Source organism: Hemiscyllium ocellatum, chromosome 21, assembly GCF_020745735.1.
Source record: "Hemiscyllium ocellatum isolate sHemOce1 chromosome 21, sHemOce1.pat.X.cur, whole genome shotgun sequence".
Lineage (NCBI taxonomy): Eukaryota > Metazoa > Chordata > Chondrichthyes > Orectolobiformes > Hemiscylliidae > Hemiscyllium > Hemiscyllium ocellatum.
In genome coordinates, this window is record NC_083421.1 from 48,297,574 (window position 1) to 48,441,752 (window position 144,179).

The 144,179-nt window shown below is 40.6% G+C and overlaps 4 protein-coding genes across 9 annotated transcripts in view; 3 read left to right on the plus strand and 1 right to left on the minus strand.

Moving 5' to 3' along the window:
* The first annotated feature begins 15,717 nt into the window (after positions 1-15,717).
* On the plus strand, positions 15,718-25,502 carry zbtb43 (zinc finger and BTB domain containing 43). 2 transcript variants are annotated; one of them, XM_060841084.1, is made up of 2 exons: positions 15,718-15,754; positions 23,088-25,502. In XM_060841084.1, the coding sequence occupies exon 2, from the start codon at positions 23,091-23,093 to the stop codon at positions 24,522-24,524; it is 1,434 nt and encodes a 477-aa protein (XP_060697067.1). In that variant the 5' UTR covers positions 15,718-15,754; positions 23,088-23,090; the 3' UTR covers positions 24,525-25,502. The 2 variants fall into 2 exon arrangements, with proteins under 2 accessions (XP_060697067.1, XP_060697068.1); XM_060841085.1 differs by lacking the exon at positions 15,718-15,754 and adding an exon at positions 17,744-17,765.
* A 14,980-nt stretch (positions 25,503-40,482) lies between these two features.
* cfap144 (cilia and flagella associated protein 144) lies at positions 40,483-52,352 on the minus strand. Its single transcript, XM_060841218.1, has 4 exons — positions 52,216-52,352; positions 47,656-47,715; positions 47,441-47,544; positions 40,483-40,575 (listed from the first exon to the last, which is right to left on the minus strand). The coding sequence occupies exons 1-4, from the start codon at positions 52,346-52,348 to the stop codon at positions 40,483-40,485; spliced, it is 390 nt and encodes a 129-aa protein (XP_060697201.1). The 5' UTR covers positions 52,349-52,352.
* A 3,254-nt stretch (positions 52,353-55,606) lies between these two features.
* zbtb34 (zinc finger and BTB domain containing 34) lies at positions 55,607-102,289 on the plus strand. Of its 3 annotated transcripts, XM_060841434.1 has the most exons (3): positions 55,607-56,131; positions 56,409-56,726; positions 95,957-102,289. In XM_060841434.1, exon 3 carries the CDS (start codon positions 95,982-95,984, stop codon positions 97,509-97,511), a length of 1,530 nt encoding a protein of 509 aa, XP_060697417.1. In that variant the 5' UTR covers positions 55,607-56,131; positions 56,409-56,726; positions 95,957-95,981; the 3' UTR covers positions 97,512-102,289. The 3 variants fall into 3 exon arrangements, with proteins under 3 accessions (XP_060697417.1, XP_060697416.1, XP_060697415.1); XM_060841433.1 differs by lacking the exons at positions 55,607-56,131; positions 56,409-56,726 and adding an exon at positions 71,131-71,211; XM_060841432.1 differs by lacking the exons at positions 55,607-56,131; positions 56,409-56,726 and adding an exon at positions 71,137-71,321.
* Positions 102,290-137,701: 35,412 nt separating this feature from the next.
* LOC132825862 (ras-specific guanine nucleotide-releasing factor RalGPS1-like) overlaps positions 137,702-144,179 on the plus strand; it is a 781,992-nt gene continuing 775,514 nt past the window's right edge. For all 3 annotated transcript variants that reach the window (XM_060841441.1, XM_060841437.1, XM_060841440.1), the window contains exon 1: positions 137,702-137,980. The gene's annotated coding sequence lies outside the window, so the exon portion shown is untranslated. The remainder of the gene's footprint in view (positions 137,981-144,179) is intronic.

Genomic DNA, 144,179 nt, shown 5'->3' on the forward strand with positions numbered 1-144,179 from the left:
TTTAGTCAATCTTCACAAGAGAGAATACAAGTAGCATCCTGGAAATAGCTGTAAATGAGGAATTGAAAGGGAGGGTGGAATTCAAGAAAATTACATTCATCAGGAAAGTAGGACTAAGTAAATTGTTGGAACTGGAAATTGACAAGAACCCAGATCCTGATGGATTTCATCCTAGGGCCTTAAACAAAGTTGCCAACAAAATGCTTGATGTGTTGGTTTTAATTTTCCAAGACACATTGGATTCAGGGAAGATTCCTCCAGATTGGAAATAGCTAATGTACCTCTTTTTGTTCAAGAAGGGAGGGAGGCAGAAAACATGAAACTACAGACCAGCCAGCTTAAAATCTTTCACAGGGAACATGATAGAAGCTGTTATTGAAATCATTCTAATAGGGGACTTGGTAAGTTCAAGGTAATCAGGTAGAACCAACATTGTTTTGTCATAGGAAATCATGTTTAACTAATTTATTGAAGGAGTAAGTTTGCAGATGGCACCAAAATTGGAAGAAGGTTACCTCAGTTTACAATGGGATCTTGATCAGATGGGCCAATGGGCTGAGGAGTGGCAGATGGAGTTTAGTTTAGATAAATGCAAAGTGCTGCATTTTGGAAAAACAAATCTTAGCAGGACTTATACACTTAATAGAGTCATAGCGATGTACAGCATAGAAACAGACCCTTCGGTCCAACCCGTCCATGCCGACCAGATATCCCAACCAAATCTAGTCCCACCAGCCAGCACCCGGCCCATATCTCCCCAAACCCTTCCTATCCAATACCTCTTAAATGTTGCAATTTTGCCTCTTAAATGTTGTAATTATAAGGTCCTAGGGAGTGTTGCTGAACAAAGAGACCTTGGAGTGCAGGTTCATAGCTCCTTGAAAGTGGAGTCGCAGGTAGATAGGATAGTGAAGAAGGCAGTTGGTATGCTTTCCTTTATTGGTCAGAATATTGAGTACAGGAGTTGGGAGGTCATGTTGCGGCTGTACAGGACATTGGTTAGGCCCCTTTTGGAATATTGCGTGCAATTCTGGAAAGACATTGTGAAACTTGAAAGGGTTCAGAAAAGATTGACAAGGATGTTGCCAGGGTTGGAGGATTTGAGCGAAAGGGAGAGGCTGAATAGGTTGGAGCTGTTTTCCCTGGAGTGTCGAAGGCTGAGGGGTGACCTTACAGAGGTTTACAAAATTATGAGGGGCATAGATAGGCCCTTTTCCCTGGGGTCAGGGACAAAGCCTTTTCCTTGAGGGTGGGGGATCGAGAATGAGAGGTTTAGGGTGAGAGGGGAAAGATATAAAAGAGACACTCGGGGCAACTTTTTCACACAGAGGATGGTGCGTGTTTGGAATGGGCTGCCAGTGGAAGTGGTGGAGGCTAGCACAATTGCAACATTTAAAAGGCATCTGGATGGGTACATGAATAGGAAGGGTTTGGACGGATATGGGCTGGGTGCTCGCAGGTGAGACTAGATTGGGTTGGGATATCTGGCCAGCATGGATGAGTTGGACCGAAGGGTCTGTTTCCACGCTGTACATTTCTATGACTCTATGACTCGAAGTAACTTATGCTATTGATAAAGGAGAACCAGTATTTTTTTCCCAGAATGCATTTGATAAAGTGCTACATCAAAAGTTTTTGCAGAAAATAAAAGCTCATGTTATAGTTGTAACATATTGGCATTGATAAAAAATCTAAAAGGAAGCAGAGTGTAGGAATAATTGGGTCTTCTTCAGGCTGGCAGGATGTCACAAGTGATATCTTATAGGAGTCAGTGCTGGGATCTCAGATCTTTACAATTTATATAAATGCTTTAGATGAAAGGATCAAAACTATGGTCACTAAATTAGCTGATGGCACTAAGATAGGAAGGAAAGTGAGTGGTAAACAGGACATAAGGAGTCTACAAAGGGATAAAGATAGACTCAGTGAGTGGGCAAAGATCTGGCAAATGGAGTACAATGTGGGAAACTGTGAAACTGTCCATTTTGGCAGAAAGAATAAAAAAGAATCATATTATCTAAATGGTCGGAGTCTGCAAAGCTCTGAGATGCAGACAGATCTGGGTGTCCGGGTGCATAAATCACAAAAGGTTAGTATGCAGGTACAGCAACTAATTAGAAAAGCTAATAGAATGTTATGGTTTCTTATAAGGGGAATTGAACACAAGAGTAGGAGGATTATGCTTCAAATTATACAGGGCATTGATGAAACTGGGCACTGTACTTGTCGAAGGATGTTTTTAGATTAGATTCCCCACAGAATGGAAACAGTCCACACTGACCCTCCGAAGAGTAACCCTCCCAGACTCATTCCCCATAGTTACCCCTGACTAATGCACCTAACACGATAGGCAATTTAGCATGGCCAATTCAGGTAACCTGCACATCTTTTAGATTGCGGGAGGAAACTGGAGCACCCGGAGGAAACCCACACAGATATGGGTAGAATGTGCAAACTCCACATAGACAGTCACCCAAGGCAGGAATCAAACCCAGGTCCCTGGTGCTGTGAGCAGCAGTGCTAATCACTGAGCTACCATGCCTCCTGCATGTTAATGCGCTTGAAGCAGTTCAGAGAAGGTTTATTAGCTTACTAATACCTATTGAATGGATTGCCTTTTGGGGAAAGACTAGACAGGTTAGTCCTATATCCACTGGAATTTAGAAGATCAGAGGTGACTTAATTAAAACATATAAGATCCTGAAAGGACTTGACCAGGTGAATGTACAAAGAATGTTCCCTCTTGTGATAGATTCTCAAAATGGGGTTGTAGATTAAAAATAAATGGATGCCCATTTAAAACAGAGATGAAGAGTCATTGTTTTTTCTCTCAGAAGGTTGAGAGTCTTTGGAATTCCTTTCCTCAAGAGGCAGCGGATGCATAATCTTTAATTATTTTGAAGGCAGAGTTAGATAGATTTCTGATTACCAGTGGGCTGAATGATTATAGGGGATATACAGGCAATGTAGAGTTGAGTTAAGATCAGATTGGCTCTGATTTTATTGAATGACAGAGCAGACTCAAAGGGCCCTATTCTTGTTCCTTGTTTGTATGTCTTCTTATTAGTTTCTGTGAAATACTGAGAGCTGAGAGGGGATGTGGAAGTACCTATGTTTAAACGCCGACCTTTAACAACAATGCAAGGATGATGATTCATTTAGGATACGTTCCACTGGGTCATGAAGATTTTTTGATTGTTTGTACTTTTTTCTGAAATTGAGGATAGCTTTAAATATTCAAGCATCATGTTACATTAGATTCCCTACACTGTGGAAACAGGCCCTTTGGCCCAACAAGTCCACACCAACACTCCGAAGAGCAACCCACCCATTCCCCTACATTTACCCATGACTAATGCACCCAACACTACGGGTAATTTAGCATGGCCAATTCACCTCACTTGCACATCTTTGGACTGTGGGAGGAAACCGGTGCACCTGAAGGAAACCCACGCAGACACGGGGAGAACATGCAAACTCCACACAGACAGTTACCCGAGGCAGGAATCAAACCCAGGTCCCTGGCACTGTGAGGCTGCAATGCTAACCACTCAGCCACTGTGCCAACCCGTGCCACTGTGCTAAGCTATATCTTTGAGTATTGCTTTAAACACATAAATCTGTCCCATAAACTACAGATAGTAAGTGTGCCAACCATTAATGCATTAATGCCTATCAAATTAATGAATGCATGGATAATTCAGGTTCGCTGAGCTGCAATAGGAGAGTTCATTCTCGTGCAATATGAAGGGATAATGAAACCCCAAAGGTGCTTCTTGAAAGTACCTGGAGCATCATTGGTACCTGGATTTTCAATGCAGTGCAGTCTCTCTGATAAGCAGCTATGTGCTGATTGCTTTTTAAAGGAGCTTCTGGACTGCTTTAAGTCACCATTCAGTTGTTGTTGCAATGTTCAGGCACTTTCTTCTTAAAGACCACCACTGGACCCCAAGTGAATGAAAAATTGAAATGTGACCACTGATGTGAGTGAGTGGACAAGCCTGCATTGACTACTGAAAGGAAAGAAGCCAAAAACAAACTCAAGCACAATATTATAAAACCATTGAGTGCAAAAATGATTGTTGACATATATCTCTGAGATCATGAATGTGAAAATTGGGTGGAATTATATTGGGGCCTGAGCATTGTGGGCTATGAAGACATTTGTGGCAGAATCAGACGAGAAGACCAGTGAGACCTATCTCGTGTGAGGACCAACCCAAGCCAAAAACAAAATCAATGCAACTCATACATCGAATTATAAAGTCATAGAGATGTACAGCACGGAAACAGTCCCTTCAGTCCAACTTGTCCATGCCAACCAGATATCCTAAATTAATCTAGTCCTAGTTGCCGGCATTTGGCCCAAAAACCCACCTAAGCCCTGTGTATTCATGTACCCATCCAGATGTCTTTTAAATGTCATAATTGTACCAGTCTCCACCACTTCTGCTGGTAGCTCATTCCATACATCCACTATCATTTGCGTGAAAAAGTTGCCCTTTAGGTCCCTTTTATATCTTTCCCCTCTCACCTTAAATGTCTAGTTCTGGACTCCCCCAGGGAAAAGACCTTGTCTATTCACCTTATCCATGGCCCTCGTGAATTTATAAACGTCTACAAGGTCACCCCTCAGCCTCTGAAGCTCCAATGAAAACAGCCTCAGCCTACTCAGCCTCTCCCTATAGTTCAAATCCTCCAGCCCTGGTTATATCCTTGCAAATCTTTTCTGAACACTTTCAAAAAAAGTCAGCTTTAGCACAATTTCTTTTATTTACAGAAAACTTGATCGGAAGTCAATGCACAAACTACAGCCTTTCAAAAGGAGTAATTAATCTCACTTTCAAAACTGATGAAATCATCAACAAATGTAATTTCTGCTTCTTTCTCCAGTGAAGTTTCCAGACCTGCACTCTGTTTACAATATTACATAGAACATAGAAAAATACAGCACAGTACAGGCCCTTTGGTCCTCAATGTTGCTCCGACCCAAGTCCACCTAACCTACACTAACCCACTATTCTCCATATGCCTATCCAATGCCCGTTTAAATGCCCATAAAGAGGGAGAGAGAGTCTACCACTGCTACTGGCAGGGCATTCCATGAACTCACGACTCGCTGAGTAAAGAATTTACCCCTAACATCTGTCCTGAACCTACCACCCCTTAATTTAAAGCTATGCCCCCTCGTAATAGCTGACTCCATACGTGGAAAAAGGTTCTCATTGTCAACCCTGTTTAAACCCCTAATCATCTTGTACACCTCTTATCAAGTCACCCCAAACCTTCTTTTCTCCAATGAAAACAGCCCCAAGTGCCTCAGCCTTTCCTCATACGATCTTCCTACCATACCAGGCAACATCCTGGTAAACCTCCTCTGCACCCGTTCCAGTGCCTCCACATCCTTCCGAGAGTATGGCGACCAAAACTGCACACAATACTCCAGATGCGGCCGCACCAGAGTCTTATAAAACTGCAACATGACCTCAGGACTCCGGAACTCAATTCCTCTACCAATAAAGCCCAGTACACCATATGCCTTCTTCACAGCACTATTTACCTGGGTGGCAACTTTCAGTCATCTGTGTACACGGACACCAAGATCCCTCTGCTCATCCACACTACCAAGTATCCGACCATTAGCCCAGTACTCCATCTTCTTGTTACTCTTACCAAAGTGAATCACTTCACACTTACTTACATTGAACTCCATTTGCCACCTTTCTGCCCAGCTCTGCAGCTTATCTATATCCCGCTGTAACCTGCCACATCCTTCCTCACTGTCAACAACTCACCGACTTTCGTATCATCCGCAAACTTGCTCACCCAACCTTCTAGCTCCTCCTCCAGGTCATTTATAAAAATGACAAACAGCAATGGTTCCAAAACAGATCCTTGAGGAACACCACTAGTAACTGCACTCCAAGATGAACCTTTACCATCAACTACTACCCTCTGTCTTCATCCAGCCAGACAATTCCTAATCCAAATCTCTAACGCATATTCTCTGTTTGTATTTTGAAAATTCATATTATTCCCATGTGCTTGAAAGAAAAGTACCATTGAATCAGATTTTGATTATGCTTTAGCCTCTTCGTTTAGATTAGATTCCCCACAGTGTGGAAACAGGCCCTTTGGCCCAACCAATCCACACTGACCCTCTGAAGAGTAACGCACCCAGACCCATTTCACTCGGACTAATGCACCTAACACTATGGGCAATTTAGCATGGCCAATTCACCTGACCTGCATATCTTTGGACTTTGAGAGGAAACCGGAGCACCTGGAGGAAACCCACGCAGACACAAGGAGAATGTGCAAACTCCACACAGACAGTCACCTGAGGCTGGGATCGAACCTGGGACCCTGGTGCTGTGAGGCAGCAGTGCTAACCACTGAGCCACCGTGTTTAGGTAAGAAGAGATGGAGGGGGCACAATATATTTGCAATTTTTTTAAACCTTAGGGTGTTAACATCAATAAATATGAATACGGAAAGATAAGAAGCTGTGAGAACCACTACAAGAACAGACTTGGTTTAACATGTGTGATTATACAGGCTAATCATTTTACCCTCTCTCTGCCACTAAATGGGTACAAATGCAAGTCTACCTTGAGCATTTTGTGCAAATGTGTCGGCTGAGTGACCTGTGTTTGCACAGTCACTCATTTACAAGTTTGCTTCCCTGAAATCCTCTCATTGCCTCAACCAGAAGATTAGGTGTAAACAGATAATCATTTGCTTCGAAGAAGAAGTCTATAATGATCATGCATTTAAAACAAACTTGCAAAGTATCATTCCTCTCACAATAAATACCTACTGTGAGGGAAAAAACATTTTCTTTTAGGAAGAGGGAGACCCAACACTTCTGTAAGACCATCGATCCATCAGCATTGTATTCCTCCTGGCCATAAGCTTCTGAATGAAATTATTGTTCAACATCTTGAAGATAATAGTCTGTGAATAAAGAATCACTTTGGATTTCATAATAATTGCTTTTCCTAATTGCTCAATCTTTCAACGACCAAAGTGATAATCAGATGGATTACGTTTGGCTTCAGACAGTTTGTCATCCGTTTTTGAGATTATCTCACATATAGTTAAATCCTTTCCTTTGATTTTTTTTTGAAAATGTACTTTTCAGTTGTTTCCAGTCAAATTGTTTTTAATTGCTTTACAGAGTCCATTTGTTATATCGCTCAAATGTTCCATGGGAGAAAATATTAGCTGTCCCTCCTAAGGATCCAGAAGATAAGAGCATGATTAGTCTTTGCTTACTTGCTGCTCCATTTACCTTTTTATCTGGAAAACCATTTTTCCTAATGGTAAACTGAGATCTATCGAATGACTTGTAAAGACACAAGAATTGACCTATGGTTTAGGGATAAAAGTTAGTAAATGTTCAGTAGATACCCCTAAAGTACCTTCACAAAAGTATAGCAATCCTTATTCCTGATGAAGGGCTTATGCTCGAAACGTCGAATTTCCTATTCCTGAGATGCTGCCTGGCCTGCTGTGCTTTGACCAGCAACACATTTGCAGCTATAGCAATCCTTTGACAGCTTGTGGCTGGTTTCATGAAAAGTGAATGTTTGCATGAACTGACTTTAACTGAATCATAGTTTCCCATTAAAAACAATGTAAAAACTTTGGTTATATCCGTAGGACCTTTCTGATTCGAAAAACAACATTAAAACATTACACACTTCTAAAATGGTAAAGAAATAACTTATAAAATAAATTTCAAATTATCAAAGAAAAACAGCATGGTGTGGCTCACTGTCGATCCTGCTTCCTGTACCTTCTACTTGCTACATATCTCACTCTCAGACTCCACTGCGTTGTGATGAAAAATGTAATTACAAGGAAATGGCACTTTGAAAATGCAGTGGAGAGACAATGAGATCTTGAGGAATAGGTAAAAACTGAATTAGTGGTGCTGGAAAAGCACAGCAGTTCAGGCAACACCTGAGGAGCAGGAAAATCCCAGGCATAACAGACTTCATGGAAATTGCCTGAAAAATTGAAGATTACAATTGAGCAACTGGAACCCTCCAAAAGACTCCATTTAAATTGGGTACAACATTTTCAAGCAGAGGGTGGTGCATTAATGGAATGAGCTGTCAGCAGAAGTGGTGGAATCTGGTACAATTACAACATTTAAAAGACATCTGGATGGATATCTGAAAAGGAAATGTTTGGAGGGTTATGGGTCAAGTGCTGACTAATGGGACTAGATTAATTTAGGATATCTGGTCGGCATGGATGAGTTAGACTGAAGGGTCTGTTTCTGTGCTGTATGTCTCTATGTCTCTACGATTCTGAATAAGGCCCTAGTCTAATTCCTGAGTAACTGCTAAACTTAAGTTAAGACAACCCCCATCCATCTATCATGTATCTCGGCCCCACCATATACACTCCATCACTTCCTTGGCTCCTTCCCACTATCTGCCTTTTCACCTTACACACCTGGCATCCTACTTTTCTGGCAGCCTACATCCTATCCACTTGGTATTCCATCTTAGTGGCACCCCAATCTCATATTTACCCTCCTGTACATATCCTTTCACAGGAGCTGTCAAACTGTGAGAAAAGGGGGTGTGGCTCTCTTTCCCTGAATTACCTTGCACTATGAGGGACCTATATGTTCCTGCATTTCTGAAACAACCCTGATCAGAATCATTCATCAGAAATGTGGTGTTCTTTCAAAATATAAAAAAGGAGGGAACTGGAATCTGATTGTGTCATTGCTCATATGTGATTTCACATATTTTCATACGTGGGAAAATCCAGTTAAACATGTAGCACGTGGAATTGAACATAGTGGAGCACTGATCTGAGGTGGACAAGATATGTCAGACCAATATGTGTCATTCACAAGATTCACTGGTTTGTATATCAAACAGAATTCTGATTCCTCCTCAGAAGTTTGCTAAGTATCTTACCAGATAGCAACATCACTTTTTGAAACGTTGAATTTAACACGTTAAATTTAAAAATAAAACAGAATAGAAGTGGTTTCATTTGTTTCCTGAGGAGCGTACTTCCAACAGTAAGAAAGACTAACTGACCTTCAGGTTTCCTCTTTAGTGTAACTGTAAGCTGACACTGTGCAGAATGTGCATGGCATACATTCCACACAGTCGAGTCATAAAATGCATTTCATGTGTTTAAGAATAAGTTAGTTAAGTGTATGAGGGAGAGAAGAAAAGGAGATAAATTTGAGTTAGATGAATTAAGGTGGGAAATGGCTCAGGCAAAGAATAAATATAGAGTCATTGAGATGTACAGCATGGAAACAGACCCTTCGGACCAACCTGTCCATGCCGACAAGATATCTTAACCCAATCTAGTCCCACCTGTCAGTACCCGGCCCATATCCCTCCAAACCTTTCCTATTTATATACCCATCTAAATGCCTCTTAAATGGTGCAATTGTATCAGCCTCCACCACTTCCTCTGGCAGCTCATTCCATAGTAGTACCACCCTCTGTGTGAAAAAGTTGCCCCTTAGGTCTCTTTTATATCTTTCCCCTCTCACCCTAAACCTACACCCTCTCGTTCTGGACTCCCTGACTGCAGGGAAAAGACTTTGTCTATTTACCCTATTCATGCCCCTCATAATTTTGTAAACCTTTATAAGGTCACCGCTCAGCTTCCGACGCTCCAAGGAAAACAGCCCCAGCCTGTACAGCCTCTCCCTATAGCTCAAATCCTCCAATTCTGGCAACATCCTTGTAAATGTTTTCTGAACCCTTTCAAGTTTCACAACATCTTTCCGATAGGAAGGAAACCAGAATCTCACGCAATATTCCAACAGTGGCCGAACCAATGTCCTGTACAGCCGCAACATGACCTCCCAACTCCTGTACTCAAAATTTATAGCAAAAGATCACAGTGTCATGCAATTAAAACGATATGTTGAACAGACCCAGATTGTTGTTAAGTCTTTCATATTTTAGAATGGGTTGCAAGTTCCAATTCATTAATATGTAATCCCAGAACTTATTTTAAGTCACATTCTCGAGATAACTTAAGGTTTTATTTTAAAAAATGACATCTCAGCTGAGACAATGTATTAAAGGTCTGAGGTTACAGACTGTCTGTATCCCAGTCTTGAGTCAGACTGATTCTATTTCCAAAGTAGGAATTAATAAAATATTATTTGGATTAACTGCCTGCATTGACTGCCTACAGGTTGTGTGCTTTTTCAGCAAAAATAGAATGTATCTGCAAATACAATTGTACAAGTGCAAATTCACCCCATAGACTTGTGTGCATGTGTAACCGATAGGGTACCCTTCATTGTCCAGTACTTCCCAGGAGCTGAGAAACTGCACCATGTTCTTCACATTATCAATGAGGATGAGCACCTTGGCAAGACCTTCCCTACACCTCCATTTTTCGCCTTTAAACAACCGCCAAGTCTTAAACAGACCATTGCTCGCAGCAAACTGCCCAGCCTTGAGGACAACATCATACAACTTTGTCTTGACAACCACTGCAAGATGTGTCAGAGCGTCGACATGGATACCACCATTACACGTGGGGACACCATCTACTATGTATACGACAGATACTTATGTGACTCAGTCAATGTTGTCTACCTCGTACACTGCAGGCAATGACGCCGTGAGGCTTGGTACATTGGCAAGACCAAGTAGACACTATGACAACGGATGAATGGACACCACGCAACAATCGCCAGACAGGGATTTTCCCTCCCAGTCGGGGAACACTTTAGCGGTTAGGGACATTCGGCCTCAGATCTTTGGGTAACCATCGTCCAAGGCAAACTTTGCAGATAAGGAGGAGCAGAGGCTGATAGCCAAGTGCAGCACCCATGAGGATGGCCTCAAGTGGGACCTTGGGCTCATGTCACACTACAGGTGACCCCACTAACCAATACTCTCTCACAGACACAAGCACACGTACACACTCTCACAGATCCTCTCTCATACACATGCTCTCTCTCAAACACACACACATACACCCCCCACACTGATACCCACACACATACCCTCTCACAGGCTTATACTCACGCACACGCTCTACCAAGCACGCACACATGGAAACACACTCTCACGTGCACTCACACTCGCACTCTCTCTCCCTCACATTCACACACACACACACATATATAAATCTATGGGGTGAATTTGCATTTGCAGAATTGTATTTGCAGGTACGTTCTATCTTTGCTCAAAAAGCACACAACCTGCAGGCAATGTGTTGCTGGTCAAAGCACAGCAGGTTAGGCAGCATCTCAGGAATAGAGAATTCGACGTTTCGAGCATAAGCCCTTCATCAGGAATAAGAGAGAGAGAGCCAAGCCGGCTGAGATAAAAGGTAGGGAGGAGGGACTAGGGGGAGGGGCGATGGAGGTAAGAGCTTCTGTGCAGAGGAGATGACCTGGGGGGTGCAGTGAGAGAGGGACTCACTGAAATCCTTGTAGAGGGAGGAAGAGAGCTTCTTCAAGGAAGGCATCCTTGTAAGAGGATTCGCAGTAGGTTAAAATCTTCGAGTAAAAAATGAGGTCTGCAGATGCTGGAGATCACAGCTGCAAATGTGTTGCTGGTCAAAGCACAGCAGGTTAGGCAGCATCTCAGGAATAGAGAATTCGACGTTTCGAGCATAAGCCCTTCATCAGGAATAAGAGAGAGAGAGCCAAGCCGGCTGAGATAAAAGGTAGGGAGGAGGGACTAGGGGGAGGGGCGATGGAGGTAAGAGCTTCTGTGCAGAGGAGATGACCTGGGGGGTGCAGTGAGAGAGGGACTCACTGAAATCCTTGTAGAGGGAGGAAGAGAGCTTCTTCAAGGAAGGCATCCTTGTAAGAGGATTCGCAGTAGGTTAAAATCTTCGAGTAAAAAATGAGGTCTGCAGATGCTGGAGATCACAGCTGCAAATGTGTTGCTGGTCAAAGCACAGCAGGTTAGGCAGCATCTCAGGAATAGAGAATTCGACGTTTCGAGCATAAGCCCTTCATCAGGAATAAGAGAGAGAGAGCCAAGCCGGCTGAGATAAAAGGTAGGGAGGAGGGACTAGGGGGAGGGGCGATGGAGGTAAGAGCTTCTGTGCAGAGGAGATGACCTGGGGGGTGCAGTGAGAGAGGGACTCACTGAAATCCTTGTAGAGGGAGGAAGAGAGCTTCTTCAAGGAAGGCATCCTTGTAAGAGGATTCGCAGTAGGTTAAAATCTTCGAGTAAAAAATGAGGTCTGCAGATGCTGGAGATCACAGCTGCAAATGTGTTGCTGGTCAAAGCACAGCAGGTTAGGCAGCATCTCAGGAATAGAGAATTCGACGTTTCGAGCATAAGCCCTTCATCAGGAATAAGAGAGAGAGAGCCAAGCCGGCTGAGATAAAAGGTAGGGAGGAGGGACTAGGGGGAGGGGCGATGGAGGTAAGAGCTTCTGTGCAGAGGAGATGACCTGGGGGGTGCAGTGAGAGAGGGACTCACTGAAATCCTTGTAGAGGGAGGAAGAGAGCTTCTTCAAGGAAGGCATCCTTGTAAGAGGATTCGCAGTAGGTTAAAATCTTCGAGTAAAAAATGAGGTCTGCAGATGCTGGAGATCACAGCTGCAAATGTGTTGCTGGTCAAAGCACAGCAGGTTAGGCAGCATCTCAGGAATAGAGAATTCGACGTTTCGAGCATAAGCCCTTCATCAGGAATAAGAGAGAGAGAGCCAAGCCGGCTGAGATAAAAGGTAGGGAGGAGGGACTAGGGGGAGGGGCGATGGAGGTAAGAGCTTCTGTGCAGAGGAGATGACCTGGGGGGTGCAGTGAGAGAGGGACTCACTGAAATCCTTGTAGAGGGAGGAAGAGAGCTTCTTCAAGGAAGGCATCCTTGTAAGAGGATTCGCAGTAGGTTAAAATCTTCGAGTAAAAAATGAGGTCTGCAGATGCTGGAGATCACAGCTGCAAATGTGTTGCTGGTCAAAGCACAGCAGGTTAGGCAGCATCTCAGGAATAGAGAATTCGACGTTTCGAGCATAAGCCCTTCATCAGGAATAAGAGAGAGAGAGCCAAGCCGTTCGAGCATAAGCCACTGTGATCTCCAGCATCTGCAGACCTCATTTTTTACTCGAAGATTTTAACCTACTGCGAATCCTCTTACAAGGATGCCTTCCTTGAAGAAGCTCTCTTCCTCCCTCTACAAGGATTTCAGTGAGTCCCTCTCTCACTGCACCCCCCAGGTCATCTCCTCTGCACAGAAGCTCTTACCTCCATCGCCCCTCCCCCTAGTCCCTCCTCCCTACCTTTTATCTCAGCCGGCTTGGCTCTCTCTCTCTTATTCCTGATGAAGGGCTTATGCTCGAAACGTCGAATTCTCTATTCCTGAGATGCTGCCTAACCTGCTGTGCTTTGACCAGCAACACATTTGCAGCTGTGATCTCCAGCATCTGCAGACCTCATTTTTTACTCGAAGATTTTAACCTACTGCGAATCCTCTTACAAGGATGCCTTCCTTGAAGAAGCTCTCTTCCTCCCTCTACAAGGATTTCAGTGAGTCCCTCTCTCACTGCACCCCCCAGGTCATCTCCTCTGCACAGAAGCTCTTACCTCCATCGCCCCTCCCCCTAGTCCCTCCTCCCTACCTTTTATCTCAGCCGGCTTGGCTCTCTCTCTCTTATTCCTGATGAAGGGCTTATGCTCGAAACGTCGAATTCTCTATTCCTGAGATGCTGCCTAACCTGCTGTGCTTTGACCAGCAACACATTTGCAGCTGTGATCTCCAGCATCTGCAGACCTCATTTTTTACTCGAAGATTTTAACCTACTGCGAATCCTCTTACAAGGATGCCTTCCTTGAAGAAGCTCTCTTCCTCCCTCTACAAGGATTTCAGTGAGTCCCTCTCTCACTGCACCCCCCAGGTCATCTCCTCTGCACAGAAGCTCTTACCTCCATCGCCCCTCCCCCTAGTCCCTCCTCCCTACCTTTTATCTCAGCCGGCTTGGCTCTCTCTCTCTTATTCCTGATGAAGGGCTTATGCTCGAAACGTCGAATTCTCTATTCCTGAGATGCTGCCTAACCTGCTGTGCTTTGACCAGCAACACATTTGCAGCTGTGATCTCCAGCATCTGCAGACCTCATTTTTTACTCGAAGATTTTAACCTACTGCGAATCCTCTTACAAGGATGCCTTCCTTGAAGAAGCTCTCTTCCTCCCTCTACAAGGATTTCAGTGAGTCCCTCTCTCACTGCACCCCCCAGGTCATCTCCTCTGCACAGAAGCTCTTACCTCCATCGCCCCTCCCCCTAGTCCCTCCTCCCTACCTTTTATCTCAGCCGGCTTGGCTCTCTCTCTCTTATTCCTGATGAAGGGCTTATGCTCGAAACGTCGAATTCTCTATTCCTGAGATGCTGCCTAACCTGCTGTGCTTTGACCAGCAACACATTTGCAGCTGTGATCTCCAGCATCTGCAGACCTCATTTTTTACTCGAAGATTTTAACCTACTGCGAATCCTCTTACAAGGATGCCTTCCTTGAAGAAGCTCTCTTCCTCCCTCTACAAGGATTTCAGTGAGTCCCTCTCTCACTGCACCCCCCAGGTCATCTCCTCTGCACAGAAGCTCTTACCTCCATCGCCCCTCCCCCTAGTCCCTCCTCCCTACCTTTTATCTCAGCCGGCTTGGCTCTCTCTCTCTTATTCCTGATGAAGGGCTTATGCTCGAAACGTCGAATTCTCTATTCCTGAGATGCTGCCTAACCTGCTGTGCTTTGACCAGCAACACATTTGCAGCTGTGATCTCCAGCATCTGCAGACCTCATTTTTTACAACCTGCAGGCAGTCAATCTATATAACAATTTATAAATTCCAACTTTGGAAACAAAACAAGTCTGATTCAAGATTGGGATACTGACAGAGTCTCACCTTTAATACATTGTCTGGACTGAGATGTCACTTTTTAAAAATAAAATCTTAAGTTATCTCAAGAATATGACTTAAAATAAATTTTGGGGTTTACATATTAATGAACCGAAACCTGCAACCCATTCTAAAAGATGAAAGACTTAACAGCAATCTCAGTTTGTTCAATATGTCATTTTAATTGCATGACACTGTGATCATTTGCTATATATTCTGTGTACTATGATCCTGCCCCACTCATTACCTCATGGAGAAGCACTCTGAAAGCTAGTACTTCCAAATAAACCTGTTGGACTATAACCTGGTGTTGTGTGATTTTTAACTTTGTCCACCCCAGTCCAACACCAACACTGCCACATCATATGCAGAGTGAGTAGGATAGACTCTGGCGGAAATTAAAATTTTAAAAATATACACAGACGATTTTTTTCTGAGTTGAGGAGTCTAGGAGCTACAATCTTAAGATGTAACAAGCCATTTAAGGCTGAGATGAGCAAAAAGTCCTTCACTCAAATAACTTTCTCCAGCTCTTAATTTCTCTATTTATCAACCATCCTGCTACCTTCAGCGATTGAGAAAGATTTAGGTAGGGATTCTATGATTGTAGCTACTTGTTTAGATTGTAATGACATCAAAGGTACGAAGAGAAGGCGGAAATATGGCATTGAGATAGAGATCATACTGAATGGAAGAGGAGACTTGAAGGGCTGAATGGCCTACTGTAATATGTTCTATGAAAGACTGAGGGGGCTGGTGCGCATGCGCGCCAGCGCGGCCCGTTTGTTTACACGGAGTGCGTGCGGCAGCAGTCACGTGAGCAGATGACGTGGGCGCGGGGTGTCGAGGCCCTGCTGGCGAGGGATCAGGTGAAGGGAAGCTCACAGGTGAGCGAGAGGGAGTGCGGGTTCAACTCTCCCGGTCCGGGGCACGCTCCACAAAACCATACCGACAGCGGCGTCGCGGGGTGAGTGAAGGGAACCGCTGTCTGTCTGACTGGCATGCCAGGCCAGGCCCGTCCTCTCGCTTTGTCCCTGTCCTCCCTCGGCCCCGGCTGACGTGAGGTTGTCAAGGCCCCATAGCACAAGAAAGAGAGAGGGTTGTTGACGTCTCGAGCTGGAGCGCGCGAGCGTGTGTGGTTGTTGGGGATGTGGGGGCGGAGATGGCGGATCACCGCTTTGATTGGCTGGCTGCGCTTTGAGGGACAGACCCTTCGTCGGGTAGGGTCACGCGGGGTCCTAGAAAGTGGGCGGGATGACCTGATGGGTGGCTGGCTGGCGAATCGGATGTCGAGTAGGGCGGGCCGTTGCGGCCCTGGGGACGGGGCGGGGCTTGGCTTTCCAGTTAGTGTCAACCTGGTCAGCTGTGAAGCAGGGAAGAAACTTCTGGGTGGCACGCTTCCCACCGCTCCCAAATCACCATTCCTTTACTTCGTTCAGTTATTATTTCCCGAGGAATATGCAGTTACGTACCCATATGGCAAGGATTTGTTGACTTCTAGTCTAATTTGGACATCTGCAAATCATAAGTTCAAGCCCACTAAACATTTTTCGTTCTGCAAATATACCAACTTTAATAGACTGGTCAAAAGGATAGGAGAGTTTCTTTGTTAATTTTGATCTTTAACAAGTAGGTTGTTTTGAAAACTTGCGCTATTCATTATGAAAAAAAATGAGATTCTTCCGTTGTTTTACATTTAGCAAATTTTTTTGAGTATGGAAATTTTGTAATGAAATTGTCAAAAAGTACCTCTTACTTTCTTGGTAAATCGCTTCCCAAATAGCTATCACTGTTCTTCATTGCATATTTCATGTGAATGTGATGTTCTCTAATTATACAATTTCTTTTGGTGAGATTTGTAAGAAGTTTTGTAATTTCTTATATTCCATAAAGAATACATTTCAACGAATTTGCCAAATGTTGATCTGGTAATGTTTTATTGAACAGCTGAATATTGGATAATGTTACTTCTTACCATCTTCGTCACTTTACATTTTGAGTATTGCTGGAAAAAAGATGCTTTTTGACTTGCACTCATCAGGACAATTTGCATGAATAACAGTATAAAAGGGAATAACATTTTATACTGTAGTAGGATTGTGCTGATTGGTTGGCAAGTAGACTTTGGTCAAGGCTTTGCCATGGAGAATACTCCGATGACATTTAATAGAAATCTTCAGTCTCACCCAGTTATAAGTATGATTTAAAATAAGTTAGTGAAAGATTTCCTTGCAAAGAAAAGATTTTGGTATGCTTAACACATAAGAAACTTTGTCTATTTTCACTATATCAATTAAGAATGAAGCAAAATGTGGTCGTTAGATTCTGATCATTGATACTGAATCGTTTGGAATCAAATGCAAGACTAAATCAGACTGTGCTTTGAAATCCTGACACACTGTTAATCACAGAACTTCATGTGCATTCTCTCAATTACCATAAACTAATAACTTAACCTTCAACTTTAACCAGAGTTTGAAACTTAGACTCCATTCACCTCTCTAGTTAGAGCTTTAGAAAATTCTGTTTTCATTTTACTGAACATTGAAATTTAATTACTGAATGATTTGAGATCAAGGACAACCTAACATGAAGCATTTTATTTTCTAACTGTATTAATGTTATGTTTAATGGTGAATCCCTGTTCCAAATGTAGGCCTGTTAATTTATAAGAACACGATCCACCATCACTACCTTCCAAGGATGGTTAAGAATAGGAACATACAAATTATGAAATGACAAAAGACCAAGATCCATCTGGATTCTTCGACCACCCTCATAGATGCAAGATATAATAACAATAAATTTGGAGATTGAACACTGTGATCATAAACCCAGATTTGACACAAGAAAAATGCAAATGCCATCGATGGAGATCGAAGATTGCAATCTTACCAAGTGAATAACCAATTGATGTCTTAAATTACTTTTATAATGCATTCCAAAATGTCATTTTCTGAAAATCACTTTAATTTATGTTTGAATAATTATTACCATTTCCACCATCTCTAAAAAGAATCTGTAACATCTTTTGGTCATATACTCATTGAAATAGTATTCCCTCAAATTAGTTTTGAATTTAAATCCTCTCCAGCATAGACCATTTCCTTTGGTTTTATGTCTGCCTAAGGTGAAATTGCTCTTGTGGCCTACATTATCTAGGTTTTTGTTTAAAGAATTCCAAGCAGAGCAGTTGTGTCACTCTCTGATCCTTTTATCTGTAAGAATGTTCTTGATCTATTTAAATTCTCACTGTCAGTCAAATCCTCCAATCCTGCAAGCAATCTTTTGCTCTCTTCTATACAGGACTGTGGGAGACATAATTCTACTCCGTATTCTCAGAGTGATTGCACCAATAAGTTTAGTTCCATATTGTTAATATAAGGGAATCCAATTATAATCTGCAGAAAATCCAGTCATCTGCGTGGAACATTTGAATAATACGCCAATGCTAACTTGGTAGATTCTTGCCTATTATTTTCGGGTACATTGCTTGGGTGCCAGTTCCATGAAAAAATAAGTTTGTAATCTATGTTTGGATGAAATTGTCCAGTTTTAATGTTGAAAATCTGATATCTGGGTAGTTTTGGCATTCCTTTCTTAGCTGATGTAAAGAGACAGTTTTGGTGCTTTTATGTGGAATTTTTCTGCAGCTTGGACTCCTTGTCCTGGAATTATTGGAGATGGTGCAGTACCTAACAAGGAATCTTCTGCAGTACAATGGGGTAGGAATATACTCTACTGATTATTCATGAAAATGCAGATCTCTTGAAATGTACTGTGAACATAGAGACCTGCTAATGGCAGTATACAATATTTGGTTAGCCACATGCAAGTTATTTTACAGTGCTGTTAGTCAGGTCAACAAAACAATTTGCCACAATGTTTTGTGCCATTTCAAGGATAAACATAATTGTTTTGATTTTCGATTTTTAGGTATGCCTCTAATTTCAACAGTAGAACATGGTTTTCACATTATTACAATTTCTGACATAGATCCAGTTATAGTGTTCTACTCTTTGGCTATAGGGAAGAGGAATTTGCAAGAATTGGTGGTCATAGGGAAATTGGTTCAAACAAAATAACAAATGATACTGTATGATCAAAAGATTGTTTGTGTTAGAGCCCATAATGAGATGTGTTATTACTTCAGGAGCCAACATGGGCACTAATAAATTAGTTATTGCATGACAACAAGCTTGAAGATTATGTATTGTGTAGAATGACTGAGAGTTGCGCCTTAGGAAAGAATGAGTTTAATTTAGATGCTATGTAATATTTATTGAATTAAGTGCAGTACACATGTGAGATGGGTGTTCAGCAATTCAAGCCAGGTATGGTCACTTATTTAGAACTTAAACTGAAGCAGGTTCAGATCAACAGTAGCTCTTGCAGTGTCATTGAAGCAAAGAGATCCTGACCACTAGTCAAGACTAACCATAAGAGATTGATACTTAAGGCACCCTTGATATGGGGAATTTTAAATTGAATTACAAAAATACATTCTGTTGAAATATGAGGAGTTTAACTGCTGTGATTTTCGAATCACACACAAATGAGCAAGTTTGGAACCCATTTCCAAATGAAATTGCTGCTAAAAATCTATCACAGATATTGGAGATTGAATGGGAACCAATGTACAACTGTGCTGTTCAAAAGGCATGTCATGAGAAGCTATTCAAAGACCATCCATAGATTTTAAAATTTGCTTGCTAGTGATGAATTAATATAAATTCATAATTCTACTTTACGTCAGTTAATAAAGTTAATGGTAGCTAGATGAAGGCAAATTTTAATTTTATGAAAATGCTGGAAATACTGAGCAAATTAGGAAGCATCTGTGGAAAGAAATGGGGTTAATATGTTGGTTCAAGTTATGAAATGATAGGGACAATGGTATGAGACTAAAAAGCTTAATAGAACTAAAGATAAATCTGGAGAAAGTATAAATGTTTATAGCTGAATATTGGAAGGTTAGGGACACATCTTTGCAAATTTTAGGTGCTATGGGCTGAGACAAGATAGAAATGCAGGTAGATACCCAGTGTATGAACTGTCCATCAGTCATATACTGAAAGTGATCCTGATCCCACACTCCAACTCAGATGTTTTCCGTCCCAAGTGATTCTGGCACATAACCTGGTGTCCAAATTATCCACATTTTTAAGCCTATTAGATAAATGAACTGCATTTCCTCCAACTCCATCTCCATTAGAACAGTGTAGGAGCCCAAGCAGTGAGACATCAAAGTGAACTGGGACAGTAAGTTATAGTGACAAGTAGCTAGATGCTCCATGTCAGGTAAGTGGACAGAATGGAGCTGTTCAGCAAAGTGATCATCTAATCTGCATTTTGTCTCCTCATCGTAGAGGAGAGTACATTTATGCATAATGTGTTGTACAAGTAAATCTGGAAAGTGGGTTTGGGCAAAAAGAGTGGAAATGGAGGAATTAAAAGGATGGATGTTGCAGTTCATGCTTATGAATGGGAAGATGCTAGGGAAGAAAAACCAGGACTTGTGGTGAGGAAGAATGGACTGGGATAAAATTGATGGAGCAGTCATTTTGGAACATCGGAAGGGGAGGAAATGTATTTGGTTTTAACTTTTATTGCTTTCAGCTTGTCAGAATGTGACAGAGTAAACCACTTCTCCTTCCTGTTATTTTTTGGGCCATCAAACTAATATCATGAAATGAATAAGACCAAGAACTAAGAAACATAATCATAAATTTATATTAGATGTATTCAACATGACTCAGTTCTGCAAATAAATATTTTCATCCATATCATTTTAAATCTGGAAAAAAAAAGTGTTGTAAATTTTGAAACATGTTGTGTACTACATGACAGTTATATTAAGATTGTCAACCAGCTCATCAAAACTGCAGTCCTGCCCTAAAGTTGTACAAAACTGTCACTTGGCATTATTTTACACGTTAATCTGTATGAGTATTTCCATAGTGAAAACTCTAGATTCGAAACTGTCTAACCACAGCCCTATTTCAGATCAAAATTCAAACCAATGTTTCATTTCCAAATTAAACTACAGTGGTAAATTTAGATGTTTCCCCTCACTGGAACCAATTCCTTACTGTCTTACAGTCCATAAAAGTGGACGTTCAAGAATCTTTGCATTAAGAATTGAATATAATTTGTACAAATAATTTCAAGTGTAAGTAACTGTATGCAATTAGCATTTTATTTTGCCTCAGGGAGATTTGGATCTGCCAGCATTTTGACTGACCTATGAATTCTCATGCTATCTATAAAATTACGTAAGAAATGTGAAAGTAAAATCAGAATTTAAAAATAAATAATTGGAAAATGCATTTTGAAATGGAAAATATTGTTCATGACATTGCATTTCTACATGCATGAGACAGATTTGGGTGGGATGGAATACATGTCTTTAATTAAAAATTAATTATTTTACCAGAACATTTAGTTAATATGGGTCAATTTGATATCATTGGATTTAAAATAATTGCTATAAACAAATAATTGTTGTAAACAAATATATAACTGCTTTAAGGTTCATTGTTCAAATGAGAACCTAATACTTCTAATTCTTAAATACCAACAACTCTAATTTAACATTAAAATGTACTTTGTTCTGGAAATAAAAACAAATCCATATGATTACTTCAGCACGCACCCAATAAAATGGTGCACTGCCACTTTTAATCTGGAAATTGGTTTAAATATCATAGCAGTATCAATATGAGGTGAAGCCTTTATGTGTGTATGTAGACAGATCATAAATCTTTCCATTTGTTGAGTTTCCTGATTGTTGAATGTATATATCCTTAATTTAAAAAAAACAAATTATAATTATGCATGTTTTAATTATTTCAGTGCATTATATAATTTGTCACTGTTTATTCTCACTTATGGAGTTCTAACCCCAACCCTACCACTTTTAGCTCTGTCACTATAAAATGTCTTCAATGGGAAGAAGTCAGCCTAAACATGATCTTCAAAGCTAAGAGAAAAGATCTTGGATTTGATTTGTGTCATAGAATCATGAGTTTTATGCAGCACAGAAACAGACCCTTCAGTCCAACTCGTCCGTGCCGACCAGATATCTGAAACTGACCTTGTCCCATTTGCTAGCATTTGGTCCATATCCCTTTCAACCCTTCTTATTTATGTAGCCATCCAGATGCCTTTTAAATTCTATAATTGTACCCACATCCACTACCTCCTTTGGCAACTCATTCCATACGTGCACCACCCTCTGCGTGAAAAGGTTGCCCCTCGGATCCCTTTCAAATCTTTCCCCTTTCACTTTAAATCTATGGCCTCTAGTTTTAGCCCTCTTACCTGGGAAGACGACCTTGGCTAGCTACCCTATCCATGCCCCTCGTGATTTTATTAACCTCTGTGAGGTCACCCCTCAGCTTCCAATACTCCAGGAAAAAAATGCACCGGCTTCTTCCTATCGTTCAAACCCTCCAATCCCAGCAACATCTTTGTGAATCTTTTCTGAGCTCTTTCAAGTTTAACAACAACTTTCCAATAGCAGCAAAACCAGAATTGAACGCTGCATTCTAAGAATGGCCTCATCAGTGTTCTGAACAGCCATAACATGACATCCCAATTCCTGTACTCCATACACTGCCTAATGAAGGCAAGCATGATAAATGTGTTCTCCATCATCCTGTGTACCTGCGACTTCACTTTCAAGAAACGGTGCACCTACACTTCTATTATCTCTTTATTTGGCAACATTTCCTGGGCCTAACCATTAAATGTATAAGTCTTGCCCTGGTTTGTCATCCCCAAATGCAACATCTCATATTTATGTAAATTAAACCTCCTTGGCGCATCTGATCAAGATCCTGTTATACTCTGAGATAACATTCTTCACTGTTCACTACACCACTAATTTTGGTGTCATCTGCAAACTTACTAACCATGCCCTCTATATTTGTATCCAAAGGATTTGTGTAAATGAAGAAAAAGCACTGGAACCAGCACTGATCCTCGTGGCACACCTCTTGTCATAGGCCTCCAGTTCAAAAAATAACCATGTACAACCACCCTACTTGTAATACTTTGAGGCTTTATTTTTGACCTTCAATATGGCTGTTTTGCTTGAGAGCAAATGTTTAACAAAAGGTTTCTGAGGCTAAGACTGATCTTTTTTGAGTATCAGCATTACATTAACAGTTTCCAAAAATCATGTTTAACATATTTATTGTCTTATGTTTTGAACAGTACATGCTTTCATCCACGATGGAGCTAGCAACTAATTTTTTTCATGTGGAATTCCCAAATTTTACAAATACTCTACTACAGAAGTTAAACCAACAGCGTCAAGAGGGACAGTTATGTGACATTGCTATTCAAGTTCAGGGCCATTTATTCAGAGCCCATAGGGCTGTCCTGGCTGCCACTTCACCTTATTTTTGTGATCAGGTACTACTGAAGAACAGTAATCGAATCCTTCTACCAGATGTAATGAATCCAAAGGCATTTGAAAATGTTTTGTTGTTTTGCTACACAGGAAAACTTGTACTGCCAGCCACTGACATTGTTAGTTACTTAACAGTGGCAAGCTTTCTTCAAATGTGGCATGTTGTAGATAAGTGTACAGAACTTTTAAAAGTGTGCCCAGCAGTTCATTGCCAGAAGTCTAATCATTTGAATGATCATCAGTCACCTAGCAGCAGCAATTTCATTGGTTCAGTAGAACCTTCAGAACTTGGGGCTGTGGGGCACCCTGAGTTTCATAGAAGTGTGAATGGGGATTCAAAGGCTGAAAATGGCGAAGACAGCCCTAAAGAGGATGACATGTCACCACCCCAATTAATGGATCATGACAACCTGCCTAGCAATTCCTCTGGGGAACATGATCATTTAAGTGCAGAAATGAGCAGTCAGGATGGTGAGGAAGGAGCAAGCGATACTATAGAATATCCATATACCAGGCCAATCTATAGTCGACCTAGTATAATGCCTCACAAGCAGTGGGTGTATGTGAAGCAAGAGAAATTTGAAGAGGATTATGGTGATGGAACATCATGCCCTACTGCTGAAGAGCAACATATCTCTGAATCAGAAAATCTTACTCGAGCTGAACCAGTGATCCAATCTTCCAGCATTGATGACAGCTTTCATGTTGTTGCTGCCAAAACCCAGGAGATTTTTAAAGATGATCATGAACGTAGTTCTTATGATGAGCAGGTTGATTACTATGGTTCATCACTGGATGAATTTTCATCTGACCGGGGAGAGATAAGTGTCAGTGCGCACCATCAGGACCCTTTAATGGCAGCTGAAATGCAGGTGAATCGATTGCCAGGCTATGGTGTTGAAGCTGAACTAGGAACGGGTGTCAGCGAAAAGACCTCGCACTCTGGTTTTACAGCTGTTGTTTACAAACTTTACCCTTGTCAATGTGGCAAAAATTTTACTCACAAGAGTCAGCGAGATCGGCACATGAGCATGCATCTAGGTCTTCGGCCTTACGGCTGTGGTGTTTGTGGTAAGAAATTTAAAATGAAGCACCATCTTGTTGGCCACATGAAGATCCACACTGGCATTAAACCGTACGAGTGCCACATCTGCAGTAAGAAATTCATGTGGCGAGACAGTTTTCATCGTCATGTGACATCATGCACTAAGCTGTATCAGGTACCTGATGTTCGCTGACAAAGCAAATGGGCCAACTGGCTCAGTGAATGATATAAGGTACTTTATGTAGTGAAGACATTTGAAGTGCTTTTGACTCATTTAGTGGTGTCCTCATATCCAGTAGAAAATCAACAGTCTCAGTAGTGACAGCCTGGGCATCAGTTGAACTATGTTGGTGCCATAACAACACTTATTTGACCAAAACATTTTTCCAGTCATGTTACACTTAAGTATTGCACAATTGTGATCTTTGGCGAATCGAAATGAAGAGTTGAGCCTTACATATAAAACTGAATGGAAAAAAGGAAAAGCAAAACCAAGAATAGACTTTGAATGGTATTTTGCTAATATGTTGTATGCTGCATTTGCACACCAATACTGTAAAATTTAAACTGGAAGTATTATGTGTAGAAATGCTGTTCAACTAACAAAGGTAATTCTTTGTAACAGAGGATTGAGGTAGCAGCTTAAAGTGACTTTGGTTTTCATGCAAGTGATTAAACCTAAAAGTGAAAATTGTCTACAATCATTTGCTTTTGCAAAGGGTCTGTGTGGACATGACAGGCCAAATGGTCTCCTTTTCTGTAACCAATTTAGAATGTTGTACTTGAAGGTTGAAAAGGGTACTGTCTTACAATTACACTTAAATTGCTCTGTTGTTGAACCTAATTCTGAACAACAAAATTATACCTGGGTCTTATGATTTAGTGGTAAGTGGTAAACTCCGACCTCTGGTGTTAATTAGTTCTAAATGTGATCTGTATGAGTAGGCCACAGGTTAGTTTGCAGTCAACATAGAAATGCAAATTACATGAAAGCTGCTGAACTTTCAACAAGACTTGTTTGAGATGTTGTATGATGAGAACAACAGTTCATGAAAAGCTTTGAGTAATATTGGAATATTTGACACAGTAGCAGTGCGTACTTGTCTCAGTTGATATCGGCTTTATATAACTAAACGTACAGCAGATTGACAGTAATGAAGATAGTCGATTGATAGGTATTTTTTATTTATATACTGTATATATTTGCAGTTGTTATATCTTTGGCACAGTAAATATTGAACACAAGTATTGGATAATGATTATCTTATTGGTGGTTTAAATAATCAATTAATAGTCTGGTAAGTAGAAGATTCCTTTCAATTAAACATTGCTCATACAGACATAGGCCCTTGAAACTGTGACCCAATAATAAGACAAACAGTTTTTGGAAGAAAGAGGATAGGAATAAACAAATGAGACAAAAGATTGCTTTCCAGCAACCAAAGCTGAGAATGCAGGATTCAATAGAACAGCTTTTTGGTCCAATCAGTAGTTAATCAATATCTTGTAAACGTGCATAGGAAAGTATCTAAAGTTAGTTGTTTTCTTGAAAATGGCCAGCAATGTTCTGTCTGAATGAAACACTTGACAATTGCACATCCATTCAATGATTTACATTACCATAATTAGGCTGGAGGACTAAAGGCAATCTTGGTATGAAATAACTGTACTTTGGGATTTTAGATTACAAAAGACTGCAAGCAGTTGATTTGTGATCAATGAAGCAATAGTTAGCTATAAACCACCTTGACCCTGAAGTGATGTGATCAATATATATTATTGCAAATATAGTGCTTCCAGTCTGCTACAGTTTTTATACCTTTTCCAGAAAGTCTCAATACAGGCATTCCTCTGTATCCATGAGGGTTTTGTACCTGAGAACCCCTGCAGATGATGGAATTCACTGGAGAACATTAAAAATATGTTGAGATATAGCAGAAAACGTGATTTTTGTCCACTGTGTTGATTTTTGTTAACTTATTTTTTGGTGGTGAATTTGCGATTCGTGATTTTGTGGATACTGAGGATTTCTGTATTTGCAAGTGGTACCCATAGAGGACTGCTACTTGTGTATTCATATCCATTCATCCTCTGTAAGTTGAGTCACTAGGTAGTTTGGCTCTGAAACATTTTGCTGTGAATTTGAGGCAGATATTAATCTGATGTCTGAGCTTGGAATTTTAGAATGTTGTTAATGGGTCAGCTAGGTTGATTCATTGGTGGGATGTGGAAACATAGGTTTTCAGTGGGAGTTGGTTGACATTGACCAAATGGATAAGCAGCAGCAAGCTTACCAATATTCTCTGCTGACAAGTTGCAGAATTGTAAACTGTCCAAACTTTAGAAATGTCTGAATACAGATTTGAAGATTGCTAATTTTGCTCAGATTTTCTGGGTTTTGTTAAGTAGTGTGTGCCATAAGAAGGGAAGGACTTGATAACGGGAAAAAATTATAGTTAACAAGAATCTAAACTGATTTGCTTTTTAAAACTGCAACCTTTGTGAATCACAGCTGTATCTTAAGTTGAATGGTAAACCTGAAGGTGAAATAGAAAGATAATCTAAATTATAAACTTGTCATAGATTTTCATCTGGGCATAAAATTGACATTGCAGATTAGCTGATTTTTCGAACAGGGTTGGGTAGCCAATGTTCTCTGTCGTTGGTTTGAATGGATATGAAAATCAGGCAGTTTCCTAACAGATAGCCAACCTGGAATATCAGGTTCTTGGTGAAGTAGAAAGGTGAAAGTCTATTCCATTGTATTTCAATTAAGGGTTGTTGCTCAGCCTCAAGTATTGAAACTTCTAATGGCTGATTTCGTAAGTACATACATAGGATCACATAAAGAATTAGTGATATGAATGACCGGAGTCTGCCTTTCCAGTACCAGCAAGATTTATCAAACATCGTGGACAATTTGAATGATATGGGGAGAGAGAGAGAGAAGGGATCTATTTGTGCCTTGACGATTAGAGGGAGATTGAAATGATGTTTAATCTTTGAATTCCATTGCGTGTCCTTTTCTAGTAACAAGTTAATTCTGAAATAAAATAAAAGGTACGCTGTAATGGGCTATTTGAGCTTATTCAACACTTTCTCCACAATAGTCCATGTCAGAATCATACACACTTGCATGATTTAACTTTTTTTTGAAAAAGAAGGACTGAGAACAAAATGTCAACACAGTTTATATCCCACCATTTAGTAGCTTTTGATTCATTTGTATATTTTAATAATTTATTTGTGAACATTAAATTAGTCTAGTAATGATTTGTAAAGTGCCAATTTGACATTTGGTAAATCTTTGCATATTGTCTCTATCGCTATCTCTATCGCTATCTCTCTCTCTCTCTCTCTCTCTCTCTCGCGCTCTCGCTCTCTCTCTTCTCTCTCCCCTGTCCAACCCCGTTTCTTACTCCAAGCTCACTTCCCAACCTTCAATATACTGTCTTCACAGACTAAATAGCAGTCAGTACAGCAACACCAGGGAAATGGAATGAAAGTATTTATTTTGGCTTAGGGAAATAGCACTTATATATGACACTGAATACTCTGCTTCACATTTGAACTTTAATGATTCTGTATGGATGTATTACAGGTAACTAAACTGTTTTGCAACAAACAGTTTCTTCGTTATGACAACCTCCACTTAATTGCACAAAGCTAATTTTGTGGCATTGTCTTATTTAAGATATAGTCCTTATTTGATTGATACCCTGTATGTTTCTGATATCCTTTGATGAATTTTTACGACAAATGGAATAAAATTTGATTCCATCACCCCAAAATACCTGCATGTTCTCTGTTCCTGAAAAAGGTTTTATTGCTGTCACTGATCGTAGTATGTTATCAATTTATACTGGCTTTGCAAATGCCATTGCTGCCATCACAATGGATATATTATGGGGGCAATACCTTTGTGTAATATGACAGTAACATTGGGAAAAACTGGTTTGGAAATACTATAGGCAACATGGAAAAATAAGTGACTACATTTCAACTAAAACTCGTTAACAACTTCAAAATACTATTTTGAATCCATGACTGTTCCATCATTTCTCCCATTAGCCATTTTCATCTTTATTTGAAATAATCTAAAATTAAGTGTAATAAAGATGGTAAGTAAATGTGCACTGATTTATTTTATTAGATTACAGAATTTTAGTTTCAGATTTTGAAATTGATAGTTTATTATATCATAGAATAATATAATTGATTTTAGACTTTTTATATATAATAAAAATGATGAGTTAAAGCAGTTATTGTTTTCCAAGGCATAATTGACTGGTTACTAACAAAAGACTTATTGCAGAAATATACTTTGAGACATTTGATCAGTGAATTACAGTAGTTGGGATAATTGACTTGCTCATCTTTTGAAAGACATTCTCATATTATAACTTCAAAAATGTGACCTTTTCTGTGATAAATATTCAGTATAACTCCATACAGTGAGTTTCAGGCAGTTATCCTGTCTATGTAAAGGCTATGTAAAACTGTATGTTGTAATGCTACCAAATATCAGATGTAAACGTTTCAAGTGCTAGCTGCAACAAACTTAGGTTGTGTGAAATGTATTTACTATAGATTTTTTGATGCCAAGTGGAATTTCAGTGAATTTAAGAATTCCTCTCTATTGCACATCATTAGTTTGTCAGGTTTCCCATTGTGTCAAAGTATTGTTATCTATGTGTTAACACGGCTAAGCTTTGAAAGTCATAAGTTCAGATATCCACAAAAAGTACCATGCACATCAAGCACATTTCTGGTACTGAGCTTAAGTTATTATGAATGACTAAGGGAATAACCATGATGCCGAATTAAGGTACTGTATAGCAAAATGCTCAGAATGTACTATTGTGTGATTGTTGCTTGTGTACTACGCTATTTGTGACAATATAATCATTGAATATAAGGTGATTAATTAGGCTTTTGTTTCATAATTGCATCTTTAGTTCTAGATCCTGGTTCTTTATTTTTATTAGCTATTACAAAATGTATATAGCACAAAGCCTCAATTTGAGTAGATAAACAGCATTTTTGAATGATTTGAAAGGTCAAGCAACAAGAATGCAATTTTTCCTTATTTGTATGATGAATCAGGAGATCGGTGTAGTTTTGTTCTCTCTGGTATAATGTTATGAATAGTAATGTTTATATAATTGGCCTTAAACTACTTTGTTTCCTTCGCAATTTTCTTCAACCTATAAATCATAATGCTATTAATTCGGTGCCTGTTTTGGAAGGAGAAGATGAAGCCTTTGAAAAGCCTATTTGGTTCCTTCCTTAAATTCCTTCCTTTAGAAAATAAAATTTCAAAATATGTTTAGCAATGAGACTACCATTTAAAAAAAAAGAAAAGAAGCTGTGCATTTAGAAAATTTTGACACATAATGCATCTTGTCATTTGACCTTTCTAGCAAAATGCAAGGCAAACACTGCAATATTTTTTTGAAATATTGCAGTGCTCCAATACCAGTGTGTATCAGAAAAATATTTAAAAAAGAAGCATCAAATTGATATTGTCTTCAAATCTAGTTTTAAAATCAAGTGGGTCACTACATGATATTCTGTGTTTGTTTAACCTATGTCGTTAGGTTTTCAAATATAAATGGTCATTCTTTCTGAACAATTGATATCAAAGTTGTTTATTAACTGTTATATCACAAGTGTTCATGTTTTGTCTAATGTTATTTAAAAAGTGCTGTCAATGTGAATTTACACTGAAACTAACCACAATAATGTCAGCTATTATGTGAATCTTTTTTTTCTTTTTGTGGTTTAATCTTCTCTTTATATTCTGATACGTAAACAGTATATGGCTTGTTTATTTCAAGTGCCAATGCTGTGAGTATTAACTTCTTCTCATAGAAGAAACTGTGACTGTTTGTATCACTACATAGAATATAATAAATGTAAACGGACTTGGATGATTTGCTTGTTGGCTTGTTCCACTTTTTTTCCCCAAAATAACAGGACTTTGAATTTCAATTTGAATTGAAAATAAATCTGGTCTTTGGTTTAGATTGAGTAGTGTTTAAAGTAATAGTATTAAGATAAGTTTTCTAATATGTATTTGACATTTGTTAAACTGGAGGAAGTGAACTTAAAGGGGGATAATGTTAAAGCAGGGTAGTTTAGCTAGGTGGAATACTCTCCTGTATGATGTGGGAAGTCAGGATGACTGTGCAGCAGTTACTCAAAACCCATGTTTTGAAGCTGGACCAGTGATTGTATTTGCTGGAGCATCCACAAGACTGAGATCTTTGTGGATAGCTGTAGAGTGTGGCTATCACAATACAGGTACAGAGTACATGGGCAGAAAGTTAATGGGTGAGCACCAAACAGAGTAAGAAACACTAGGTAGGTAGTACCCTGGATCCCCCTTGAACAGATATTTTCATTGGGGATACTACTGGGGGAGAAGGTTCTCTCTGCATTTCCCTGAGAGACCAAGACTGTAACACCACAAATGGCTGCATGGGTGAGAGGTGGAAGGGGTACAAACAAAAAAGTTGAAAGTAATAATGATAAGGGGGTCTATTGTAAAGGGAACAGATAGATGTTTATTTGGCTGCAGACATGGCATCAGAATGGTCTGTTGTCTGTCTGATGCCAGATCAAGGATTTGAATGAGTGACTGCAGAACATTCTGAAGTAGGAGGGTGAACAGCCAAAGGTCAAGATGCACATCAGTACCCATGGCATCGCTAAAAAGAGAGTGGAATCCTGCAAATCGAATGTGGCAAGCTAGGAAATCAATGGCTGGACCTCAGATAATAACCCAGGATTATTCTCAATGTCACGTGCTAAAGAAACCAAGGACAGAAAAATAGACAGATGAATATGAGGCTGAAGAAATGGTACAGGAAGAGGATTTATATTCTAGCAACATTGTGACTTATTCTAGGGAAGATGAAACCTCTTCAAACTGGATGTATTACACCCCAGCAGGAGCAGGAATGTTATCCTTATAGGGGCGTTCACTAGAACTGAGGTAAGAGTTACTAGAGTAGCAAGAGAATGTGAACCTGAGCTGGGAGACACAAGAAATGGAAACCGGGACAGAAGTAAAAGGTGGAAGATTAGAAAGCAAATATGGAAGGCAGAGGAAAGGAGGTTAGCAGCAAATAAAGCCATAGAACAAAAAAGATGTGTAATAATGTTAGCTACGCACCTAATGGTACTGTATCTGAGTACATGGAGAAATTGCAATAAGATATATGAATTAACAACATAAATAGTTAGACATTCGGCTGCAGGATGACTAGAATATCCACAGATATTCAGTATTAGGAAGGGTAGGTAAAAAAGGAAAGGAAGGCTAACGTTGTCAGTAATAATTGAAATCAGCAATGGTGAGAAATAATATCATAGATGCAGAATCGGTCTTGGTGGAACCAAGAATCAACAAGGGGCAGAAAACACTAATGGATGTTGTCTATAGGCCTCCAAACTATAAGGAGCAACTTTAAACAGTAAATTAACAGTGCACGTTACAAAGGGGCTACTGTAATCATTGATGATTTTAATCTATTTGTAGACTGGATTAATCACATTAGCAACAAAACATGATAGATTCTTAGCTCTTAAAATTCTGCATGCGGGATTTTTTTTACTATATCATTAGTTCAAGAGTTTTTTAAGTCAGTATGCTGAAGAACCAATGAGGGATACAGCTATTTTAGATTTGGTATTGTTCAATGAGAAGGAATTAACTAATAATCTTGTACAAAGCCTTTCAGTGAAAAATGACATAATGTAATAGAATTCCTCATTGGGATAGAAAGTTAAAGAAGTCCAATCTAAACCTTGGGTCCTAAATCTAAACAAAGAAAACTATGAAGATGAGGCAAGAGTTGGTTGCAGTAGATTGGTTATTAGATCTAACGAGAGTCAGTTAAGGTTGCTGGAAAAAGTAGCAAGCCTGAGAACTGAGCAGTTTAGGATTCAGCAAATGAGGAACAAGAGATTGATTAAGAGGAGAAAAGTAGTGTGTGACAGTAAATTTGCGGAGCACATAGAAATTGACTGTAAAAGCTTCTAAAAATATGTAAAAAGAAAAAGATTAATGAAGATAAAGGTCGGTCCCACACAGTCTGAAATGGCAGAATTGCTAATGGGAGATCAAGGAAATAGTAGAACAATTAAGCATTTACTTTTACAGAAGACACAAATAACTTAACAGAAATGTTAGGGAAAGAAGGATCTATTGAGTATAAGGAATTTATGGAAATTATTTTTTTTTTTAAAAAACCTATTGGATAAATCCCCAGGGCTTGATAATTTACATTCCTAAATACTAAAGAAGGTGGGCATAGAGATAGTGAATGTGTTGTTTGCCATGTTCCAAAATTCTCTAGATTCTGGGAATAGTTCCTACAGATTGGAAGGGGACAGAAGTAACTCCACTATTTTTAATTTAAAAAAAGGGAGAAAATTGGAGTTATAGACCATAACTCAGTATTATGTAAAATGATAGAAGTATTATAAAGGATGTGATAACAAGACATTTTAAAGTATCAACAGAATTAGCCAAAGTCAGCATGGACTTAGGAAAGGGAAATCATGTTTGACAAGACTGTTGGAGTTTTTTGAGGATATAACTTGTAGAATAGATAGGGTGATGTGGTGTATTGGATTTTCAGAAAACTGTAAAAGTTCCACGTCAGAGGCTAGTGGGCAAAAATAAAGCACATGGGAATAATTAACAGAGATGGAATGAGAATTGATTAGCGAATAGAAACAGGAATGAATGGGTATTTTTCATGGAGAATGGTTCTAATGGAGTACTACAGGTATCTGCTTGGGAACCAACTATTCTGTGTGTGTGTGTGTATGTACACACACACAATTTACATTTTGAGGGAAACGAATGTAATATTTCCAAATTTGCTTATGACACTAAGAGAAATGGTGATTGGTGAGGTGGAAGTAAAGAGGCTTTGAAACAATTTAGAGAAATTGACAGTGGCCAAATACATGACAGATATTGTATAATGCGGATAAGTGTGAAGTAATCCATTTATATAGGAAAAACAGAATATCTGTATTATTTAATATATTGGGAAATGTTGATATACAAAAGGACTAATGATCATTGAAAGCAAATATTCAGGTGTAGCAAGCAGTAAAGAGGGCAAAAGGTATTTTGCGCTTCATTGCAAGATGATTTGAGTACAGAAGGGTGTGTTATTGAGCTGCACAGGGCCTTAGTGAAGCTACACCTGAGTAATGTGTGCAGTTTTGGTCTTACAAAAGAAAAATATGTACTTGCCATTCAGAGAGTGGCAAATGTTCACCAGACTGATTACTGGAATGGAGAAAGTGAGGACTGCATCGAGGAGTGTGATACTGGAAAAGCATAACCGGTCAGGCAGCATCCGAGGATCAGGAGAATTGACATTTCGAGCGTAAGCCCTTCATCAGGAATAAGGCTTGTAGCCCAAGGGGGATGAGAGATAAATGGGGGGGGGGGGGGGGGGGGGGGATCCGGAGGGGGATGGTAGCTGGGAATGTGATAGATAGATGAAGGTGGGGGTGAAGGTCAGAAAGGAGGGTAGAGCAGATAAGTGGGAAGGAAGGTGGACAGGTAGGACAGTTTAAGAGGGCAGTGTCCAGTTGGAAGGATGTATTTGGGATAAGGTAGGGGGAGGAGAAATGAGGAAACTGGTGAGGTCCACATTGATCCCATGTGGTTGGAGGGTCCAAACGCGGAAGATAAGGGTCGGATGTGGAATGATCCTTTAGAGCCTTAGACAGAGATCGGTGTGGGTGCAGGTTTTGCCCTTCTTGCGGTGGCAGGGGAAGATGCCGAGAAGTGCAAAAACCTGCGCCAATTCCCCCCCCCCCCCCACCCACCTACTAACTTCTGTCCTACCTGTCCATGTTTTTTCCCACCTATCCATCCCATCCTCCTCTCCGACTTATCATCTTCACCCCCACCTTCATCTACCTATCGCATATCCAACTACCTTACCCCCTCCCCCTCCAGTCCCACCCCCTTCCATTTATCTCTCTGCCCCCTCATGCCACAAGCCTTATTCCTGATGAAGGGCTTATGCTCGAAATGTCGATTCTCCTGATGCTTGGATGCTGCCTGACCGGCTGTGCTTTTCCAGCACCACACTCTTCAACAATGATTCCTGGGATGTCAAGATTGACATATTAGAAGCGAATCGGTCAACTAGGTCTACATTCACTGGAGTTTCAAAGATGTAAGGGAGATCTCATTTGAAATCTAAAAAAGTTATAACAGAACTAGACAAACTGGGCTTTGATTGAGTGTCTAGAACAAGAGTTCATGGTCTCAAGATACAGGTCAGACCATTTAGGATTGAGATCAGGAGAAATTTGTTTTCTCACCGCAAGAAGGGCAAAACCTGCACCCACACCGATCTCTGTCTAAGGCTCTAAAGGATCATTCCACATCCGACCCTTATCTTCCGCGTTTGGACCCTCCAACCACATGGGATCAATGTGGACCTCACCAGTTTCCTCATTTCTCCTCCCCCTACCTTATCCCAAATACATCCTTCCAACTGGACACTGCCCTCTTAAACTGTCCTACCTGTCCACCTTCCTTCCCACTTATCTGCTCTACCCTCCTTTCTGACCTTCACCCCCACCTTCATCTATCTATCACATTCCCAGCTACCATCCCCCTCCGGATGGACCCTTAGAATTCTGTGCTACGTAACGTGGTGATCAAATCACTGAGGATCATGAGTATGGGGAGAAAAGGAGACTATGACATTGAGACAAAGGTTCAGTCATGTTCATTTTAAATGGTAGAGCAAGTTGAATGGGCCTCACGATCTCCTTTTGCTCTTAGTTTCTGGGTTTCCAAATGGAAAAGACTTCAAACAGCTCTAGCAACTCAAAACTGAGCATCCATGAATCACGGTCAACACAACAGCAGAATTGTATTCAACCATAATTAGTAAACTCATGGCCTAGCATATCCCCATCTCTACCATTACCATTGTGTCAGTAAATCAACATTGGTTTGCTGAAGAATGCAGGAGGGCTTGCCAGGAGCAGCACCATGCATACTTAAATATGAGGTGTCAATCTAGTGAAGCTACAACACAGTTGTACTCATACCACACAGTGGAAGCAGCATGCAATAGACAGGACGAAGTGATCCTGCAACCAACAGATCAGATTGAAGATCAGTGATTCTGCACATCCAGTTGTGAATGATGAATGACAATTAAAACAGCTCACAGGAAGTGTAGAATTCACAAATATCCACTGGGAGGAACCCAGTATACCAGTACAAAATACAAGGTTGAAGTATTTACATTTATCTTCAGTCTGATGTGCCAAGTGGATGATCTATTCTTGGTCTCTTCCTGGTCCCAGGATAACAGATGCCATTTTTAACCAATTCAGTTCACCCCACAGGGTATCAATAAACAGCTAAAGACACTGAATCTCGTAAAAGTTATGGGCCCTTACAAATTTAGACTTATAGTCCAGTATTAGCCATGTCTAAAAGCCAGCTGTTCCTGAAAATAATGTCATCTACCTGACATTGTGGAAAATTGCACAGGTATGTCTGTGCAGGAAGAGCAGGACAAATCCAACCTATCTAAATACTGCCCCTTCAGTCGACATTCAATCATCGACAAGTGATAGAAGCGGTTACTGACAGTGCTATTAAATAGCACTTATTCGCTGATGTTTAGTTTGGATTCTGCCAATGCATTTTGGCTTTGACGTAATTAGAACTTTGTTCCAAACGTGGATGAAAAAGCTGTACTCCAGAGGTGAGGTGGAAGTGACTGTTTTGTCATTGAGGCAGCATTTTAACCACATGGCATGAAGGAGTGCTAGCAAAACTGGAATCAGTGAGAACATTGAGAGTGCAAGGGAGAAAGTAACTGGGTTTTGAAAAGCATTATTAAAATATTCTTTACAGGCATCGTATTCATATTGTAAGTTTATTTTAATACTGTGGGTGGAAGAAAGATATATATTTATAATCCATTTGAAATGGTTTTCTTCAACCAAAAATGTTAGAAAACTACTGCTGATAGATGTATTTATTGTACAAAAGTAATTCCACACTAATGTATAGGAATAAGTGGAGACAAGGTTTAACATTTATCATTTCCAAGGTGAATAATTCTGACTCTTTATACATAAAATACCACATTTCTTGCTCTATTGAGTATGAAGCACTTGAATGAAATAAAATATGCCTGCATGAAATACTTATACCTTCAATAATTTTTATATCAAAGAGTAACAGCGTTAAATGTGGCAAGTGATTTTTTAAATATAATGTTGATTTGGAAGGGGGTTTTATCTATTCAGTGTTGGGTCGGAAAGTTGGAAATATTAATTTTTTGCAAAGTTCTGTCTGTCACAAAGTTGTTTATTTATGAAAACTAAATTCAAGTAAAACACTAATAAAACAAACTTGAGATGAAATATTGGAAAGAATTAGATGCCTGTCAATACAAGATATAGTAGTGTAAAACCATGGAAATATCAACTGAGATTAATCTATCATGTTATTTAATACTTTGTCAAAACTATCATAACGTAAAGTTATGAATCCCAGGAGTAACACCTGATATTAGGATGAATATGGTTACACACCACATAGAGAAACAGTCCACACAAGTGTAACTGGGCTTATGGCCAGAACAAAAAATGTAAATGTAGCTTTTGAGAATCATGGAAATTTACACTGCTCCAGTTTCATTTGCAGCTTTTAATCTGAAGACCATACCGTACTTTTTTACTTGATATTGAAAGTAAAAAGCCTGCCATTATATATGCCATCTCTCAAATGAAGCTTTTTACACTCTTATTCAAAAAGGGTAACAGGGATAACCTCTGCAAACCAGTCACTTTACCTTCGGTGATGGGGCAACTTGTAGAAGCATTTGTTAGGGATAGGACTAATACTCAAAAGGCAAAATATCAGTTAATTCAGAAATGCCAGCATGGGTTCTTTTCATGGTGTTTCAATATTTGCTTGGTACAATATAGTGCCACACTTGTGAAAAAAGTTACGGCTGATGCAATGAAAGGGATACTAACAATGTGGATACAAAATTGGATGACGGATAAGAAAGATAGGACTTCCCCAGGGATCAGTAGTGGGACCCTTTATTTTTCTGATTTGATATAGTATTGATATAGGTGTGCAGGAATCAATTGCAAAATTTGCAAATCACACCAAACTTGGAAGCATTGTAAACTGAAAGGACATTAAGTTGGCAGAGTGGGTAGTTAGGTGACAGGTTAAGTTCAATGTGGGAAAGTTGAGATGATAAATTTTAGTACAGAAAATATTTAAAATACAAAGTAGCATGTTATTCTATGTGGTATGCAGAAGTAGAGAGGCCTGGGTGTGTAGTTTATTAAAAGTAGCAAGATAAGTGGAGAGAGCAGTTAATCAAGCATACAGGTAAAAACAATGACTGCAGATGCTGGAATCCAGATTCTGGATTAGTGGTGCTGGAAGAGCACAGCAGTTCAGGCAGCATCCGAGGATCAGTAGTGTACAGGATTCTAGGCTTCATTCATAGGGGCATCATACAAAAGTAGGGATTTTATGTTAAAATTCTGTGGGACATTAGTTAGACTTCAGCTGGAGAGTTCTGTATAGTTTTGGGTGCTACATTTGAGTAAGGATGTGAACACATTGGAGAGAGTGCAGATGAGGTTTACAAGCATGGTTATAGAGATGAAGCATTTCAGTTATGAGGATAGATTGGAAAGGTTAAAACTCTTCCTTAGAAAAGAGAAGGCTAAGAGGTCTGCTAGCAGTAATCAAAATCACAAGGGGTCGAGAGAGAGCAAGTAGGGAAAATCTGTTTCCATTGCTAAGTGGATCAAGAACCAGACTACGTAGGTTTAAAGTGCTTTGCAAAAGGAGCAAATGTGAAGTGAGGAAAAAATATTCAGACAGCAAATGGTTGGTGTCAGAAATGCCTGGAAGTTGTTCAAGGAGGGCATTAGGTAATCATTTAAATATAGATAGTTCTCCTATAACATGCACTTATTAAACGCAATTTGGTTGTAATGTGATTGGTGAATTGCAGACATTTCTTTATAAAATGAACTCCAGTTCATTGTTACGTGATTCCATTCCTGGCACTAGCTGAACAGCAAAACCCAGCCACAGGATCTTTTGTCTGCAAAATTCAAATTCAGTGTGTACTGCTAAAAGAGGAATGCAACCAGCTTTGTAACTCTTGAAACTTGGTTTGAAACTGGGAATTGTAGTCTACGTTTGGAAAGAACTTTATTTCAAACTGGGGGAGAATATCGAGGACGACTTGACATCTGTGTCAGCATCACATAGTGCGCGAGCTGACTGACTTTCTGGGAAGAGCTTCATGAAAGGTACAGTGCTGTATTCAGTGATTTGAGTGTTAAATGTACTGTATTATTTCATTAAAACATATGATTTCAAGATATGTTTAGACTGTGCAATTGTTTGTATTAGATTAACTACTATTGTTGTTCCAATTTTTACTGATATTTTTGGTGGTTCGCCGCAACCCTGTTTATCCCAAGGGACCCATTATTTATATTGTGCGATTTTCTATAACATGGTGTTGCACTGGAACACAACTACCTCATTATAGGGGAACTACCTGTAGTAACAACACGAAGTATTACGTAAAAGGGTAGAAGATTAGCATAAAGTCAAAATGGGCAATTCTGTTGACTACATAAGTGGGCCAGATCAGAAACATCAATTAAGTATATGGTTGGTATTATTTTTCAAGACTGAAATACAGTTTTTTTTAGTTTAATATTTAAACCAGAATAGGTTTGTTTTCTCTCTTGTTGAATGTGCATAGTTGACTCTTGATGTCTGTATCATCTATAAGCTCTCCAATCCATGTCCCTTTTAAAAGCAGTGTTGATTCTTTAGGCCACTGACATCTATAGAAGCAAAGCTCCCCAAAGAAAATATCAATTGGGTGCAAATGGCAACAAACGTTGGAAAGAAAGGAGCTGGCATGTCAACTGAATACAGTATTTTTACTCACACTGAAAGGGATTGAAGTTGGTTTTTGGCTGAGGGTAAAAAGTGATGTGGTGCCATGCAACTTTGATTACTTTGGCAGCAAATCAGACCAGGAGCTCGGACACCATTGGGTGTGAGGGTTTAGGATAGGTGATGATGGTGGGATTGTTGCAGGTGAAAGAATTTGAAGTAGTTCAAAATAAAATCAGACTAAAGATTGTTTTTCACACTTGAATGTCCAGAAGAGCTATTTCTGCTTCTGTGTGGAGCCTTTCCTGATCTGGGTCCTGTGACATTTCATAGTCTTATTTGGTCATGGGGAAATTCTTCTTAATCAAATTGACACCTAGGCTGAATTGTGTGATGAGGTTACAGATCAATTGTTACAGACCAATTGTAATCTTGAGGTGAAGCAGAACTTACAGGAATTGTAATAGGAGTACATCGCATGTACTGAATTTGAAACTGAAAATTAATTAGATTGCCTGGACAGAATTCAGTCACCAGTTTAAATTCTGAAATGTTAAAAATCCCTTTTATATTTCTGTTCTAAATTCCTATGTACACACTTTCTAGTGAAAATTGCTGTTGTGAACTGGCCACATTCTAATTAGGCATGGAAAGCCAGGCAGGTAGGTGTAATAGAGAGGTGGAGCTGAACTTAATGAAATGGCAAGAATGACCCTCCCCTCCCAACTCACCCCATACTTCAATGATTTATCAATTGTAGCCTCTATTAAAACACTCTGTATTGCAGCCTTTAAAATTACTGAAATTATAAATTTAAGTGGAACGCCCAGTTTGAAAAGCTTTTATAAACATTTCAAAATTTACTCTACACGTTGGGAAATATTGTCTTCTGGGTTTGTATTCTGACCTTAAACTAACTTCTGTATTTGTTTCAAACAAATCACATTCCACTAATGATTTCCCTGACTCTTTGGAGCCAAGAAATTTGCATAGTGCCAATAAAACCATTTTTACCACTGATAAGGCATATTGTATACTTTATTCTTCACCACTGTACAAGGATGTTTTTATCTTGTCCCTTATTTAAAATTACATGTTGCCTCATCTCCCTTTGCCAAGATGAGGTAAAATAACAACTAGCAGCATTAACATAAACCTAATGTCATTTTTCTCTCTACGTTGTTTTTGATGAAAGTGCCATGAATTTTGTAATTTCATTACTGCGACGATGAAAGTTCAGTCTCCGATCCTTTGGATCTGTATCAATCTATTAGAGAAGTTGACAATTTTAAGGATTATACAAAGTATTAAAAGACTTGTAAATTTTGTACATTTAAAGAGAAAATTATGTGAAACTAAACTGAATATATATTTGTAGCCTTATTTTATTATTAAAGCACATATTGCATCTTTATCTTGACCAAAAGCCATAATATCTTAAAGACTTCTCAAAAGAAATACGAATGAGGAATAAGATCCAGAAATAAACCTTTTGGCCCTCTGTTTCATATCAGAGTATCCAAACATTAAATTATCCCAACAAGATTGCTTTTAGAACCATATCTGTATCTGTGCTTTTTACCACTTTGAGCCTGACTACTAGTTTAATATTTAAGATTTTTGTTTTTAGTACAATTTTGTACAATTCTTAAAGTTTCTCAGCTGCTTTCCATCCAGGGTGGAAAAAAACACACTTTGATTTTCACCCTGCTAAATTAAACCGGGTGCTTCGGCTCCTTTATGAGACTCTTAGTACATTCAAAGCTAGCATTTATTATCCACTCCAATTGCTCTTTGGAAAGTGGTGATAAGCCACTTTCTTACATTGATGTAGTCTTTCTGGGGGGTTACACTTAAATTACACAGGGCATTCAGACTACATCTGGAATATTGTACACAGTATTGGTCATGCTATTTAAGGAAGGATGTAAATGCATTGGAGGCAGTTCAGAGAAGGTTAATTTGACTAATAGAAGTGGAATGAATTGTAGGGAAATGTTAGGCTAGGCTTGTTTTCACTGGAGTTTAGAAGAGGAAGAGATGATTGAAACATATAGGTCCTGAGGAGCCTTGACAGTGTAGGTGTGAAGAGGATGTTCCCTCTTGTGTGAAAATCTAGAACAGCAGATGAGATGTTTTCTGTTAGAAGATCATGGTCTTTGGAACTGGAAAGATGGTGAAAGCAGAGACTTTGAATATTTTTAAGGCAGAAGTAGATAGATTCTTAAATAAGGAGACAAAAGGTTATTTGGAATCGGCAGAAATACAAATTTGAGGATACAATTAAATCAGCCATGATCTTATTGAAGAGTGGTGCAGGCTTGAGAGATGATTTGTCTACTCCTCATTTGTATGTTTGTATGTCTGATAAAGGTGTTCCCAGAGTACAGGCGGTTGGGAGTTTGGGGATTTTGCTCCAGTTTTAATGAAAGAATGGGGATAAATGTCCAAGTCAGGATAGTATGACACTTGGAGGTGATGGTTTTTCCATTTGCATGTTGGCCTGGTTCTTCCAATTGATAGAGGTCACAAGTTTGCAAACTCCTGTAGAAGAAACCTCAGCATGTTGCTGCAGTGTATTTTGTGGATGGTACACACTGTAGCTACGTTGCATGAATGGTAGAGGTAATGAATGCTTCAGGAGGTAGGTAGTGTATCAATCAAATAGGCCACTATGTCTCACATGATATCAAGAATCTTAAGTGCTGTTAGGGCCACAGTCATCCAAGCAAATGGAGAATACTCCATCTTACTCTTGACTTGTGCCTTGTAAGTGATGGAAAGGCTTTGGAAAGTCAGGAGGTAACTCCTCACTGCAGAAGACTTGGCCACCCCCCTTGCTCCTATAGCTGTAGGAGTTTGAATATTTCACCTAGTTAAGTTTCTGATCACTGGCGATATTGAGTTTTTTTTAGGGATTTGATGATCATACTACATTGAATGTCAAGTGGTAGTGGTTATATTCTCTCCTTTTAAAGGTGATTATTACCTGGCATTTTTGTGGCATGATTTTTATTTGCTAAATATCAGCCCAAGTTTGAATTTTGTCCAGATCTTGATGCATTTAGATGCAGACTCCTTCAATACCTAAGGAATTGCACACTGAGCTTAACAGATTGAGCCTAGAATATTACTACAAGACATACTTGCAACAATGTCTTGGGACTAAGATAATTGAACTCCAACAAACTCCATCTTTCCATCCTGTGAAGTACAACCTACCAGTGAAGAGTTTTCCCCAGAATGCATTGACCATAGTTTTACTGCGGGTCCTTGCTGCCATGCTCAACCAAATGCTGTTGCTATCAAAGACTCATATGTTTCATTGAGTTTTTTTAAATCCGTATTTGGACTATATTTATGATATAATTTAGGGCTAAGTTTTCCAGGCATGGCCCAAACTTGCATTGGTGATGGGGTTATTGATGGTGCTTAATAATACTGTTGTTAAGACCTTCCATCGTTTTGCCAATGATATGTGAGTAATCGACAAGTAATTAATTGCTTTTGTGGATGGGATAAGCCTGGGCAATATTCCACTTTGTTGGGTTCTAATGAAATATGTCAGCTCGCAAAGCTGCTGTTTCAGAGCAATGATAATCAGTAATAAATATCAAATAATGTTGGGCCTATTACCTTCGTAATGGCTTCACATGTTTCTAGATATCCCAAGGAGTGAATCCCAAATTAGCTGAAGATCTGTGATAGTGCAAGTGTTTTTTTTTTGGAAACACCTACTGGGGACATTTGGCTGAAGATAGTGGTGAATGGTTCCACTTTGCCTTTTGCTTAGATATACTGGGCTCTGATATTGTTGAGGAAAAGGAATGCTCATGGAAACTCCAATTCCTAATAACAGTTTAATTGCTCACCACTGTTTTCAATTGGATGTCAAAGAATAGTGAAGTTTTGATATGTGTTTGTTGTGGCATTGCTTAGATCTGTCAGGGGAGCAGGAGAATAAGCCTTTCATCAGGAAGGAGTCTTGTGGGCTGGTGGGCTGAGAGATAATTGGGAGAGGGATGTGGTTTGGGGGGGGGGGGAGGTAGCTAAGAATGTAACAGGTAGATGAAGGTGAGGGAGAAGGTGATAGATTGGAGAGGAGGGTGGAGCGGATAGATGGGAAAGACGATGGACAGGTCAAGAAGGCAGCGATGATTTGGAGGCTTGGGAATGGAGAAAATTGGGGGGAGGGGAAATGAGGAAACTGGTGAAATCCATATTAATCCAGTGTGCTTGTAGGGTCCCAAGGTGGAGGATGAGGCATTCTTCCTCCAGGCGAGGAAGACGAACTTTAGTACAGCAGTCTTCCAACTCAGCTACAACTGGTGTTAAGATGTACAGCTTCCCACATGAGAGAAAGTGAAGCAGTGTCCATAGCAGACACAACAGATTATATAATAAGCAAGTGTTCAGGAGCAATGTATCTATAATTAGAATGGAAAGTGGAGAGACGAGAGGCATTTTGGAGGTGGTATTGCAATAAATGGTAACAATAATTATGTTTTCAATACTTAAAATTGTTTTCAACTGTGCCAAGTGTTTTATGTGAAATTAGTCAACAAATTAATGTTAACATAAAACTGATGTTTGAATAAATTATTTTGTGAAGTAATAGCTTTAACATTTTGCTTGGAACAGAGTAACTAATGTATGACCAACATACTGTATTGTTTTTCACCTGACATGGCTTTCAGAAATGCAAGAAATCATGGTTAAGAACGTTCTCTGGAACACAAGAACTATATCTTGGGTTAGTATAATTGATAACAACTTTTGATAAATGTAATATGATTAGTAACTTGTGAATGTTTTGATTTATTTTAATTTCAGTAATGTACGAAGTGGTTTTAACTGAATATATTACAGTAAATGTTAATTTTTATCAGTAATTTACTCTTAGTCGGGAAAGGGCTTTTACCTAAAATGTCGATTCTCCTGCTCCTCTGATGCTGCCTGACCTGCTGTGCTTTTTCAGCAACACACTCTCAACTATTATCATTATTGCCAAGGCAAGCATTTATTGCCCATTTCTAATTACTCATGAGAAGCTGCTGAAGAGCTACATAGAACATAGAAAAATACAGTGCAGTACAGGCCCTTCGGCCCTCAATGTTGCGCCGACCGAATCCTACCTAACCTACACTAGCCCAATAACTTCCAAATGCCTATCCAATGCCCGCTTAAATGACCATAAAGAGGGAGAGTTCACCACTGCTACTGGCAGGGCATTCCATGAACTCACAACCCGCTGTGTAAAGAATCTACCCCTAACATCTGTCCTATACCTTCCACCCCTTAATTTAAAGCTGTGTCCCCTTGTAACAGCTGACTCCATTAGCGGTAAAAGGTTCTCAGTGTCTACCCTATCTAAACCCCTAATCATCTTGTACACCTCTATCAAATCTCCCCTAAACCTTCTTTTCTCCAATGAGAACAGCGACAAGTGCCTCAGTCTTTCCTCATACGATTTTCCTACCATACCAGGCAACATCCTGGTAAACCTCCTCTGCACTCGTTCCAATGCCTCCACATCCTTCCTATAGTATGGCGACCAAAACTGCACACAATACTCCAGATGAGGCCGCACCAGAGTCTTATACAGCTAACTTCTTAAATCATGGCACTTTACATAATAAAGTCAGGCAGTCAGTGATGTAAGGAAGGGGATTTCAGATTTCTAACCCAGCAGCATTTTAAAGAGAGACAGTATAGATTCCAGAAAGAATGCTGTTCGACTTGGAAATAACTTTTAGCTAATTCCATTCCCAAATGCTTGATACCTTTGTTATTCTTGGTGATGGTTCTTCTGAAATCTGAAGCACAAAAGGACTTGAGTCCTAGTTCAGGATTCTTTTCAAGTTAACATGCAGGCTTAATTAGCAGTTGCAATGTTAGCGATGTTATGCAAAGGCGATGTTAGCCTTTCAAGAGGGCTACAAATACAAGAGCAGAGATCCACTGCTGAGGCTGCATAATGCTCCGGTCAGACCACAATTTGAATATTGTCAGCAGTTTGGGGCCCCATAATCTAAGGAAGGATGTGCTACTGTTGGAAAGGGTCCAGAGGACCCTTACAAGAATGATCCTGGGAGTGAAGGGCTTGTCACATGAGGTGTGATTGAGGATTCTGGGTCCGTTTTTGGATCTATAAGGATGAAAGGGATCTGATTGAAACTTACAGAATGGATAGAGTAGATGTGGAGAAGATGTTTCCACTAGTAGGAGAGTGAAGAGATGACCATTTAGAACTGAGATGAGGAGGAATTTCTTCAGTGAAATGGTGGTGAATCCTCGGAGTCCAGAACTATATGGCATAGGTTTAGGGTGAGAGGGGAAAGATATAAAAGGGACCTAAGGGGCAACTTTTTCACATGAGGGTGGTACGGGTATGGAATGACCTGACAGAGGAAGTGGTGAAGGCTGGTACAATTGCAACATTTAAGAGTCATTTGGATGGGTATATTAATAGGAAGGGTTTGGAGGGATATGGGCCGGGTGCTGGCAGGTGGGACTGGATTGGGTTGGGATATCTGGTCGGCATGGACGGGTTGGACCAAAGGGTCTGTTTCCATGCTGTACATCTCTATGACCTCTATGAACTAATTGCCGCCGTAGACTATGGAAGCCAAGTTATTGAGTGTATTTAAGAGAGAGGTTCTTGATTAGTAAGAGGATTAAGAGTTATGGGGTGAAGGCAGGAGAACTGGATTGAGAAACATATCAGCGATTGAATGGTGAAACCTGGGCCGAATGGTCTAATTCTGCTTCTATTTCTTATGGTCTTATGGTATTTTACAGATTTGGCAGCTGTCGAAGAAACCTTATCAAGTCTTTTCGGTGCATAATGTTGATAGTACTGTCTGCAATCGTGTGCCAGTATGAGAAATGAATGTTTAAGGTGATAAAATGGGGTGCCTGTAAGTTTCTGTCCACCCTAACTGGTGATTTGATTTTCAGTGGCTAATTGCATCAAAACCATTTTTCCAGAAACAGTCGAATAACCTACAACATAGTTGTAATACAAAATAACAGATCATTTCAAGGACTGTTTTACAACTCATTAATCTGTTACAGAAACTTGATTACATTCAATCTGGAGTTTTTATACACATTTCTTTGGCCTTGTCTGAAATGCCATCTTATAAGTTTTAAATTTCTTCATTAGTGGACTACTCATTTCAACCAACGTTTTTCTGATAGATTTTTAACAGTTACGTTTCCCCTTTGAATTTGTTTTTCCCCAAAGAAGAAGGTTACCTCAGAGTACAATAAGATCTTGATCAGTTGGACCAATGGCCAAGGAGTGGCAGATGGTGTTTAATTTAAATAAATGTGAGGTGCAGCATTTTGGAAAGGCAAATCAGGGCAGGACATAAGCTTACTGGTAAGGTTTTGGAGAGTGTTGCTGAACAAAGAGATCTTGGAGTGCAGGTCCACAGTTCCTTGAAAGTGGAGTCGCAGGTAGATAGATAGTGAAGAAGACATTTGGTATGCTTTCCTTTTTGATCAGAGCATTGAATAAAGGAAATGGGAGGTCATTTTGCGGCTGTACAAGACATTGGTTAGGCCACTTTTGGAATATTGTGTGCAATTCTGGTCTCCTTCCTATCGGAAAGGTGTTGTGAAACTTGGAAGGGTTCAGAAAAGATTTACAAGGACGTTTTTAGGGTTGGGGATTTGAGCTCCAGGGAGAGGCTGAATAGGTGGGGGCAGTTTTCACTGGAGCATCAGAGGCTGAGGGATGACCTTAAAGAGGTTAAGAAAATCATGACTGGGATGAATAGAACAAGGTCTTTTTGCAGGGGTGGGGGAGTCCAGAACTAGAGGGCATAAATTTAGGGTGAGAGGAGAAAAATTTAAAAGGGACCTAAGGGGCAACTTTTTCAAGCAGAGGGTGTTGCATGTATGAAATGAGCTGCCAGAGGAAGTGGTGGAGGGTGGTACAATTACAACATTTAAAAGGCATCTGGATGGGCATATGAATAGGAAGGGTTTAGAGGGATATGGGCCAAGTTCTGGCAAATGGGACTGGATTTGTTTAGAATATGTGGTAGCCATAGAGAAGTTGGTTTGAAGGATCTGTTTCCGTGCTGTACATTTCTGTGATTCTATGATGTTCATGTCTTTACCAGGGGAGTAGTTATCCAGCCAATCTCCTGTGCTTCTGTTTGTGGCGCTGTATACTTCATCCTTGGTTCCAAAAAATTACGCCAGAGTATTTTTGCTAAATTCTCTAGAAACAAAATAGAAACAATCTTCAGATTCAATAGCGCAAAATAACGTTCACTTAACATGTAAAAATTCTCTACTAATTGAAATGCAAAATAAATAATACAGTACATACGGTCCTCTTCGCTGTCCATTTCTAAATCTTGGACATTAGGTTTCCCCGTTATACAATGAACTGTTGATAAAAAAAATATATTATGCACATTGGGCTAGTATATAATGTACTGATCACATATTATTGATATTATTTAAAGTTGAAAATAAGTTAATGTTCTCTGTCCAACAGAACAACTTTTATATTCCAAGCATCATTTGTGAAACAGCCTGACAAGCTTAAAGTCAGATTTCATGTCCTTTTCAAGAGACTTCTTCCTTGTAGAAGTGATGAAAAGTAAGATATTTCCCCCCACGTCACTATTATGTTGTTGAAAACAATATTTCTTTCTTCACAAGTTTGCTGCATTATATTTTTAGCACTTTAATCTGAATTGTTAATATAAATTTCTTGGTGTATAGATAAGATGCCAGCTGCCATCTTGAAACAATGTGCCACTGGCCAATATGCACCATTCCTACTGTCAATTTGCCTGTCCCATTATTTTTTTTTTGACCATTTGGAAATGATGCCAATAATTTCTGGAAAAGCTAAATGTTTACCGCAAGAAAGATTATTCAAGAGTAGGCAGCATTCATCGAATCAAATACAGACATAGTGGGACTGGCTGTAGCACAGGCTTTCATAGTTATTTGTTCTCATGGACAAAAGTTTGGAAAGCTGTGCACTCCAAACATGTACTTTCTTCAGTAAAAAGGGAGCAATAAGTTGACTTCTATACAGCCAATAATATCTTATAACAATAATTATAGCCCCTAGCCAATAATTGTTCCTCAAGGTAAACCAGTTAGTCAAGAATTTTCTCTCGCCTGTCCCAGCCATAAGAATTTCGATCACTTAGCTGAGAGACTGTATTTTTTTAAACCCTGAAATAGATCCAATTTTTGACAGTTTTCTGAGGAAGACAGATTTTTGTAAGGTGCACATGATAGTGGAGCATAGTTCTAAAGTTCCTGTATTTTGACCTATTATATCTTGAGATTCCTGATGAAGGGCTTTTGCCCGAAACATCAATTTTCGGGCTCCTCGGATGCTGCCTGACCCGATGTGCTTTTCCAGCACCACTAATCTAGACTCTGATTTCTAGCATCAGCAGTCTTCACTTTTACCTATTATACCTTGAGGATCAGTCATGTAATTAATAATTCCAAGTATCCTTTTTGTCACACGTTGGAATTAATATCTAAAATTCATGTTGCTGGAAGAGGTCCTTCTTCCACAGACGGCCTATTTAAGGTTTTGAACATTTAACAACCTTGAATTCAATGTTGATCAGGTAAAAAAGATGGAAAAGAGAGAAGTAAGGCTTTTCCAACTCCAAGCAGAAAGTTTTAATAATACCTTTATAATTTAAGCTTTACCAGCATCAGATTCCTCTTTAATGATAATTGCTATTAATTTACTTAGTTTTGTGAGTGTGTAGTTGCTCTGGAAATGCTACCTATATTTCCCCAAACTTTATACGTATATCTTTCCCAAAATACTGCATTGATTTGATACTTAAGATATATCAATTAAATTTTAACTGTTGATCAATTAGTATCTTGCAAGGAATTTGTAAATAAAGAATAATTGTTTTACCTAGCTACTGGTAGCATTAGCTGAATCATTCTCAGAATAAGGGGTCAACTATTTAGGGCTGAGATGAGGAGAAATCTTCACTGAAACGATTGTGAATCTTTGGAATTCTCTATTCTAAGCAGCTGTGGATGATCAGTCATTGAAATTGGTCTTGAACAAATTCAATGGATTTTTGGGAACTAAGGGAATTAAGGAAAATGGGGATAATGCAAGATGGTGGAGTTCTGATAAAAGATCAGTTATTGAATGACGTAACAATGTTGAAGGTTTGGAGGCCGACATCTCATTCTTATGTTTGTCTAGTATAATTCTTAAAGTAATGGTTGGTTGGAATGTGTTTTTATCCACAAACACTCAACCTCGCATGACTGACCCAGTCTGTATTTTCCAAGTTGTCCCATTATGCATTGTTTGGATGAATAAAAAATCTCTTTGGCATGGCTGTTTGAATGCTTTTTTTAAAAGTTGTGGTTTATTTCTTTGATTTCTTTTTTGCTTTTCATTTGACTGAATAGAAAATCATTCACATCATTTATTCTCCATTTCTACTTTAAAGCCAGTTACGAGTTATTCCATTTAGTTTTGCTTCCTCCATCACAACTTCTTCACAATTTTTGAATGTTGCAAAGGCCTGAACTAAAACCTTTTGACATGTTTGTTCTCTCTACAGTGACAGCTGTGGCTCAGTGGGTAGGATGCTTGCAGCTGGGTCACAGGTTCAAATCCCATTCTGGGACTTGAGCTCTAAACGAAAGCTAACACTCAGTGTTCGGTATTGAAGGAGAGCCTGCACTATCAGAGTTGCTGTCTTTTGTGTACAACATTAAATTGAGGGCTCTCAGTTTGCTCAACTGGATATAAAAGATCCCATGGCACAATTTCAAAAAGCAAGACAATTCTCCCAGATATCCTGACCAATATCTCAATCAACATCATAAAAGGTATATTAGCTGCTCATTACTGGGAGGTACGGTGGCTCAGTGGTAAGCAATGCTGCCTCACAACGCCAGGGACCCAGGTTCAATTCCTGCCTCGGGCAACTGTCTGTGGGAGTTTGCACATTCTCCCCTGTCTGCGTGGGTTTCTTCTGGGTGCTCTGGTTTCCTTTCACAGTCCAAAGATGTGCAGGTTAGGTGAATTAGCCAAGCTAAATTGTCCGTAGTGTTAGGTGCATTAGTCAGGGGTAAATATTAGGGGAATGGGTTGCTCTTCGGAGGTTCGGTGTGGACTTGTTAGGCCCAAGGGCCTGTTTCCACACTGTAGGGAATCTAATCTAATCTACTCCTTTACTACTTGTGACAGTTTACTGTGTGCAAATTAACTGTTGTGCTTTCTAAATTACATTAGTGACAGCAGTTTAAACAGTATTTGATTGGCTGTAAAGTATTTTGAAACATCCATTGGTCATGAAAACCCTAAGCAACTAGACTGATGCAAACCAACCCTGTTGTTTTATTCTATTCATTCAGAGGATGGGGATGATGATGACAAGACCAGCATTTATTGTCCACCACATTGAGAAGATGCTTGGTGAGTAATGTGCTTGAAATAAACAGAATGGTTTGCCAATTCAGGGTTTACTACTTCTATATCAGTGGGCAGATCAGAGTCCCCCACATTGTTAAGTCTGGATTAGTACATGTGCCTGACTCTCTAATGCCAGCAAACTTCTGTTATGAAAGGACCTCAGTAAATCAGGTGGGTTTTAGGACAATGGATGGATACAAGATTACCATTACTAATACTAGCTTTTCTTTTAAGAGTTGTATAATTAATTACATTTAAATTTTCTAGTTATTGTGTTGAGCAAATTCATGTCTCAGATTATTGATTGGGTAACAATCATTATGGTTGAGAGTGTGGTGCTGAAAAAGCACAGCAGGCCAGGCAGCATCCGAGGAGCAGGAGAATCAACATTTTGGACAAAAGCCCTTAGTCAGAATGAGACTTGTAAGCCAAGGGGTGGAGAGATAAATGGGAGGGGGTGGGGCTTGGGTAAGATAGCTGAGAGTGCGATAGGTAGATGAAGTTGGGGGTAATGGTGATAGCTTGGAGAGGAGGGTGGAGCAGGGAAGGAAGATGGACAGGTAGGACAGGTCATGAGAGTGGCGCCAAGTTGGAAGGTTGGATCTGGGATAAGGTGGGGAGAGGGGAAATGAGGAAATCCACATTGATCACATGTGGTTGGAGGGTCCCAAGGCAGAAGATGAGGCATTCTTCCTCCAGGCATCGGGTGGCTAGGGTTTGGCAATGGAGTAGGCCCAGCACTTGCATGTCCTTGGCGGAGTGGTGTTGAAGTATTCAGCCATGGGGTGGTGGGGTTGGTTGGTGTGGGAGTCCTGGAGATATTCTCTGGAGCATTCTGCAAGTAGGCGTCCTGTCTCCCCAATGTAGAGGATACCGCTTTGGGAGCAATGGATACAGTAAATGTGGAAGTGCAGGTAAAACTCTGGATGTGAAAGGCTCCTTTGGGGCCTTGGATGGAGGTGAGGGCATAGGTTTTGCAATTCCTGTGGTGGCAGGCAGGGGAGGGTAGGTTGGTGAGGGGCGTGGACCTGACGAGAGACACGCGGAGGAATAGTCTTTATGGAATGCAGATGGGGAGGGGAGGGAAATATATAACTCTGGTGGAGTCCATTAATAGGTGGTGAAAATGATGGAGGATGATTTGATGTATACAGAAATTGATGGGGTGGGGGTTCTGTCCTTGTTGCGGTTGGAGTTCGAGGGCAGAGGTGGGGGAAATGGATGAGATGCACTTTCTCCTAACAATCATTATGTTCCTTTTTGGTTAACATATTTTCAGTATTTTCTAGTTTAAAATTCCCACTTTTGTGTTCACTACTTTTCACTTGAGTTCCAATTAATGAGATGCTATTGGAATCTGTTTATGGTTCACACAGAGTGTTTCCTATCTGGAGGCTACTAAAACTGGACGCACAGTTTATTCCCGAGTCACAAGTAACTGCGATCACTTACATTTGGAGCGGGGGTTGATATTAAAGGTGGTTTTCAGTTTCAGAGAGCGCAGTTCTTTCCTGATCGACTCACGATCAAATGCCAGTTGATGTACCATATCTTTTGGCGGCTTCTCGGCTGGAGGTTTCGCCATTCTGGTGCTCTGCTCCCCAATGAGGAGACTCTCCCCAAGGCCTGCTCCTGAAGATTGATACACTGTTGCCGGGCAACCAATACAAAGAAACAAACACACGTCGGCGAGTTGTCTGCGAGATTGGATTGTAACCGACAGAAGACACAAACTTTAACTAACAAAAAACGCGTTTTTTAAAAAAAAATGTACGCTACCAGAAATCCTGAGAAATGGAATGAATGCGTGTCTTATCAGTGATGTGGAAGTCGCCTAGTGGAAAAAGAATTGGGAATATTTTTATGACAAACTGCCTCCGGCAGCCAAAATGCTTTTCGAGAAAAGCAAACCGGAATAAATTCGGAAATTCGATTTCCTTTTACTTTTCATGGTATTTGTATTTTACATAATTTTGCATTTTAAGTTTTTGTTTTGCTTTTGTTTCACATTGGACGCTGGGGCGAGTTCAAGCATCCCGTCCTTGTCCGATTCCCTTCTGTGTAATGCTACCTCACTCCCATTCTTGTTCAGAGCTGGCTGGAGTGCGCGCGCTCTCCGTCCAGCTCCTGAAACTACAAGTTAAAAGCTGTCCAAATGTCTCCTTCAGTTAAAACGATTATTTGGCTGAGAATTCTAAATATTGCTGAAACATCTTCGTTTTAATATAAGATTTCCCTGAGCTCAAGAGTTGGTGTCTAATTGACCTGACTAATTATAGTGCTTACCCAGAAAGAAGAGAGCAAGTAGTAGATCATATTTCAGTTCTGGCCATGTTAGATTTTATGACCATAACTGGTTAAGCCAAATAAACAGGATATTCTAGTATAGAACATCTTGTTGTTGCGAAATACTTATTTTTTGATTTGCCATTAACAATGGCATGGGATTTATTAGTTTGTTAAGATAAAAATATCATCAATAGTGGAAGGTTCTTGTGGCACAGTGCCTCTGGGCCAGAAGTCATGTTCAAGTACCATTTTGCCCCACACATGTGTTTTCCAAACAGGCTAATTTGAAAACATCAGTTTTTTAAAAAAAAAGGTTTACCGCGGCCCGAACATATTACAGGGAACCTTCCAGAACCATTGTCTTCCAAACTATAGAACTGCTGATCCATGAAAGACAGCCAATTTGTGGTGTTTTAACCTGAGAGTCACTATTCCTCAGGCAAGGGAGAGGTTGAGAAAGAGGGTCCTTCATGTAACCTCAGCTGATTTGGAAATTGAACCCACCCTGTTGACAACACTCTACAGTGCAAACCAGCTGTACAGCCAACTGAGCTATAATCAATGGTGGGAAAGAATTTTCAGTAATGAGTAGTAGTCACATGTCAATGAGTTGATCTCCAAAAGCAAAGAGGCATGAATGATTCTTCAAATGTTTGGCTGGAGATATGAAGTCAAATTAACCTAGTGATTCTTGCTTAATATTTTACTCCCTAGGAAGTTTCTGGATCATAGCTTAATTTCAGACTCAAATTGAGTTTGAAAATTAAATATGTTTGAATTAATTTTCAGGAAATTTTAACACTTACAAAATAATTTCAAGACATTGTAATGTAACTGCAATGTTTCTTCACGATAAGTGCAACTTTTAAAAATAAATCAATCTCTTATGTGTTCTTTCAGGCATGTGATTTGTCCCCTAATGACCTCTTCAAGTGGAATTGACTACTGAATCCACCAATTCAACCAGCCCACCCTTGCAAGAGAGGACTGCTCCCAGACAGCTCCATATTATTTATATAGGAACATAGAATCACAATACTGAGATTTTCAATCAGCCTGATTGAGGTTATGCACCTGACCAGTCGTAGCCCCCTCCCCACTCCCTGGTGTTGAAACATTGTCTGGTGCAGTTCCAGAGCTCAGTGCTGTGTGGAAAATAGGAGTTATAAGCTTAACAATGAGCGCAGGGAATTGGGATGCAACTTGGGCAGTAAAAGAGCATCAAAGAAGGGAGAGGGTTGCATTTGAGGACCATGAGAGATATATGTTTTATATCTGCTTTTAGATATTTTCATGTGCTGTGATGCTGCTGACTCCTGTAAGCAATCTGAGCATCTTCTGTTTGCAATGTGCTCATATCACCCAAAGTCAAACTAAAGTCAAGCAAAAGGCCATCTTAAGATGTAGATTATATATTACATCTTTCACACATGCTATCATACACATTTTTTGAATTATTCCAAAGTGGGCTGACTAAGATGCTATAAGTTAAGTCTGATATGATCATGAAGTAGTGTTATTTCATGGACAGCAAATTAATATGCGAGCGAACAGTAAGTGCAGATTCTAAAATGCATGGCTGACAATTGTTTCTGGCATGATCATTCTTTCAGATTACTCTTTACTGTGGAGACTGACCTGAAACATAAGGCTTCTGGCCTTAGCATTGTAGTCCCTTACTTCAGATCTAATTGTCCACACGCAGGCTTTTACAATGTTTCTTAATTCTAATCTCAGGATATGGATTATAGAAGCATTCAAATTAATGCACTGGTTTTTCCATGTAAATATTACATTATCAATTATTTGCTTAGGTGGGATTGAATATAGCAACATGAATGGTTGGATTCTGTAAATGCATTTTATTTTAGGACAATTTAAGAGCATCCCACATCATCGCTTAACAATTTCTTTACATTAAAGCTACGAGTTGAGATCAATCTGGTGTTGTCCAGAACTCATTGGTAATTTTGTTTTTATTAATTCATGGGATGAGGGCATTGCTGGCTAAGCCAGCATGTATTGCCCATCCTTAATTGCCCAAAAGGGGCAGTTAAGGGTCAACCACATTGCTGTGCATCTGGAGTCACATGTAGGCCAGACCAATTGAGGGTGGCAGTGTCCTTCACTAAAGGGCATCAGTGAACCAGATGGGTTTTTCCCAACAATCGGTAATGGATTCATGGTCATCATTAAACTCTTAATTCCAAATATTTATTGAATTCAAATTCCATGATTTGCCATGGCGGGATTCAAACCCAGCGGTCCCCAGAACATTTCCTCAGTCTCTGGGTTAATAGTATCACTAGGCTGTTGCTTCCCCTAAATTGCTTCTTTCACAAAAGTAGCATGCATTTTTTTCACTGACTTGCCCTCGGTTCCAATGAAAGCTAAATAAAGCAGACATTTTTTTGGATGCAAGGTTTACTTTAACCATTTCGGATTGTCATAACTATCTATAGCAAAAACTCAAATCTAAACTAATGGATTTTAACTTTTTCTTTAATAGTCTGCAATGACAACAGGCCGAACCTTAAATTTCTTTTTCCGGCTACATGTCAACTTAATTGAATTTCACAGAAGGTTCATGTCAGTGAGGCTTAGTAAGTTCTGTTTTTGTCCCAAAACTACCTCATTATCTATCTGCCCAATCCAATAGCAACACAATGTTGCCTTATTCTACCACTTGCCATAACTGGAAAAACTTGCCGCTGACCAGATATTTTGAAATAGACCAGCATTCCTGTTGACAGTGCCATCTTTTAAAGATTATTTTGCACTTGGACATATGCTGACAGACCCAAACTGCCCTGCACAGTTTGTGATATTTGCCCATGGCAAATGTCATGGCAGAGAGGGGAATTTCATACTAACTTTGAGGACAGGCGCCTAGAGGTTCTTTTCCATGGGGTGGTGCACAGGAGTACCATCCTCAATCTGTAGGGCTGCCAAAGGAGGCCATGACAACAGGCCTTGCCAACCTGGTCCTAGGTTGCCACACAAATCAATGCAATCCAGCCATCCAGAGAATGCCCAGCACTGCATGAAGAAGGTCATTGACCTTCTCGGATCCACCAGGGTAAGTGCTGCTATTGTCTCTCTGCTACCTCTTTATCACTCTGTCTCTTCTTCACCAATTTCCCTTCAAGGCTCAACCCCTTTTTACTATTGCATGCAACATCTCCTCTCACTCATTGTCAACCACCTCAAATCCCACACCGCTAACCCTGCATACATCTACTTTTACTCATTCACTTGGGATACATCACCATTTTCCCCTACCTGCAACAGCACAACACTAGCAGTTGTGCCAACCACTTTCATCTTGCTCAATTTCTCCTCTTCTCTCATTGCAGGAGAAAACAACCTACATGAAGGTAGAACAAACATGTTCTGATATTCAGTTCCTCATCCCTCATGAGGAGAGGAGCCTGACCACCCTAAGAGGCTGACTGACTGCATCCAAGACAGTTATTGGAGGTTGCCCTTACTGTGCCGGGGTCATTGATGGAAGACTATTTCCCTTAACTGAGAACAGCTGTCAACCATGTTAAACTTCTTGATTTTGTGTCTGCACTGAAAGGCAAGGCAAGACTGAAGTACCATGAACCTGACAGCTCTGATTCAGACTGGAAAGTATGAAAAGGCAACGCAGGGATACTGTAAGCATCCAGGTAGGCTCAAAGTGAATAAATACTATAACAGCAAGTGAACATACCTGAGATGCAGCCTGGTACAATCCCTAAGATGGATGCCTGATCCTGTTAGTTGTCAGTGAACCCTGAGGTGTACCTTTTAAAGTGCAGAAAGATATTGTAAATGGATCAGAGATGTGCCATGGCAATGTGGAGGGGCCGGCAAATATCCAGTGCTAAAGTCAGTGGATATGGTGTGTGTAATCACTGTTCATAGATGTGTACCCTGAGATACTGATATTGGGCCTCCTAGATGGAGGGCCTTGGTAGGAAACAGTGAGCAGAAGCCACTAGGTAACCGCTCAGACTTCATGTCAAGATGAAGTCTTGTGGGCGGCACGGTGGCACAGTGGTTAGCACTGCTGCCTCACAGCGCCTGAGACCCGGGTTCAATTCCCGACTCAGGCGACTGACTGTGTGGAGTTTGCACGTTCTCCCCGTGTCTGCGTGGGTTTCCTCCGGGTGCTCCGGTTTCCTCCCACAGTCCAAAGATGTGCGGGTCAGGTGAATTGGCCATGCTAAATTGCCCGTAGTGTTAGGTAAAGGGGTAAATGTAGGGGTATGGGTGGGTTGCGCTTCGGCGGGTCGGTGTGGACTTGTTGGGCCAAAGGGCCTGTTTCCACACTGTAAATAATCTAATCTAATCTAATGTCTTAGCGTCTAATTTGTTCAGCGATTAGAATAAGAAGTTGCATATTACTGAGGTAAAATCTGCAGTGAAATGGGCAGTAACAAGCAGTAATCCCCTTTAATCAGCATCTTGCCAGTATCTAGTGAGAATCTCATCTCATTATCTGGAAAATGCAGCTAGTTACTTTCATTGTCAGGAAGGCCTCGCTCAATTTCTCTCACAATTCTCCCAGGTTCTCATCATAGCCTAGGCCCCTATAAGATTCTACCCAATATCTTTTCAGAATAAATCTGGGAAGGCAGCCAATAAAAAAAATTGCTCATTCACTCATGTTATCAGAATTCTTTCATTCACAAAAAACAATATCTGCAAATGACTTATGAAATCTTGCATATTCATTGAACTCCCTGTAACCTTTGATCAATAAATATAATACTCTTTTATAAAAATTGTAATATGATATATCTTTGCTACAAATTGTAGGCCACTCAATCTCGAAATTCTCAATCTCCAAGAACGAGGATTTGTTGTTTTGAGAAGGGCACGTGAGAAAATCAATTGGAAGCCATTTACTGCTCTGCAAGTTCAGAGCATAAGACGGTACTCCACATACCATTTTATGGAGACGACAGATCCAAAATGACAATTTTATATTGAGGTCCTTTTTCGATTTTGTTTTCAGTATGTGGGTAGTGTTGGTAATTCTACATATATTGCCTGTCCCTAGTTGTCCTAATTTCATTAAAAGCTCAACTAGACATTCTTTTCTCCAACCCCCCTTCATAACTGCCTCTAGTTTACTAGTATGGTAAATGTGACACTACTGCACAGTGCACAGAAAAGCACATAAATTTTAAGAGTGCAAATGGCTCTCCACAAAAATTAAAATGATGAAATCTTCATTTTTTTAAATTACTTACAGTGTGGAAACAGGCCCTTTGGCCCAACAAGTCCACACTGACCTGCTGAAGTGCAACCCACCCAGACCCATTCCCCTACATTTACCCCTTCACCTAACACTACGGGCAATTTAGCATGGCCAATTCACCTAACCTGAGCACCTGGAGGAAACCCACGCAGATACGGGGAAAATGTGCAAACTCCACACAGTCAGTCGCCTGAGGTGGAAATTGAACCCAGGTCTCTGGTGGTATGAGACAGCAGTGCTAATCACTGTACCACCGTGCTGCCCAATTTACAATTCAACTACAGAGAACAGTTGAAATGAATAACATTGATGAATTTAAGGAGAAGCCAGACAAGAATATAAAGGAGAAAGTAATGGAGCATTATTACCCTGATAAATGAAGAAGGATGTGATGCTTGAATGGAGCATAAAGGCTGGTGTGAGTTAGCACGGCTGAATGGCCTGTTTCTGCATAGTAAATTCAGAGTTAAAATGTCACCACGACAGATCTTTATTCAGTATCTTTACTTAAAAATTGAAGAAAGGAAGATAGCATCAGTAAATTGACCTTGAGACTGTCTGCTGTTATATAAACATAATTAATGCAGCTTAGGCCAGGAAACTCACTTTTCTCACTCACTATGGCCTTTTATGTGGTTGGCTACTTAAGCAATCTAGAAATTCCTGGACAGTTATATAGAGCTGAGGGCAACTGCAGAAGAGCAGTACACATCAGCTTTTCCTGTGGCGCCGACATCTTTTCAATGAATAAATAACATTTAAATTACAGGTTTATGTGCATTCATAACAACATGAAACCTATTCTTCGGGAGGTCCTCCTGTAAACTTACCTAAAGTTGACTTGCAAAAGTCAGATTCTGAGCAACATGGGGTCTGATTGGAGTTTTTGTTTGACACTAGAAAGATTTGTCATGAAAATCTCAAATTCTTCAAATTTAATAATTTTTTTTATTGGGCAACAGAACAAATAAATCTTATTTTTTTAAAAAGAGACTTGCTGTCTTTTTCTAAAGCTGCAGAATTAAGATAGGCAATTGTAACCCAGTTATATCTGTCAAAACATTGTTTGGCAGTGAAATGGCTCCAGTTCCACTTTGAAAGTAACTCAGCAGAGCGAGCTGACTTGAATTTAAAATAAGATAACAAATCTGGTACATCTGTCTAAATGTCACTGTTTTAAATGATAAAAAGGAAAATGAGATAAATCAGGAGGAAACGTCTTATTTATTTGTGTGTTCTAGATTATTTAAAACACAAGAACTTGTATTTTGTATATTTTTAATACACTAAAACATGTCAAAATCTCTTTGGGCATTATAATACCAAAGATGATGTCAGGCCACATGGGATATTTGGACGGATAAACAAAAGCTTGCTCAAAGAGGTGGGTATCGAGTATTTTTAAAAGTAGAAAGGCAGAGAGGTGTACATTGGTAAAGCATTTAAAGTCAGAAATGCTCAGAATCAGAGAAATGCGAATATGTGAGGATTCTAAAGAGACAGGATATTTCAGAACTGTGGAAAAATTAGGCATTACTTAACTCGAAGACAGTGTAGTTCAGAGACCATGGTGATGGGTGAATCAGACTGAGAAGGTGAGGACATGAGCAGCAATACTATTTATTCTAAACCTAACACACACAGAATATGATGCTTTTAATTTTAAAAAAAATTAAATAGTCTATTTTTATATATCATCAGTTTTTGATAGAAAATAGTTATATTTTGAAAGTATTCCACTTCTACCTTCTGAAATGAAGTGCAGAGGGAAACTTTGTTCTTGTTTCATTTATTTTTGAAGAGGTAACAAAAAGGTTGATGAGGTCAGAGCAGTGGACGTGATCTATATAGACTTCAGTAAGGTGTTCGACAGTTCCTCATGGTAGACTGGTTAGCAAGGTTAAATCACACGGAATAGAGGGAGAACTATCTATTTGGATACAGAACTGTCTCGAAGGTAGAAGACAGAGGGTGATTGTGGAGCTGCAAATGTGTTGCTGGTCAAAGCACAGCAGGCCAGGCAGCATCTCAGGAATAGAGAATTCAACGTTTCGAGCATAAGCCCTTCATCAGGAATAAGAGAGAGAGAGCCAAGCAGGCTAAGATAAAAGGTAGGGGGGAGGGGCGATGGAGGTGGGATAGGTGGAAGGAGGTCAAGGTGAGGATGATAGGCCGGAGTGGGGTGGGGGCGGAGAGGTCAGGAAGAGGATTGCAGGTTAGGAGGGCGGTGCTGAGTTGAGGGAACCGACTGAGACAAGGTGGGGGGAGGGGAAATGAGGAAACTGGAGAAATCTGAATTCATACCTTGTGGTTGGAGGGTTCCCAGGCGGAAGATGAGGCGCTCCTCCTCCAGCCGTCGTGTAGTTGTGTTCTGCCGGTGGAGGAGTCCAAGGACCTGCATGTCCTCGGTGGAGTGGGAGGGAGAGTTAAAGTGTTGAGCCACGGGGTGATTGGGTTGGTTGGTTCGGGCGGCCCGGAGGTGTTCTCTGAAGCGTTCCGCAAGTAAGCGGCCTGTCTCACCAATATAGAGGAGGCCACATCGGGTGCAGCGGATGCAATAGATGATGTGTGTGGAGGTACAGGTGAACTTGTGGCGGATATGGAAGGATCCCTTGGGGCCTTGGAGGGAAGTGAGTGTGGAGGTGTGGGCGCAAGTTTTACATTTCCTGCGGTTCCAGGGGAAGGTGCCGGGGGTGGAGGTTGGGTTGGTGGGGGGTGTGGATCTGACGAGGGAGTCATGAAGGGAGTGGTCCTTGCGGAACGCTGATAGGGGAGGGGAGGGAAATATATCCTTGGTGGTGGGGTCCGTTTGGAGGTGGCGGCGGATGATACGTTGTATGCGGAGGTTGGTGGGGTGGTAGGTGAGAACCAGTGGGGTTCTGTCTTGGTGGCGGTTGGAGGAGCGGGGCTCAAGGGCGGAGGAGCGGGAAGTGGAGGAGATGCGGTGGAGGGCATCGTTGATCACGTCTGGGGGGAATCTGCGGTCCTTGAAAAAGGAGGCCATCTGGGCTGTGCGGTGTTGGAATTGGTCCTCCTGGGAGCAGATGCGGCGGAGACAAAGGAATTGGGAATACGGGATGGCGTTTTTACAGGGGGCAGGGTGGGAGGAGGTGTAGTCCAGGTAGCTGTGGGAGTCAGTCGGTTTATAATAGATGTCTGTGTTGAGTCGGTCGCCCGAGATAGAAATGGAAAGGTCTAGGAAGGGGAGGGAGGAGTCTGAGACAGTCCAGGTGAATTTCAGGTCGGGATGGAAGGTGTTAGTAAAGTTGATGAACTGTTCAACCTCCTCGTGGGAGCACGAGGCAGCGCCGATACAGTCATCGATGTAGCAGAGGAAAAGGTGGGGGGTGGTGCCAGTGTAGTTGCGGAAGATGGACTGTTCCACATATCCTACGAAGAGGCAGGCATAGCTGGGGCCCATGCGGGTGCCCATGGCAACTCCTTTAGTTTGGAGGAAGTGGGAGGATTGAAAAGAGAAGTTATTCAGGGTGAGGACCAGTTCAGTCAGTCGAAGGAGGGTGTCAGTGGAAGGGTACTGGTTGGTGCGGCGGGAAAGGAAGAAGCGGAGGGCTTTGAGTCCTTCGTGATGGGGGATGGAGGTGTACAGGGACTGGATGTCCATAGTGAAAATAAGGCGTTGGGGACCGGGGAAGCGAAAATCCTGGAGGAGGTGTCGTGATGGGGGATGGAGGTGTACAGGGACTGGATGTCCATAGTGAAAATAAGGCGTTGGGGTTCGTGATGGGGGATGGAGGTGTACAGTTCGTGATGGGGGATGGAGGTGTACAGTTCGTGATGGGGGATGGAGGTGTACAGTTCGTGATTGTGGAGGGGTTGATTTTCAGACTGGAGGCCTGTACCAGCGGTGTGCCACACGGAACAGTGCTGGGTCCACTGTTTTTCATCATTTTCATCATTTATATAAATGATTTTGATGTGAACGTAAGTTTGCAGATGACACCAAAATTGGATCTATGGTGGACAATGAAGAAGGTTACCTCAGAGTACAATGGAATCTATTTCTAGTGCTGCTGGATTAAGATAGGCAATTGTAACCCAGTTGTATTTGGGATTGGCAGATGGAGTTTAATTTAGATAAATGTGAGGTGCTTCACTTTAAAAAGGCAAATCAGGACATGACTTATACACTTAATGGTAAGGTGCTGGGGAGTGCTGTTGAACAAAGAGACCTTGAAGTGCAAGTTCATAGTTCCTTGAAAGTGGAGTCACAGGTAGATAGGATAGTGAAGAAGGTGTTTAGCAAGTTTGCCTTTATTGTTGTGGTGAGGACACTATTGGAATATTGCATGCAGTTTTGATCTCCCTGCTATAGAAAGGATGTTGTGAAACTTGAAAGGAATAAGAAGATGGTAATTTAGATAAATGTGAGGTGCTGCATTTTGGGAAAACAAATCTTAACAGCACTTATACACTTAATGGTAAGGCCCTAGGGAGTGTTGCTGAATAGAGAGACCTTGGAGTGCAGGTTCATTGCTCCTTGAAAGTGGAGTCACAGGTTGATAGGATAATGAAGGCGGCGTTTGGTATGCTTTCCTTTATCGGTAAGCTTATTGAGTACAGGAGTTGGGAGGTCATGTTGCGGCTGTACAGGACATTGGTTGGGCCACTTTTGGAATATTGCGTGCAATTCTGGTCTCCTTTCTATCGGAAAGATGTTGTGAAACTTGAAAGGGTTCAGAAAAGATTTGCAAGCATGTTGCCAGGGTTGGAGGATTTGAGCTATAGGGAGAGGTTGAATGGGCTAGGGCTGTTTTCCCTGGAGAGTTGGAGGCTGAGGGGTGACCTTATAGAGGTTTATAAAATCATGAGGGGCAAGAATAGGATAAATAGACAAAGTCTTTATCCTGGCATGGGGGAGTCTAGAACTAGAGGGCATAGGTTTAGGGTGAGAGGGGAGTGATATAAAAGAGACGTAAGGGACACCATTTTCGTGTAGAGGGTGATACGTCTATGGAATGAGCTGCCAGAGGAAGTGATGGAGGCCAATACTATTGCAACATTTAAAAGGCATCTAGATGGGTATATGAATAAGAAGGTTTGTAGGGATATGGACCGAGTGCTGGCAGGTGGGACTAGATTGGGTAGGGATATCTGGTCGGCATGGACAAGTTGGACCAAAGGGCCTGTTTCCATGCTGTACATCTCTATGACTCTTTGAATAGACCATTCAGCCCATTATATCTGTTCTACCATTTGATGAGATCATGGCTGAACTGGTGATCCTGAATTTTATTTTCCTGCCTATTTTCTATAACGCTCAATTTCCTTATGGATTAAGAATCTGTCTATCTCAGCTTTAAATATACTTAACAACCCAGCCTCAACAGCCCTCTGTGGTAAAGAAATCTACACAGTCACTACCCCCGAGAGAAGAAATTCCTCCTCATCTGTCTTAAAAGTATGACTTCTTATTCTGAGTTGATGTCCTCTGGTCCTAGATTGCCCCATATGCATGATGAGGTGCACAAGACATCCTGTTTTAAATTGGGTGAGATCATTCTGAGGGTAAGCCAACACACTGATCTCACACATAAAACACATTAAATATAGACAATAATAAGACATAGAGTTTTCCTCTTTGGAGATGGATATTACGGGAAATAATTGGGTAGATTTCCTCCGGTCAGAAATCACCCCTTTTTCACAATCATAGCAATTAGATGCTGTGCAAGAAGGCCCATGGCTGAATTCTTGACGTAACAGCAATTAAGACACCTAAACAGTCAGTTAATGGCATCTGAAGGGCCTCAATTTGCCTTCTCTGATCATCTGTCATCCCTGCAAATATTTGTGTGTGCGTGTGTGTGTTGGCGTGGGGGCGACTGCCCCAATTTTGGGGGTGATTGGAAGTACAGATAGTGGATAAGGAGGTGGCCTCTGAATTTGCATCCAATTCTCACATATACAAAAATATCAGGAGCTGGCACCCATATATTCTGTTGAGGGCATGAAAAATCTTTGGCAGGTAGGATCAAGGATAACCCCAAGGCTTTTTATGCGTATGTGAGAAACATGGGAATGACGAGAACGAGGGTAGGTCCGATCAAGGACAATAGCGGGAGTCGGAGAAGATAGGAGAGGTCTTGAATGCGTACTTTTCTTCAGTATTTGCAAATGAGAGGGACTGTATTGTTGAAGAGGAGAGTATGAAACGGACTGGTAAGCTAGAGGAGATACTTGTTAGGATGGAAGATGTGTTGGGCATTTTGAAAAACTTGAGGATAGACAAGTCCCCCGGGCCTGAGGGATATATCCTAGGATTATGTGGGAAGAAGAGAGGAGATTGCAGAGCCATTGGCAATGATCTTTTCATCTTCACTGTCAACAGGGGTGGTACCAGGGGACTAGAGAGTGGCGAATGTTGTGCCCCTGTTCAAAAAAGGGAATAGGGATAACCCCGAGAATTACAGGCCAGTTAGTCTTTCTTCAGTGGTAGGCAAAGTAATGGAAAGGGTACTGAGGGATAGGATTTATGAGTATTTGGAAAGACACTGCCTGATTAGGGACATCCAGCACAGGCTTGTGAAGGGTAGGTCTTGCCTTACAAGTCTTATTGAATTCTTTGAGGAGGTGACCAAGCATGTGGATGAGGGTAGAGCAGTGGATGTAGTGTACATGGATTTTAGTAAGGCATTTGAAAGGGTTCCCCATGGTAGGCTTATGGGGAAAGTCAGGAGACATGGGATAGTGGGAAATTTGGCCATTTGGATAGAGAACTGGCTAACCGGTCGAAGTCGGAGAGTGATGGTAGATGGTAAATAATCAGCCTGGAGCCCAGTTACAGGTGGAGTTCCGCAGGGATCAGTTCTGAGTCCTCTGCTGTTTGTAGTTTTTATTAATGACTTGGAAGAGGGAGTCGAAGGGTGGGTCAGTAAATTGCAGACAATACGAAGATTGGTGGAGTTGTGGATAGTGAGGAGGGCTGTTGTCGGCTGCGAAGGGACTTAGATATGATGCAGAGCAGGGCTGAGGAGTGGCAGATGGAGTTCAACCCTGTCAAGTGTGAGGTTGTCCATTTTGTAAGGCAAATAAGAATGCGGAATACAGGGTTAACGATATGGTTCTTAGTAAGATGGAGGAGCAGAGGGATCTTGGGGTCTATGTTCACAGCTCTTGTAAAGTTGCCACTCAGGTGGATAGAGCTTGTAAGAAGGCCTATGATGTATTAGCGTTCATTAGCAGAGGGGTTGAATTCAAGAGTCGTGAGGTGATGTTGCAGCTGTACAGGACCTTGGTAAGGCCACATTTGGAGTACTGTGTGCAGTTCTGGTCGCCTCATTTTAGGAAAGATGTAGAAGCTTTGGACAGGGTGCAGAGGAGATTTACCAGGATGTTGCCTGGAATGGAGAAAAGGTCGTACGAGGATAGGTTGAGTGTGCTAGGCCTTTTCTCATTGGAACGGCGAAGGATGAGGGGTGACTTGATAGAGATTTATAAGTTGATCAGGGGAATAAATAGAGTTGACAGTCAGAGACTTTGTACCCGGGTACAACAGAGTGTTACAAGGGGACATAAATTTAAGATGAAGGGTGGAAGGTATTGGGGGGATGTCAGGGGTAAGTTCTTTACCCAGAGAGTGGTGGGGGCATGGAATGCACTGCCTGTGGGAGTGGCAGAGTCATTGGTGACCTTTAAGCGGTAATTGGATAGGTACGTGGATAGGTGCTTAAGCTAGGACAAATGTTCGGCACAACATTGTGGGCCGAAGGGCCTGTTCTGTGCTGTATTGTTCTATATCCTATGACAATAAAAAGAAATCAATGTTTAAATTGTCAATAGGACATCATCTACCCATGTTAAATCAGCAGTGACTGTTTCTCAATAATGTTCTGCCATCTTAGTTAACAAATAAAATCTAATTTGCACACACAGTCTGCACCTCTTCCAACTCCATTTCCTTTTGCACAAATATTACTATTCTCTTGCAATGATTGAACAATAAATTGCATTTGCATAACAATGTTGTAATTGTTGAATGTTGTAAAATGGCCCAAGAGACAAAGGAAATGCCCCTTGCAGAGGAGCATTCCAAACCAAAATATCCAGAGGTTGCACTTTTAGTAATAATGCTGGAGAAAGTAGCTCTTTGAACCAATAGGAATGGGCCCTGGAGGAGTGTGACTGGGAAGAGCTGTGCAGATTTTCTTTTGCAAATGCATGATACACTGATTTCAAACAGAATATAAAAATAGGGAAGTCTTGCCAAAAATATAGATAGTAATTAGTCCACATCTGGATTGAGATTTGGTAATTTTGGTCTTTTTTTTATTAAGGAAAGATGTACTGACATTGGAGGCAGTTCAGAAAAGGTTAATTGGATTCCTGATGAAGGGCTCTGGCCCGAAACGTCGAATTTCCTGTTCCTTGGATGCTGCCTGACCTGCTGTGCTTTAACCAGCAACACATTTTCAGCTCTTAATTGGATTAATCCCAGGTATGGGGGAGGCTGTCTTATGAAGAAAGGTTGAGTAAGTTGGGCCTGTACTTGAATTTGGAAGAATGAGAGGCATTCTTATTGAAACATGCAAGATTCTTAGGATTTGCAGAAAGGTCTTTTTCTGCTTGAGGAAGTGATTAGGACCAGAAGGCATAATCTTAGAGTAGGACTCGCCTAAGCCAAGACAGAAATGAGGATTTTTTTTTTTTCTCAGTGGATATTGACTGTGGAATTCTTTATCACAGAGGCCTGCGGAAGTGGGTCATTAAAATTCTATTTCAGCTTGAATATAGTTAATCAGTAAGGGAACTAAAGGTTATGAAGAAAAGGCAACAAAGTGGAGTTGAGGACCATCAGATTTACCACAATTGGTGAAGCAGACTTGACAGACTGAATGACCTGTTCCTATATCTTGTGTGCTCTTTTGGACTGGACAGCAAGCAAACTGTTTTCTCTCAGCAGTTTTGGATGAAAATGTTCAATTAAATCAGCTTTGCATTATATCTTCCTTTTGTTTTCTGTAAGTCCATGAGTTGCCTATATTTTGTACAAATGATTACAACCAGAAATGCACGTGAGATTATGGATTTTATGCTCACAGGCAGCGAGTACAAAAACCAAGCCAGTTGCAATGAGTGTTTTAAAACAGAATCTGTCTCAACTGGACTACTCTGCCCAATTCTGAGCACCACTTTAGTGGGGATGTTAACTCATTGGAGAAGATGGAGAAAAGAGATGTGCTAATTGTTCCAGGCATAGAAGACTCCAGTCACATGACTAGATTAGAGAAGGGTTTCCTCCGGGTGCTTTGGTTTCCTCCCACAATCCAAAAATTAGCAGGTTAGGTGAATTGGCCATGCTAAATTGCCCGTAGTGTTAGGTGATGGGGTAAATGTAGGGGAATGGGTCTGGGTGGGTTGCGCTTCGGTGGATCGGTGTGCACTTGTTGGGCCGAAGGGCCTATTTCCACACTGTAAGTAATCTAATCTAATCTAAACTGGGGCTGTTCTCCTTATTGAAAATTGAAATGATATTCGAAAGAGATGTTCAATTTTGAGAGAGTTTTGGACAGAGTAGTGGGAAAATATTCCTTTTGGTGGAACAGTCAAAAGTCACAAGACAATGATCGAAGATAAATGACAAAAGAATCGATGGCAACATGAGGAAAAACATTTCATGTTGCTGGTGGCTAGGATTTGGAATGCACAAAGTGTGTTGGAGGCAAATTCAAATTTGGTTCAAAAAGATAAATTTGCTTATTAACTGAAGAGAAAATATTTGTAGGGGTGTAGGGAAAAGATAGGGATGTGGGATTAGCAGAGTCGTGGTTTCAGAGAGGAGTACAGGTTTAATGGGCCAAATATTTTCCTCCCGGACTGTAAAAGAAACAAAATCTTATTCAGCACCTCGGGTCCATGTAGCTCTGGGTAGAGTAATTCAGCTACTCCCATTCCCTCACTCTCTACCCTTTGCCATGTGAGTTGATTTCCCTCAAGTGCTCATCCAATTTCCTTTTGAAATTATTCATCATCTCTGCTTCTACCAACCTTGCAAGCAGCAAATTTCAAGTTATTTATTATTTGCCATGTTAAATGCTCTTCCTCATCACTTGCCCAAAATTTTAAATTTGTGTCCCCTTTGTCCTTGTACCATCAGCTAATGGAAACAGTTTCTTTTGTCTGTCTTTTGAAAACCGGTCCATAATCTTAGAAACCTCGATCCTCTCCTCCAAGGATGGCAATCGCACCTTCTCCAACTTAATCTTGTCATTCAAATCCATTAGAATTGCTTTGATAAATCTACTCTGTAGCATTCCAGGGAACCTCCCATCTTAAGTGAAGTTTGGTCATGACAAAAATTTATGATAATTCAATTATTAAATAAATCAGGAATAAGAAGCTAGGTCAACAAATGGTGGCAGGATCCATTGTCAGTTGTCATAAAGCCCAACTGTTTCTCTTAGGTCCTGTGGGGAAGGAAATATTGTTCTGGTCAAAATTAACTACAGATACATAGCAATGTGGTCAATGCTCAACTGCCCCAAAAATGACCTTGTACACCACTAGGTGGCTTGGATGCTGCCTGACCTGCTGCGCTTTAACCAGCAACACATTTTCAGCTCTGATCTCCAGCATCTGCAGACCTCACTTTTTACTCTATAGAAAAGTCAAAAAGGTATGAAACAGAACTGTTCACCCAGTATCAACCTAGGCATCAGAAACTTCAATGGCGATCCCAGCCCTCTAATGTCCTTCTTACTAACATCTGGGGCTTGTGCCACAATTGGGAGACCTGTTGCTATAGCTTCATCAGGCAACAACTTTCTTATAGACCTGCTCAGTGAATCATACCTTACAGAGACTGTTTCAGTTATCACCATCACCATTACAAGACCCAATAGTGCTGTTAGCATAGAAATACACAATCAAGAGGGTGTTTCACAGGTATGTCCTGTCTACAGAAAGCAAGACAAATCAAACCCAGCCAGTTGGATCTCATCAGCCTACTTTCCAAGATCAGCAAACTGATGGAAGATATCTGCAGTACTATCAAGTGACACTTATATTTCAATAATCTGTTTACTCACATCACTTTGGGCTCTGCAAGTGTCACTCAGCATTTGACCTCACTACAGCCTTGATGCAAACATGAACAGAAAAGCTAAACTCCAAAGGTGAGGTAAGGGTGACAACCCTTGACATCAACACAGCAATTAGCCAAGAGTGAAATCGAGGAGCTCAAGAAATGGAAATTGGGCAAGTTTTCCATGAGTTGAATCATTTCGCGCATAAAGAGCACAGTTGTATTAGCTGCTGGAAATCTGTCATCTCAGTCCTGCTACATTCAGTCATGAATAGTGTTGGACAATTAAACAAATAACTGGAAGAGGAGGTTCCAGAAATATTCTCATTCTCAATGATGAGGGAGTCCAGCACACTTGTGCAAAAGGTAAGGTTGAAGTATTTGCAACAACTGTCAGCCAGGAATGCTGAGTTGATGATCCATCGCAATCTTCTCCTGAGGTCCCTAACCTCTCAGATGCCAGGTTTCAGCCAATTCAGTTCACTTCACATGATATCAAAAAAATGGCTGAAGGTGCTGGACACTGCAAAAACTGTTAACCTCAATAATATTGTGGCAGTAGTTCTGAAGACATGCTGCAGAACGTGTGGAACCCTTTCCAAGTTGTTCCAGTACTGTTACAATACTGGTAACTGCCCAACAATGTGGACAGTTGCCCAGGTATGTTTTGTACAAAACCTGGAAAAATACACCATCAAATCTGCTTTACATCATCTGTAAAATGATGGAGGGTGTCATCAGCAGTATTACCAAGCAGGATTTGCTCACTCATAGTCAGATTGGGTTTTGCCAAAGCCACATTATAGTCCACATTACAGCTTTGTTGGCTTACAGTCAAACAGGGACAAAAGAGCTGAATTCCAGAGATGTGGTGAGAGTTACTGTCTTTGAATAGCAAGGTGCTTCTCCAAAACTGAAGTCAATGGCAATAACTCTGCTTGTCAGAGTCATACCAGGCATTAAGGAAGATAGTCGCAGCTGTTGGAGGTCAGTCAGCTAACCTCTGGGATATCACTGGTGGAATTTCTCAGTGTAAATATTTTCTCATCAGCTTGTTCAGGGATATTTTTACACCTCCCTCGAGCAAGTGGGACTTGAAAATGGGCCTCCTGGGACATTACCACTCTCTAATAAGAGCCCAGTATTTCCTCGGGGACGCATCATAGGTATGACCATCAGGTCAGAATTGGGAATTTTTGCTGAAGATTGCACAGTGTATGGCATAATTCTGAGATATTGAAGCAATCCATGTTCAATGCAACAAATCTAGACAATATCCAAGTTTGGGCTAAAAAAATTGCAAATAACATTTGGGCTACACAGGTGCAGGATAATGACTTTTTAATATGAGATATAACTATTGTCCCTTGACAATACCATCACTGATTCTTTGAAGATTATCAACAGCCTTGGGGTTACCAGTGATCAGCTCAGAGCTCGGACTCCTTCGGCTCCGAGCTCGGGCTCCTTCGGCTCAGGGCTCGGGTTCCATCGGTTTCGGGTTCCATCGGTTTCGGCTTCGAGCTCGGGCTCCTTCGGCTCAGGGTTCGGGTTCCATCGGTTTCGGCTCTGAGTTCGGGCTCCGAGCTCGGGCACCCCGAGCCTTCGGCTCCGCACTCGGGGACGGGGTGGGGGTTCCCCTACCGGAAATGTGGGGGTTGACGGTGTTTCGGCGGATTCAGTTCCGGGGTCGGGACGGTTAGTTGGATGGGGGTGGGCGGGGGGGGGAAGGGCTCTGTATGTGAGGCCTGGGCAGCGCCAGAGCCGGGTTGGGGAGGGGGGTGGGTGGGAAAGTGAAGAGAAAAACAAAAAGAAAAGATGTGAGAAACAAACCCAGGCAAACCTCGCAGCACGGCAAGGCGGAGTAAGTATGCAATGCGTGGTGGCGGCCGGCTACCGAGAAAGTGAGCAGCTGGTTTGAGCGAGAGCACAGCAGGGCCGGGCCTCCATGTTGTATGTGAAGTTAGGAACCAAGTAAGTGCTTTCCTGAGTTGTTTCTGTGCTCGGAGCCCCTCACCACTCTCACATACTCCATACACAGGCTGCACCGCAGCACAAGTTTCCTCCTTCGTTATTACCGTCTGCTTTCCCCCCCCCCTTGTCCTTATTTCATTGACAACCTATTTTTAATTTGGTGCACCCCCCCCCCAACCAAAAAAAAACTCTGTCACTTCAGTGTCGTCCCCTCCCATTTCAAGTTTAAAGCAGTTTATTTATGTTTGGTAAAATGCCCCAGTCAGCCCGTTGCCCGTGCCCGGCGAGAAGCTCTGAATTGTAATCATCGTAACAATTGGGGAGAGTTAAATAACAGAAGGGGTTGTTCGTGACGCGCTCCTGTCCTTTGTGAGGAAATGTTGACAACAGTTGCATTTTGTTTTTCAAAGCAAACTGCCCTGCGATTTGCAAGGGAAATAAACACCCACGAGGCAATTTCCAGGCCCTAGACATGTCCTTCAGAACATTCTCAAGCGCTCTGATCAAAAAACAAAATCTGCTCGTTTGTCAGCTTATCTGTTTGTAACTCTGTTCACCAAAACGACAAAGTTGCAGGAGACCCCCTCCGCGTTTTAAAAGTGAAACGAGTGGCCATTTGTTGATCGTAGTGTAGATCATCCGGCCAAGATCAACACTGTCCTAACTGCTGCCCGTACCTAAAGTGTTTAAAGTAAGCTCGTCCCTTTCTCAGTAAAGCTGACCTTGTAATCGCAGTTTCCTCAAAGTACATGGCCATGAACATTTTCATTTGCAACAGAGAACAAAAGTTTGTAACTGGAAAAACAGATTAACCTTATTTTCCCCGTTACATTGTGATGAAATGCACTTTTTGTTTGTATGTACGAGGCTTGGGTTTCGTTTTGTTGTCTTCATGTCCAGATTTGAAAAACATTTTGAGAAGGATGTTAATCAAAAAAAAAGCTCAAAGTAGAATTCCCAAGTGAAGCTAGCATTGAGTTGTGCACTGCAAAATTAAGATTATTTCCCACATCTTCGTTGCTGTTTTGTATGTGATTTTTCATGCTAAGAAATTACCAATATAGAGATTTCATTTTTGTCATTGTGAAAGCATTTATGATTATTTTAAATCACGATGGATGTTTATTTTCATCTGAAGTCACTTGTGCTTTTGAAATATACTCATGTGACCTCAATGACATTGTTTTTGTGTTATTCATAGTTGAGCTTTCAGAATCCTGATTAGCACTATAGAATGTTGTGGTATGGAATAGGCACTTACCCCAGCAAGTATTTGCCGGAATGTTTTCTTCACATTCCCTTACTCACGCTATATCATCGAACGATATAACACAAAAGACGTTATTTAATCTTTCGTTTTCCCCAATCCCAAGACTATGATATCGCTTTGATTCTGAATAACTTTTAATTTCAAATCAAAAAGGTAATTTGAACATGGTCATATCTGGTGAGCTGTTTTCAGAATCAGTGGCAACTGTAGCAGCTTCACCATGTCTGTGGTTTCTTGATTGAAAACCTGATCTTTTTTGATTTTCTGTTGGTGTCTGGTCACACAGTAAATATTACAAGCTGTAGCATAAGCCACCATTTTGATGACTTTTGTTAAAGCTATTTAGCCCTGTGTATATGTTTTTTATTGCACATATTTTATAAAGGGAGAATTATAATTAATCAAACATCAGTGCCTTAATTATCTTTTTGTTTAAAGTTTTGTTTTGGTTTACCTACATTTTACTTCCCTGCTGCTTTTAAGGAGATTCCAGTTTTTTGTCACCCTTGAACTTTGTTTCACTTATCCCTAACATTCACATTCTGGAGAAGTATAGTCATAAAATTATATATTTGGCATTGTTATGCTGGGGATGCAATGTTCCAAACTGAGCAGCATATACTCTTCAATTTCCCACATGGTGAGTTCCTCAATTCGAATCTGCTTATTTAGTGAGGTGCGGCGAGAAGGCTTGTGCTTCATGGTGGGGATAATTTTGAATGAGGCACCACTTGTTTGTTCCTGTGCAACCTTTGACACCAGTTTACAATGTAGCATTGAGCATGTTCTCACAACATAGTAGATAACCCAGGGAATTTAGAAAGATTGGGCATGTAGAAGGAAATTATGCTAAATGAACACTTAGATTTGTAACTACATAATATTTTTCAAAAAACCTCCAGATATTTCAGTGCTTTCTGATTCTGCATCTGTGGAATTCAAGTTTTACAATTCCATAATTTTGTAGGTATGGGACTGAGCTGAATGTGTGAGGGGCAGGCTTACTTACAAAATCTGAGTAAATTGTGACAAATTGACAGCCAGGTGGCCAATCCTTGAGAAGGATCAACATAAGTATAAGGTAGAATTTTTGTAATGTTGTTTTGAGTTGGGAGATAGCTTTTCTCACTTGAACAAAAGAGTGAATATAAAACATCTTCTAAGGTTTGAGTTTTAGAAAGTACTGTTGACTTTCACCAAACTGTAATTTAAAATGATGTGAAAATTAAACACTCAGAGGTGGTCTAGAAGCAAGTATAGGAGTGTCAGAAGCGAAATTAAGGAAACCAGTATTAACGTGTATTGGTGTGTTTTATTGGTCCTGCTCTTTATCTGAATTGTTAAATATCCAAACATTCTAAAATGCAAAGACAATACCCTCTTTCTTTTCTCCATCCTCATTCATCTACTTAAATTCCTTTCCCACCTTTACCTTCAACTAATGCAAAGCCTGCAATAACTTGAGTAATGTTGAAACCATTCATTCAGTAGTCTTTATCATTTCCTTTCCTTCCACTCGCTCATCAATATAACATTCCCTTAACCTAGTTTCTCTCCCTTTTTTTCCCCTCCTGCCTTCTGTGAGATCATATTTTCCTTGAGACCAATTTTTTGCTCTCAATCCTAAGCATGTTAAACTTCTGATCATCCACTTTCCTTCCTAGCTAGCCTCCTTGTTAGATGACACCATAAATAGACCATCCACTTTCAGGTCTGTTATTATCACCTGATTTTGGGGGAAAATAAACTTGGTTTTTATCCTGCAAATTACTCCCCAGCTCCATAATCACTTGCCTTTCAAATACTTGAATGTACTGTCTGCCCCAACATCATGCTCCTCTTTGTTATAATATGATATTTCGATCCCTCTGGGCACTGAAATGGTCCTAATTAAGTCACAATAATGCAGCCTTTGACATGGCTGGCTTTACCATCTCCTCTTAGTCTACATTTGCTTCAAAACTTTGCCTGATGTAATGTTCTGGGTGCCAAGTAGTTTCCAACTGCGTTATTCTCAGGCCTTCTGGTTGGCCTCTTCTCTTCCACTCTCCGTAAACTTGACCATATCCACAGCTGGTACTGTCTTAATCTGTATCTTAACCTGTAGAACGTTGCCCTGTATTCACTGACTTGAGAGCCACCTGTTCCACCACCACTTGATTTTGAATGTCACACAATTGTGCTGAGCTCTGTAGCCTCTTCAAACACACAGAATTCTTGTATTCCTTACTCCACTTCTTCTTTTTTACCAGTCATGTTTCCAGTCATCTCGGCCATAAGCTCTAAACCCTCCCACTTCTGTATTTTCTTCTTGAAACCTGCCTTTTGTGGAGTCGCAGGTAGATAGGATAGTGAAGAAGGCTTTGATATGCTTTCCTTTATTGATCAGAGTATTGAGTACAGGAGTTGGGAGGTTATGTTGTGGCTGTACAGGACATTGGTTAGGCCACTCTTGGAATATTGCGTGCAATTCTGGTCTCCTTCCTATCGGAAAGATGTTGTGAAACTTGAAAGGGTTCAGAAAAGACTTACAAGGATTTTGCCAGGGTTGGAGGATCTGAGTTACAGAGAGAGGCTGAACAGGCTGGGGCTGTTTTCCCTGGAGCGTCGGAGGCTGAGGGGTGACCTTATAGAGGTTTACAAAATTATGAGGGGCATGGATAGGATAAATAGACAAAGTCTTTTCCCTGGGGTTGGGGAGTCCAGAACTAGAGGGCATAGGTTTAGGGTGAGCGGGGAAAGACATAAAAGAGACCTAAGGGGCAACCTTTTCATGCAGAGGGTGGTACGTGTATGGAATAAGCTGCCAGAGGATGTGGTGGAGGCTGGTACAATTGCAACATTTAAGAGGCATTTGGATGGGTATATAAATAGGAAGGGTTTGGAGGGATATGGGCTGGGTTCTGGGAGGTGGGACGAGATTGGCTTGGGATATCTGGTCGGCATGGATGGGTTGGACCGAAGGGTCTGTTTCCATGCTATACATCTCTGACTCTATGACCTGCCCTAATATTATTTTTCATTCTGTGTCACTTGCTGCCCCCTGTGAATGTCCTTTTCAGGTATTTATCAATGACTAAGGTACTAGTTAAGTGAAGATTTTTCATGTGGTCCACCATATCAAATTTTTTTTAATGCTGGCCATTGCTCTTGGAATTTTGTCACTCTTTGTAGGTACAGTGTCACTTTGGAAATAGAGAAAAAAAGATTCCTTCCTGAATTATCTAATCATAAAGCCAAGAGCATAGGTCAAATAGTTAACGTGGAACCTCTAAATCCTGCAATTTGATTATTGCCTAAATTGACTGAAGCATCTGTTACCATTTACTATTTTTATGCACTGTAGATCTATTACTTTTCTCAAATTTGTGATGCCAGACTTTAATTTTCCTTCCCCATATAATTTAAAAAAGGTTTAGAGCTGAAAAGAATGTTGTATTTGAAGTAAGATCTATTGAAAATGTATTAAACATGTGATATAACACCTAAAGTATTAAAGTGGTGAATTACAGGAAGATTCACAACTTGAGATAAAATTGTCACAGGGTTTTTTCTGAAGTATCCTCAATGTCTTGCATTTGGAAATAAGGTTAACCATTGTAAATGAAATGTTGCTATGCAGCAATGCGATGAAGCTAATTATAGCATTGATGAAGTGTGAAAGGCCTATAAGGCAAGAACACCATGGGTCCAAGTCACCATATGAAACACTATCAGTGGTGCAAAATAGTGTTTTATTTCTAGTCTGTTGTGCTGTGTTTTAATGGATAATTAATTTTAATGGAAGTTTTTGTTTTTTTAAACAATTTTTAAAGGAACTGGCCTGATAAATCTTTATCATCTATATAGGGCATTTGATATTTTCAGAAGGTTCCCAGGGTGTTTCATAGCTTAATGAGATATTTTTGAAATGTAGTCAGTGTTCAAGAGAAATGCAGCAATCATTTGGGAAACAGCAAGTTCCAATAAATATGAATGAGATAAATGACCAGACAATCTATTCTCATTGAAAGATGAATGTTAGCCAGGTGACCCAAAATCCTTTACTCCACGTTGAATTGTGCTATTGGATCTCTTAGGTTCAACTAAGGCAGCAGACAGGACTTCATTTTAATCTGTCTCCCATTAATCAGTGCAACAGTCGTTCAGAATTGTGCTGGTTCTCGAGTATGCTCTCAAGGCTGTAGTAGATCTTGAACTCAGAACATTCTTGACCATTTGAAAGCAAAAACTCCAACCAATAGTAGTGTTAATTATCAAAATATTTAAATCATGCTGTAAATAGGTTTCAGTACTGCTGACTTGTAAAAAGTTAAAAATCTCACAACACCAGGTTATAGTCCAAAAGGTTTAATTGGAAGCACTAGCTTTCGGAGCGCCGCTCCTTCATCAGGTGGTTGTGAAGGAGCGTCGCTCCGAAAGCTAGTGCTGCCAATTAAACTTGTTGGACTATAACCTGATGTTGTGTGATTTTTAACTTTGTACACCCCAATCCAACACCGGCATCTCCAAATCATGCTCACTTGTAAAGTTAACTTGAATAGAAGCCTTCACTTTTTAACAACATGCCCTAACAATGTAACCAAGCTTCCATGAAGCCAGATGTTCAGGACTTGAGATATTGGACAGGCTTGAGAGGGCATAAACATTGTGTATTAAATGTAATATTTCTGTTAACGATTAGTGATAAATTTACCCCTTCTTTGATCCAGCTAAAAAGAGAGAGATTAGGCAGTTTGATATTCTTTGTCCTAGTCAACCTGGGGCTTCCTGGTTCATCAGAATGATATTTGGACTATCTTTCATTTTCGGAAAGAGTCCTCACCTGGTATTTAAGCTTCAGTGTCAGCCCAAGATCTTGAATCTGCGCATGGTGTCAGATTTAAGCTGTAGTCACATTTGTAATGAAATAGTCTCTTACCCCTCTGTTCCACTTCTTGATATTAAATGACTCTAGTTTGATTTGTTAGGCATGACTTTCTAACTTTTCAAGGAAAACTGTCACATAAGTTGGAAATGGTTTTCTGTTGTATAAGGATATATTTATTCTGCACAATCACATTATCTGCATTATATTCTTCCTAAGGTTATCCTTGGGAGGCTTTTAATACAGCAACAAAAAGTAGCTGAACATTTAAATACCAGCTGATAAGGCAATCTAGATCAGACTGGACTGTATCTTACTAAGAGATAGTAAAATGACATAAGAATATTATGATTTCTAGATTGTCAAAAAGAAGAATACCTTTTAGCTGGTTTAACTTTTTTTGTGTATAAAGCACAGTTGTGATCTCTCACTTTGACAAAAGAAAATCGCAGAATGTTTTGCCGCATGGGGTCTGTTACCCAGCATGAAAAATAATTTTTACAGGAGTGCAGGATTCCTCTTCATTTGTGTGGGCTAGAAATTAAAATATTTCCTATACTTAGACATGTTGAGCTTGTCCTACAGTTAGAATATTTTCCTGTTAATTTTTCACTACTTCAACTGATAGCATTACTCATTGTGGAATGTAAATAAACTAAACTCTGCACTTATGTTGTTCTATGAAGTTCCTAATTCTGTTCACACGTGCAGTGTTATAAAGAACTAGGAGTCATACCTCAGAAGAAGATGGCGTTGATTAAGAGATGAGAATTTCTTCTCTTGAGAGCTGCAAATCTTGGGAGTTCTCTAGCCCCCAGAGAACAGTGGAGGCTGTCATTGAACGTATTAAAGGCCAGTAGACTGATTTTTAAAATATTGGGGAACCGTGAGTTATAGGAAACAGACAGGAAAGTGATTGAGGCCAAGATCAAACCAGCCATAATCTTAGTTCAAGGGGCTGTGTGGCCTACCTCTGTTCATTCTTGTACAGTTGTATTGTTTGTAGAGCTGAAAATGAACAAAAACTAAGCCCTGTTGAGTTTTTACAGGCCAGTCCCAAAATAATAGTTTCATTGAAATTGGTCCAAATGTGAGACCTAGCACCATTGAATACTTGTTCGTGCATTCATACCTGCATTCGATGAGGCATGATCAAGAGATATGCAATGTGCATAACTACGAATAGTTGTTTTCAGGTGGATAGCGAGTATTCTGTAAAGTTAGGGATCGATCCTGGCTAAGAGAGTCCATGTAATGGTACAGCAATGGAGACGATGTAACACTTTCAACTACCATTGCAAAGTAGATCACGTGGACAAAGAAGATGACAGCCTGAATTCTGGTGTCTGTTCGGTCAATTAATACTGATTAAAGTGCCAGCAGCAAAAATAGTACAGAAGATGACAGCGCTTCCAGGTAGGAAAAGGGAACGAGTTGTGATTTGAGTTATTTATGCCTTGCTAAAGTTGTGCATTCTAGGACTAGGTGAAGAAAGAATTGGGATCTACCTCTAACATAAAGTAGTCTACTAATACTTTGTGTTATGAAAAATCAGCTCGAGTACTGCTACTGGAATGGAATATTATCAGCAAGTAATCAGTGATTTCAGAGGAGAAGATTGATGAGGATTTTTTAAAAAGGTTTTGGCGTTGAATTGTTTTCCAGTGTAATTGCACATGGTAGTTGCTGTTTATGCTAACTTTGTCACTAAATAGTTTCAACCAGTTCTGTTTCCTTTACATCACTTCCAATAAATATAGTTTGTATCAGCAGAAACATGCTTTTGGGTTCAACTTAAGTTTACTGTATATTGTGACAACCAAGAAAGGTATTTTGAGCATACACTGCTTTCTGCATTATGATACTATGTGCCACACCAGTGTCGCATGACTAAAGATTGCATTCATCTCATTCAGTGTTGCAGACATTACTCACATTGTGCATAAGTTTTATCACGCATTTGTAGGCAGCAACACATAACATTAAGACATGATAGGAAGATGCAAAGGATTCTTCATGTGTGAGAGTGAAGGTATCATTGGAAAAGACAGAGTTTCGCATTCCACCTTCAACTTCTGAGTCTTTTTGTTCAGACCACACCTCCATGGTCCCGAGCGATCACTCCTGAGCAAATGCTGAATTTTGTTACCCTCTTAAATGAATTTTGAGCTTTGTATGGTTGAGCTTTTCTTCCATTGCCTCTAATCCACTTCTTTAGCCAGGACATTGCCCCAAAATAGAACAAATCAAATTTTCACAATTAATTTTGCACTTGGACTTCAATGTGGACTTTTTGACCCCTTTATCTTTTGACTGGGGGAAAACAGGCATGATGTTGGCTGGCCAAATTCTTCTGTTGCATGCATTCACTTTAATCTCCTCCTCTTGTTTCACAAATTGACCTTTTAAGGAGGTTGAAAATAATTTGCTGATGCCTTCTCCTACCTCCATTGAACCATGAATTATCGCTGATTTCCAGTCATTCTGCAGGCTCTAACTGGTCATACCTCTAGCATATGAACAGGCAGCTGGTTTGTGCTGAAGAGTGACGCCTACAATGCAATTCAATTGCTTTCCCTGTTGAGGTCACCTTGAAGGTCGTGCCTCATTCTTTGCCTGAAGCTTGGTAAACAGATTAAGCTCACCACCAGTCATCTCTTTGAGAGAACAGCCCTTTGGGACTTTGGTGGCTTTACCCAACATACAAGTACAACAAGCTTACAAAATAGGTGCAGAAGCCGACTACGGTATTTGGCATTTCTAACCTTCTCCACCATTCAGTAAGATCGTGGCTGATCTGTTTGTTTGGAATTCCACATTCATAGCTACCCTAATAACCCTTGATTCCTATGCCTAACAATCTATCACCTCTGCCTTAAAAATACTCAATGACCCTCCCTTCTTCATTTTCTGAGGCACAGTTTCAAAGTTATGCAACTCTCAGAGAAGGAGATGCTCCTTATCTCTGCTCTGAAGGATGACCCTAAATTTAAAGCAATATCTCCAGTTCTGGACTGATCATCAGAGAAAGCATCTTCCATGTCCACCTTGTCAAGACAGTTCAGGATCTTATAAAGGCAAAGTTAGTATTGTCCTACCAGACCATAGGGCAACTAGGATAGTTTAACCTGAGGGTCACCACACCTCAGGTGAGGTTGAGAAGAAGAGTAACCTCAACCAGTGTACGAATTGAGCCCATAATGTTAGCATTACTCTGCTTTACAAACCAGCTGTCCAGCCAACTGAACTAACACAGTTCAATCAAGTCACCCGTCACTCTTAAACTTCAGTGGAAACAAACCTGCCTGTCCAACCTATCACCATAAGAAAACCCACTCATTCCTGGTAAACATTATAGTAAAAGTCCTCTGATCTGCATCTAATGCATTTACTTCCTTCCTTAAATAAATAAACCAAAACTGCGCACATTATTCAAGATGTGATCTCACGAATGCCCCGTATAACTGAAGGATAATGTCCTTGTTTTTATGTTCAATTCCTCTTGCAATTTGACATTGCATTTGCCTTCTAGATTATGTGCCATACCTGCATACTAATGTTTTGTGCTTCATACCACAACACCTTCAAAGGAGCACCTCAGAATTCTGTCATCATTCTCTGTCTGATGAATTTTTAAAAAATTCTTCCTACCAATGTGATCAAGTTCATATTTTGTCGCATTATACCAGACTTCTGCCCATTCATGCAACCTATTATTTGTTTGCAACTTCCTTATATCGTGTCCACAACCTATTTTCCTACCTTTCTTGGCATTCTCTGCAAACTTAGTACCATGGCTTTGCTCCCCTCATCTAAGTCATTGATGTAAATAGTAAAACGTTGAGGCCCTGTGTGCCTCCATTTGTCACATCATGGCAATCAGATAAAGACCCATTTATACATACTCTACTTTCTGCCTGGCAGCCAATCTTCTATCCATGCTAATATGTAACCCCCTAAACTAGAGCCTTTATTTTTCACAATAATCTTTGATGTGGCATGATAGAAATGCTCCTGGAAATCCATAATGTACAGCTCCTTTTATCCAAAGTTACTTCTTCAAAGAAATTAATAAATTTGTTGAAACCTGATTTCCCTTTGAACACATGCTGATTATTTCCAATTATGTTAGGTTTTTAATTGTGCAGCTATAATCTCTTTAATGATCAATTCTAACATCTTTCCCCTGGTCATCAAGCTAACCAGCCTGTATACTTTCCTGTTTTCTGCCTTTCCCTCTCAAAGGAAATCTCCTGAAATTTTGCACATCGTTCTTGTACCAGCACAGGAAATGTAACACCTGCCTTTTCAGTTCCCACCATTCAAGGCCCCAAACACACCTTTTAGCTGAAAGTTGTAGTACTTTTGATGTAGTTTGTTGCATTCTTTGCTCATGATGTAACTTATCTACATTGGGAAACCTAATCACTGACTGGGCAATTGCTTTATGGATCACCTCCATTTATTCTGCAAATGAGACCTCGATCTTCCTGTTGTCCCATTTTAATTCTGTACTCAATTCTCACATTGACCTCCCTGTCCTTGGTCTCCTACATAGTGCCAGTGAAACTCAATGAACCGCACTTCTTTTTTCAATTAGGCACTTCACAGCCTTAGCTCACCAATGAGTTCAATAGTTTTGGACTACAGCCACAGTTCATGATATTTTGGACAGCAAATATTAATTGCTCTTCCCATTTAATACTGCTGTTTTATATCATTAGTTGTCCCATCATTAGCTCCCTACCCCACTCCGCTCCCACCTTTCCTAGCCTTGTCCCAAAATCTGTTTTGACATTGAATCCTGTCTTTCAGCCTATCATAGACATTCCGTTTTGTTCTTGCTTCAGCAATCCATTTTTCCTGACACTGTATTTCAAGACTGTTACACTTCAAACTTTTTACAGTTCTGTGAAAGGCCATTATTCCCATTTTTCTCTCCACGGATATTGCCTGACTTACTAAGTGTTTGCAGCGTTTTTCAATTTTGTTTCAGATTGCCAACCTCTTCAGTGTTTTGATCTTGCACCAATAAAGGATTCTGTTTCTTTCAGTTGAAACATAGCATTTACTTGCAGCCAGTGTGTGAAAATGACTACAATAGTGGCATTGTACATTGTGAAAAGTGGCTCATGGTCACATGGAATGTAGAGTATGCATTGTAATAGTCTTAGATCTAATTTGTAGTCTTAAGGCTATATGGTTAAGATGTCAAAATACCAATTTAATGTAGATTTGCATACATATGTCATATGCTCCTTTACTTAAATGTCAAACTAAGGTTCAGGAGTACTTGGGGGTTGTGGAGTTGGTGGAAAGTGCTGGTAAGAATAAAAAAAAATACCATAATTTATTACTTCACCAATTTCTGGATTTTGCCTGTAGTTGAGATGGATAAGTTCATATTCCAGGTATTAAATTAACCAATTCAAGAACGTATCAAAAGAAACTTGGGACTACCTAATTTTAACTTTTCAGTAACAAAGCCATTTTGTCTGATGCACGTCGAAAGCACCACCCTATTTAGCATCACACACAACCTTTCCCCTCATAGCACCAAGTTAGTCCTTCAAGTAAATATTCAATTGCCTTTTGAAAATTTCTATTAAATCTGCTTTCACTTCCCTTTCAGATTATGCATTTCAAATCATAATGGTTAGCTGAGTTCCTATATATGCAGGAATAACTTTGCCTAAAAGTAATAAATGCCTAAAGGCCTAAATGAAATTGAGAAAGCTACATTTTGATCATTGCAAACAATCTTTCTTGCAGATTGTTCTTTCAAGTCTTGGGAGTATGTTGTACAGCACAGCAATTGTCATGATTTTGGTTTTCTGTTAGTTTTACCTCTGACTTCTAAGCAGTTCGAATCACTCCCAGCCTTTGGGGCGGTGCAATGGCTCAGTGGTTAGCACTGCTGCCTCGCAGCACCAGCGACCGAGGTTCGATTCCGGCTGTGGGCGACTGTCTGTGTGGAGTTTGCATATTCTCCCCGTGTTTGTGTGGGTTTCCTCTGGGGTGCTTCGGTTCCCTTCCACATCCCAAAGATATGCAGGTCAGGTGAATTGGTCATGCTATATTGCCCATAGTGTTAGGTACATCACTAGGTAACAGTCTTGAAATACAGTGTCAGGAAAAATGGATTGCTGAAGCAAGAACAAAACGGAATGTCTATGATAGGCTGAAAGACAGGATTCAATGTCAAAACAGATTTTGGGAAATAGGTCTGAGTGGGTTACGTGGGATCAAGGGCTTTGTTTCCACACTCTGGGGAATCTAATCTTGGTTCTAGGCATTGGACAAATTAATCAGGATACAATGAAAAGGCAGCAGACAATCGTTTGAGGGCAAATAATCTCTATTAATATTTGTTTTAAAAAATAAAACAACAATACACAACTATGCAGACTTGCAATGCCCTGATACCACTTGTCTCCCACTAACTAAGTTGGGACTCTAAGGTCTTGGGATTGTGCTCACCAATTTAAACGCAGTTTTGAGATTCATCAGACGCAGTTGTCCTGACTCACCGTACCCCAAATGTGGTAAAGAACTCTAGCTGTGCAGCTGATCAGGCTGGGTTGAGTCCACTGAAGCAGTTAGACATGTTGGATTTTGTCAGGTGAGTACATGGTTTTCTTTACTTCTGCTTGGTTGTCTTCACCTCACTTCTCCCAGAGGACTTAGTGTCTGTCAGCTTTGTTGTTACCTTGGATTTTTTCAGACTTAGTTTCTTCTTCTTGGTGTGGTTGTTTGCAATATTCTTTGAGTTTCGCCGCCTTTTCTTTCTCCACACTTTGCAAACACATTTTCCACACACCCTGGAACGCCACCCAAAGTTAATGCCAATTGCAGACCCTCTTCATATCTTTGTGCCAATCTCCAGGCTCATTGTCTCATTGATGTTCCTTTATGGGCTTGATTGGTTTCATCAGATTTGGATTAGATTCCCTACAGTGTGGAAAGCGGCCCTTTGGCCCAACAAATCCACACTGACCTTCCGAAGAGTAACCCACCCAGACCCATTCCCCTACCTTATATTTTTCCCTAATGCACCTAACACTATAGGCAATTTAGCATGGCCAATTCACCTAACCTGTCTTTGGACTGTGGGAGGAAACCCACGCAGACACTGGGTGAATGTGCAAACTCCGCACAGACAGATGCCTAAAGCTGGATTCCAACCCAGGTCCCTGGCGCTGTGAGGCAGCAGTGCTAACCAAAAGAGGTGTTGATGGTTTAGATGGATTTGAATACTGGATGATTTGTCACAATAGCCCACTTGGCTGCACCTTGTCTCCGTGGATCAGAATCAGATCAGAGAAATTTGAATTAAAATATTTTTTTAAAAGTCATTCTAGCCTATTAACACAAGAAAATTGAGCATAGAAAATTGAGAAATATCCACATGACCTGACAAGTTTTGCAAGAAGCATGTGCTACCTATCCATAATTTATTGATTTCCGGTTGTCAGGATGTATTTTATGCCGACATTTTCATTTTTCTACCAACTTTCCCATTCCAATCTTATTATCAGTTATCACAGTCCAGTTGTATGTACTGATCACTAGGTGGCTCTTTGGCGTTAGTTTCTCATATTTCTTTCACCTCTTCACCTCCCTTAAAGTTACAAGCTTATTTTCGTAGTTGATTTTGGGCAATGCCGCAGCCTATTTACTTTTTTAACACAAGGAATAGTTTAATAGAAAAGAAAAGGGAGAGGGCATAACAATGATGCAAGTGAGTAATTAGGTACTTAGTTTTCACACGAGTGTGTGTTAATGCAATTCTAGATAAGGAACTAAAATTGGGGGAAACTTGAGAACTCAAGCAAAAGGGCACCATGTTTCTTTAGGGTGCTAAGAGATGTTAATCAGAGGTTTTGAGCACCATCCTTTAAGCATTCTTAGTTGTGACAGAGGTCTAGAGGATTGCCAACGTAACAGCAACATGTCAATTCAAAACAGCATTGTCAGAAAGCTGACCTTCGATATTCTGTCTAATCTGGTATTTGTTAAACTACTGGGGGCCAATGTGTTGGGGGAGAAAGTTATTCTCACCCACAAATGTGGATTAATTTCGGAAGACTGTCATAAATTTGACAAATGAAAGTTGTGTTCAGCCAGTTTAATTGAGCTATTTGAGGAAATAACAAGCACATTGATAAAGGAAATGAAGTGGATGTTTCAGAGAACATTTGTTAAGCGGAAGCCCGTTTGTTTAATAAAATTCGTACACATGCTGTTTAAAGAGAATCCAGCAGCAAGGTTGAGAGGAGGTTATTAGAAGAAGAGTGGTGATTTAATGGACTAAAGGGATCTAGGCTGTTTTCCTGCTACTTCTATGGTTGTGATTCAGTAAACATTAGTATTTCAGGTTTATTTTCAGAAAATAAAACTGAATGCCTATAGAGAAATAAGATCAGATGAAAGTTAATGCAAATAAATAAAACGAAGAGAGAAAATGGCACATACAGTACATGGTTAGAAAGGAGCAGTGTCTTAGGGTTCACATAGCCAAAGTCTTCAATATATATGCATTTGGATCTTTAAAGAGCGTAACATTTTATAAATGGGACAGTAGAATGCAAAAACAAAAGCCAATACAAAATTGCCATACTTGTTTGTATCACAGTTAGAACATCGTCTGGTTTTAGGTGCCCTACTTTTGTAAGGATGTCAAGCCCACAGAGAAGATACTTCAGTTTTTCATTGAGGAAAATGCACATGAGAAACTAGGGCTCCTTTGTTCCATACAAAGAAGGTTAAGAGGAGATCTGATAAGTGTTAAAACTCAAATGGTTTTGCTAAAGTAAACGGAAAAACTATTGCCAATGGTCAATGCTTCGGTAACTAACTTACTCATTACATGCTTGAATGCTGTCATGTTTTGTGTTCATGATCATTGCCAAAGGAAAGATTAGGAGAAAAGTTCTTTTATAGAAGAGGGGAAGCAGAATCTACAATCTATTTTAAGCATGTAAATAATTGAAAACAAAAATATGAAACGATATGGAATAGGCAAGGAAATTGCATTGTGTACTGATCTTTCATAGAGCTGGTGTTAGTTGGATGGGCCTTGTTAAATCCAACTTTGTATATCACTATGGCAAAGCTTTTTTTTAATGGTTAAAAACAAAAATACTTTGCTTCGTTATTGCTTAAATAACTAAATACTGCAAAAAAAAGATTGAAGTGATGAAAAATGATCAGAAACCATCTTTTTAATAACACGACATAAACAATCTAGCTTGAAACATGGATCCAACCTTGAATGCCAATCATGCACTTTTCTGTTTGATTTTACAATATACATGAATTCTGGATGATAATTAGAAAAATAAATTATGTTCCTGAAGATTGGCCTATTTTATTTCTGAAGACTGTGTGATCAGAGCAAATGTGTATACAGTACTTTTCATGTCCTTTATCAAGCTGATTAACAGGTTAGAACATTTATCAGTTTTTGTTTTGTTTTATTCCAATACAATCTTTGTATGTCTACGTTATTTTAAGGTGCTGATTACAGTTCCATGAGTGAGCATTAACAGGCTGTTTAACAGTGGAGACAACAATACCAAGTCTGATCAGGACTTCGAAGGCATAGTAGAAGCTCAGAACCAGGGACACTGACACTGTGCCACGAGAGCTTTTCCAACTGCTTAAATATTAGACTAATTCGAGCTGTTTCCAGCAGTACAAATATTGTGAAGCTGGCTGCATGTTAAATATAAAACAGTCTACAGTGGACACCTCTATTATAGTACTACTAACACTGCCTGCAGAAGATCCTGTGAATCTGCTGGTGGAAAAAAAGACTCGCTAACACTGGTGTCCTTGACCAGGCCAACATCTCTAGCGTTGAGGCACTGACCACCTTTGATCGGCTGCAGTGACTGATACGAGACTCCCCAAGCAGGTGCTGTACTCCCAGCTCAGAAATAGCAGGCAAGCCCCAGGTGGACAGAGAAAGTGCTTCCGTGATACTGTCAAGGCCTCACTGATGAAGTGCAGCATTCCCACAGCCATCTGGGAATCATTGGCCCAAGACTGTCCAAGTGCCACCGGAAAGGTGTTGAGCACTTTTGCTGTCAGGGAGAAGCAGAGACCAAGTGAAAACAGTATAAGGAGTGCACTGCCATACCAATACTCCACCCACCACTTTCCATAACCACCTACTGCACCAGTGTAACAGAGCCTATGAAAGTGTCTGTTACAGCCAACTAGGGACTCACCAAGACTGGAAGAGAGTCATCTGCGAGGCACTGTCAATGAATGAAACTAAGTCATTCTTTGAGCATATAAATGTAAAGTGGTCAGTTTAAAAAAGATTATGAAGTAAGTTGATTTTTCCCCAAATTTCTCTCTCCCTGTGTTTCCCATTACATTTTTAACTAATCTGAGTGGTTATCCTTTCTTGGTGTGGTTAGTTAAATGAGAATCTGTAAGCTACAGGATTGTGCGTCTGATTAGAGGCCAATTACCCAAATTCCATGTGCATACTTCCACCAGGGTTGTCAACAAATGGTTGAGTGTGTTCTTCATCTCCTTGGGTCGGGGACACTTGGACAATTTTGGCAGACTTAAGAAGTGTCCCAGCTTAGGTAAGGTAAGCCAGAACACATGAGGTTTTGAATGAGATTTTTCTGATCTTTGTGGCGAAGTTACATACAGGGTGAGGCTGGTATCCACTGAGGTATCAAGAAAGAATTGTAGACAATAGGATAATGGAGAAGAATTAGACAATTCAGCCTATTAGTTCAGCTTTGCCATTAGGTCATGGCTTATTGGGTTTGAGAAACCTATCTCCTTCCTTCTCCCTATAACTTTTGGTCCCCTTACCAATCAGGAGCCTATCTATCTCTGTCTTAAATACACTCAATGACTTGGCCTCCACAGCTTTAGCAATGAGATCCACAGATTCACCACCCTCTGGCTGAAGAAATTCCACCTCGTCTCTGTTCTAAAGAATCGTCCCTTTATTCTGAGGTTGTGCCCTCGGGTCCTAGTCTTTCCTAATGGAAACATCTTGTCTACATCCACTGTATCCATGCTTCTCAATATTCTGTACATTTCAATCAGATCCACCCTCATACTTCTAAACTTCATGGAGTACAGACCCAGAATCCTCAACCACTTCTCATATGTCAAAATCTTTATCCCCAGGTTCATTCTTGTTAACTTCCTCTGGATCCCCTCCAATGCCAGCATATTCATCCTTAGATTAGGGACCTAAAACTACTTTCAATATTCTGGTCTGACCAGAGCCTATACAGCCTTAGCAGTACATTTCTAGCTCTATTGAAGTGAATGCTAATCACCAGCAGAACCTGCATGTTAACCTTAAGAGAATCCTGAACTAGAACTCCCAAGTCCCTTCGTGTTTCAGATTTTCAAAGTCCATCCCCGTTTAGAAAATAGTCTATGGTTCTATTCTTCCTGCCAAAGTGCATAACCTCACACTTAAGTCAGCTAATCCTCTATCCATGCCAGGACCTTGCCCCTAACACAATGGATTCTTATCTTGTTTAACAGCCACTGTACACACCTTGTCAAAGACCTTCCAAAAATCCAAATAGATCACATTCAGTGTCTCCCCTTTTTATAACTTGCTCGATACCTTCTTGAAGAATTCTAATAGATTTGTTAGGCATAATGTCCCTTGACGCAGCCGTCTGATTCAACCCTATTTTATCTCACACTTCCAAATACTCCACAGTCTCATCCTTAATAAGGGACTCTTAAAATCTTACCAATGACTGAGATCAGGTTAACCAGTCTATAGTAAACCAAATTGATATTTTAACAATTTGCTAATTGTTGTGGTATTGTGCTATGAATGTACTTCATTTGGATTTCAGTTCTGTTTAGTTTCCCCCTTCCTGAGTTGTAACTTGAACTGGTCTGCTGGGTTGGTGTCGGTGAGGGGCACGAAATTGCTTTGTCAGGTGGTCAGATCAATTGGCAAGTTAACTTGTGGCCAATTATTAACTGTATATCATAAAACCAAAAGTAAAAAAAATGTATGAGGAAAACTTTTCTACAAAGTGAGTGTGCAATATTTATTTAATTTCAAGACAATTTAATTGTAATTAAATCTATTTGGTTTCTCATTGCAATAATGTCGACACGTAATACTGGATGGGTCCTTATATTGAAGTTGGAAACATGTTTCTGCTGACTGACATGGCTCACAGTGGAAGCATTGTATTGTCCTTTGTGCATCTTGTTCTGTGCCAATTTAATTTGTAGATTTGATAATCCATTCTACATAACACCTCTGCCTACATGTTGTATTTTTGTTGTTCAGAAACACCGGCCTCTTTCAAGTTATTAATCTAATGCTGGCCAGATGACACTAAAATAAGTTGCAGTAAAAAAAATTACAAATAGATATCCTTAGGGTGAATGGGCCAAAATTAGACAACTAGCAAGCATTTACAGCAGGTTATAAGGAAGGAAAATGGAATTTTGGCAAATACTGCAAAGGAATAGTATAAAATCAATCTAAAATGAGTGGTCATAACTTTAGGACAAGGGACAACAGATTTAATTCAGAGATGAGAAGTTACTTCTCTCAAAGGATTGTGAATCTCTGGAATTCGCTACTCCAGTATGGATGCTGGGGCATTGAGTAAATTTAAGGAAGAGATAGACATTTTTAATTAGTAATGGGTTAGAGGGATATGGTGAGAGGGCAGGAAAGTGGAGTTGATGCTGAGGTAGCATCAGCTGTGATCAAGTTGAATGGCAGAATCAGTTGGAGGGGCTGAATTGCCTACTCCTGCTTTGTTCTGATGCTCTTAAAGGAGTGTTGAAGACATTCTTAATTATCTCTTTCAACGAGGGTATTATCAAAGAAAAAGGGTGTTTTGATTTATGGTTATTCTGATTATATCATCTTCATCTGGACACTTGCCTCTTCCCCTTGTCTCTCTCTTTTTGTGCTGCTTCCAAGTGCTTGTATCTCTGAAAGTAAGGGTGGACACAGGCTGCAAACTGATATAGAAAGGTTACTCAGTGAGCAACAATGTTACAGTTGGAGCATAATGTGAACCAGTGGTCAGGATAGAAAATGTAGTTGTGAAAGATATTTGGATGGACTTGGATGCATTCATACGATATGCACAGAGATAGCATTCAGGTATAGCAAGCAGTTAGGAAGACACATGGCATGTAGGCCTTTATAACAAAGGCATTAGATTACAAGAATATGGAAGTCATGCGGGGATTTTTGCTAGACCATACATAGAGCTTTTATATCTAAAGAAACTTTTACATTGGAGGTGGGACAAATAAAAATTCATAGATTGGTTACAAAGGTGCAAGAGTTGTCTTATGATTTGCCACAAGAAATTCAGCATTGTGCATAGGAATGAAGGATACCTGAAGTGGCTTGGCAGGGTATGTGCAGGTTGTTTCCCTGGCTGAGGAAACTAGAGCAAGTGGGTACGGCTTAGGATAAGGCACCAATCATTTCGGACTGAAATGAGAAGTTGAGGTTGTGAATCTGGAAAATCCTCTGCCTAAGAGGATTGAGGATGCTCTACCATTTAATATATTTGTGGCTGAGATACAATTATTGACCTTCAGGAGGTCAAGGCATATGGACATTGGTGGGAAAAGAGTTGAGGCAGATTATCAATCATGGCCACATTAGATGATAGAGGAGACCTAGAGGGATATGTTCCCATTTCTAATGCTTTTATGCAAAAGATTCACTGTGGTGTCAAGAATGAGAGACTTCAGCTATGTGAATACTTTGGAGAAGTGCTTATGCAAGACAGGTTTCTTGAACTTAGGGGGTATGGCAATAGTGAGAGAATTAAAGTAGACAACCTACCATGATCATACTGAAAGGCGGAGCAGGTGAGAAGGGCTACATGGTTTAATTTTGCATTTATTTATGTTCTTTTTGCCTGCTGATTCATCTTTTGCCAGTGCCCACATCTGCTGTTGATTTTGATAGGTTTTTTTAAGTCCTTCAAACTAACGCTGTTCTGAGAACGACCTCAAACTTGAATCAAAACTGAAAGAACTGCAGATGCTGGAAATCAGAAACAAAAGCAAAAGGCTAGAAAAGCTCAGCAGGTCTGCCAGCATTTGTGGAGAGAAATCAGAGTTAACGTTTCAGGTCAAATGATCCTTCCTCAGAACTCAAACTTGAATCTCTGTGCAATGAGTAAAAGCTGTTCAAAAATGGGACATTACCTAGATGGTACAGAATTCCCCAGGGGGGAATGAATGGCCAGAAATGAAATTGTGCTTCGTTTGGGAGAACTGCCTGCCAGGCTACTTTAAATTGATTTGAGATTGCTTCGTACTATTCACTTGAGCTATCATTGCTGAGGCGCAACATCTTCCTCTGTATAGATATATTCTAGTTAGCAAATACCTTATACAATATAACCTTTGTATTTTGCAAACAGTAAACTTTGTGTTGAGCTATTTCATTTGAGAATTTTATTTGAAAAATTATGTAAAAACTTTTGCGACAGTTGAACAGAACAGAGTTAAAGTAGTAATGCGTTTAGCAGTCAAGATTTCTTTAAGGCTGTGGTTAAATTTTAGATGTGGTGTTTATGATGCATTGGTATAATGCTAATGCTAAATGTGTGATCAGGTTTATTTTCTACCTTGTGCACTTTTTATGTAGTATAGTTTCGTGGTGCCATTCAAATATTTAGCAGGAGCAGGCTGAGACAGTGGGTCGGCTGGGGCAGTCAGGTTTGTGGATTTTGGGCAGGAGGTAAAAACGGGTAGTGCAGGGTTGTGGGACTATGAGGTTGGAGGCGGTGGATGGGAGATCCCCTGAGGTGATGAGGTATAGATGGTCTGGGAGATGATGCTTTGGTGGTTGGGAGGTGGGGTCATGGTCAGGGGGGCAGTAGGAGGAGGCGTCCGCGAGCTGGCGTTTGGCCTCAGCAGTATAAAGGTTGGTGCGCCAAACTACGACCGCGCCTCCCTTGTCTGCCGGTTTGATGGTGAGGTTGGGGTTGGAGTGGAGGGCTGCACGTTCCTAGGGTGAGAGGTTGGAATGGGTAAGAGGGGTGGGCAGGTTGAGTTGGTTAATGTCGTGGTGTCGAGGGCGGGTAAGCGGCCAGCACGGGGTGTCCAGGTGGATGGGGTGTGTTGGAGGCGGGAGAAGGGGTTGTCAGAGGGTGGGCGAGAGTCTTGGTTGTAAAAGTAGGCACGGAGGCGAAGCGGTGGAAGAATTGTTCGATGTCTCGCCGTGTGTTGAACTCATTAATCCGAGGGCATAGGGGAATGAAGGTGAGGCCTCTGCTGAGGACTGATCTTTCATCCTCAGAGAGAGGGAGGTCTGGAGGGATGCTGAAGACCCGGCAAGGCTGGGGGCTGGGAGCTAGGACCTGGTGTGGGACTACCTCCTGCCCAAAATCCACAAACCTGACTGCCCTGGCCGACCCATTGTCTCAGCCTGCTCCTGCCCCACCGAACCCATCTCCGCATACCTCGACACGGTTCTGTCCCCCTTAGTCCAAGAACTCCCCACCTACGTTCGGGACACCACCCACGCCCTCCACCTCCTCCATGATTTTCGCTTCCCCGGTCCCCAACGCCTTATCTTCATGATGGACATCCAGTCCCTGTACACCTCTATCCCCCATCACGAAGGACTCAAAGCCCTCCGCTTCTTCCTTTCCCGCCGTACCAACTAGTACCCTTCCACTGACACCCTCCTTCGACTGACTGAACTGGTCCTCACCCTGAGCAACTTCTCTTTCCAATCCTCCCACTTCCTCCAAACTAAAGGAGTTGCCTTGGGCACCCACATGGGCCCCAGCTATGCCTGTCTCTTCATAGGATATGTGGAACAGTCCATTTTCCGCAACTACACTGGCACCACCCCACACCTTTTCCTCTGCTACATCGATGACTGTATCGGCGCTGCCTCGTGCTCCCACAAGGAGGTTGAACAGTTCATTCACTTTACCAAAACCTTCCACCCCGACCTCAAATTCACCTGAACTGTCTCAGACTCCTCTCTCCCCTTCCTAGACCTTTCCATTTCTATCTCGGGCGACCGAATCAACACAGACATCTACTATAAACCGACTGACTCCCACAGCTACCTAGACTACACCTCCTCCCACCCTGCCCCCTGTAAAAACACCATCCCATATTCCCAATTTCTTCTCCGCCGCATCTGCTCCCAGGAGGACCAGTTCCAATACCGTACAGCCCAGATGGCCTCCTTCTTCAAAGACCGCAGATTCCCCCCAGATGTGATCGACGATGCCCTCCACCACATCTCCTCCATTTCCCGCTCCTCCGCCCTTGAGCCCCGCCCTTCCAACCGCCACCAGGACAGAACCCCACTGGTTCTCACCTACCACCCCACCAACCTCCGTATACAGCATATCATCTGCCGTCATTTCCGCCACCTCCAAACGGACCCCACCACCAGGGATATATTTCCCTCCCCTCCCCTATCAGCGTTCCGAAAAAACCACTCACTTCGTGACTCCCTCGTCAGGTCCACACCCCCCACCAACCCAACCTCCACTCCCGGCACCTTCCCCTGCAACCGCAGGAAATGCAAAACTTGCGCCCACACCTCCTCCCTTACCTCTCTCCAAGGCCCCAAGGGATCCTTCCATATCCGCCACAAATTCGCCTGCACCTCCACACACATCCTCTATTGCATCCGCTGCACCCGATATGGCCTCCTCTATGTTGGGGAGACGGGCCGTACTTGCGGAACACTTCAGGGAACACCTCTGGGACTCCCGGACCAACTAACCCAACCACCCCATGGCTCAACACTTTAACTCCCCCTCCCACTCCACCAAGGACATGCAGGTCCTTGGAATCCTCCATCGCCAGAACATAACAACACGACGGTTGGAGGAAGAGCACCTTATCTTCCGCCTGGGAACCCTCCAACTACAAGGGATGAACTCAGATTTCTCCAGTTTCCTCATTTCCCCTCCCCCCATCTTGTCTCAGTCGATTCCCTTGAACTCAGCACCGCCCTCCTAACCTGCAATCTACTTCCTGACCTCTCCGCCCCCACCCCACTCCGGCCTCTCACCGTCACCTTGACCTCCTTCCACCTATCACATCTCCATCGCCCCTCCTCCAAATCCCTCCTCCCTACCTTTTATCTTAGCCAGCTGGACACACTTTCCTCATTTCTGATGAAGGGCTTATGCCCGAAACGTTGAATTTCCTGTTCCTTGGATGCTGCCTGACCTGCTGCGCTTTAACCAGCAACACATTTTCAGCTTCTATGTCTTATGGTCTAATGGTTGAATTAAACTAATACAGGAGGGGACAGCCTAGCGGTACTATCGCTGGACTGTTAATCTGGAGACCCAGGTAATGTCTAGGGACTGGGTTTGAATTCTACCATGGGAGATAGTGGAACTTGAATTCCGTAAAAATCTGCAATTAAGAGTCTTATGATGACTGTGAATTCATTGTCAGTTGTTGGGGGAAGAGCCCATCTGGTTCTCTCCTGTCTTTTAGGGAAGGAAACTGTTATCCTTATCTGGTCTGGCCTACGTGTGACTCCAGACCCGTAGCAATGTGGCTAATTCTTAACTGCCGTCTGGGCAATAAATGCTGGCCTAGCCAGAGACTCCTTCATTCTATGAATGAATAAATGCATAAAAACAAAAGAACCTCATGCATATTTTAACCACAAGCTGTATAAAGTGATCTCTCTTTTCCAACTACCTTACACAGAAAAAGAATCTTATCTAGGCTTTTAGTTGAAGTTGGTCTCAACACCTTTAAAACCACAAGAAACTGATTTTAATTGCACTATTAAAGAAAACAGGTCTGAGCTATTTCTGGTGCAAATATAGACAGAATTTGCATAAGTTTTCACTTTGTCATGCCACTGCTTTAAAAAGTATCAAATAGCAAGCCTAATTTGTATTATGATATGTATGTAAAACCAAAATTATTTTGCAGTAATATAAATCTTTAGAATACATCCTCACATATGTCCAAAAGTTTGGATTTGGGAAAAATAAACAGAAAAAAATGACTTGCAGCACAAGTGGCTTTTGTTCATTTGGAAAGATTAGCTTTATTCTTAACCATAAACATACAATATTTAACAAAAGATTATCTTTGCTCGCAAGTTATAAAAGATAGATTTAAATATTCTAAAAAATATTTTCAGTTTGCTCTTGATTTTGTGTTACTTCTACTTTGACATTTGTTCATTTCAGCATTTTTTTCCAAGTTTCATTCTGGCTGTTCACCTGGCCTCATGCATTCTTTTTTGTAATGCTGTACATTTCGGAGACATTTTCTTTTCTGTAATTTGTACATGCTCTTGTAGTCATTAAGAGCTGAGCAATTAATTTGCATGAACTATCCAGTTTAAGGTGTACCTTTTAACAGTTTAATACCTCGACATCATATTACTAATTTCCATTTAGTGCAAGGTAAATGTTTGATTTTGTTTCTCTAATGATTGTGTACAATGGTTTTATATGTTCCATTTTGTGACCCTCACAGGTTTTCAAGATTGGCGATAGCAGAAATGGATAACGGTGGTTATATCCAGTTTGACGTGCCTGAGTATAGCAACTGTGTCCTGAGCCAACTTAATGAACTACGCTTACAAGGAAAGTTATGTGACATTATAGTTCATATTCAGGGTCAGCCTTTCAGAGCCCACAAGGCTGTCCTTGCTGCCAGCTCCCCATATTTCCGTGATCATTCAGCACTGAGCACCATGAGTGGTTTATCAATATCAGTTATTAAAAATCCAGATGTATTTGAACAGTTACTTTCGTTTTGTTACACTGGAAGACTATCGTTGCACTTGAAAGATGTTGTTAGCTTTCTTACTGCTGCAAGCTTTCTTCAGATGCAGTGCATAATTGACAAATGTACTCAGATCTTGGAGAGCATTCACTCAAAATTCAGTATTGTGAGTATTGACTCTGTAGTTGTCAGTACTGATGATAATCAGGGAAATCGCAATGGGGTTAGGGACAGCAATAGCCGCTTCTTAAATCCAGTTGAAATTTCTCCTCCGTATTATGGTCAAGTACGGCAGACAACAATTGCTAATGAGCCACGTATGGAGGCCACACCAAACCGAAGTTTTCAGAATCGGACTATGGAGGAGAGGCACTCTGATCCTGGAAGCAGCGGTAGTATTTCTGAGCACGAAATCCAAATTGAAGGTGATCATGAACAAGCAGAGTTAATAGTGAGGGAGACTAATCCAATCGGCGCTCAGATTACAGAGGTCAAAGTCAAAATGGAAAAATCCGATCGGCCAAGTTGTTCTGATAGTTCGTCTGTGGGTGATGATGGATATCATACAGAAATGGTAGATGGCGATCATGTGGACAGAATGGTGGCGGTGAATGTCAGCTCGTATGGACCAGTACTGCAGCAGGCTTTCTCACTATCTCAATCCGCATCACAGTCAGCTGGCTTATCGACAACCTATGGTTGCATCACAAATTCAAGTCCCTCTAGATCTATGCTTAGTAATTTTAGAGGTCGAGGCCGACTGAAACGAAATATACAGATACAAAATGAAGGACAAAATGTGATTAGTCAGTCCTCTGATGGCGATAGTGGGCCGAACAGGCAAGGTTTTGAGAGTAATCCCCATGACCATGATGCAAGGGAACACTGGTTTCCATATAATCAAAGGTTAATCTGTATCTACTGTGGAAAATCCTTCAACCAGAAAGGGAGCCTTGACCGACACATGCGCCTCCACATGGGAATAACTCCTTTTGTGTGCCGTTTTTGTGGGAAAAAATACACACGGAAAGACCAACTTGAATACCACATTCGAGGGCACACGGATGATAAACCATACCGCTGTGAGATCTGTGGGAAATGTTTCCCTTTCCAAGGCACTCTGAACCAACATTTGAGGAAAAACCATCCTGGCGCTGCTGAAATTAAAGGACGAGTCGAGTCACCTGACCGAACAGACACACATATAGAACAAAAAGAAGGTGATGAACCTTCTCCCTCAGAAGAAACCAACATGGAGACTGCAGTGCAGGATGTTCTTCCGTTGTCACATATTTCTGAATGAGTAGCTTAGGCATAACAAAGCCAGAAGCGTGCACAGCTAGAAATAATGCTACAATATTCGTATTTTGGGTTTTTTTTTGTAGCACAGTATTCAGCATTTATATAATGTTTCTGGTTATGAAACTACTATTTTTCCCCAATCAAGTTCTATTTTTTTCTTGTATCGATTTTTCCTGAAAATTGATAATTTTGAGTACTTCAGAAAAGATAGTATTTGCCTGATTAAAGGTACAGTGTATAATATAAATATAAAAAATAAAATAAATTACCATGTTCAGGAGAAGGATCAGGATAATTAGTTATGGTAACAGGAAGAAATGTGCGTGAGATAATACAATGAAGCACCATTATAGTAACTAAAAGTCCATGTGACCAGCCAAAGCATCCATAATACTTCACACAGCAGTGAAAAATGCTATTTAGTTCAATGTTCCATTTCACAAAATGATTTTATCAATGAAAGTTAAAGACAATGTAGTGGTCTAAGGTTTGAATTGGACTCTTCAATGGGCCAGCATTGGAAGCCTGGCAGAGATCAGGCTTTGCAATTGTGATGAGTTTGATATTTATTTTTAATCAATAACTTGGTGAAATATTAATTGACTGAGGATTCCAGTTTGTGCTGGTACACATTATGAGCACCCTCTACTGTTCAGTCCATATGTGACATTCTTCTAAGAATATTCCAAAACTTGTTCTCGGGTCAGATATCATCCTGGATCTGTAACTGTGATAACATGGATACCAAGCAAGACTTTGTTATACAATTGGCTTGATTCAGCCGGCACTATTAAATTGTACATCACTCATCCAGTCTCTCTTTGATCAGTGTTACATTCATACTGCTGTGTGGAATAGTTTGAATGCTTAACGGTCATATTTACTAGTTTCACCGATAAACTATATTTTAAACATCATTTCATTCATTCTTGCAAGAGACCTCTACACAAATTTTTTGACTGATATTAATGGCCTCCAGGCTTTAGTTTATAATCAAATGTATCCGTGTCAAATGAGTGCAATCTTAAATGTACTTTAGGATTGGACTTTTAGCATACGCCCATCTCTGATCAGGCATGTACCCAGCATCTTCAGGGCAATGGCATTTGTCAAGTGGACAGCAATTATTTTCACTCATGGTAGGCCTGGTGGAGGGGCAGGATTGCCTCTTCTCCAGTGGTGTCTTCTGTGTTTTAGGGAGTTATTCTGTTATTCTTTTGCTCTTAAAAACTTGGTTATTGAGGAATGCTCCTTTCATCTTCACATTTAGGGAATTAGAATTTATACTGAAGAAGTCAGATTTAATTAACTAAATGTTTACTTTGCCGAGCCACATTTTATTCAGTGAGGTCGTTTGATTATTCTGTTGGTAGGTGCACTTCCAGGTTTTTTAATACTAAATTCAACAACACAAAACTTTTGTCAGTTTAGAAGTTTGTAAGGAGAGAAATCAAGGCAATATTTAAAATAAAAGATAGATGTAGGCATTGTCTCTGCCATTCAACAACAGTTTTATTTATGCACATTATAATTCTTAGCAGAAGACTGTTAAATGTTCTACTATAGAAAGGTATTCAAACAAATCAAGTACTTCTGTGATCAAAGTCTTTCAGTCTCAACCAATATTTGAGTCCCTCTTCTCTGCATGTCCTTGTTAAAAGGCTAACTCATTTAAAGGATTGCTGATGGGAACATAATATAGCATTGACAATTCATTAAATTATGAAATTAATATTTCAAATTACCATGCTGTATCTTGTGCTAGTAGTGTTCTAGGCCAGCACTTAAATATAATTGTGTCTGCAAAAATGCTCGTACTAAGTTTAATTTTAAAAATCTTAGTCTTTTGATCATTGGAAAGCTTCTTTTCATGTTGCATTGGGTTTGAAACACTTGGATTCAGCTAATTCTGACCCTTAAAGAAGGTTGACTGTCAGTTCATATGACATGTGTAGGGAAGTTTCTAGGTTTTTAAGTTAAATTCAGTTCCACGTCACAGCTGAATTTTGGATCAAAGATTAATCAAACTAATATTTAAAGTAAGTAAATATATGACTTGCAGATACTTTACAAACAGTTGCAGTTCACGCAAAATCATTGTAGAACATCTTTATTAGAAAAAGATAACCCTTCTCACCCTGCAAATGTCCCTTCCGCACACTCCTCCTGAATAGTGTTTTGAATACATTTATTGTGTACGGTATGCTAAACGAATTAGTCTAGAATTATTTGTTTAAGAGTATAATTGCATATATTCCCAATCTGGCCTATAAATGAATACCTTGAGGCTTCTGATGTATGTTTTTAGAGGAAAAAGAAATTGCTAAACTTGTACCTTTTTGAAAAGAGTCGGTACTAATTGGAACACTTTTATAAAAGATTTATTTGAGAAAGTTGTTTTACTTTAATCACGAAAAAGCTTTCTTCAAGGATGTGTATACTCAATAAGTCCTGGAAAAAATTACCTGGTCCTGTATTCATTCTAGATTTTTGGGTCTGTTCGCACTTGGATCTCTGATTTTAAAAGAAGACCTATGAGTTCATCTAGTCATTCATTACAATCCTGTCAATCAAATGATGCATTATTTACATCCTTTTTAATCTGCAAGAATACTGAATAAATTGATGAACACATGCTACATCTATTAACCATGCTGAGCTAATAAATTGTATTAGCAGATACAAAAGTTAAAAATGAATGGAGGAACTGTAGTTTTTCTCCATCTTCAAATAGGAAAGTTGTTGGTGTGTATTACTCTGTAGTCCATATTGCTTTATACGAGCCAGGTAATAGAATCATCTAGGAATCATATCCACTCTCAGACCATAATATACATGCTGTGATGTTCTAGTTTAAGAAAAAGTAAGTAGTACTACTAAACTTAAACAGTTTACTTATTACCTGGTGATAGTCCAATCCCTTTTTGGTATTCAAATGGAAGTTGTATATTGGAAATGTATGTACTCAACCGTGGTCTTTTTGATTACCATCAATCCTGGATCAGTGGACACTTAACATACAGATTTTCAGGTTATTAAAGTTTGAAGAGGATACAAACTCCAAAAGGGTTGTGGTTATGTATAGCCTCACCTACCTTCCTTGGGGTATTTGCCCTCAAATGGTGCTGTTAGATCAGGTTAGAATTATTTATTGAACCAGCATTAACAATTTTATATATAAATAATATTTGGGTGTGTACTGTTTCAAATTTTTGTTTATATAAATTCTTTATATGAACCCTGTAATATAATCAATCTGGAATTCTAGTCAACTCCAAAGTATTGATGGGATGATTGAAGTTGATGTTTTCTAGAATGCATGTAATCTTTAAGGAAACCTATAGAGTTTTAATCTGTTCTAAAATCCAGCTAATCCATTATAATTTAATAGAACATAATGATTTAACACTTTGGATGAATCAAGAGCTAAACTGGTGATGTCATTTTGTCTCTTAGTTTATTCCTGGAATTTTATTTTCTGAAGAAGCCCGCAATTGTCATGACAATTTCTAAAATAGAACTAACTGTATTAACCATGATAAAGCACAAATTTGACTTATTAAAATTTTTGTTTTGTCTAGTATATTTTGTGCATGGCTAAAATTTTATGAGCCTAACCTGATCTGCCATTTTGAATTTCTCAGACTCTGAGCTACAATGCCAAATGGGCACCCTATTGCACTTTGCCTGAACTCAGACAAAATTGCTTGTTGGACTCAGCAGCTACAGGACACGCATTTTAAACAAATTTATTGCAAAGCAATGATGATGAATTCCCAACCATCCCCTCATTCATGCTCAAAGGAAATCATAATAAAATGGCATTTGAAATGTTCATTGTTAACCTGTTTTGCATTAAATAAAAATGGGTATAATACTGTCAGTGAAGTCAGAAACAAGCAGGAACATATTTCATACTCATTGCTTTACTTGGGTAAATTTCAGATCTGAGTTCAGAGACACAGGTACCAGTTCCATAGAATAGTGCAACATACAAATCTGGATTGGTGGGCAGGAAGGTAGTTAAATTAGCTGCCATTAAGCATTTAAAAGGTGCTGTATGTATATAATATAAAAAAGACTTTTAACAGAGCCTATATTGGACATCTACCTAACACTTTCTTAAACACCCTGACTCAGACAATATTAGTGCAATAAACACTCATTCACAATAGACACAGTTTTAAATAAGCTATTTTCAAATGATATAGTGCATTTTTTTAATTTTGATATTTACTGTGTATAATCTGTTTAGGACCATTGTGTCAGAAGCAACCAAAAATGTATTCCACTGTTTTATTAAGCAGTATATCTCAATAAGCTTTTTTTGATTGTTCCATGAAGCAATTGCAGAAGTTAGAACAGAGCTTTTTGAGAAAGAGTAACAAAGCTATATATAAGGGAAATGATTTGACATCATCAGAGCAGATTTTGTTTTGCAAGCGGAGCTGTTAATATAAGTTCTGTGGATGTGATCTCAAAGAACTACAAAATGGCTGCTAGATTGTCAGTATCTAGGGAGGACATTAATGTGCTATTCACTTATTAAAACTCTGGAGATTTTCTTTAGCAGGCCATAATCCATGAGTGAGTGAAATAATGAAGCTATGTAAAGCTGATGCTCTGACAGTTGATAACTAGCCATTATGGATGTATTTTCTAGCATGAATGCAATCAATATTTATTCAAAAGTATATGTTTTCTCTTATCCTATTAGCTGTGTCTGTGATCAATTAATATTTCAGTGCTGCTTAATTATTGTTTTAATAATCCTTTTTTCTGTGTTTCCATTTTGTTGCTTGTAAACAGCTTTTGTATTGTTTGAAGAGTACTAAATGGAAAGTTTCTGTTTTTGTAAATAAACCTTTTGCTGTTATAGAACCCCAACTGTTTGGTTTCCACTTAGCTTATAGTGTGGTAAATTGAATGATTAATATCTATGTTCATCTCCCATGCTCACTTTGTTCAAGGTCACTTTTTTTCCCCAAAGTATAACCAGGCTTCATAGACGCCACAAAGCCATAAAAGCATCGTGAGGAAGCAACTGCTATGAGCATATCAGCTGTGACAGCAATGCACAGTGGTCTCCAAACTTGTGCAGCCTGCTGATTAAGAGAAATGAAAGATGAAGTGTGAAAATGTCTTTTTTGTTTTAAAAAAAAATGACTGGAAGATAGATTGTGGGATTCATATAGACTGGTTGATACTTCCGTTTCATTGGAAAGCATGATGCAGTTACAGTTCTTACTATATTAACCAGGGAGGTACATAATGGATTAAATGGTCTGCCTATTCATTCTTCCCATGATCAAGTACCTCATTTTGCCATGTAATGAATGAGCAAAATTCAAACAAACTTCAGTAAAAAAGTAAACTTGAAGATTTGTAATATGATTAGAAGAAACTATTTAACCTTTTGATTTATTAAGGTACATGAGTATAGTTTATTTTTAAAACATGACAAACAAATCTCTGGTATTTATATTAATAATGTAAGGGTTTTTTTTCAAAGGAAAGTACTGAGAATATGCAGACTTGGATTTGGATATAAGTGTTGATGAATCCCCAAAACTGGTTCTTTATAATGCCATCATGGATTTTTAATCTTGTCATGTTCTTCAGACTACGTCTGAACTGGGTAGTTGAAATTTTTTTTTCTCTGTTTTGGTGAGCATTTTTAGCTGTTATAAAATGTTCTCAGAAAAGAAACTGAATTTGTCACCTTTTGATTGCTTTCCAGTTTTTGAAACTTAAGTGTGGTAATACAGGAGATACAGTAGACAATTTACACAGTGTTCAACATAGTAATGTTTAAATGATGTTGCTGAGATTCACTACAAGAGAAAGCCTTTGGGATACATGAGAAATGTGATGAATTGGATCCAAAAGTGGCTCAATCACTGAAAACAAAGGGAATGGTCCAGTTTTTACAAACGGAAAGTAGTTTCCAGCAATGTGATGGATGGGTGCCTGGAATCACTGCCCAGATTGGTAGTTGAGGCAGGAATCTTCACCAGCTCATTAGATCTGCACCTGAAGCACTGTAACCTGCTGGAAAGTGGATTCGAATGAGTGGTAAGTTTATTCAGCTGCTGCATACACATGGGGCCGCATCACTAATTTGTGTTCATAATTTTTCTATGGGTAGATGTTGGCCAGGAAGAAGTCTCCTCTTGCCCTTCATAATAGGACCTTTTATGATCACCTGAAAGAGCAAACAGGGTTTTAGTTTTAATGTTTTAGCTGAGATCTGGGCCCCTGGATAATTCAATTGTCCTTCAGTCTGGCCAGAGGTGGTGTTGCGTGCAGTGGATTTTTATTTGGATGAGGTTGAACAGGGTCAGGCAACAATATATAAAACTATTAATCATTTCAAAGTTTTAAAAATCAATATGCTGTAATTTAAATCATTGTAATGGATGGGAGTATGGCAGTTGGAAGTTACATTCAGCAGGATGTGTTCGAAAAGTGAGCAATTTTCTAACCATGAATTTCTTAAATACTGTAATGCTATCTTCAATTTAAATAGCGTCCCTCAAGTCAAATTCTAAATATAACCTATGATGCAGAATTTTATGTATCTTGGTGATAATGAGGAAAATTGCAATAGACAAGATTAAAACTTCACAAATATTTATCTTTTGTTTTATTGATTTCTAATTTACATCACATTTGTAACAGAAAAAGGCATTCAGATTTAACTAGAGCCACACCACCTGCTCGTGCACACTATAGATATGTGAATTCCTTTTCTCTTTGGAAACCTATCTAATTAGCTTTTGAATCTTTATACGTGACCTGCTTCAAATTCCTTGCTGATGATAATACATTTCACAACTCCATTCCTCTGTGATTTTAAATTCCACCTGATTTTCCTCCTTATTTTTAACCTGTGTCCCAAAGTGAAAGAATCAAATTATTTTTAAACTTAAATGCTAAATTAATCTGCATGTGATGTGGCATTTGAGCAAGTAAAATGGATGAGCAAAAATGCTGGAAATATGCAAGAGATGAGTATCTATGCAGGAAAGACAGGTTCCAATGTTTTAAGGTTGTATCTTTGCTCAGACAAGCTTTTGGTCATCTGTTCCAATATCCGGTAATGTGGCTTGGTCTCTTTTTTTTGATGTCTTCCTGAAATGCTTAGGGACCACCTTCAGCATTAAAGGTGCTATTTAACTACATGTTGTTGAAGTGTTGCTTCCTGAAATAGTGTAACCTGCTTTTCACAAATATTCATTGACCTGGCCTATTTTTCTATTTATATTTTAAAATTCTAGGGTTTCCATTTTCCCCCAAATGCTTAATTAGCAAATATTTGTAGCATAGGAGAAGTGAGCCACTTCAGTCAGCTATCACATAAAAACAAATACAGGAATATATGGTGTAGGAGTTTATTTGTTTTAAAACCAAGTTTTTGTCATTCTAGTATTGAGTGGATCTTCTGGCTGGGAGATGATAGGTTAATGGTCCTTTTCTCACCTCTCCCCTAACTTAACCTGTTTTTGAGAAGCAACTGAGTGTTCTGTTGTTAAGGAATGGACACATTCACTCTTTATTGTTAGCGAGAAAATCAAAAGAAAGGATAAATGTTTTTTTCCCCCCATGACTGGGAGTCTGGAACCAGAGGAGACAGTCTCAGAATAAAGTGCATTTTGGACTGAGGTGAGGAATTTGTTCACTCGGGTGACTCTTCAGAAATCTCTATCCCAAGAGGCTGTGGCAGTTCAGAGTCATAGAGATGTACAGTATGGAAACAGACCCTTCGGCCCAACCCGTCCATGCTGACAAGATATCCCAACCCAATCTAGTCCCACCTGCCAGCACCTGGCCCCTATCCCTCCAAACCCTTCCTATTCATGTACCCATCCAAATGCCTCTTAAATGTTGCAATTGTACCAGCCTCCACCACTTCCTCTGGCAGCTCATTCCATACACGCACCACCCTCTACATGAAAAAGTTGGCCCTTAGGTCTCTTTTATATCTTCACCCCCACTCCACCCACCGTAGGTCAATGCCGTCTAGTTCTGGTCTCCCTGACCCCAGGGAAAAGACTTTGTCTATTTATCCTATCCATGCCCCTCATAATTTTGTAAACCTCTATAAAGTCACCCATCAGCCTCTGACGCTCTGGGAAAAACAGCCCCTGCCTGTTCAGCCTCTCCCTGTAGCTCAGATCCTCCAACCCTGGCAATATCCTTGTAAATCTTTTCTGAACCCTTTCAAGTTTCACAACATCTTTCCGCTAGGAAGGAGACCAGAATTGCACGCAATATTCCAACAGTGGCCTAACCAGTGTCCTGTACAGCTGCAACTTGACCTCCCAACTCCTGTACTCAATACACTGACCAATAAAAGAAAGCATAGGAAGGAGACAAGAATTGCATGCAATATTCCAACAGTGGCCTAACTGATGTCCTGTACAGCTGCAACATGACCTCCCAACACCTGTACTCAATACTCTGACCAATAAAGGAAAGCATACCAAACGCCTAGTTGTTCATGACTGAGACTGACAAATTTCTATGTATTAAAAACCTTAAGGGATAGGGAGATAATGCAGGTAAGTGGTATTGATGTAGAAAATCAGTATGATTTCTTTGAATGGTGATGTGTACTTGTGGCACGAATTGCTGATATGTCCTATTTCTTGTTATTTGTGACACCAAAAATGTATGGAGCAAACACCCACTTCCTAAATGCAGACACACATGCACAGAAGAGGTGAGATGTCACGTGACTCAATATTACCAATAGCATAACAAAACAAAATCACTTACAGGCCTGAAGGATTTAACTTTGGTTCCTTGGAGATAGATGGAGGTTATATAGAGAAAATTATAGAAAAGATGATAATCTTGTAGTTGAACTGAATTAGTGCCTTTTTTTCTCGTTTTACTGCTCAAAACATCACTTCTAAAGTGGATTGTATTCCTTATGCTGGTTATGATCCTTCTGTACTGCTGGTTACAGATGACCTTGCTGGGTTTTCTTATGGAGTCATCAGGTATGGAGATTGGATTTACGATTGGATTTGAGACATAAATGACACCCATCTACTTATCAGATATGATTATCTCACTGAAACTTTATTTGACATTCCATTATCATGAGACCACCTAACCCAGTAGCTGTAGTCCTTTCAATGTGTGTCACTGAAATGGAGAGAGGCAGTTGATTTGCATTTTGAAACCTCAATTGCACTTTTTTTTTAACATCTTCCCAGATGTATAGTCTTTTTGCAGAAACCGCAAACAGAAGTCACCTGGCTTTCTAAAATCCATTCTGAAAGGGTAAATTATCCACTATTCTATGGCACTTGAACATTGTGCTTTTAAAACAATATACAAATGATCTGTCTATACATTCCAATACCACCACAGTGGAGTGCAAGTGATTAATTCCCTGATTTGTACTTTGACAAAGGTGTTCTTTACAAGACTCGCAGTGGTACATTTTAGTGGTTGTGAAATACAAATCTAAGATTGCAAGTTACCCATTTGAAACAAAAAGCAGGAATAAACCCACCAGAACTAATCCTGGGAGAACTAAATACCTGCAAAAGGGCAGCATGAAGTATACCAATGAAATGTATGTCAATAGTCTAGGGAAACTTGACAGATCTGACAGCTCACTGGAATGAGAAGTCATATCAGATCTGAAACGTCAACTATATTTGTCTCTTCAACGATACTTCCAGACCTGAGTTTTTCCCCATTTTGGTTTTCTTTCAGACTTTAGCATCTGCAGTATTTTGTTCTTATTAAGGTGTGTTTTAATGGTTGGGCTAAGAATAGGAAAGAAGTGGAGATAACTATTCTGGTTTAATGCCCACAAAGATATGGTTCGAATGTTTAGTTTTGACAAAAGGGTCACTGGACTCAATGTTGGCTCTGCTTTTCTCTCTCCAGATGCTTCCACAGCTGCTGAACTTCTTCAGCACTTTGTTCGTGTTTTAGTTTTCCAAAAACCACAGTTTTTTAAAATTATTTATTGCAGTAAGCATCCTAAAATTTGAAAACATGATATATCATTCTTTCAGCTATTTATTGGAAGTTTGAATTTCTTTTTAAAGTTATCAATCTCTACAGTGGTTTATGACACCAAACACATTCCTTTGGCTATGTTATCCTTGGTAGCACTTCTTTTCAAAGGAATTCAGTGGATTGTTCAAAAATTGCCTTCACTTTTGAAATTAGTCGATCAATTTTCCTTTTTATTTTTGGATGTTTCTTATTACATCTTTGAAAATGTATTCTATTATCTTTGCTCAACCATACATTAATCTGGTAGCTCTATTGTTTCCTGGACTTTTATATATTTTCCTTTTAAAATATAGAAATCATATTCGCCTCAGGCAGTCTTCTGGTAGTATTCACTTTACCAAAGAATTTATTTGTATATGTTTATTAGGTGTCTCCACTATCTCTCCTGAGTATCTTTTAATATGCCCAGATGCATTTGATTTGTTTCATCTACTCTGCTCCCATCCCTTTTAATATCTTTAATGGCCTCCTATCCTTTTTGATCTCTTCCAAAAATTATGAGTGCCATATTAATCTCCTTCGTAAATACCAAGGCGATGCAATGATTTTGCCATTTCACTGCCACCACCTGTGATTTTGTGTATCCCTTAATGGTCTCTTCATACTTCCCCAGCACAATCCCGATGTTTTGATACTGAATTTAGACCAATTATCAGAATTGTAATGATATCAAGGATCTGTGTGTGAATTGACTCCATTTTTGTTTCCCTTTGTTAAATAGATGAAAGTAATGTTGAATTGTTGTGATTAAAGTTTTTGTGTAGTTGATATTGTCAAAGCATTTTGGTTGTTTATTGTATTTCTGACCACAATTGCATATCGTTCCTATGCCATTTTCATCCTAAGGAAGGTCTGAATATTTAATACAACTTAATTTCATTATTTTATCGTCCATGTCTAGTTTCTAATTTTGTTTGAGAGAGGGTGTCAGGATTGCTTTGATAATCTGTTGGGCCAATGTTACCACTGAGGTTTGAATAAGGCATCAGTGGTAACAATGCTCCTGGATTGTCTTTTTTTGGGTGGTATGATGGCAAGTCCTATCCTAAAGGTACTTTTAACATATTGTATGTTTTTCACATTTTCAACATAAGTGTAGTACTTTGCCAAATTGTTTGTATTTTTAGCAAACCTTAAAAAAATACGATACTTTCTTGATGGATAGTCACCCTTTTAATATTTAACTGAAGGAGTTATAAGATTAAGTTACGTGCCAATAATTAATTCTGACTGGATTTGCCTGTGAAGAATTACATTATATTATGTTTAATTGAAGTCATTTGTAAAACAGAAGAAAGCCATATGGCGTAGGTCATAAGTCAGGTTCATTGCTGATTATGACTCAAGCTTGCGTAAACTTCGGTAAACATGTGAGAATGCTTTTGAAGTGGATGCAACTTTTACCTAGACTTAGCTATGTTTTCAATTGGATCAGTTTTGTAACAGGCTTACGGTTTGTTAGGATCCTACTGATGTTATTTCCCAACAAGTCAAATCTCAGATAGGAACCTAGCTTGATCGATCCATGTTTTGTAAGACAAGTGATCACTCGCTGAAACATAAATGCTGATTTTGCTTTAACAATAAAATTATATTAACAATAAAAATTAACAAAAATTAAGAAGAATTACCACGCCATAAACTTAGACAAATTCAAAGATTTTCAGACACACAATAAGTGTGTAATCATATTACTCTGAAAACACTCCTATAAATTGAAAATAAACTAAAATACCTGAACACAGCCCTGTTACAGTACCCAAAACAGTACTCAGCATATTAGAGCCTGTGTATGTGGTAAAATTAAGTGGGATAAGTTGCCATAAAAAGGATGATATTATACATGTCAAAGCATGATTCAGGAGACAAAATGTGGTGCCGTTAAGATGGCCATTACTTTTAAAGAAATCCATCTGGAACTGAACATATACTGTTTAGCCAATCTGAGAATGATTGTGAACTGTTGATGCACTAATAAACCAATTCAGGATGCCTTTGATCATGCACATGAGTAGTGGCTAGCAAGGGTTTGTAATGCCTGGATTTTAATGTTTGATGTCGAACAAAAAGTAGGTCAAAGACCAAAAATAAAGCTTCAGTCAACGCAACAAACCTGTACCTGGTCAGCCAGTGTCATGAACTAATATTGTGAAGTGGATAGACTATTAAATCCTGTTTTTTATTAAGTGCTCTTTTTGTGCTTCGGATAAACTTAATCCATTTTGTAAAACTTCTGAAAACATTTGTACCTGGAATGGTTTTATAACTAGTCGGGAACAGTAAACTGTTAAATGACTCTTTCAGATTCAATCTATAAATGTAATTAACTTGGGTCTAATAATTAAAGTGAACCCAACAGTCTTACAATTGGTGCCTGAAACTTGGGATAAGATTGGTGCATGAACTAAGTGGGCTGAGTGTTGTAAAATGATTGGTGGTGATTAGTTTCTGCAGGGGACAATGCCTTACTTTGAGACAAGTGGATAGATAACTTACCCCCAACAAGGATGTCAAGGCAAGCTGTTGTAATTGTATTGCTTCACATCCATGTTCAGCAAACTGAAGACATGCTTGTCTCTGCTGAGCACTGGGTTTGCATCAAACCTCCCCCTGTAAACAGTACTGTATGCAACTCACAACAATGCTCAACAAATTTGTACAATCAGTCTACAGGCTATTAGTCCTGCCTATTCTGCTGTATATACCAGAGACTTGGATTGTGTACGAGTGTCATGGTAAGATGTTAAAATACTGTCTCTTGAGTTGCCTTCAAAAGCTCCTGACAGAGCAAGAGTCCTGAGCTCACATGTAAAGCAGACCATGCTGAGACAGTCATAGAGGAGTGAGGTTGGTCATTGTAGACAGAACACCTGACACAAAAACAAGACATCCATGGAAAGCTTGAGTCTGTGTGCTCTCATGGATCAGTGGTGCTGGAAGAGCACAGCAGTTTAGGCAGCATCCGAGGAGCAGCAAAATCGACATTTCGGGCAAAAGCCCTTCATCAGGAATAAAGGCAGAGAGCCTGAAGGGTGGAGAGAGAAGCTAGAGGAGGGTGGGGGTGGGGAGAAAGTAGCATAGAGTACAATGGGTGAGTGGGGGAGGGGGTGAAGGTGATGGGTCAGGGAGGAGGGTGGAGTGGATAGGTGGAAAAGAAGGTAGGCAGGTAGGACAAGTCATGGGGACAGTGCTGAGCTGGAAGTTTGGAACTAGGGTGAGGTGGGGGAAGGGAAAATGAGGAAACTATTGAAGTCCACATTGATGCCCTGGGGTTGAAGTGTTCCGAGGTGGAAGATGAGGCGTTCTTCCTCCAGGCGTCTGGTGGTGAGGGAGCGGCAGTGAAGGAGGCCCAGGACCTCCATGTCCTCTGCAGAGTGGGAGGGGGAGTTGAAATGTTGGGCCAGAGGGCAGAGTGGTTGGTGCAGGTGTCCTGGAGATGTTCCCTAAAGCGCTCTGCTAGGAGGCGTCCAGTTTCCCCAATGTAGAGGAGACCGCATCGGGAGCAATGGATGTAATAAATGATATTAGTGGATGTGCAGGTAAACTTTGGATGTGGAAGACTCCTTTAGGGCCTTGGAGGTGAGGGAGGAGGTGTGGGCGTAGGTTTTGCGGTTCCTGCGGTGGCAGGGGAAGGTGCTAGGATTGGAGGGTGAGTTGTGGGGGTGGTGAGGGCGTGGACCTGACCAGGTAGTCACGGAGGGAGAACCGTCTTTGCGGAAAGGGTTAGGGAGGGAAATATATCCATGGTGGTGGAGTCTTTTTGGAGGTGGCGGAAATGTCAGTGGATGATTTAGTCTATGCGAAGGTCGGTAGGGTGGAAGGTGAGCACCAGGGGTGTTCTATCCTTGTTACGGTTGGAGGGGTGGTGTCTGAGGGTGGAGGTGCAGGATGTGGACGAGATGCGTTGGAGGGCATCTTTAACCATGTGGGAAGGTTAAAGATGCAGTCTCTAAAGAAGGAGGCCATTTGGTGTGTTCTGTAGTGGAACTGGTCCTCCTGGGAGCAGATACGGCAGAGGCGGAGGAATTGGGAATGTGGGGTGGCATATTTACAAGAGGTAGGTGGGAAGAGGTGTAATCCAGGTAGCTGTGGGAGTCGGTTGGTTTGTAAAGAATGTCAGTATCAAGTCGGTCGTCATTAATGGAGATAGAGAGGTCCAGGAAGGGGAAGGAGGTGTCAGAGATGGTTCAGGTAAATTTAAGGTCAGGGTGGATGTGTTGGTGAAGTTGATGAATTGCTCACCTCGCGGGAGCATGAGGTGGCACCAATGCAGTCATCAATGTAGCGGAGGAAGAGGTGGGGAGTGGTGCCGGTGTAATTACAGAAAATCAACAGTTCTATGTAGCTAACAAAGAGACAGGCATAGCTGGGGCCCATACGTATGCCCATGGCTACCCCTTTGGTCTGGAGGAAGTGGGAGGATTCAAAGGAGAAATTACGGGTGAGGACCAATTCGGCCAAATGAATGAGTGTGTCGGTGGAAGGGAACTGTTGGAGACATCAGGAGAGGAACAAACGGAGGTCTTGGAGGCCCTGGTCATGGTGGATGGAGGTGTAGAGGGATTAGAAATCCATGGTGAAGATGAGGCATTGGGGGCCGGGGAAACGGAAGTCTTGGAGGAAGTGGAGGGTGTGGGTGGTGTCTCGAACGTATGGGGAGTTCCTGGACTAGGAGGGATAGGACAGTGTCAAGGTAGGTAGAGATGAGTTCAGTGGGGCAGGAGCATGCTGAGACAATAGGTCGGCCAGGGTGGTCAGGCTTGTGGATCTTGGGAAGGAGGTAGAACCGGGCAGTGCGGGGTTCCCGGACTATGAGGTTGGAAGCTGTGGGTGGGAGATCTCCTGAGGTGATGAGGATCTGTATGGTCTGGGAGATGATGGTTTGGTGATGGGGGGGGTGGGGTCATGGTCGAGGGGACAGTAGGAAGAGGTGTCCTTGAGTTGGCATTTGGCTTCAGCGGTGTAGAGGTCAGTGTGCCAGACTACCACTGCACCCCTTTTATCCGCTGGCTTTCTGGCTCCCTCATCTTCAGCCTCGGGACACTTCAACCCCAGGGCATCAATGTGGACTTCAACAGTTTCCTCATTTCCCCTTCCCCCACCTCACCCTAGTTCCAAACTTCCAGTTCAGCACTGTCCCCATGACTTGTCCGATCTTGTCCTACCTGCCTATCTTCTTTTCCACCTATCCACTCCACCCTCCTCCCTGACCTTCACCCCCTCCCCCACTCACCCATTGTACTCCATGCTACTTTCTCCCCACCCCCACCCTCCTCTAGCTTCTCTCTCCACCCTTCAGGCTCTCTGCCTTTATTCCTGATGAAGGGCTTTTGCCCGAAACGACGATTTTGCTGCTCCTCGGATGCTGCCTGAACTGTTGTGCTCTTCCAGCACCACTAATCCAAAATCTGGCTTCCAGCATCTGCAGTCATTGTTTTTACCTGTGTGTTCTCATGGACAGCAATGAGACAGACTTACATAAGCCTGGATGAAACTGTAAGACTTGACTAAAACAAAATGGTGTTATCTGTAACTTGGTTTTGAATTATTCAATGTTTATTCTCATAATGTGACATTATGTATGCTTATTGAAGTGGTTAACTATTGTAATTATTACATACATTCTGTATTTTGGAAATTATCCTTGAAAATTTTATGGTTTAGTCTATTTTGACCTTTCACTTTTGATTTTTGTATTAATCAGGGTATCCAGCCTTCCTGGAACGTATACAATAGTATTGATTATCAATGTATTTTGTTCCTAGCTCAGTGTCAAGTGATTCAATCAATAGTTCTGGTTCCAGAAGACTTTACTCAACCACTTAATTTTTTATGTTGCTACTTAATGTGGCATTATCTTATGACTAAAATCACCTGTAGTTGTATGACAATTCTACACTTGTGTTGGAAGCAAGACATTTCTGTCTGTCTTCACTGTTGCCTTATTTACTCTTGGGTTTTGCTTAGAACATAGAACAGTACAGCACAGAACAGGCCCTTCGGCCCACGATGTTGTGCCGAACATCTATCCTAGATTAAGCACCCATCCATGTACCTATCCAATTGCCGCTTAAAGGTCGCCAATGATTCTGACTCTACCACTCCCACGGGCAGCGCATTCCATGCCCCCACCACTCTCTGGGTAAAGAACCCACCCCTGACATCTCCCCTATACCTTCCACCCTTCACCTTAAATTTATGTCCCCTTGTAACACTCTGTTGTACCCGGGGAAAAAGTTTCTGACTGTCTACTCTATCTATTCCTCTGATCATCTTATAAACCTCTATCAAGTCACCCCGCGGCGTTCCACCGAGAGAAGGCCGAGAACTCTCAACCTATCCTCGTACGACCTATTCTCCATTCCAGGCAACACAATACGCCCTGCTTCTGCAATCCTAAGCAACAGGGAAAAGTCTATTTGAAGTGTGAAGTCAAAGGTCCACGTTTTCAATAGGATTTGCTAACAGTTGGGTGCAGGAGCCCTGGTTGCTTTTGTTAATCATAAGGCATTGGAAACAGACCCTTTTATTCAACTTGCCTGAACTTGGCCCATATCCCTATCAACCTTTCCTATTTATGTACCTGGTCACATGTTGCAACTGTATCTGCATCTACCATTTCCTCTGGCATTTCGTTCCACGTACTAATCACTCTCTGTGTGAAAAAGTTGCCCCTCAACTCCCTTTTAAATCTTTCTCCTTTCCCCTTAATGTCCCCAGTTTTGAACTCCCCAACCATAGGGAAAGGACCTTTACTATTCACCTTTTCTATGCCACTCATGATATTATGAACCTCTATAAGGTCTTTCCTGCGATTTAAGTTTTTGTCTCAAAATTCTTGTTGGTCCATTTACAAATGTCAAAATCATGAATTTGTAAGGTCTTACCTTTGAACGTTCTTAGTTCCAGTATGTTGCAAAATACTCAAAGTATAGATAATTAATGAAAATCTGTCAGCCTGATACCGCTTTGTAGTTTTAAAAACAAAATTGGGTATTTCCATCTTAGTGTTATATTTTTGTACATCCCCGATTATGTTATTCAATATGTTTTCATCTTCCATGACCCTAAGCTCTGAATTTCCGGCATTCCCACTCCTTCCCTATTCAGGTATGAGATATGGGCATCACTGTCTAGGCTAACATTGAATACCCTTGAACTGCAGCAACCTGTAGGGTGTAGGTCCGACCTTACTACAAGCAGCTATGAGCACATCAGTGGAAATGACTCACTTTCCTAAGAAATTACTTAATCAGCGTGCACGATCACCTAACCACTAATCTGGGTATCATAACATCTTATCTGTATTTCGATGTCATATGATGCGCCCTCCCTCCGCAGCGGTTATAGTAATTTCTGGTGTTTAAAGGGCACATGGACTAAATCGTGTTAAATGCCAGTCACGCAGGGGAAGCCCCGTTTGTATTAAGAACAGGCAATCTTGAATGATTTTTATTTGTCTCTCTTCCATGCATATGTTTCCTTAACTTCAGCGCACGTACAGATATTGAGCTTTAAGCAAAATGTTTGCATCGTCTCATTTGGAATATTTTCAGATCACGTTACTCATTTAATGACTGAGGGTGGCAGGGGAGGACGTTCTAACTGGTGCGTGTCAGTACGGTTTAATCGCTCCAAAGGCAGAGTTTATCACCTCGAGTGCACCACCCTCTGGCTCTATTGTATCATCAACAACAAAAAAAATCGGAAGCAGGGCGTGACCGGAATGCTTCAAACGTTCCTGAAAATGTGTTAATTTTCATCAGAATCGGTCAATATTTGTCATTCCAAGAAAGAGTTATTTCCTATTCGGCAATAGAAATCGCTCAGAAATTGTTACATCGTGGTTAAAGAAGCTCATTGGTTTCTGTGAGATACTCGATTATCTCTCTAAATTAGGATGTCCTCGGAATCTGAATCAATTATTCACAATGGAAACTGCTACTTGTCCAAGAGCTGACACTGTGAGGTTCATTGTTACTAACCGCCCCATTCACGAATCGCGTTGAAAATTTCCCATCTTCGTAGTCAACTGTGTGACTTTGTGAGCAATAGTGAGCTTTTAAAATCAATTTGCAGGTGTTTTCAATTCAGAAACGGCAGAAAAATGCCTCCTATCTAAACGGCTCATTTGGTGGTGGGACAAATGATGGAATCTCTGTTAAACAAAAAAAATTATAAAGACATCCAGAATGAAATCAAGATAACATCAAAATTAGCGAGAGAGAATGAACAGAATAAACTGCAGGTTATTAATTCTTTCTAACATGTATGAGGAACTGGCAAGTGTGAAACGTGGGGATGATGACTTGTTCTTCAGTGCTGCCCTCTGTTCACGCTAAGTAGGACTGCTGCTGTATTTCCATTGATGTGTGCTGCAGAATTGATATGACTTTAAATCATTTTAGACTGTCTCAGTCTCTGGGCCAGACGGGGTGAAGGGCTTTTGCCCGAAACGTCGATTTCGCTGCTCCTTGGATGCTGCCTGAACTGCTGTGCTCTTCCAGCACCACTGATCCAGAACCGAGCCAGGTTCAAGTCTGACCTATTCCAAAAGTGTGTTGTAACATCCCCAAACCGATTGATTTAAAAAAAAACACATGTTTGGGCGAACACAATGGATAGTAATAAGAATGATGCTTTGCTGAGACTAGATGCTCTTATATGCATTTGAGATAAAATCCCAGGAAGTCACGATACAAACATCAGGAGCTAAAGGCACCGTTGTCTCAATCAGTGAGTTTTTAAACTGAAAAAGTTTGACCTTGAATTAAGCAAATATTGAGTGTGTTTCTTGCCATAAACCATGACAAAGGGATAAGAGAACATATGTTCAATATAACAGAAGTCAAAACATACTTAAATATGGATGAAAAGTCACAATATAGTCGTTGGAACAGGCATCCAGTTAGATAAGAGCCCTAGGAATTGTTTAAGAAACAGTGGAGTGGGCTGGTGTAGCTAGGGGAAAGAATAGTGTAAGACAGGAACTGTTGACAATATCTAGGCAACTGAGCTAAGACACCATCAGACAAATAGCTTTGCCCATCTGTTTATTGAGCAAAAACTACAGTGACAGAGAAAAGTGACATCTGACTTGAAAACAAGTGCAAACGAGAATTTATTTCAAGTATGACTCAGTGCAGGGGAAGTGGTCACTCGCCCACAACACTGGAAGTTTGAGTATTGCTTGTGTGGTGTTTCATTTGCTTCAGTTGCTGCGTGTTAGCTCAACTGGAAGTCTGCAGCTTTTCAACGCAGCAATCTCTTTAAACACTTCTGATATTTTGTTGTAGAAACTAAAATATGATGGGAAGTAATCTCACTATCCAGTGCAAAACACTACTCATCTTTGCTGTCTGCCTTGTCCGTGCACTTTGATCATTTCAAATTTGCCAAATATTCTAAATTTAGGTCTTTCAACTGCACCCTCTGCAACTTAATGACCTGGTGTGTAGGGAAAGGTAAAGTTACCATTGTCCCATAAGACTGCTTATTCATCAGAGAGAGACGACTGGTGTTAAACTTAACCTGAGAAGTCCCCATGTCTTAGGGGTGAGGTTGAGAAAGTGGGATCTTCCTGGTGACTTCGTTCAATACAGAAATTGAACCCATGCTGTTAGCATTACCATGCACCGCAAATCAGCTATCCAGTCAATTGAGCTAATTGACTCTAAAAATAACCTGCTGGCTAAGTTATCTGTTTCCTCTCATTTTACTGTGTTTCTTTAATATTAGAAAGCATTCTTGAATATTTTTTGCTTTTTTGAAGCTTCCCTTCACCTCGAACACCCCCCTCCCCCAACCAGCTGCCCCCATTCCTCAATTAGGAAACTGGTAAACGTCTTTGTTCGAATAAGTTGGGTGCTGATTCTCTTTCAGTTATTATAGGGCAATGCTTATCCTGTTCAATGGTTTCATCTGCAGACTGGTTATGCAAGGAACTGTGCACACAGGCCTGAGCCCTACCATTCCATAACATAGAATGAAAATATTTACCCCACTTTAAAGTCTACGTTTTAGTCTGATCTCATTCTGCTCACAAAATTCCTATGACTTGTTTTAAAAGCAACATGTTAATCTTCTTGGAAAATTTTCTGTGCAGTTCTGGTTCAGCTATGCTTTGTGATGAAATGTGTATTTTAGTTTGGAATTCAATTTTTCAAAATCGAGGCAGACAGATGTGAATTCGTTCCATGAAGGTCTCTTTTTAAACTGGTCACGAAGTCAATTGATAATAATGTAAATGTATTAGTTCTAATAAGACATAGGACTGGCAAATGGGACTAGATTAATTTAGGATATCTGGTCAGCATGGATGAGTTAAACCGAAGGGTCTGTTTCCAGGCTGCAACACTATGACTGCAGTCAAGTATCTGAGAGATAAGCTGTCATAGAGGAAGTGTTTACACCTATGTTTATGACAGGCAGAGTTAAAGAAAATAAAGCCATGTTTTTAAAAATTTCAATTCAATAATGTAACCAAGAGGAGGACAAACATCAGAGATGGACCATGTGAAGATGAGAGAGGGATGGAAGTTGGAAGCAAAACTGAAGACCTTTTCCCAATCCAGACAAGAGCAGGCAATGGCTACCTTCATCTGGTCCATCTTCCCTCCACTTCCTTGACTTCCGTGTTTCCATTTTTGAGCACAGGCTGTCCGCTGATATCTACGACAAGTCCACTGACTCCCATAGATCTCTTGATTACACTTTCTCATGTCTGACGTCCTGCCAGGATTCTTTTTCATTTTTCCAGTTTGTTCATATGTCAAATCCGTTCCAAAGAAGCCACCTTATAGTGGGGCACCTCCAACGTGCCCTGCTTTGTCCTTACCAGAGGATTCCTCCCTACTGTGGTTGGCATGACCCTTGCAGTTCTGTCCTTACCCTTTCCTCCCCTTTACAGAACAGTCTCCTTATCCTCGCTTTCCACTCTGCTGGTTCCTGCTTTCAAAGGGTCATCCTCTGCCATTTCCACCACCTCTAGCACGATGCCACCACTAAATCCAACTTCCCTCCCCTTCACTGTCAGCAATCCGTAGGGACTACTCCTTCCATGACATACTGCACCACTCCCTCCTTGCTCCTATCACTTTCTCATTCCCCCATGGCACCAAACGCAGAAAGTGTAACCCTAGCCCATTCATCCTCTCACTGTCCAAGGCCCCAAGCACACCTTCCAGGTGAAGCAACATTTCACTTGTACTTCTTTCAACCTCGTTCACTGTGTTCAAAAATCAAATTGTGGTCTCCTTTGCATCAGCAGAACTAAATGCAGACTAGGGAACTATTTTAGTGAATACCTCTGCTCTGTCCAGAGGAACAACCTTGACTTTGTAGTGAAGTTCATCGATTTGGCTTCCAATTTCTACTCTGCCTTCACTTTTACCTCATCTATCTCTGACTCCTTCCTCAACACCTGTTTCCATTTCTGGGGATAGACTGGCTACTAATATCCACTATAAACCCACTGACTCCCACAATTACCCGGACTATACATCCTCACACCCTGTCTCCTGTAAAGATTCCATTCCATTTTCCCAGTTCCTGTGTCTCTGTTGCATATGTTCCAATGAGGACAACTGACAAGAGAGCCTCTGCAGTGTCCATCTTCTTCCTGAGCCAGGTATTCCCCAGCACCGTTGTTGACAGAGCCCTCAACAGGGTCTGACACATCTCCCGTACTTCCGACCTCACTCCTTCTCTTGCCTCCCCAAAAACAGCAATAGGGGTTCCCCCTTCCTTACCCACCATCCCACCAGCAGCTACATCCAAAAGATCATCAGATGCCATTTCCGCCACCTCCAGTGAGATGCCACCATCAGACACACATTTCCCTTCCCTCCCTTGTCTGCCTTCCACAGGGAACATTCCCTCAGGGACACCTTGGTCCACTCTTCCTTCACTCCCAACACCCCCGCACAGCCCCACGGCACCTTCCTAATGGCCAAAGGTGTAGCACTTGCCCATTTCCCTCCCCCATCCTCTGTATCCAAGGGCCCAAATGTACCTTGAAGGTGAAGCAGCACCTTACCTGCACTTCGCACAATCTAAGGAGCAGGAGAATCGACGTTTTGGGCATAAGCCCTTCTTCAGGAATCCTTGGATGCTGCCTGACCTGCTGCGCTTTTCCAGCAACACATTTTTCAGCTCTGATCTCCAGCATCTGCAGTCCTCACTTTCTCCTTCGAACAATCTAATCTACTGCATTCGCTGCTCACAATGCGGTCTCCTCTACATTGGGGAAATGAAGTGTAGACTGGGTGACCATTTCACGTTCTGCCTGCTAAAAAGACCCTGAGCTTCCCATTGCCTGCCACTTTAACACCCCACGCTGTTCCCTGGCCAACTTCTCTGTCTCAGGCTTGCTGCAGTGCTCCAGCGAAGCTCAGCATCAGCTGGAAAAACACCACCCCCTTTTCCACTGGGGGGCACTGCAGACCTCCAGACTCAATATCGAGTTCGATCATTTTAGGGCCTGGGCTCACCCACGTCGTTACCCCCTACCACACACAACTCACCTTGATATCACAGTCTACCATTGCACACTACTTTTTTTTAGCCACTAACAGTCTCCATCAACAGGTATTCACCCTCCTAGCCAGATCGCTAACCACTCCTTTGTTTTTCCTGCCATTCTCCTCTCACTCTTTGGGCTGCATTCCTACCTATCGTTTACTCCCTAACCCCTCCTCCGGCCCTGTCTTCTGCATATAAACCAACATTTTCCCATTACCATCAGTTCTGAGGAAAGATTACTGGACCCAAAACACTAGCTCTGATTTCTCTTCACTGATGCTGCCAGCCCTGCTGAGTTTTTCCAGCAACTGCTGTTTTTGTTCTTGACTTGGGAGTTGCTTGCCTTACTCTCAGCTAACGTTGCAGTCCTGGGTTGGTCGCAATGTTCCAACAAAGCACAATGTATTCTGCCAGAGCAGCACTCCATTTTCTGCTTAGGGACTTTATGACCTCTAGGACTCAGTATTGAATTTTGACCTGGCCCTCATGATGGTTCTATTGTCCTTACATTCTCCTGTTATTTGACACACCCTCACACTCCTGTTTGTTCCTTCTGCACTTTGCTCGCAGCCTTGAGGAGTCATTCTTACTCTTCCACCCCTTAATGTGCATCTCTCTTTCTTTTTCAAGCCAATCAGAAACCCCTGTGTTATTTGCACTGGCCTCCACACCATCTCTTCCCCTCACTCCTCCAATGCATCTGTCAAAAGCAGAAATAAACCCATCACATTCCAACTGCTTTCAGTTGCTCAGTCATATCGAACTGGAAATGTTAACTTTTGTTTCTATCTCTACATTTGCTGCCAGACCTACCGAGTTTCTCCAACACTTTTTCTTTTTGTTTTTCTCTCTCTCTCTCTCTCTCTTTGGATGCTGTCTGACCTGCTGATTACTTACAGCATTTTGTTCTTATTTCAAATTTTCAGCAGCTGCAGGATTTTGGTTTCAGAGTCCCACATAATTGTTTGCACTCTTCAAGACAAATATTGCATGGCCATGCACCCATCCACAGGAGATGGCTGAATGGTTCCTGCATGTGCTTAAAGTTTGTATTTGGTTAATTTACTACAAACCTTAATCAGATGCCAAAACACTTCCGGCAGCTTTCCTTCACACGATCATTTTAATCAGATTGTACCAACTCATTTTTATTGCATGAAATGAGAAATCAAATATGAGTAGCTGTGGGACCCAAAATCTTGAGACATTTTGCACCAGTGGCCCTATGTTCTTCCAGTTTTAACCAACCTCCTTGCTGCTTGAACTGTTTCCATCATGCCTCTGTTCCATTTCATAAGTGGCCAGTAAAATCTGTGTGCTTATTTATTATGTTTACAGTTTGGTCTCAAGTCTATAGTCTCAACAGTCTCATGCTGCCTGGCAAAAGGTCACACTGTAGCAGATGCCACTTGGAGGTTTATCTGCAGTGTGTTTTTTTTTCCCCACCCGACCAACAGCAACCAGCATGATTGCACTTTGCAGAACATACTGAAATTCAACTCCAGCCCTTCGGGAGTCAACACAATGAGGTGTGATCAACATTCTCCTTTCCCAATGCCACCAATGCGCAGTGTTCAGTTGCTGCAATGGGAATTCCACACAATATAACTGTTACATTGCTATATATAAATGGCTCTGACCAATGTTTTATGTGACATATTCTTGACAAACAAGCAATAACTTTCAAGTGTAACAAATGTCTTTTCCCTTTTAGTCTTTTAAACCTTGGGGGTGGACTGTTGTAGCTGAAAGAGAGATTGATTAGTGTAAGGGGCGGGGAGAGGGTGATATTCTAAAGGATTTAGATTATCTACCTCATATTTCACTTCGTCCAAAGTATTAGAAACAGAGGACATTATATTTGAAAGGGGGTTAATTCCAGAGTAACGTGGAGAAACCATGTTTCCTTCAGGAATGTGTAGGATAGACTTAAAAAGGAAATGGGTGGGAAAGCTCAGCAGATCAGGCAGCATCTTTGAAGAGAAATCCCGAGTTAACGTTACAGGTTCAGTGACCCTTGCTTAGAACCTGTTCCCTTTTTTTTTAATGGAAGAGACATGTTTTGGAAATAATAAAATCACCAAACATTGATTCGTTCAGTTGCAAACTAGATTTGTTTTGGAAAATAATGTTTTGGAATACAAATGAGAAACATGTGCCACAATATGGTAACTGAGTCATGTTTGGGGAAAAGAATAATGGCCAAGGATCTGAAGTTCCCAAAACATTCCACCACAAGTTTCCTCAAGCTCAGACCTCATCTGTTGTAGCTATTGAGAAGAAATTGATTGCCATGACGAGTCAATCACTCCATTATTGTATTAGTGGCTCCCAGAATAATGGAAGACAAAATTCAATTCTTAAAACAAAGTATGGGATATGGGTGTAACTGGTGAGACCAGCATTAATTAGCTATCCCCAGTTGCCTTTAAGCTGATGTTGTCTTGTCTTCTCAAATGATGCTGTCGATTTGCTGTAGGTAGACACACAATATTGTTAGGGAAAGAATTCAAGGATTTTGACCCAGCAACACTGAAGGAATGATGATATGTTTCCAAGTCAGAATGGCAAGTGACTTGGAGGGGATCATATGGGTGATTGTGTTCCCATGTATCTGCTGTCCTTTTTCTTCTAGTTGGAAGCAGCAGTTGCGGGTTTGGAAGGTGCGGTCTATGAGCCTCAGTGAATTTCTGCAGTAGATGGTACACACTACAGCTACTGTGTGACAGTATTGGAGGAAGTGGATGCTTGTGAATGCAGTAACAATCAAGCAAGTTGCTATGTCTTGGATAGTGACAAACCTCTTGAGTTTGTTGGAGCTGTACACATCCAGGCAAGTGGGGAGAATTACATCATACACCTGTCTTGTGTCTGGTAGATAGTCAATAGTAGATTACCTTTGGAAATCAAGAAGTGAGTTACTTGCTACAGGATTCTTAGCTTCTGACCTGCTCTTGTAGCCACTGCATTTATATGGCCTGTCTACTTTAGTTTCTGTCAAATGTAACCCTCATGGTGTAAATATTGGTGAATCAGTCATGGTAATGCCACTATTGGTCAAAGAACAATGGTTAGATTCTCTCTTCTTGGAGACATTCATTGCCTAGCACTTTGGTGGCAGGTATGTCACTTGCCACTTGTCAACCTAAGCCTGGATATTGTCCAGGTCTTGATGCACTTGAACGTGGACTGCTTCAGTATCTGAGGAGTCACGAATCATTCTGAATGTTGTGTTAACATCAGTGAAGTTCCCCACTTCTAGCCTTATGATTGAGGAAGCAGCTGAAGACAGTTGGACACTGCCCTGAGGAACTCCTGCAGAGATGACCTAGAGCTTAGAGGACCTCTAACAACAAGCATTTTCCCTTGTGCCAGCTATGACTCTAACCAAGTAAGGGTTTTCTCCCGGTTCTCATTTACTCAGATTTTCTAGGGTTCCTTGATGACATGAACTTGGAAGTATTGTGAACTGTGAGGGATAGTGACAGAATTTAGGAACAGAAGCAGATGAAAGTTGATACTGAAAAGTGTGTTTTCAGTCGGAAAAACAAGACGCAGTAACATGGCTAACTTCCTGTGACCACATAACATTCATTTTCTTGTCTCCCAGGCACTAAGAGGATTGCTCTTTCTCCTGGCCTTTTGAACTTGCTTATTTCCCTCTTCCCCCAATGCTTTTTCTTCCGTTTCCTGTAGCAGTATGTCAATTCCATTGCCATATCCCAGCTTTGTAGCCACCATCAGAGGCTTTAGTCTGTACTCCTCATGGCCTTGGCTCTTTAATGCTGGTCCACCAAACTGGAACCATGCTCCAACTCCTGGTCTTTTCCTTTTTTCTCCCCTTCTCTCTCTCCATGAGGCTCCTCTGACACACGGATGTTACCAGTTAGTCTGGCAATGTATCTAGTCGTTGCATGCCTGCTCCACTTCCCTTTCTTTGTTCTCTAGTTGTCATTAGATGATTCTAGTCCCAGATCTCGTCCTTCTGTTCCTTATTTCCCTGGGTACTTGCTCCTTAAAGGAAGAGGTCCAAAGGAATTTGCCCCACCATTACCACCTGCAGCCAGAGATAGAAGCAGGAGCAGGGTGATCAGTCCATCAGACCTGCCCTTTTCTTTAACAAGATCATGACAGATCTACCCTCAGCTCAACATTTTTATCCTCACAGCTTGTCATTGCCCTCAACTCCCAGTACAGTCAGTTCTGTTATAACGCAGTAGTTCCATTCTCATGTAATCCTGTGTTATAAGAAAATCGCATAGTAGCAGCACCATTTAAAATAATGGGCCTGAATCTCGATATAGCCAACACATGTTTTAAAAGTTTTGCACTATAGAAAGTGTCCCCAATTCATCAATTGTGCTATAGCGAATTTGCATGAATAAAATGTGCATTGTAGCAGAACAACTTGTATTTCAAAATCTATCTATTTTGTACTGGGCAGTCACTAGGCTGCTGTCAGAACTCAACAATGCACAAACTGATTGTTGGAGGTTGCAGCAAACAGGGAGGTTTCACTCCATAGATATGCACCCTGTAAAAACTCAGTACCACTCTGAATAAGAGAAAGTGAGGAGTGCAGATGCTGGAGATCAGAGTCGAGAGTGTGGTGCTGGAAAAGCACAGCAGGTCAGGCAGCATCCAAGGGGCAGGAGAATCAACGTTTCTGGCATAAGCCCTTCATCAGATGCTGCCTGACCTGCTGGGCTTTTCCAGCACCACCCTCTCAATACCAGTCTGTATAAGCTGGCTGATGACTCACCAGTGCTCACATCACTTGTGTCTTAAGGATGTTTATCCCAACATTACACTGATTATAATATTGAACACTATCTATCTCCTCTTTACACACTTCCAGTGATCTAGCCTCCCAGGGGCAGCCTCACTGGTAACTGTATAATTATAACAGAATCTCCATATGTGTAAACTCCAACATACCCTCCCACCTATTTTTGTATCAACTACACATTAGGTACTTGACACTCATTCCCCTCTTCCAAGCCAATAAGAAATAAGAAATAATTAAGGCCCTAGGACTGATCATGTGGAACTCCACTAATTGTATCTTTCCAACCTGTAAAAGACCCAACAATCTCCACTTTCTCTCTCGTATACATTAGCTGAGTTTCATTTACTTCCACTGATTTTAATTTCTGTTGAAATCTATTGCATATATTTTTCCACACCTTCCTGCCACACTTTGAATATCCAGTCATAGAGTCTTGAGATGTATTTTATGGGAATGGGCCCTTCAGTTCAAGTCATCCATGCCGACCAGGTATCCCACCAGGTCTTCTCTCCTTGCATGGTTCAAACGAAACCCATCCTTTCTCCAGTCCAGATGCCAATGCCTCATGAATGGAAACCCATTCCTTTCAGCTATGCATTTACCTCATTAATCGCTTATTTACATTTAACCTGCACCAATTTGCATGTGTCTTGGGTGGTAATCCTTAGACTATTATCTTTGTTGTTCTGCTTTCTGATTTAGCCCCAAGCTCTTGTAATGTCCTAGCAGAAATTCTTTTCCTGTCATAGAGATGTATAGCACAGAAACAGACCCTTTAATCCAACTCATCCATGCCGATCAGATATCCTAACCTAACCTAGTCCCATTTGACAGCACTTGGCCTATATCCCTCTAAACCCTTCCTATTCATATACCCATCCAGATGCCTTTTAAATGTTGCAATTGTATTAGCCACTACCACTTCCCTTGGTAGTTCATTCCATACACGCACCACCCTTTGTGTGAAAATGTTGTCTCTTAGGTCCCTTTCAAATTTTTCCCCTCTCACCCTTCACTTATGCCCTCTAGTTCTGGACTCCCCCACCCCACGGAAAAGACCTTGTCTATTTACGCTATCCATGATCCTCATGATTTTATAAACTTCTATAAGATCACCCCTCAGCCTCTGATACTCCAGGGAAAACAGCCCCAGCCTGTTCAGCTCAAATCCTCCAAACCTGACAACATCCTTGTAAATCTTTTCTGAATCCTTTCAAGTTTCACAACGTCCTTCCAACAGGAGGGAGATCAGAATTGCACACAACGTTCCAAAAGTGGCCTAACCAATGTCCTGTACAGCCACAACATGATTTCCCAACTCCTGTATGCAATACTCTGACCAATAAAGGAAAGGGGCAGTACAGTGGCTCAGTGGTTAGCACTGCTGCCTCACAGCACCATGGTCCCAGGTTCGATTCTAGCCTTGGGCGACTGACTGTGTGGAGTTTGCACATTCTCCCTGTGTCTGCATGGGTTTCCTCCGGGTGCACTGGTTTCCTCCCACAGTCCAAAAATGTGCAGGTTAAGTGAATTGGCCATGCTAATTTGCCCATAGTGTTAGGTGCATCTGTCAGAGGGAAATGGGTCCAGGTGGATTGCTCTTCAGAGGGTCGGTGTGGACTTGTTGGGTTGAAGGTTAGTAATCCTTAGATTACTAAATGTTGGGTGCTGCCTGGCAACATGACCTTCAGGACTCCTTGACTTTGTTGCAGAGCTATCTGATACTCAAACAGCAATCTTATCAATGGTGTATTTCTCTTATCTCTCCCGACATGATTGGCACATAGGGGGCCAGGGTGCTGTGATCAGTTTGCTCCTGTGACCTGCAGTCGGTGCCCTTTTTCACACTGGGAGCAAGAGCCTCATACCTTTTGGAAAAGGGCATTGTCTGAGGCTCCTCCAACACTAAACCTGGAATCCCTCCACCCCCAAACCTGCCTCACTCATGAATCCGGATACCGCCACCTCCACCCCCCCCACCCAATACCTGATACACTCACAATCCCTTATTTCACCCTCGCCCCCCCCAAAGCTTGTCTCACTCTCAATCCTGTATCCAACCCCACATATCTGTCTCACTCACAATCCCGGTTACCGTCCTCCCCATAGCTGTCTCATTCACGATCACACACTCCTGTCACTTGCCACAAACCAAATGAGCTGTAATTTACCCTGGGGCTGTGACTGCTCCTGAATTAGTGTTCGGGTCCCTCCCCCCTTTCCCCGATGTGTCAGAGTGTCCACAGCTCAGGCCCCAGCTCATCAACTCCGAGCCCAAGTTCCTCAATCTGCCTGCACTTGCTGGTCTCTGTGAATGACAATAGAATCCACCGGTTCCCACATACTACAGCTGCTCATCCAGAGAACTTTATGCTATTTAATTAATTGGCATGTTAAATATTTTACAACTGAATTTTTTAACAGCTCTGTTCAGCTGTAATAACATTTGTGATTTAAACCAAATGGTCAATTAAAAGAGACGTGGAAGATATATGCACAAATCCCTTAGCTGTTTCCTGAAATGTAACTCTCAGGTACTGACAGGTACGAACAGGTTAAAGGGGCTCTCTGCTGTTGGGTTTTATCACCCATCATCACAGACCTTTTCCCACACATCTGCTGTCACTTTATAAAGCTGTTGTTTTCTCTCTCTCCTCTCTCTCTCTCCCCACCCTTCACTCTCTCTCCCTCTCTCTCCTTCTCTCTCTCTCCTTCTCTCCCTCTCTCTCCTCTCTCTCTCTCCCTCCCTCTCTCTTCTTCTCTCTCTCTCTCTCTCTCTCTCTCTCTCTCTCTCTCTGTTTGCGTGTGTGTGTGTATCTCTCCTCTTTCACTCGCTCTCTCACTACTGGAATATTGCCATAAAATGTTAGAAAAGATGCAAAAATATTAGGAAATGCTGGGTGGTATTACCGCACTGCTCAGAGCTGCCAAATGGAGATTAATCTGGAAACATATGAGGTCATCCACTTAGGGGGAGCTAGAAAGGTAAGGAATCACATTATGAATGGAAGGACTCTGGAAAGTTTTGAAGATCAGAGGGATCTTGGTTCACACATCAGCAGATGCCCGAAGGCAGCGGGTCAGCTAGATAAGACGGTTTGATCCTTGTTCATATCAGTGGAGGCATAGAATACAAAGCAAAGAGATTGTGCTGGAAGTGTATACAATGCTGGTTAGGCCTCAACTGCAGTACTGTGTGCAGTTCTGGCACCACGTTAGAGGATAAAATACTCAAAGAGGGTGCAGAGGGGATTTACCAGGATGTTGCCTGCCTGGAGACTCTGAGGAAAGACTGGTGCTATTTCTATTGGAGCAGCAAAGGGTGAGAGGAGATCTGGTTGAAGTGTAGAATTTTGAGAGACATGGATGGAATAGATAAGAAAACACATTTTCTATCAATAGAGGTGTCAATAATGGGGAGAGGTGGGTCACAGATGGAGAAAGATAAGTGGAGAGTTGAGGAGAAATGAATTCAATGATAGGGTGCTAAGAGACATAAACTCCATCACATTATATTATTTATTTGCATTTCAATAGACTCCAAAGACCAGCATCGTCAGATTTCTGTTCATTGGAATAGATACAATGGGCTGAAAAGCCTCCTTATCTGTTGTATACATGCAGTCATAGAGTCATAGAGATGTACAACATGGACACAGACCCTTCGGTCCAACTCGTCCATGCTGACCAGACATCCTAAACTAATCTAGTCCCATTTGCCAGCATATGGTCCACATACCTCCAAGCCCTTCCTATTTATATACCCATGCATCTTTGTGTTAATCAGCTGAAGTCAATAGCGGATTAAATAATGTGACACAACACCTTAGACAGGCAACCAATATGTTGTGGAAAACCATAGGTAATGGAAGTTGAATCTGTGCTTCATGTTTGATTAGGTATTCAGGTTTATCATAATTCAATAGTGGAATTCTTGTAAGATGACCATTGATTTTAATATCAACATATTTTTGTTGAAAAACCATGCCTTACTACATAGAATACAACCAATGATCTTCAAACATATAGAAGCACATCTCAATTTGATTAAAATGGTAGAAACTTAGTTTGCGTATTAAACTATTTGCAGCTTTGGGCAAACCAGAATATTTGAACACAAATTATACATTATTAATAGAGGTAGCAGCACCTTCAAGGTGAAAAACTATATCAAATCCACAGAAATGTGCACAATTACAAACTATATATGCTTATATTTGGACGGGCACTAAATGCTGGCCCAGTCAATGATGCCTATGAATAATGAGTGAAAGAAAAGTACTTCAAAATGTACGTATTTTATCTATTGTGGGTGGAAGGTAACTTAAATGGACTAGTCTTATAAACATTAGCTATGGAGCAGATCAGTAGCTAGGAATTCTACAGCAAGCAATGCATCTCATATTTCCCCAATGCCTGTATGCCATCTTTGGCACAAGTCAGGAGTCTGATAGAATATTCTCCACTTGCCTGGATAGGTGCAGTTCCAAGATCACTTCCCTGCTTGACTGGCACCACATGCATCACCTTCAACATTCACTCTCTCCATCATTAACACACAGCAGCAGCATCATTTACAGGATGTATTGCAGAAGGTTCCTTCAAAAACACCATCCAAACCTGTGACCCCTGCCAACTAGAAGGACAAAGGCAGCAAGTACAAAGGAACGCCACCACCCACAAGTTCATCTTCAAGCCACTCCCCATCCTGACATGGAGAACGATTGTAATTTCTTCACTGTCATTGGGTGAAGACCTTGGGCCTTCCTTCATGACCGTACAATGGGCGTACACACACCATATGAACTGCAGCAGTTCAAGAAGGCAGCTCGTCACCTCCTTCTCAAGGGCAAACAACCCCCAAATCATGAAAAAGAATTTTAAAAGAGATCCAAAGACAAATTTATTGCTCATGTTTGGCTCAGTCTCTTTCCAAGAATCTGTCAGTTTCTGTACTTGTTTGCTATGTGTATATGTTTTGTCTACTTAGGCAAGGTTTTTGAAAAGCACTTGACAATAGATAGCCCTCCCTGCAGCTGTGGGTGAATTGCAGGTAAGAGTGGGTATGAAACCAGGAAAGTGAATGTCTTTCACTAGATAAATTGCCACAGCAGATGATTCTTCCACTTATTCCTTAAATTAATGGTAGCTTAATTACTGCATCTTTGCAGATACCTATTAAAAGTTGTGTAATCTACATGGAAAGGTTCAGGGATCGTATTTGAATCTCATCAGCATTGGTGAGGCCCGATGGGAAAGATTTTAACATTGCCAAAATAGGTCTACTTTTAAATCCGTATTTTTCTCCTGTCTGATGGATCCCATTTACAGAACAACTTTTAGCATTACTACAAAGCTTTGCATGTAGTGCAAAGCCTGTCTGCTACTCTTTTCTTTTACTTTGAGAAAAGGACAATACTAAAAAAAAGGCATCAACAAGGGTTTCAGCAGTAGATGAGCTGAGGTAGGGACAGTGTTGATCAACGTTATGAAAATGGAAGTAGATGGTGCTAGTAATGGTACAGATATGTGCTCCAAAGCTCATTGCAAGATCAAATTTGATACCAAGTTTGAGAACTACCTGGTTCAGCTGCTAATGGTGGTCAGAGTGATGGATGAAGTTGGAGTAAGGAAACAGAGATTCCAATTTGTTATCCTAATTGCATATTTAACTCTGCAATTGATGATCAAATTGAGTATGAATAATGAGATATAATGATGTTTTTAATTTAAATGTGCTACAAAAACTCAATTTGTTACATATACCGCATTGCATTTTACAGAGTTGTAAAACTAGTCATTAAGATAAGCCTGCCCCTGGTATTAAGACACCATTAATTATAGGGTAGATTTGGGCTTGTAGTCTCTAATAACCATTGGCATTGGGAGAGACAGCTACAATAACTGGCTATTTTAATGGTGTTGGAGAAACTATTATCAGAGTTGTGATTACGAATAGATTCTATTAATTATCTTCATCAAGTTGAATCTACAGGTATGTCACTTACTAACTTACCCTCTCAGACCAACTTAGACTATGTTAAATTAACATTGGTAATGACTATAACTGGCCACAGACAGTAGGTGGTTATGTATTATCAGCACCACTCCATGTACAAGATGGGGCAAAGAAAGGAGGCAGCATCCACAACTGTTACAGGGACTGCACCTAAGCCATTAAGTATTTTCTGTACTACTCTTGGGCCAACTGAGCTCACCAACACCCACACCAACACCCACTCAGTCCAACAACACATTAGGAAATTAAATCCCAGTGTTCGAATGTAAGAGAAGAGGTGTGAAGTGCACCAGGTAATACTGATTTTAAACCAGCAAGAAAATGCACCGTCTCCCTTTGGAGGAGTCCACAACATACGTCTTGCTTCAACATTTGGAACAAATTTGCAACACTTACTTTATTTTGATTTAAAGATTTCTAAATCCAAGCAACTCATGATGAGGGGAATTTTCATGAACATGAAACTATTTTCCCTTTCAGAGCTGCTGCCTGGCACACTGAAATATTCCCAACACTTTCTGTTTTATTTTAAATTTTCAGCGTCAGCAACATGAAAAAAAAATCATTGCTCAAATTTAGATTGCTTTTACATTTGTCTGCGATTTGTCACCATAAAGTCTGACATCAATGTTGTAGTCAAGGTTTGGAATAACTTTTCAGCTTCTATGTCATTGATGATAAATTTTCATTAAAATATTCCTCACTGAACATTGTTTGATTTTCTCCCCTGTCTAAACCCATTAGCTTATAATTCTAATGGACTCTTGAGTAAAAATAATTAAACATGGTTTTCTTAAAAGGTGCTTTTCAAAGTTTATCAAATGAAAGTAAATGCAGTGAAAGTTACTTTGTTCCCCTCCAGAACAAAGTCAAAACTTACTAGCTTAAACTGCGATACATTGAGGATACAATGTCTAGAATGAAAAGGTCATTTATCCTATTTCATTCCTTTAATATTAAATCTTGAATTTTTCAGTAATACAACCCACATTTTTTGACATATTCAAAGTTGAGTCATTGCGAATCTCAGAAGGTCTTGAGTTGAAATCCTCAAACACAACTTCAGTCAGTTCACAGAGCAGTTATACCAAAGACATACACCTTATTATTAAACTGAAATGCTGCAAATTACGAATAATACTCTTAGATGACTAAATCAATTCCTTCCAGAACAAAGGGATGAAGCCTTCAAAGTAGAGCCAATCATGACGTCAGGAAGTGTTTGTCCATGTGAAGAATTGTGAAATCTGGAAGTTTGGTCAAGTTTATAGTCCAATGGGTTTATTTGAAAGCACTATCTTTTGGGGTGCTGCTGCTTCCTCAGGTACTAGCACCTGATAAAGGGACATCACTCCAAAAGCTAGTGTTTTCAAATAAACCCATTGGAGTCTAATCTGGCGTTGTGTGATTTTTACCTTGTCCAACCCAGTCCAACTCCGATGCCTCCACATCATGGCTAAAAATGTTGAGACTGGGAACTTTGGGGGTGGGGAGCAGAACGGTGTCAGATGAAAGTTTCAAAATTGAACTTGGTCATTATCTGTTAATGAATTGTTATACCAAGGCAGGCAGATGTACTGAAGGATAGTCACCAATCACAGTCAGATCCTATGGCAAGTGATGTGCTAACAGAGGCAATCCCAAATGATCATTATCCAACAAATTGGACAATGCCAGTCTGCATGCCTTACATTAGATAGACATACTCTCAGCAATGAGGTGGGAAACTAATACTGAGCAGAGTCCATGCTCATCATTCTTATCCAGTAATACCTGTTGGAATTTAGGTGAGGATAGGATTGGACTAGACTATACTCTGGAGTCTTCCCATTGCTAACTAACTTGACAATACTTACTATCTACCCTGCATTCACACACGATGGTACAATGCTGGTATCAGCCGCACCACAAATCAAAATGAGTTGTTGTCCTCAGGGGAAGGAGCGAGAAATAGGACTAAAATACGCCGGGCATTCAATTAAAGCAATGCACTTCACGAAGCATATTATTTTGGATGTGCAAGCACAGGTTCAGTAAAATGATGCTGAAATAACGCCACAGAGACTGGTATCCTGTCACGAAGTCACCCTTTATTTACACGTGCAAACTAGAATAGATATAGAATCCCCCCCACAGTGTGGAAACAGGCCATTTGGCCCAGCAAGTCCACACCAACCCTCTTAAAAGCATCCCACCCAGACCCATCCCCTATTCTATCCTTGTGACCCTGCATTTCCCATGGCTAACACACCTAACCCACACATCCCTGGACACTATGGATAATTTCCCATGGCTAATCTATCTAAACTGCACATCTTTGGAGCATGGGAGGAAACTGGAGCACCCGGAGGGAACCCACACAGACACTGGGAGAATGTGCAAACTCTACACAGTCACCCGAGTACATGACTGGTCCAGCTTCCTCAGATTCAGCTCTCAGTGAACAGAACCTCTGACACTCCTGTTTATTTTTTTTTTGTCTCCCTTTATTTACTCAGGGAGTGTCCTTGACATTGTTTTAGCTCCCTCAGAGCCAGCTCTCAGAGTGAACAGTACCTCTGACCCAGTGTTTTTTTTAATCTTACGCTCCTGTTTATATCTGTCGGCCAGGGCTCCCTGATTCGACCAGGTTATGAGCCCCAATCATGGAACTCATATTCTATGAGGTCTATCTGGCCAACCTCATTACAATCACTACAGATGCCAAGGTTGAAAGATGAATTTTAATGACAACTTATAGAGTCATACAGTCACACAAAATGAAAACAGACCCTTCAGTCCAACTTGTCTATCCCAGGCTATATAACTTGAACCCTCCAGTCCCTGCAACATCCTTGTAAATCTTTTTCTGCACCCTCTCAAATTTAATAATATCTTTCCTATAGAAGGGCGACCAGAATTGAATGCAGCACCTCACCACTGTCCTGGTAGCCACAGCATGACATCCCAACTCGCTTACTCAATGTTCTGACCAATGAAGGCAAGTGTGCCAGATAACTTCTTCACCACCATGTCTATCCATGATTCCACTTTTAAGGAAATATGCACCTGCTCCTGGAGGTGTCTTTGTTCAGCAATCCTGCCCGGGGCTCTACCATTAACTGTATAAGTCCTGCCCTGGTTTACCTAACCAAAATGCAACACCTCACATTTATCTCAATTAGACCCCATCTACCACTCCTCAGCCCATTGGCCTATCTGATCAAGATTCTGTTGTACTCTAGGATAATCTTTTTCACTGCCCACTACACTACTTAATTTGGTGTCATCTGCAAACTTTGTTCACATCCAAATCATTTATATCAATGATAAAAGCAATGGACTCAGCACCGATCTTTGTGGTCACAGGCTTCCAGTCTGAAAATAAGTTCTCTACCACTAACCTCTGTCTCCCACCTTGAAGCCAATTTTGCATCCAATTGGCTAGGTTCCCTGGGATCCCATGTGATCTAACCTTGCTAACCCATCTACCATGTAGAACCTTGAAGAACACTTTGCTGGAGTCCATATAGATAATACTTACTCTCTGCCTTCATCATTCTTCTTTGTCACCTCTTAAACAAAACTCAATGAAGTTAGTGAGACATGATTTTTCCACGCATAAAGCCATACTGACTATTCCTAATCAGTCTTTGCCTTTCCAAACGCATGTAAATCCTATCCCTCAGACTCCCCTCCAAACAACTTACCCACCACTGACATCAGGCTCACATGACAATAGTTCCTGGCTTTTCCTTACAACCTTTCTTCAATAGTGGCACCACATTAGCAACACTCCAGTTTTCTGGCACTTCACCTGTGGCTGTCAATGATATAAATATCTCAGCAAGGGACCCAGCAATCTCTTCTCTAGTTTCCCCCAAAGTTCTGGGAAACACCTGATCAGGTCCTGTGGATTTATCTACACTTATATGTTTTAAGACCTCCAGCACTTCCATTTAACTAATATGAACTCTTTCCAAAATGTCACTATTTATTTCCCCATGTACCCTAGCTTCCATGTCCTTCTCCATTGTAAATACTGACTCATCTCCTTTGGTTCCACCCATAGATGGCCATGTTGATTCTCTCCCTAGTTACTCTTTTGCCCTTAATGTGTGTATGGAATCTCTTTATATTTTCCTTAGTTCTTTTTGCCAAAGCTATCTCATGTCCCCTTTTTACCTTCTTGAATTCCATCTTAAGTTTGCTCCTACTGTCCTTGTACTTCTCCAGGGATTCTAAATCCCAGCTGTCTATACCTGAATTTCTCTCATCATCAGCATTCCCTACACCTACCAGCCTTGCCATATATACTAACAGGAACACACTGCCTCTGGATTCTTGTTATCTCATTTTTAAAGGCCTCCTACTTCCTAACCATCCCTTTACCTGTGAATAGCCTCCTGCAATCAACTTTTGAATTTCCTGTCTAATAGTTTCAACATTGGCCTCACTCCAGTTTAGAACTTCAACTTTTTAGTCAGTTCTATCCTTTACTATAACCATTTTAAAACTTAATACAGTTATGATCACTGGTCCCAAAATACTCAGACTAAGTCTCAATTAACCTGTTCTGCAACCCCATCCCCTCAATATTCTGCATTTCTTGATCTGATCGAAGATTAGGAACTTTCCAGAATTGGAATAAAAATAATCAAATGTAGCTTCAAAAATCAGAAAAGTATGAGTGATTTTGATTGACATTGAATCTTGCAACATTTCTTTAATAATAGTAGTGACTGACATCAAATATAAACTTTTCTCCAACAGTCAAATCTCCATTCAGGTTATCACAAAGCTCTTTTGTTTTAAACACTTAAAATGATTTCCAAGTGACCAATACTTAGAGGTGGCAAATTACTTACTACTAACATACCAACAGGAATGGCTATTCAGCCCATCAAGTCAATCCCACCATTCAATCGCTCTGTATCTTGACTCACTCTGCCTTGCTTCCACAACTCTTCTAAATCTTGCTGAATATGAATCTATCATGTTCAGTCCCCTCTTCCTGGTCCAGCTATTTGGAGGAGAGAATTATAGAATTCCACAATCCATGTGGATATCCCCTTGAAAAGCCATGCTCTCACTTAAAAAAAGTGATAGCCTCTTGTTCCGAATTTCTCTTTCAAGGGAAATAACTCTATCCACTCCATCAAATCCTTTAATCCTTGAACACTTCTCTGAATCGCTTTCTAATCTCCTATAATCATACCTTGTCTGTGCAGACTTTTCTCATAATTCAACACTTCTATCATTCTGCTGGACCTGCTTTTGTAGATCCAAGTCCACATGTTCTTTTTGAAATGCAGTGTTAAGAACTGAGGGCTAAATTTGGTTTAACTAGAGTTTGCATGTGGATTACTATCTGCACAATGTCTGTAACTCTGGTTGAAAGGAAATATCAAAATGGTTGACCTTGACATAGACAAGAGGGAATCGGGTACTGATTGTTGGATCCTCTGCAGCATCCTGGTCTAGGGAGGGTGGGATTGGGAGAACTGAAGAGAAATGGAAATCTCAGCTGGCTTAGAGTCCAAGGTAAAGAGAGGACAGCCAATCCTGCACCATTTCACATCACTGGTTTTATGCGGTGGCTTAATAAAAGCAAAACACTGCAGATGTTGGAAATCTGAAATAAATTGGTACATGCTGGAGAAACTCAGCAGGTTTGACAGCACCCTAGGAGAGAGATGCAGGGGTAATGTTTGGAGTCCAACCTGCCTCTTCTTTGGAAACTGTGAAACCATATTGCTATCATTTTGAAAGATTGGGCAATAACCCCTTAGCCATTTTCAATTTTGTTCTATTTCCACAGGTTTTTAGTGACTGAATCAGATTCATTGCTTGAGTGAATTATTTGAAATTTCTATAATTTTGTAAATATAGAAATTATCAGTGGATAGGTAAGCTGTTGAAACGTAGTGCAATTTTGGAGCAAACAAACTCTTTGAAGAACCCATACTGGACTTGAAACATTAAATCATATACTGGAAACCTGAAATAAATTGGAAAGTGCTGGAGAAACTCAGCAGGTCTAGCAGCATCTGTGGAGAGAAATCAGAGTTAACATTTCAGATTGAGTGACCCTTCCTCAAAACTGAGGAAGGCAGATTGGAGCACGTCAGCTCTTTTCTCTCCTTACAGATGCCGCCAGACTTGCTGAGATTTTCCAGCGTTTTCTCTTTTGGTTTCAGATTCCAGCATCCACAGTAATTTGCTTTTATCCAGATTTGGAACAGTTCTGAGGAAGGGTCACTCCACCTGAAACATTAACTCTGATTTCTCTCACAGATGCTGCCAGACCTGCTGAGCTTTACCAACAATTTCTACTTTTGTTTCCTATTTCAGCATCAGTTCTTCAGGTTTTTATTTAGTAGTTAACTCTGTTTTGTTTCTCTCTCCACAGATGCTGCCAGACCTGCTGAGTTTCTCTAGAATCCTCTGCATTTATTTCACATTTCCAGCCTCTGGAGCATTTTGTCTTTTACTCTAATGCAACTTTGGCCCAACAGTACAACCCCGAATTTCATGTTTAAATTACAAAGTCCACGTATTGCCTGCCTTTTCTTATTTTGTCCCCCTTGTTGGGTTGGTGTGTGATGCCTCGCTGAACTACAATCCCCAGAATGCAGCGGAGACGGTAAGTCTGGACATTGATCAATAGGAAGGTGGGAAACCCCACCTCCTCTTGCCATTGATTGGAGCCAGGAGTAGCCAAAGCCGTGCCGGATTGGGGGGGACCAGCTCCACGCTATTGGTAGGAAGGGGTGTCAATCAGGCAATGTACCTACACTTCCTGCTGTCAAATGGCCAGGGGGGTGGAGGAACTGACCAGCTGGAAGCGAGTGTCAAGTGTCTGTGAGAGAAACAGAGACGCTCAACTCTGCCATATTGAGCAATGGATCGCTCAGCACAAATGCGCTTGTAACCTGGCAAACAGCAAAGGCAGCGAGAGAACTACAGCAGGCGCTCCTTTCTTGCAGAGGAGATGATTTAGAGTGAGTTCAGCAGCCGCCAGTATTATCTTTGCTCAGCGGAATGCAGGAGATACCTTGAGACAGAACATTCAGTGGAATGACAGTGGACTGCGGTGACAGCAGAGGGAGCGGTGAGTTAGTGTCGCTGGTCCGGTGCTATCAAAATAAAGGGGTGGGAACAGAAACGGAGAGAAATATTATTGTAACAGGGTGCGTTGTATGTGTGGGAGAACTGGAATTGTGGCTGGACACCTGCACCTTTCTCTATTGTTGCGCCTCTATCATTCATAGATTTTAACCACAAAGAAGACAGCGCAGTAATTAATCTTTCATTTTAATTCAGTACAAACGGGAGCATTGCATCGCCACGCTTTTGTGTGGAGTGTGCTACTGTCAGCAACACAAAGGTTCTCATTTCCTCCAGCACTTTCTCATTGCGGATAATAGAACGAGGTGTTGCTGTGTGTGTGTCTGAGCATCCCCAATATTTGACCTAGCTTGTGACAGGAAACTTTAATGATAATCCCAGTTCCTTGGTGTATTTGTGTGTACTGTATAGCGGCTTTGTTTTACACTGGGGTTTGAGGTATTTGTTAATGTGCAACAGCAGTTGGGTCCTTTTGTGTATTAAATGGAGATGATTATTGACCCAGTGTCCTTTTAGGTGTCACGGCGTTTCGACGGGGCAATAATGTGTGGAATATATTTGGATGAAGTTCGTAATCTTGCTACTGCACATAACGAGCTTAAAGGATTTGAGTGAGAGTTCCTACTCTCTCTGTATGAACCGCACGCCTGACCGTAGTGAATGTAGAAGTAACATTTACAGCAAGTCTCTCTCGTCCCTATTGTATCGGATTCTCGCTGCTCTAGCGGTATTCGCCTGCAATCTCCTTCCCCCAATCCTCCACCCCACAACCACAATGAATCGTTCGGGTTTTTTCTGCTTTTTGAATGGGAATTTTGACGAACTCTTCCTTCCCAATACGATTAGCTTCATAGACTTAAACCTCCGCTAGCACCCCCTACCCACTCAACAAAAGAACATGGCATTTTGATATTGAAAACAAAATATTTGCTGTCCCTTTCGGTCAGCAGGCTTGATGTGAAATTGCACATGCAGCACGCCAGATTGTGTATTTTTTTTGTTCTGTGGAAATAACAACAGTTTGGCAGAAAATGGTTGCACCTGTCATTTGTTCGTGTGTGTGTGTGTGTGTGTCGGTGGGTGGGTGGAGTGTGCACGGTATAATCTCCCATTAATACCTGGACTCTTTGAGTAATTCTGAAACAATCTTCTTCCCTGGCCGTAACAACGTGACACTTCATCTATCTGGAAGAAAGACCTATATTTAAGAGCGTTACATCCTCTCTCCTGTCCAACTATTATCTACGTTATAATAGGATAACAAACCCCTCCATTGTGAGAGAAATGTCAGTGCAGATAAATTGATTTTGTTATAAAAATTCATACCTCTTCTGGCTTTGTTCCTTTCACGTTTTAATCTTTGTAGATATTAATCTTCGAAGACTGTACATGAGAAATTTTAAAATATTCACACGTTTAAGAAAGCCTTTGCATAAATTGAGTGCACGGAATTAATATTTGAATGTAATAGTTGAATATTTTCCATTGAAGTCTGCCTGTGAAGAAATGCTCTCTTTAAAGGGGAGATTGGAAGATATGAAAAAGGAAGGTGTTATGAAAAGTACAATTTATTTTAACTGTAGCCATTTTAAACCAAATAACTGCATTACTGCATTTGACCAACATCTCAGGGACGTGAATTTTTGTGGGAAAAAAAAATTAGGAGCTTTAGAAGAACTGGAATTTGAATTGATTTTTCAGACACCATCATTGTAAAACAGGTATTTTTGGAGTGGATACAAAAATGGATTTTTGGGAGATCGATCACTATCTGTATGGAAAGAATAAATGGCTAAATTGCATGTTTTAATGACACAATTTGGTGTTTGTTTTAGTTCTAAGGAGGGAAAATATGGTGAACGAAAGGATTTAAAATGTGAATGGTGGGGGCCAGGAATAGCAGGAAGTTTGGTGTTAGGGAATATCACAAAATAAAAGCTGAAAGCTCACAGGATTTTAAAAAAATAAACACACTTTTGTGTCTTTAAATGTTTTTGTTTGTATTTCCTTATTGTTTTTCTACTGGACAATACAGAATGAATAACGTTGAACAAAAAGGACACTTTTAAATCTTGTTTTCATCAGGATGACACACAGAATGTCAAATTTCAAGGCACTATAATTTATGCTGTGTGATAGACAGGATGGCTGATTGTTGGCAAATGCATTTTGATTGGCCAGTAATGAATCAGGGAATACCTACCGCTCAAACTTTTGCTTGAATTCGGTGAAAGGCAAATTGAACTGGTCTAAATAGGAAATGTAACAGGGTCCCCCATGCTTTTAATTGTTTGAAAACATGCAATGCCTGGACATTGCTATTCTGTTTGCAGAGGTCAAGAGTCTGCACATGAAAGCTTGTGGCTCCTTGCAAGGTGTGATTGAGTCACTTCGTGAGCCCAATTGACAATCATTCATTGGTAGATTGAACAGAACAGAATTAGCTTTATTGTCATATGTACTCGAGTGTGTACGGTGAACGGTTTACAAGTTGCCACTTATGGTACTATCTTACCTATAAAGGTAGCCAGGTGCAGATTTTTAATTACAAATTCTTAGGGAAAAAAATAGAAAAATAAAGAAATAATAAATTCAGAATAACAGTCCTTCCATGCCAGTAGTTATCCTCTAGTCCACGCTGGACCTGGATTCCAGACCACGCCATGCTCTACCTCAAGGCTTGAGGATCATCTGAGAATTAAATCTCAAGACTGACTAACCCGCAATACCCACATCTCACAAGTGAGTTTAAAATATTGATAGTAAATCTAATTCTTAATATGGAGAGCAATGGCTTGCTGGTGGTATTGTCTTGAACAAATGGAGCCAACTTTTCTTCCTTGAATTTCAATAAAAATTTGGATGATAACTGTTCCAGGATGCATCCTCCCTGACAATGTCTCGACTAATCACAAGCCACTTGCTGGCCTTTTTCTTAGGCAGTATAAATAGTTGTTCCCTTTGAAATGGTGATTTCTTGGAAATGTTCTGATGATTGACACAGGAAATGCTTTGACAGCATGTCTCTTCTTATCAGCAGAGTTAAATTTCTTCATCTGTAACTGCTCATGAAGGCAAGATTTTCCTGCCAACCTTACAAGCTCTGAGCAATTTTGCCTGGAGGTAGAATTGTAAAGAGAAATGTTCCACTTTGTTTTCCTAAGTTAACAGTGATTAGAAAATACTTTTTTATTAAATGACAATTTTAAGAAATAGACTTGGAGTAGGCCATTCTGGTATTCAGTAAGGTCATGGCTGCTCTTCTCATTTCCTCCTTGGTTCCTGCATTATCCTTCGTATTGCAAAAATCTTTCATAAGGTATAAGTGAAACAATCTGTCTTAAATGTACACACCGAGAGAGCACCCAACTCTGAGGCTGATAATTCCAAAGATTCACAATGCTTTCAGTGAATATATTTTCTTTTCATCTGAGTCGTCACCACCTTCTAAAGGACAGTTAGGGATAGGTGATTAATATTTGTACCCATACTGAAAAGAATTTTTAAAAACAGATCCAAAATAGCTGAATATTTATTCTGTGATTTGTGGACTCACCATCTACAGCAAGCAGCTTCCCAGAATTAATCCTGTCAAATGTTTTTTGGAATTTTATATTCAATAAGAGTGTATGTGATCGGGATACTTACACAACTCCAAAGTCTGACTAACATACGCTTGGGCAGGGTCAGATGTTTTGTATGTGAGCTAAGAATCTTGTGAAAATAAATTTGGGCAAAATTTCAAATTGAAATCTTAATTCCTACCTGATTCTGATTAACAAGTAGTATAAAGGGAATGGTGTTCAGAAAAACATATGTTCTGTGGCCAGTATTGTCAATCCATCATGCCACACAATGTTACCTATCTAAATGAACCATTGAAAATTGGCGATAACAAGTACTACCAATTTCCTTACTAAATTACATATTTTCTGTATTACAAGTGTTATGTGCATGTAAGTGCTATCCTTGTAGTAACAAAAGTGCACATCTCCTTTCAATTGAGTTTACTGTTCTAATCTGCCACAAATATTAAAAATAAACATAATGTAGGAGTCTGACACCATAACTAGATATTAGGGCGAAGGATTTTTAATTTACTTTAAACAACAGTGACATTGCCAAACACTAGAAATCTTCTGGGAGAAAGTGAGGACTGCAGGTGCTGGAGATCAGTCAAGCATGTGATGCTGGAAAAGCACAGCAGGTCAGCAGCATCTGAGGAGCAGGAGAATCGATGTTTCAGGCTTAAGCTCTTCATCAGGAATTGAAATCCTCTGGACCTAATTGTCTCTATCTTAGAGATGTAAAAGAAGTGGTCACAGAGAGAAGAATGCATTGCCTTTGAACGTCTGGAATTTTTTAGTGGTGGAAATATCTTGCAGCACTGGAGGTAACAAGTGAAACTTTGCTTCTTTTGAGAAAGGAAGGAGAAAAAGGGAAAACAGAACCGTAGGCAAAAATCTGAGCAAGGGTCACTGGCCCTGAAGTGTTAACTTTGCCTTCTCCGCAAAAATGCGGTCAGACCTGCTGAGTTTCTCCAGCAATTTCTGCTTTTTTTTTCCAAACCATAGGCCAGTTAGCCTGATGAATAGTGGGGAAAATTTGAGAAAGATGGTGACGAGAAACTTAAAGCCTAATATGATTAGGTAGAGTCAGATTGCTTTCTGACAGGGAAAGGGTGTTTACCAGATTTTTTTTTTGTGTGGGTGCAGTTAGATAATAAGGAATCAGCAGATGTCATACATTTTAAGTTTTCACAGGGCATTCTAAAATATGCTGCACAAGATCTCAGAAGATGCATGGGATTGGGAGAAGGTACTGTTTTTAAATTGAGGACAAGTTAATGATCAGAGGATGGGGACGAGGAAGGAAAGGATCATTTCTTGGTTTGCAGGTTGCAGTTAGTGGGCTGCTGAAAGGAGAGGTGTGTGGAGCTTAGTTATTTATGATCTATATCAATGGTTAGCGTTAGGGGATCACGTGTAATCATCCAAAACTGCTGATGAAACAAAACATGTTGGGAAAATAAGCTGTGAGGGTAATGCAGAATGGCTGCAAAGGGATAGAGAGATGCTCAACGAGTAAACAGCTGCGAGCAGAGGGAGAGAATGATGTGGGAGAAATGTGAAATTATCCATTTTATTAGAATAGTTTTCAAAAAGGTGAGAGAGTAATTAATGTTGGTGTCCTGAAGGATTTGAGCATGCAGAACTCACCACATGTTACCTCACAGGTACAGCAATAATTCAGAACGCAGTTGCTATGTTACTTTTTACTCAAGGGTGGAGGGTCAGTGTATTAACAGTAAGGAAATCTTATTGCAGTTATACAGGATTTGGAGGGGGGGGGGGATTCCTAACAGAAGTGCTTTGTACAGCTTCAGCCTGGCCTAAGATATATTTGGGGGATACCATGAAGATTCCTGGGGTGAGAGAACTGTTATGAGAAGAGATTGAATAGAATGGCCCATTGGGATGATCTCATTGAAGGGTATATGATTCTCAGAGGAACTAAAGTGTAGATGCTGGAAGGAGATTTCGTTTGGCTAATAATTTTGAATCGGATTATTTTTGGGAGCTTTGCCAAGCCATTTTTTTCAAAATGATGCAACTTCAGGTTTCAAACATCTCTGAAAATTAAAATGGGAAAAATATATTTATTAGTTTTATTTTGGAATCTGGAATCTTCTGTCTGAATTACTTAACTCCTTATCTCCTCAAGCTCTGATAGTATACTATGTAAAACCCACAGCTGTTTGCTTTGGAGGTGTATTTTTTTTTCAAAAGCATGACAGCAGTTCTTTGGAGCTAAATTTGAGTATAATTATATTATAGTATATATCTCACATACTTTGGATGTTTATTTCAAATTAGTTCTTCTGGTTTTGTAACCTGAGACTGGATTATTTCCCTTTTCATCTCTCCTTTTGATGAAGACATTGATTTTTTTTTTGCTGGGGTACAAATCCACATGCACCTTCCATCTGTCAATACTGCTCATCGGCATCAACTGAACGTGCCAGCAAATACATTGAACATCAGTCAAGACCGACTCACATGAATCAAGTAATTTGATATCCAGTAACACATTCACTTCCAGTAGTTGCCATTGCACAGTGTGGTAAACATGAGAACATTTAAAAATGAAATTTTCACCATACAGCAGTAAATTGGATTGAG

Excerpts from the sequence above, each read along its gene's own strand:
- zbtb43 (XM_060841084.1), top strand. The coding sequence starts at position 23,091 with ATGCTTTCATCCACGATGGAGCTAGCAACTAATTTTTTTCATGTGGAA.
- cfap144 (XM_060841218.1), bottom strand. The coding sequence starts at position 52,348 with ATGGCGAAACCTCCAGCCGAGAAGCCGCCAAAAGATATGGTACATCAA. Across the intron at positions 47,716-52,215 it reads TATCAACCCCCGCTCCAAAT|TTCATTGTATAACGGGGAAA; the intron begins GTAAGTGATCGC and ends TTTTATCAACAG. Across the intron at positions 40,576-47,440 it reads GCTGGATAACTACTCCCCTG|ATTGATACAGATCCAAAGGA; the intron begins GTAAAGACATGA and ends CTTCTCTAATAG.
- zbtb34 (XM_060841432.1), top strand. The coding sequence starts at position 71,296 with ATGTTGTATGTGAAGTTAGGAACCAA. Across the intron at positions 71,322-95,956 it reads TATGTGAAGTTAGGAACCAA|GTTTTCAAGATTGGCGATAG; the intron begins GTAAGTGCTTTC and ends TGACCCTCACAG.